Source organism: Chelonia mydas, chromosome 9 (genome assembly GCF_015237465.2).
Source record: "Chelonia mydas isolate rCheMyd1 chromosome 9, rCheMyd1.pri.v2, whole genome shotgun sequence".
Classification (NCBI taxonomy): Eukaryota; Metazoa; Chordata; order Testudines; family Cheloniidae; genus Chelonia; species Chelonia mydas.
Window position 1 is genome coordinate 64,278,171 of NC_057855.1, and position 144,179 is coordinate 64,422,349.

The following is a 144,179-nucleotide window of genomic DNA, read 5'->3' on the forward strand; positions in this document are numbered from 1 at the left end:
AGAGACAATGCAAGAAAAGGCCTTCTCCTGACAGTGTAACATTCATTATGGCTAGTTGATCTCAATTCCATGCACATTCCCATGTTTTTGGATTAAAGCAGATTTTTTTCTTGTTGTGCAAGACAACATTTGATGTGTTGATGTGATGAGAGATGCGTCAAAGCCAATGGCAACACAAGAGATCTTGTGTCATATGTTAAGTTATATTTGTATTCACCACTTTTAGCCTTTTTTGGGTGACTTTTTTTTAAATGAAAAGGTAATGTGTTCCAGTAATATCAACAAGAAACAAATGATGTTGCAAACATGATTTTCCCCCTTCAAAAGTTAAAATGCATGATTGCAGCCAATATCCTAGATGAGCAAAGCCAGAGCTCAAACACTGCGGGTGGCTCCACTATTTAAAGAGGAAAAAGCCTTGCTGTGTTTTGCCTCTAGCTTGTTGCCAAACGCCTCATAATATTAAAGGTGCATTTCAAAGTCGGGGGCTGCAGGGGGAAGAGAAGGAAGCGTCCCATCATTTAAATCCATTGGCAACCGGACAAAACACATATTGACAGATAAAGCCCTGGTCGGTTTCATGAAAGGGATTGAAAGCAACAAGGAAACAGCCCGATCCTCTCTGCATCCCTGGCCCCGAAGGAAGTTGCGAAGAGCTCCAACTGCCCTGCTCGCTCTTTGGTACCACTCTGTAAGTTTCTCCAGCGGGCTCCCTCCCCTTGCTCCGCTTTGGCCCCGCCCCTGGGCCAGGAACGCGGTTCCACGGCCGCTGATTGGCTGCAGCCCGGCGTAGCTCAGGTCCGGAGCCGCGCTCTCTCTCCAGACGGTGTGGTGGCCAGGAGTTTGCAGCAGCAGCAGCCGCAGCGGCGGCGGCGAGCGAGGTGGAGACGGGGCAGTGGGGAAGCCAAGCCGCCCAGCGCTCGGGCACACGCGTGGCACCGCTGGGGTGGGCTTGCACCAGCACCCCCGCCGCCAGCCCTGCAGCAGCTGCGGCTCCTGAGGATTTGGGAGGCTCGGATTTGCTGAAGAACTTAAATATAAAAAAGCTCCTCACTCGTCCACGGCGTCATTTCTGCCGGTTGGGCACACGCGCGCAGCCAGCCAAGCCCGGCGCCCGCCTCGCGCTGTTTCCCCGGCGCGTGTCCAGCCACGATTCAGGGACTATGAGCCTGGAAGTGAAACTTTCCTGGAGCGAGCTTTATTCCCCCTGCCCATTCGCAAACCCGATGAATGCGAGATAATAATGGAGAGGAAAAAGGCGAAGGCTGTCTCCGAGCTCAGCACGCCAGCGCTCTGATTCACCGCGGAGCAGCCCGCACCTGCTGTGAGCGCCTCGGACTTTGCCTAGCCAGCCTATTGCTCCTACTTTCCCCGGGCGAGCCGAAGGAAGAGGAGGAGAGGTGGGGCTGCTGTGCAAACTGCTGTAAGAACTTGCGTGGCGGATACGGTGTAACTGACTAGCTCGGGTTTCCAAAGGCGAGCGTGACTTTCCACTGCTAACTCTATGACTCTCAGAGATGACACAGCCTTCCCCATCTCCAGCCCAGGGAAGTGGCTCCGCGGTAGGGCCCTGAGGAACCCCTCAAAACCCGACCCCCAGAAGCATCTTATTTTGCAGACGTTCCCCTCCCCCCTCTTTCCAGTCTGTGACTTATGATCGGATAAGGCTTCCCCCACCCCTGCTCGTTTGCAGCCGCACTTTCACACCAGCCGCTGCCTCGGTGTCTGGTTGCCTTTTTTTTTTTTTTATTAGAAATAGGGTTTTATTTTTAATGCAGTAACCACAAGGATGCGTTTAAAGTGTGCCTGGTCTCCGCAGTGAGGTCTGTGCTATTTTTTTTTTCGGGAGGGGGGAGATATTGCGCATGCCAGGTGCAAATAAATCCAGATTCCCCCATATATTGACTGCTCTGTGATTTTTTTTTTAATCTCTCTATAAAATACAATTTTTCCTATAACTTCTAACCTGCATGCACCTCGATGGGCGGAAAGCGCAGCTGATTTTACTGGGATGGTCGATGCTAACTTTGATAAAGAGGTGAAACTGACTGCCGGGGGAAGCAGACGAGCTGATCGTCTCTAGACTCGAGACGATTTCTGCCTCTGATTTTACCCTATTTTAAAACACAACACACCCCACCCCGGTTCCCCCAGACAGCCAAGCACCAAAATACCCCCGCCCCCGCCGGGCGATCAACAGGCAGCCAGGAGGGAAGAGGGGCGCCAGGTGTGCGGAACCGGGAGATGGATATTCTCCCCGTCCTGCTCGCCTTGCTGTGGTCCGGGGCAGGAGCCCTGATCAACCTGAAGTACTCGGTGGACGAGGAGCAGCGCGCCGGCACGGTGATCGCGAACATCGGCAAGGACGCCCGGGAGGCCGGCTTCGTGCTGGACCCCCGCCAGCCCGCCGCCTTCCGGGTGGTCTCCAACTCGGCCCCGCACCTGGTGGACATCAGCCCGGGCTCGGGCTTGCTGGTGACCAAGCAGAAGATCGACCGGGACCTGCTGTGCCGCCAGAGCCCCAAGTGCGTGATCTCGCTGGAGGTGATGTCCAGCTCCATGGAGATCTGCGTGATCAAGCTGGAGATCAAGGACCTGAACGACAACGCGCCCAGCTTCCCCACCGACCAGATCGAGCTGGAGATCTCGGAGACGGCCAGCCCGGGCACGCGGGTGCCGCTGGAGAGCGCCTACGACCCGGACTCGGGCAGCTTCGGGGTGCAGAGCTACGAGCTCACCCCCAACGACCTCTTCGGGCTGGAGACCAAGACGCGCGGCGACGGCTCCCGCTTCGCCGAGCTGGTGGTGGAGCGCAGCCTGGACCGCGAGACGCAGTCCCACTACAGCTACCTGCTCACGGCGCTGGACGGCGGCGACCCGCCCAACTTCGGCACGGTGGAGCTCAGCATCCGGGTCATCGACTCCAACGACAACAACCCGCTCTTCGAGGAGCCGGCCTACGCCGTCAGCGTGCCCGAGAACGCGCCGCCCGGCACGCCCCTGCTCCGCCTCAACGCCTCCGACCCCGACGAGGGCACCAACGGGCAGGTGCTCTACTCCTTCCACAGCTACGTGTCCGAGCGGGCCCGCCAGCTCTTCCACCTGGACCCGCAGAGCGGCCTGCTCAGCGTCAGCGGCGCCGTGGACTACGAGGAGGGCCACAGCTACGAGCTGGACGTGCAGGCCAAGGACCTGGGGCCCAACTCCATCCCGGCCCACTGCAAGGTGACGGTCAGCGTGCAGGACGCCAACGACAACCCGCCCCTCATCAACCTGCTCTCGGTCAACAGCGAGCTGGTGGAGGTGAGCGAGAGCGCGCCGCCCGGCTACGTCATCGCCCTGGTGCGGGTCTCCGACCACGACTCCGGGGCCAACGGGCGGGTGCAATGCAAGCTGCTGGGCAGCGTGCCCTTCCGCCTGCAGGAGTACGAGAGCTTCTCCACCATCCTGGTGGATGGGCGGCTGGACCGGGAGCAGAGGGACCAGTACAACCTCACCATCCAGGCCCGGGACAACGGGGTGCCCTCCCTGCAGGCCACCAAGTCCTTCACCGTCAAGATCACCGACGAGAACGACAACCATCCCCACTTCTCCAAGCCCTACTACCAGGTCATCGTGCAGGAGAACAACACCCCTGGGGCCTACCTCCTCTCCGTCTCCGCCAGGGACCCTGACCTGGGCCTAAATGGCAGCGTCTCCTATCAGATCGTGCCCTCCCAAGTCCGGGACATGCCCGTCTTCACCTACGTTTCCATCAACCCCAACTCTGGGGACATCTATGCCTTGAGGTCCTTCAATCACGAGCAGACCAAGGCTTTCGAGTTCAAGGTCTTGGCCAAAGATGGGGGCAACCCGTCCCTGCAGAGCAATGCCACCGTCAGAGTGATCGTTCTGGATGTCAACGACAACACCCCTGTGATAACTGCCCCACCTCTGGTCAATGGGACTGCAGAAGTGTACATTCCTAGGAACGCTGGGGTTGGTTACTTAGTGACAGTGATCAAGGCAGATGACTATGATGAGGGGGAGAATGGAAGACTATCCTATGAAATGGCAGATGGGGATAGAGGGTTTTTTGAAATAGATCAGTTCAATGGAGAGATAAGGACCACCAGAGCATTTGGGGAGAATGCAAAGACTACTTATGAGCTGATTGTGGTGGCGCATGATCATGGAAAAACATCGCTCTCAGCTTCTGCCTTGATTTTGATATACCTATCTCCAGCTCTCGATGCCCAGGAATCCATAGGATCTGTTAACTTGTCACTGATTTTCATTATTGCCCTGGGTTCTATTGCCGCCATTCTTTTTGTCACCATGATCTTTGTGGCAGTCAAGTGTAAAAGGGATAACAAGGAAATAAGGACCTACAACTGCAGGTAACGTGAACTTGTTTCTTTGTACCATGCAATATGTGCTTTGATTTGTCAATCTAAATTACTTTTCCATTTGTTTTAAACCCACAGGTGTATTGCACTCTTTTTAGGAGCAAAAATGAGGGTTCATGATATTATGTTGCTTTTAAGAAAATTTCCATAAACTTTTTTTTTTTTTAAATTACTCTGGGAGAAGTGGTTTTGAAAAGAATATTCCAGTCTGTGTTTTGACAATCTGTCCTAATATACATTTTCTTATGCATTCTGTAGCAGAACAAACCAATCTGTCTTAAATCAGCATAGCTATTTCCTGTGTGCTTAGGGGGAAAAAATGTACAGATCGAATTGTTACCAAAAGAGGAGAGAGCCCCTGATTTTAGATTTCAGGAGAGAACTATGTTTTATATAGTTGCACTCACTCCTGGGTGAGCAGTACCATCCTGGTTGTAAAGCAAGGTTGGATTTTTGAAGCACTGAACAGCTGAAATGGAACAAGCCTAACTTGGGGAGAGTTGTAGGTGCTCATAGCACTGAGTCCACACATAGGATAGCAAATCCACACCTACAGTAGTAGTTGGTATTGGTGGGCTTTGCTTTAAGGTTCATCTGCATGATGTTTGGATCCTGTCCCCACCAGAGGATGTCACTATGGGCATTTTTTATGTGTTGGTTTTTTCCAGGAGTGGTGGATATAAAAAAACGTGGAAGCTGGGAGAACACACTATGAAAGAAATCAGGGTTCAGCTAGAATTCACGAAGTGGAGCAATGCCCTTAAAGCCCTTTCTTTCCATATAAAAGAACTATTGTGCATGTGTGTTTCAGGATGCAGCTCTTACAAGCAAAAATAAATCCAAAAGAATAGGGGGGAAAAGAGTCATTTCCTTGAATAAACCCAATTCCTTGTGAAAATGTAACTGTTGATTTAGTTCTTATCAGTTGTTTTAATGATCATATTTACAACTCTGCATGATTTTGCAATGCATGATCACAAGTCCAAAATGGGGAATGGTAGGTCATCTCTGTATCTGAAACCTTAGCTGCTATGAAAGCCTAATATCTGAAATTGTGTTCCCTGAATATGTAACAGCCAAGCGATTATTGTTTCTTTTACTATTCTCTGTGTTACACAAGTTAGTAGACAAATGCTAACCACACATGAATATCAATCAGATGCCATAAAGGAGCAGCTGCAATGCCTCATAAATGGTTTAATCCTGTTACTAGTGCAATAGCCATGACTTCTTCATTCCTTCAGCACTGAATCTTTCAGATGGAAGGAATGGAAATTAATTTTGATCTACCTTTGTAACATAACGATTGCCTGTGGCAATTTTATAGTGCAGAAGAATGTGCAGTCTTTAAAGTTTTATTTACAGAGATATAATAACGGAGAGTTCAGTTTTTATATCCCATTTTCACAACATAAAGCATGTTTATAAGCCCTTTTGCTGGATGGGGAAAAATCATCTACAAATAAAGCACTGTATGTGCTATATTATGGGATGCCTAGCTTTAAATGAGAGCTAATATAGCAGATTTCTTGCCAGTTTGGTCCATTAAACAAGAATAGGATCTGAATGTCTAAAATCAAATCGTGGTGAGGCCTCTAACAACTTCATACAAAGGACCAGGAGGCTTAATGTGTTTTAGGGATTAATGAAGTGCAGTTTAATTAAATAATTGGTCAATAGAGAAAGGACATCAGAATGAATGCTGTGAGAATTGGACTCTCACATTGCCAAACTTAAACATTAAGGTAAACAAAACAATTAAAGCTCTGTCAAGTGTTGTTAGACTAGCCTGCATGCGTACAGATCTTTTGCACAACAAAAATCTCCTGAATTCCTTTATTTTATTGACAAGCACAATGGAATGATCATTCTATTAGCAGCGTAAATCTGATCAAGTGAAGTCAGCTGCAGAGGCGCAAAGAAGTACTGTATAGGCTTAGATGTGGTTTTGATCATCATGTGTCCCATATGTGCATTTTGTATATCTGTTTAGACTTGTCTTTTCTTTTCTTATTTTTTCAAGGTGCCTATCAACATCTGCAGGAGGTTTTTCATAAAATTAGTTCATTTATGAGGCGTATGAGAGAGCTAGCTGTTTTGATGGGTTTTTTTTTCCGGCTCAGGCAATTAGCTTTGTAGAGCAAGAATGCTTGTACAATATTTACCTTTCTAGATAAACCTGTGTTACTTATTCTTGCTGTTATCTCCTTACTTGCAATTATTGGATTCCAAAAAACCCACCTTTATCATAATTTGAAAAGTAACAAACTCCATACTTTTGAATGTATATTTCTGGCTATGGTAATAGTTTAACATAATTCCTTTGAGAAGTATTGTGATGTCTGGCATCTTGTATGCATATCTATATCTATCTGTGTGGCGTTGATAATGATACACGGTCCTCTGGGTCAAAAAAGAACCACAGTTACTTCAATCTAAATGTACAGGGATAATGCCGAGTGCAATTATGTTTTTAATTATTTTTTCCAGTAGCTTAATGATAACTTTCTTCCTTTGGTATTTTTTAAGAGAGAAAGACACACATCCTGCATCAGTTCGTTCTTTCAGCAGGTACGAAGCAAAGGGGAAAGACAGGCATAGAAAAACAAGCTGATGTAAGAAAAGGTTAGAAGAATAGTTTCTCTTTGAAAACATCATTTTTGCTCTTCAGTTTCTGGAAGAAAAACATTTCCCAGGAAGTGGGGAGGGGTACTGGGGGGAGGGGAGAAGAAAGGTTCCAGAGAAGATTTAAAGTTATCAAATGGTACCATGAAAGAGTTGAAATAAAAGCAACCTGGAAACATTTTGTTATGCAAACAGCCTTCGGAGTATGGTGGGATAAGTGTGCAAGATAAGAATATTGTGGAATTTGCTGTATTTACTGCTAGGGGAGAAGATCTGGAGAAAAACCTCTAGTCATGCCGGTTTTTGATTTACATGAATTAAACACTTTAAAAATCCTTATTACACATGGAAATTAATTCAGGTACCCTTTTCAGTTCATGGACCTTAACATCTCCATTTTTTCTTTTCTGCAGGCTGAACTTTATTCCTGGTAACTAAATATCAGCAATTATAAACACCAAACAAAACACGGAGGAAATGTTCCCTTCCCTTTCTTTTTGTGTGTTACTTGTAAACTTTATACATATGAAAATAAGCTAAAGATCATATATTGCCTCAGGATTCAAAACATGATATAAGGTGCATGAATAAGAAGTCTGTGTTGAGATGGGGCTAAGCCCTCTGGGTTTCTTAATAATTATTGAGCCGGGCACAGTTCAGGATTCTATTAGATACTCATTTTGCTTCTTCTGTCCCACAGAATTGCAGAGTACTCTTATGGGCATCAAAAGAAATCAAGCAAGAAGAAAAAAATCAGCAAGAATGATATCCGGCTGGTACCACGGGATGTAGAGGAGACAGATAAAATGAATGTGGTGAGCTGCTCCTCCCTTACTTCATCTCTCAACTATTTTGACTATCATCAGCAGACCTTGCCACTGGGCTGCCGCAGATCTGAAAGTACCTTCCTCAATGTGGAGAATCAGAATACTAGGAACACAGGCTCCAACCACGTTTATCATCACACCTTCACTGGGCAGAGTCCCCAGCAACCGGATCTGATCATCAATGGAATGCCATTGCCAGAGGTGAGTGTGACCAGAACTTTTACAGAGTTTGTGAGGCTGAATCTAAACAGTTTGAGAACCTCCCTAGCAGCAAATGAAAGTTTGGTGTATAGAACTTAGTGTGTGAAGGCAGTGTGTCTTGTTGCAAGTCATGCCTCCAGACTTTATAGTATCTGCTTCCAGAAGGAGGCAGATATTCATGTAAATATATGTACATATAATGCATTTTAATTTTTGCAGGGTATTATACTCCACGCATCTGTTGGTGTTGTCATTGTCGTCTCTGGGCTTTAAGCACTGCGAAAGCCACTTCTTGAACACAGAGATCAACAGTATTTAATGCATGCTCTACATGGATGCTCAGATACCATGGTGATGAGCATAGTATAAATACCTAGCGGTTAAGTTAAGAGTTGGATGTAAAAGTCTGAAGTCACTTAAATATTTCTAATGGAAGAATCGGCCACTGTAATAATCACTGACTTCAAATATGGGCACAATCCTGCAACTCTTACTTATGTGAGTAATTCTTACTCACCACATGTAGTTCCAGTTAAGTCAGCGGGGCTGCTAATGCAAGTAATGATGGCAGGGTCAGGCCCATGCTGTACTAATAGTGTTGGTGGAGTGTCCCCTCCCCCCACCCCTGCTAATTTCATACATTTTAGCTTTAATGGGATGACTCTTAAGGAAACATCAGTTTGGTCAATAGTTAAATTCTTAAGTTGGTCTTTGAAGGTTTTTTAAATTTTTATTTGTGGCCATTGGTATGATAGTAGGAATACACAGTGCTTCAGGGTTTTCACTTTAAATTAGGCAGCTGAAGTTCTAACATCTCCCATATTGTCACCTCGCTATTTGGTGTGAGTGAGTGGTGACCATTGAAATAGGTGATGGATGGTGTCTTTCTAAATATGAAGAAATGAGGTGGAGTGTCTGTGGCCCTGGTCGCACTCACTGACTTCCTCTAATTCCATCAGGTGTTTTCTGTACATCATGGGCATTGTTTACTGTTGCTTGTTTGTTTCTCTTTGAATTGTTATTTGGTATTAAACAAAACAATCAAAGGTTTGTCATGTTTCCTACTTTAAACAGAATAACAAAGCTGAAAAAGCAGCTAAAATATTTATGGCCTACTCTAATCTGCTCTCAGTACACCAGTGTAAATGCAAAATGAGTCCACTGAAGACAGTGGAGGTGCTCCAGATTTATACCTTTTTGTCTACCCAGTGATTAAACACCCAGGCCTGGCATGCGTCAGCTGACTTGGGATCACAGGACTCGAACTACAAGGCCGTAAAATTGCGGGGTGGCTGTTTAGGCTTGGGCTGGAGCCTGGGTGCTGGGATTCTCCACCCTCATGGGGTCCTAAAGTTCAGGCTCCAGCCCAAGCCCGAACATCTACACTGCAATTTTTACAGCCCGATGAGCCCAAGTCATCTGACCTGGGCCAGCCGCAGGCGTCTAATTGCTGTGTAGATATACACTAAGAGTACAGTTTTGCCCTTAGTGTCTGGTTGCAGGCCTGTTTTAAAGCAGTTGGTGTCTGTGGCCTGATCTTGCGGTCCTTATGTTGTCAAAATTCCCACTGAATTCACTGTTTGTAGTATCATTAGACACTGTGTTGGTCCCAGGATATTAGAAAAACAAGGTGGATGAGGTAATATCTTTTATTGGATCACCTTCCATCGGTGAGAGAGACAAGCTTTCGAGCCACACACAGTTCAAGGTTTGGGAAAGGTATTCAAAAGTGTATCGCCTAAATACAAGGTGGAACAGGTTGTTTAGCATAAGTAGTGAAAGCACATTTTAAGGGTCCATTCAAAGTGAAGTGGCCCATTAGCACTTCTGCAGTCACTAACCCCACCTTTTTTGTCCTGTGAGTTAGATGGTTGTATTTAAGCCATAAATCCAGTTTCTCTATTAAGACCATGATATTTAGTGTCTAGCAAGTTATGAACTTAAGCTCCCCAGCTTGTCTTTTGAAGGTGTTGTGCAGCTTTCTTTTGAGGACAAGGACTGAGAGGTCAGATGTGGAATGAATGTGTTTTGAAAAATGTTTACCCTCAGGTTATATGGTGTTCTTGTCTTTTATTATTTTTCTGTGTGAGTTCATTCGAGAGCACAGTGATTGTCTGGTTTCACTCCCCTGGTTGCTATGGAGGCATTTAGTGCATTGGATGAGGTACATCACACCTTGTGATAGGTATGTGTAGAACCTATGGCTCTTGAAAGGTATGTTGTGTGGGGTATTGATCATTGTGGCAGTGGAGCTATGTCTGTAGGTTTTGCATGGGTTGTTATGGGAGGGTCTGGTGCTGCTTTCAGTTGTTGGGTCCTGGTCTGCTGGGAGCTTGCTTCTGTTGATGAGCTAGGTGAGGTTGGGGGGTTGTTTGAAGACCAGAAGAATTCACTACTATTTTAATCTCCATAAGCACTGCATAATTAGGTCCTTTAAAGAGTAATTTTTGGTGGTCTCTGAATAGGGATATAAGCCTTTGTTCTTGAATTGTTATGGAGTTCCTAGGTAAAATCCAGGGGTAGAGTTTTAAAGGAGGGATTTAGTTTGTAATTAAAAGGTGACTCTCTTAGTTTTCTAGGTCTTTGAGATATCATCTGCTTTTACCCCCCCCTTGCATTTCACATCTGTCCTGCCATAGCAGCTCCAGACTTTTACATGTCATCTTACAGTTTTGCCGTTTTCAAGGTTACCCACTTAGACGCACTGAGACAACTTCTGCATCAGTGCACAAGCACACGGAGCCAGTACTGAATATAACAGCCTGTAGCTGCCAGGAGTGAGAGAGTGCCTAAATGCAATTAGGAGGGTATGGCTGAAGTAATAGAGCACTGTTACAGAGAATGAAAGTTCAGCTTAACCTCTGGTATAAAAGCTATAATCAGGCGTCTTGGCTGTACCTGAATATTGACCTGTATATAATAACTTGTATAATTTACTGTATAGGCCAGGTCTACACTAGGAAATTAGGTTTGTATAGCTGTGTTGCTCAGGGGTGTGGCTTTTTCACACCCATGAGTGATGCAGTTAAACAGACCTAACCCGCAGTGTAGAAAGTGCTAAGTTGACCGGAGAATCTCCCGTTGGCCTAGCTGCCACCTCTCGCGGAGGCGAAGTACCTACGCTGCTGGCAGAAGCTCTCCCATGGACCTAGGTAGCATCTTCATGGACCTAGGTAGCATCTTCATCTTCTACAGTGGCACAGTTGTAGCGATGTAGCTGTGCTGCTGCGTCAATTTAAGTGTAGATCTCCCTAGATACAGACCTGAGGCAGAACCCCTTATCCAAATGCCCTCATACTTGAGGAGAGTTTGGATCAGTATCTAGATCTGAACTCTTTGGCTCAGGCCTTTCTTTAATTAATTACATATGCTAGGGAAATTGATCATACAGCCATCTTTGAACCCTAAACTCAGGTGGGCTTGAGAAAAGGTGAAGAATTCCAGAATTTGTTAATATTAGGGTCCCATCAAGATTCAGGCTCATCTGAGCACTGCATAGAATAATATTTGAGGGGTGGAGTGTCCCGAGAGTTCAGATCACACTTTTTTTCAAGGTTGTGGGCAAGCAAAGTGTTTTGTGTTCTGGGGGCAGTGTCCTATGAATAATTCCTGCCTTTATGGGTGGGAGAATGGTATCATTTGGAGGAGGGTCTCAGAAGTGTTATTGGCGGCTGCTGCTGCCTATCAAAATGCATTGGTATTCCAGAGCACTGTAGGAGCCTCCTATGCAGTTTCTACATATAGGGCAGTTGAGCAACATTGTGAGTACTCTGAGGTCATGATTCAGTATTACAGACTAAATTCAATCATAAAATTCATCACACATTGGTATTAACTAGAATTGTTTGTGGGCAGCTGGAGGTCTGCCGTATTGGGGAAGAGGAAAAGATCAGGGGAGACATCATAGCACAGCTGATAAAGTTGGTAGACATACTCAGCCAGAATACATTTATGTTCAAATTTCTCCCTGATGCAGCTGCATTACAGTTAAGCTTTGGATCCAGCTGGGTGTGAATCTCCCTGAAGAAGCCTCAACTCTATTAACTCTGTTTTTTTCTATTAGGGAGGCAGGACACTGGCACAAGGGAAAGGCATTTCCCTACATTTCTCGTCTTTAACTTGAGTCCCTCTGTCACTTCTTATAAGCTTAATATATTAGAAGGCACTGAAACATGGAGTGTTGAAATGAATTTATTGTATTAACAAATTAAATGTTTCTCTACCCTGCTTCAGTGTCAGCTTAAAATGTAGTATGCCAGCAGTTAAACTAGAACTGCACAAGGGGCAGTTACAAGATTTTCACAGTTTTATTAAGAGTACAAGCAGCTCTCTCACTGGGTGAGCTCAGAAAGTCTCATCCAAAGCCTGTTGAAATAAATGGGAGACTTTCCATTGACTTCACTGGTTTTTGTGTCAGGCCTTGCACAAATCCAGCTCTGAGAATGTCTCTCCACCAAGGCGTTGTCTGTTTTGTTTGTGTCCTAATTTATATCCCTTGAGGAGAGGAATTGGACGAATACTCCTTGCACCTCAGTTGCAATGCTGGAGGTGTTGAATGTTCTCTCCACTGCATGCCATGCCTTCGTATGAAATGAAGGATTAGGAGTGTTCAGCCCCTGAGAGATCTGGCTGGGATCTCTAAGGGCTTTTAAAATCCCTTCAGAATGCTAGATCCAAATGATCCCCCTGCCACGTGATGCTGAGGGGAGCAAGACCAGAGAAAACCCACAGAAATATTGTCATCCACTCAGAGGGGCAAGTGGATATGTGGTAGCATCCCTGTAGCATATATCCTCCCCCTTACGAGAATTGCGTGTAAGCTGGTCTCTGTGAGTGGGAGGCTGAAGCCAGCCAAGATGGGAGTAGAGTTGGAGAGCAGCTGTGCTACATGATATGCTCCCAAGAGAATGCGGACTAATATGTGGCAGACTGCTGGCTTAATGCTGATGCTGTTTGCATTAATTCCCTCCCTCTGCTCTGCTCCTTGGCAGTGGTGGAGGGCCAGGAGAACATAGTGGGTGGAAGCACCACCATGAAAAGTCAGGCTGCCAGTTATTTACAGATGGGAAGAGGGTAGCACAGTGTAAAGGGAAATTGAGTCAGTGCATCTAATTGAGGAATCATGAATTTGGGCCATGGATCCCTGGCCTTCTGGCCTTTGATGGGCACATTCCCTGTCTTGGTCACACTGCTGTTGATTCCAAAATCTGTGGAGGGAGGATCATAGACGCGAAAGATGGAAAAGGTCTTTTCCGTCATCTAACTCATCTCTCTGCCAGTGCAGGATGCCTCAGACTTGGCAGCTACGTCAGAACCCGGGGCCTTCCTGGGCAAGGAGAACCAGTTCAGGTGAAAAAAGAGCTTACCAAACCTCTGTACACTACTCATACTGACCCCTAAACGAAATCTACTTTGAAGCTTGAACAAAGTAGGAAACTGGGTTTAAAAACCATAACGTTCTTTTTCAAAATAGTACCAACCAGGCTGTTGTTATGGGGAGGCGGTTGTGCTATTTCTGACCCAGCTGGCACCAGGAATTACTTTAAATCTGGAAGACCCAAGAGTTTCAGCTGAAAATCCAAACTTTTGGGTGCTTGTGCAAATGGAGCCTCCAAACATTTGGAGCTCATCCATCACTAGCGCCCAGATAGCACAGTGATGAGCTCTTTACAAATGCCCAACATAGAGAGAAGTTGCACAAAAGGATATTCCAGAACTGTTCAGTGTCTGTGGAGGAGCAACCTGTTACCAGATCCCAGCTTTCTCTTACTACTTAATCTGAGTCCATGCTCTTCTTTCCCCTTCAAGATCTGTGCTTCTAAAAGATAAATAGGTCATTGACCCTGGCCCGAGCTTCTGTCCCCCTGTCCAGTCCAAAACATGATGGTTGACTTCCAGGGTGCTTCCAACCTGGGTCTGCTAGGAAGATGACTGCAGGTCTCACTGCAGCAGTCTCCATGTAACTGCAATGGAACACAGTTGCTGTTCCTCAGTGTCAGACTGTATTACATTAATAGGAGTTATTGTGCATTAGCAATTACGTGTTTACAAAGCATATCATTATAACACTTCCCGGTGCAGACCATTTAGTAATTACGATTCTTACCCAGCCACCTAGATTTCAGACAACTAAATTGTAACTGCTAGAGAAGGGCAAAACCTGCTATCCCATCCAGTCCATCTCCCAGTCAGTGCGGGATTGTTCCCTGCAGTATATTTACCAGGACTTTGTCCAGTTTAGTTTAAAAAATGTCTCAAGTGATGAGGTCTCTGCCATTTCCCTTGGGAGACTGTTACACAGTCTATTAGATTTTGGTGTCAGGGAGATTTTACTAATGTTCAGCCTACCTGTTACTTTCCATTTTTGTGCTGATGGGAAAGCACAACATCGGTTGACACAGGATACAATACAGAGGTAAACAAAGTAGCTTTATATGCCAGCTAGCATGAGATGTTTGCATCTGAAAAGTGACTGTCTCTAAAAACAACCATTTCCCTAGCAGAGGATGGGTTTGGATTGGCTTGATATATAGCTGGTCTTTAATGTGAGGCTCATTTACTTTAACAGTTAAGAACCTTGAAATAAAAGTCCCTGAGGATGAGTTGTTTGTGGAGACAAATGCTCTTCAGGAGACGCTTCATCTTTCTCTGCAGCATCGTTCAAATGGTGGCAGGTATCTGGGCTGCATATACAGTGTCTTGTTGCTTATAATTGAACTCACTTGTGCTCCCACCTTTTGTCCAATTGGTTTGGAGGGGATGAAGCATGTGTGTCTGCAGGGGTTAGAATAAAGAACAGGAGTACTTGTGGCACCTTAGAGACTAACCAATTTATTTGAGCATAAGCTTTTGTGAGCTACAGCTCACTTCATCAGATGCATAAATTGGTTAGTCTCTAAGGTGCCACAAGTATTCCTTTTCTTTTTGCGAATACAGGCTAACACGGCTGCTACTCTGAAACCAGGGATTAGAATGTGATTCTGAGAAAAAATATTAGAGACTGCTAGCCTAGAAAGGCTTTTTCTTTATTCTTTGGGCCAAATTGTTACTTCAGTCTGTGTCTGCCAGTAAAATTATTGTTAGGAGAGGATCTGTGGGGTGGAATTTTTCCACTGTGACTTTTGACCCTGGTCTATTCCTGCCAACCCATCACTTCGCAGGCCCTCTTTTGGGGGGTTGAGGCAAGAGGGGACCTCAACCCCAGCCAGCACTGCTGTCAAGCACATTGATGGGGTGGTTCCCCTGGGCTAGGGCCCGGCAACAGGTTCACATTTGTCCCCATAGGGTTAGACACCATTCCCCTATCTCATAAGGAAGTGCCTAATGTGTTATCTTTTTGGATCTGGTGTTTGAATCAGCAAGTTCCTGTGCTGGGCATCTGCTAAAAGTTGTGACAACTAAACATCCCTCATGTAGGTCCAAACTATGACACCTGGGAGGGGGTGAATTCCAGCCATCCGGTTGCTCAAAACCTAACCCTGAAGTTTTGCTGCAAGGAAGATGGAAAAATCCCAACCAGCCTCAGCCAATCTGGTGGTTTGGGGGAAAAATTCCTTTCCAATCCCAAAGGGCTGACTTGCGCATCCCACAGCGACCTAGATAAGGGAAGAAGGGTAGACCGACTTCTAGAAACTAGCAAACAGGAAGTGGCTTCAAGCACATGACTTGAAATCTCATGCCAAATCCTGCGAGATGTTATGGCACCAGATCCCGGGCCAGATCCCATGATACCTAAAGCCTATCCTGGAAGTCCTGTGGTGGCTGGAAATCTTGTGGGACCTGTCCTGTCCTTTTGCCCTCTCCCATCATGGGAGCCACCAAAACACTGCCCTCTCTAGGATCAGGGCCCTCTTCTGGTCACAAGCAGAGTTTGAATTAATTGTGAATTGGTGCTAATGTCAAGGGTGAGTGAAAAGAGTCAGAGTTTGGCCCTTTATATTGAATTATTTACATTTGTTTTGCAGCAGGGGCACATGGGGTACTCTTTGGAAAAGATGTTTTCCAGCCAAAGGAAAACTGCACCCATTTTGTGCCTCAGTTTCCTAAAGCTCACTGGGGATAAGTGGCCTTCTCCTTGGGGAACCTGGGGAGAAGTGAGCTGTCAAGGTTCCTTCCCCACTCTGAACTCTAGGGTGGGGACCTGCATGAAAACTTCCTAAGCTTACTTTTACCAGCTTAAGTTAAAACTTCCTTAAGGTACAAACTATTTTACCCTTTGCCCTTGGACTTCCACTGCCACCACCAAACGTTTATCTGGGTTTATTTATTAGGAAAGCATTGTTTGGAAATGTCTTTCCCCCCCCAAAAATCCTCCCAACCTTTGCACCCCACTTCCTGGGGAAGGTTTGATAAAAAGCCTCACCAATTTGCATAGGTGACCACAGACCCAAAACCCTTGGATCCTAAGAACACTTAAAAAAACCCAAAACATTCAGTTCTTACAAAAGAAGAATTTTAATAGGAGAAATAGTAAAAGAAAAAAACCTCTGTAAAAATCAGGATGGTAAATACCTTACAGGGTAATTAGATTCAAAAGTCAGAGAATCCCTCTAGGCAAAACCTTAAGTTACAAAAAGGCACACAGATAGGAATATCCATTCTATTCTGCACAACTTAATTTCTCAGCCATTTAAACAAAACAGAATCTAACACATTTCTAGCTAGATTACTTACTGAGTTCTAAGACTCCATTCCTGTTCTGTCCCCGGCAAAAGCATCACACAGACAGACACAGACCCTTTGTTTTTCTCCCTCCTCCCAGCTTTTGAAAGTATCTTGTCTCCACATTGGTCATTTTGGTCAGGTGCCAGCGAGGTTATCCTAGCTTCTTAACCCTTTACAGGTGAAAGGGTTTTTCCTCTGGCCAGGAGGGATTTTAAAGGTGTTTACCCTTCCCTTTATATTTGACATGAGCCTTAAAATTAAAAGGGCCATATCCAGCCATCATGTTTTGTATGATGCTTCTAAAGAACTTTTTCTGGGAGTTGTGCTTATGGATCAATGGCAAATTGGAATGCGTCTTCGTGTGTCTTGTGCTGGTGGCAGCTACTTGCTAGAGAGTGACAGCATGTTGGAAGTGGTATGGAAGCCAGCATGTGGGAGTATAAATGCATTTGGATGAAGGTGGTATATGCATGTGAAACATTATGTATTATTAAGAGCTTGTGAATCAACTTCTGTCTTGCTTTGATGCTGGCTTATTATCAGCCCATTCAAAAAGGCTGTGCGCAGAGTGCTCCTAGGACTTCAGAATCTGCCCTCAGATACTCCTCTTTGCTGTTAAGCTTTTGGGGCCAGGTTTTCAGACCAGAGCTGCACATGCATGGCCTATTTTGCAGGAGCAATGCATGCCCACACAGCTACCCAGGCGCTTGTGCAAATCTGATATGCGGATGCACGGGGGTAGTGTGCATGTTTGTGCTAACGGTGCACTAAAATCACAGTCTCATAATTTGTCTCCCAGTGTTAACTAAGTACTTCTGTTGTTAAACTAGGATTAAAGTACAAGGGATGCTAGTTTGCAGTCTAAACAGTCCGGAATGCCGTGCTGCTGGTATCACAAACGAGGCCACTTCTTACTGAGATGGTGGACTCCCGCAATAGGCTCAGAAATGACCATCAACCTTTATTCACTCACACGAATAATCCTTATTCATATTGACTTCATTAGGACCACTCACATGGTGAGCAAAGGTTGTAGGATCAGGCCTCATTGCTTTTACATATCTTTTTGCCAGGTAGTGCTTTTCTGACCGTAGGAAATGGTTTTCCTAGCAAAAGACGCAATTGTCTCTTTGGGTAACCCAGGCAGCTTTTGTTTAGAATCTCTCTCTGTATTAACTACCACAAATTTTTAGAGTTAGCAAAGAATTTTATTTTGTAAGACATGAAATCCGTATGGGTCTTTCTCTGTCATTTCTCTACTTGTCAATTCTTTTTTCCTCTCCAGCTTCTCCTTTTTTGTGCTAGCCTTAAAAAGCCCCCAAAGTGTCTGTTATAATCACATTTTGTGCGCTACAACCAGAATGAATGCCCTCACATTAGTATGCCTGGTTTTCCTTTGTGAAAAACCATGCCATTTATATGTGGGGTTCTACTAGGGAAACATCTGCATATATAATTGGAGAGGTTTTTAGTTCACATTGAGTAATGCTGTTTATAGAACTAAAATAAAAGTTTTCAGCACTCAGATGTGCCGTGCTATTGAAATGCAGCTTATTTAACGAGGCGATCATCATTAAAGTATTATTGGCAGTATTGTTCAGCTTGTCGGAAGATTGACTTCACATGCGAAGTTGCCAGCCTTGTTTTCTCCTTGGGAGGTCACTGTAACTCAGCACTTTTCTTTAAGTTTTGTACACAAAGGTCACTTCTTTAATTAATGCATCTTCATTTTTGAGAGTGTGCACCTTTGTGTCGTGTAGTAAGTAACGGAAATTTTTCTTCTTTAAAAGCTCGGCAAAGACACGTGATGTTTTTAGTATTAATGACCCCCCCCCCCCCCCCCCGTGGTTTATAAAAATAACCGATAGGTGTTTCGATTTTTAACTCTGAAGCGATAAAAAAGTGCTGGCTTTTAGGAAATCACATATAATACCTGGATACAAAACAAACATTTGGCTGATTTATGGGATTGCTAATGGGATATGTAGCCTTACACCTGTAGGTCATCTCTTAGTCTCTGGCACAGGTTGGTGGCAACTGAGAGTCATTATCTGATTTGCTGTTTTGAGGGTTTTGTGTAATGAATTGGAAATCTTAGTCTTGTTCCTAGCGGATAGGCAATCATTTCACAAGATCCGCTGGCACAGTTGATACCACTGTTGGCAGCCTATGTAGAGAGGCCAAGGGCAGAAAGAGCAAGGAGACTGAAACTTGCCCTTGGGGATAATCTCTCCAGGTCAAGATTGAAGCATGTTAGTAGGGTAGCATGAACGAAACTCCTGCTGCTGGTGCACGTTTATATTTATCTTGTGGATAATTAGAATTTTTAATTTCCACTACTGGAAATCCAGAACCTCTCAAGAACACTTAACAGTCACTTAAAATATATACATATGTAAATAGCCACATAATTGCAAGTCACCGAGAACCTCTCAGCTTAACTATTCCTGAACTGTTTTGTATATCATGATACATTCTCTGACCTTTTATAATGTTGGAGGCCAACATTATGGAAATAAGCAGCTTTTTATTCCATTTTAAGGTCAATCTAACCAAATTATGCATCTTCTAATGCGGTCGCTTCAAGCTCTCAGTTTTGAAAATTTCATTTTAATATCTTGCAACGGAGATAAATACTGTAGCTCATATTCATGTTGAACAATTTATTGCACTGACCATCATTCTCACTGCATGGTTTCTTGGGCCAGGGTCTTGTTTAACATTGCTTTGTTTGTTCTCTCTTTATACTGATGACGAAGGGCTCCGATCCCACCCCAAAACACTTGTGGGGTCCATGTTGCAGAGGTTTCAGAGCTCTGCACCTCCTCCTGTTGAAGCTAATGGGAGTTTTAGCACTGATTTCAATGGAAGTAGGATTGATTTCAGTATCCATTTATGGCCTTGCATGGAAGCGGGGTCTGACATGGATTTGTTTTGTGCTTTTGAAGTGTACTGGTTTGGGAGAATAAATTTGAATCAATAAAAATGGACATTGCAGGCTTGATTCTCCGCTGCCTTGTATATTGTGTAATCGTTTATAGCTGTGTAAAGTGAGTGTGAAATGCTCCTGTTCTGGCATTGCACCCACTTTGCATTCACTCTGCACTGGCATAAAGGACTGCACAAGGTGCAAGGGAGTGGAGGATCAAGTCTGGTGTGAGAAGATCGTGTGTTCAGCAGTTGGGTCCAGGTGATGGTTGTCCTTCGTTAAACTCCTCAGGGCTCTGCAAGGGCACAGGGATCCAGGTTCAGGGCCCAAATGTGTTGAGAGACTGCCAATATCACACTGTGACTAAATGGAATTTTTTTTGGTAATAGTTTTATGAAACCTGTGTGCGCCTCAGTTTTTATGCTGATTTGTTACCTAGTGGATGGAAAAGGGCTGTTTGCTCTTGGGATAGGGTAAGACACAAGTGTGAAAGGCTCCTAGTTGTCTGGGCCTTTGGCCCCATATCAGTGGAGCATCTGAGAAGACAATGCCTGGATGTTGACACCTAGCAACCTACGACCCAGAGGGATATGAATTCCCCCCCTCTCCTTCAGGAGGCCAAACAGCATTTTTCCAGCTTGAGAACTAAGGACTGGGAAGGTGTGAGGTGGGGATAAGAGTTGGCTGCTGGAAGGGGAGTTGGGTCTCTCATTGAGAGTCTGGTCTGATGAAGGAGGTCAGAGAGAGAGATGCCATGAATCAGGGGGTTCACTGCAGCTTGGCTGGCCTCTGGGCTAACCAGAATGAGCTATGCTTTAACCTTCATTTCTCTAGACTACCCTAAGAACTTCTTATGCTGTGTTCCAGTTAACAAATAAGCCCTACTCTTTTGTCAATTGTGTGAGTGTCACGGCAAATGCTTGCTGAGGTGCATTAATCACTGAAGAGTGTACAAGTCTCTATTGGACCTGCTGGGACTTGCTGAATGAAGCTCAGGGTGTGAAGCAGGAGTGCTGCAGGACCAGAGGTCCAGTCTAAGCAGGTGGTGAAGCACCCTGGCTTACCCTGGAGGAAGAGTGAGACCCCAAGAGGGTCTTGCACACTGAAGGGGATCTTCCTCGTGACCATTCCAAAGCTGGGGCCATAGAGTTTCAATCTTGTAAACATTGCATTAGCTTTTTCCCATTTATGCTGTTTCTCTATATTTTACATTTCAGTTTGGACTCTAAAAGTAGACTGGTTAGTTTCATTTTGTTCTTGGCCGGTTTCTGGTTCTCGTGCCTGTGGTTGTGTGTTGGGCTTGGGGTTAAAGAAGACACTGCAAGTAAGTACTTTAAAAAATAACTTTATTAAATATTCATAGTGGGTTTTTTCTTGTTGTCCTTAAACTATCAGACATTGTCCTTTTTAAAATAACTTCCGAACTAGTTGTCTGCAGTAGCTAGCTATTATGAATCCTGTGATTTGTGTATAAAGCTAGTATTTACATACTGCATAAAGGCTGCATTAGTTACAAGGCCAAATTCTGGTATCAGATGGTATAGCTACTTTTCAAAACTCTACAACCAGTGCTTTGGTTTTCAGAAGTACATTTTCTAGAGGCCATACCCTGAAATCCTTACTTAGGGTTTACTCAGCCTGTGCTCAGACAAAACTCTCAGTCAGATGCCCATCCAGACTAACCTACACTGACTTGAACAGTCACTTCTGATTATCTGATAATGTAACATGAAGTAAGATCATTCCAGAGGAAAGTTAACAGTAATGGGGTGTTTTTTCCTTTTCTTTCTCTCCCTTTTGCTGTAATCTGTGGCAAAGGATGTGGTTTAAAAGGCTGTGGTTTAAAGTAATCTCAAAACAGTATGGATTGTGAGCCTACAATTTAAACATGTATTTTGCTTGGCACAGTCTACTGGAGATGTTCAGTATGCAGTTATGGGCCAGCTGGCAAGCAGAACCTGAAATGTGTGTGTTAGGTACACAAAACAAGGACTAGGACGAAATCCTGGCTCTGTTGAAGTCAGTGGGAGTTTTGCCATTGACTTCATTGGAACCAGGGTTTCACCCTAGAGCTATACAGTTTCCAGTGGTCCCCCTGGCCTCTCAATCCAAATTTCTAACTCCAAGTGGTCATTGACATCAGTACTCAAAGTCCCTGAGATGTTTTGACAGGGTCAGCTTGTGGCATTGCCTACTTTACCCCAGCCCTTCTGTCATCCTTGGAACCAGTGGGCCTTCATTGTGTCTAGATTGTATCACTCCTCTCACCAGTTTGTCCTCTCACCAATCACATTGGTGATTCCGTCCTCTCACCAATCTCATCTCATTATGCTCCTGAGTCCCACTGGAATTCTGCTCCCAAAACACCTCATGCCATTCTGCTTTGGTAGCTTCACAAAGGGCTGCTGTTTGGCTCAGCCATAACTCATCTGGCTGAAATGCATGGTTAGCAGTTTTCTCCTAACAGTTTGTTGAATCTGGGAATCGCTTGCCTGAGATGCACTGGAAATGTTTCCATAAGCAAAACTAGGAGGCTTGAGAGCTCCATCTTTCTCCCAAAGTTTATTCAAATATCTTCTTTCATATTGAAATTGCTCTGCTTTGTAGTTAACAGCTCTCAGCCCCTTTCCTTTACATACTAGGCCAGATCCACAGCTGCTGTAAAACAGCATGGCTCCATTAAAATAAATGGAGTTACTCCAGTTTACATCAGTTGTGGAGCTGGCCAACTGTTGTCTCTGTCAGATCACACCCAGATCCCTCTGCTAGTTTTGTTTGCATGTTCAGCAACTAATTCTCAGTCAAATTCCTTTGCCAGTTGCTAGCAGTCTCCAGCAGAGTTCTGTTACTACATTTTATTTCAGTCCATTTAATCCGTCATCCATCAAAGGGGCAATGGCAAAAATGTTATTTCCCTTTAGGGGTGGGTTTTCACCCATGTTTCTGCAAATAGCTGTGCTTGCCGGTGAAAAAGGCCAAGACTTGCCTTGATGATGTACTGAAGAAAATTGCCATTTTTCCTAAAATCATTCAAGCTAGAAATAGCAAAGAACTTGCTAGACCATTCCATCCAATACATCCTCCTGCCTGTGCACAACTTTCCTGTGAACTGTGCCTTCAGGTGTTTCCTATAGTATAATTTAAATATCTCAACTGATAAGACATCTACTACTTCCCAGAGATTACTCCACAGCCTCACATCACTGTCTCCAGTGACTTTTTTTTCCCCCTTCCCTCCAATCTTGTATTCAGCCTAAATTTTCCATTTCTGGAATTCATTCTACCCTACTAGTTATACTCTCTCTCATACCAACCTAAATAAACCTCCCACTTGTATCATGTCCTCCCTGATTGTTGTTATAAATGTGAAGCAAGGAATAAAACCACATTATCTTTGAAAAGTCATGGAAGATGGGAGACATTCCAGAAGACTGGAAAAGGGCAAATATAGTGCCCATCTATAAAAAGGGAAATAAGGACAACCTGGGGAATTACAGACCAGTCAGTTTAACTTCTGTACCCAGAAAGATAATGGAGCAAATAATTAAGAAATCAATTTGCAAACACCTAGAAGATGAGGTGATAAGTAACAGTCAGCATGGATTAGTGAAGAACAAATCATGTCAGACCAACCTGATAGCTTTCTTTGACAGGGTAACAAGCTTTGTGGATAGGGGGGAAGCAGTAGATGTGGTATATCTTGACTTTAGTAAGGTTTTTGATACTGTCTCACATGACCTTCTCATAAACAAACTAGGGAAATACAACCTAGATGGAGCTCCTATAAGGTGGGTGCATAACTGGTTGGAAAATCATTCCCAGAGAGTAAGTATCAATGGTTCACAGATATGCTGTAAGGGCATAATGAGTGGGGTGCTGCAGGGATCGGTCCTGGGTATGGTTCTATTCAATATCTTCACCAATGATTTAGATAATGGCATAGAGAGTACACTTATAAAGTTTGCAGATGATACCAAGATGGGAGCGGTTGCAAGTGCTTTGGAGGACAGGATTAAAATTCAAAATGATCTGGACAAACTGGAGAAATGGTCTGAAGTAAATAGGATGAAATTCAATAAGGACAAATGCAGAGTACTCCACTTAGGAAGGAACAATCAGTTGCACACATACAAAATGGGAAACGACTGCATAGGAAGGAGACTGCGGAAAAGGATCTGGGGGTCATAGTAGATCACGAGCTAAATATGAGTCAACAGTGTATCGCTGTTCAAAAAAAGCATTCTGGGATGTATTAGCAGGAGTATTGTAAGCAAGACATGAGACATATTTCTTCTGCTCTACTCCAGGCTGATTAGCCTCAACTGGAGTATTTTGTCCAATTCTGGGCGCCACATTTCAGGAAAGATGTGGACAAATTGGAGAAAGTCCAGAGAAGAGCAACAAAAATAATTAAAGGTCTAGAAAACACAACCTATGAAGGAAAATTGAAAAGATTGGGTGTGTTTAGTCTGGAGAAGAGAAGACTGAGAAGGGACATGATAACCGTTTTCCAGTACATAAAAGGTTGTTACAAGGAGGAGGGGAAAAAATTTTTTCTTCTTAACCTCGGGGGATAGGACAAGAAACAGTGGGCTTAAATAGTAGCAAGAGAGGTTTAGGTTGGACATCAGGAAAAACTTCCTAACGGTCAGAGTGGTTAAGCACTGGAATAAATTGCCTAGAGAGGTTGTGGAATCTCCATCATTGGAGATTTTTAAGAGCAGGTTGGACAAACACTTGTCCGGCATGGTCTAGATAATACTTAGTCCTGCCTTGAGTGAAGGGGACTGGGCTAGATGACCTCTCGAGGTCCTTTCCAGTTCTGTGATTCTGTGCTTATTTTTCTACCTTTAGAAGTTCATTTTTCCCTCTACTGGGAGATGAGGTGATGCAGCACCATCGATCCCTGTACTGTAACGCTCCAATTTGCCAATTGTCTTTTTGGGAAGTAGGTGCCCAGAACAGAATGCAGTGTCCTGTGTGCAGTATACAGAAATACTGTTCCCTCCCTAATTTTGTAATGAGATACCTGTACATATTCAGTCAAAAGACTGCATTGGCCATTCCTTTATTCATGCAGCCAGACTGTATTTCAAACTCCTGTCTAACTTGCTGTCCACTATCACCCTAGCTCTCTTGTGGCATGTGAATGCTTGTCAAATAGAACTTGGTAGCTGTGCATGCTCTCTGCTCCCCAGCCAGGTTGCATGGATTTGCTTTAAAAAATGATGAGATATTGTTCCATGTAGAGGCCATAGTTAAGTGCCAATTACTTTTTACTAATTAAAATACATGATGGTCTTATTTGTAGCATAAATAGTTCTAACCTTTTAATTAAAATTTAAATTACAGTGTGCTCTGAATTTATAGAGTTGTGTGCTCTTGTGAAAATGCTTCTTTTTTAGGGCTCGATCCTTCTTTATCCCAAATTCCTAATGACATTAGTAGGAGTTTTGTGTGTGAAGTAATACAGAATCAGGTTGATAATTGGCAAAGTGGCATTATGGGCCTGATTCCACAGTTCCTACTTAGGCAAAGCTGCCTGTTGAAGTCAATGGGCAGATTTACCAGTGAAAAGACTGCAGTGTTGGTACTGCAGCATTTTAAATTAGGACAAAGTAATAGCTTATGTCAGCTGGACAAGTGATTATTACTTTGTGTGTTTAACACAGAATCTCAGTTAGTTCTTGTCTCTTTGTCAGGGTAGCTAAGGTTAGCGTAATGATTTTTAATGATGCCCTAAAAATGTGTATTACATTTATTGTGCTACATCTCCTCCTCAATGGCTTATCCAATATCTTCTGATGGAACTGCTCAGTACACTGCAAGTAAAAAATCTCATAGGGAACAAAACCCTCATTAAATCAAATAATTACTATATGAAAATTGGAGTTGATTTCTGTATCTTTGAGCTGCATAAGAAGGTCTCTGCTTTTCTGCATTCTATTGGCTCAAGAGATCTGGACATGAATCCTTTACCATCCTCTCGGGGGTCTTGAGCTTGTCGGATTATACCATCTTTTGTAATGGCAGGTGTATGCCACAGGGCAGGTTTTAAAATTCCTATGTTGGTGGATTGCATTAACCCATACTAAGTCAGGTATGTAAAATTCCATTAAGCTAAAACCCTCTGGCACTTTCTCACCAATGCTGGAGATCTGCAGGCTATGCTAATGTAGTAGGTTTGCTCATCTATTAGTAGGATGATAGTTTTAAAATAATAACATTTATCTTTGGCTGTGGACTGACATAGTGCCTGCTGAGTACAATTTTTTGAAAGGCTTTGCAGATGTTGCTTCAGTCAATCTGGGTCAAAAAAAGATTGCTTAGAATCATAAAGGTTAGAAGGAGATCAAATCATTCTGCCTTTTTATTGCTTGAATAATGTGCTTGGAAAATATAATTCACTATTATTAGACTAAATGAGTTGGGATAACATAGGACTCAGTATTAATTTTTCCATGTTGGCTGATTTTTGCCTGTTTTATAATGCAGCTAAATTCTGTGTTATTGATTTATATCATTGATTAGTGGCTTGCAAAACTAAATGTATGTATTAGTGTAAGCACATAGGAGTTTAATGTGTTGCATTAGAAACAACAATTAAAGAATTACTCTTCTGTTTTACAGAAGCGTTTGACAATAGGAAAGACGCAATTAAAGCAGCTGAATGTTGCATTTAAAAGTTGTTTCTCTGTTTCCTATGGTAGGGGTAGTATTAAGTGATCTGCCTAGACAGTATGGGGCATGTGAATGCAAATTTTGATATGTTAAGCAGTCTGATGGGAAATGATCAGTTTGCTATTTCAACAAATGTCTGCTATTCTTCTGAACAAGGATTGCTTAACAAATACAAAGATCTTCTTTTAAAACATAGTTTTTATGTTTCTTCTTTTCTGGGTATGGAAACTTTTATTTATATATAAAACTTTAGAACCTACAAGTCTACTCAGTCCTACTTCAGCCAATCGCTCAGACAAACAAGTTTGGTTACAGTTTGCAGGAGATAATGCTTCCCATGTCTTGTTTACAGTGTCACCTGAAAGTGAGAACAGGCGTTCACATGGCACTGTAGCCAGCATCATAAGATATTTACGTGCCAGACGTGCTAAAGATTCATATGTCCCTTCATGCTTCAACCACCGTTCCAGAATATATGCGTCCATGCTGATGACGGGTTCTGCTCAATAACAATCCAAAGTAGAGCTGACTGACACATGTTCATTTTCATAATCTGTGTCAGATTCCACCAGCAGAAGGTTGATTTTCTTTTTTGGTGGTTCGGGTTCTGTAGTTTCCTCATCGGAGTGTTGCTCTTTTAAGATATCTGAAGGCATGCTCCACACCTCATCCCTCTCAAATTTTGGAGGGCACTTCAGATTCTTAAATCTTGGGTTGAGCACTGTATCTATCCTTAGAAATCTCATATTGGTACCTTTGCATTTTGTCAAATCTCCTGTGACCGTGTTCTTAAAACGAATATGGTGGGTCATCATCCGAGACTACTAGAACATGAAATATTAGGTAGAATGTGGGTAAAACAGAACAGGAGACCTACAATTCTCCCCCAAGGAGTTCAGTCACGTATTTAATGAACACATTTTATTTTTAACGAGCATCATCAGCATGGTAGCATGTCCTCCGGAATGGTGGCCGAAGCATGAAGGGGGATATGAATGTTTAGCATATACGGCACATAAATACCTTGCAACGCTGGCTACAAAAGTGCCTGTTCTCACTTTCAGCTGACATTGTAAATAAGAAGCAGTCAGCAGTATCTCCCTTAAATATAAACAAACTTGTTTGTCTTAGCAATTGGCTGAACAAGAAGTAGGACTGAGTGGACTTGTAGGCTCTAAAGTTTTACATTGTTTTGTTTTTGAGTGCAGTTATGTAACAAAAAAAAATTCTACATTTGTAAGTTACACTTTCGTGATAAAGAGATTGCACTACAGTACTTATCTGAGGTGAACTGAAAACTATTTCTTTTGTTTACCATTTTTACAATGCAAATATTTGTAATAAAAATTATATAAAGTGAGCACTGTACACTTTGTATTCTGTGTTGTAATAGAAGTCAATATATTTGAAAATGTAGAAAAATATCCGAAAATAATTAATACATTTAAATTGGTATTCTATTGTTTAACAGTGCAATTAATTGTGATTATTTTTTTTTTGTGAGTTAATCGCTTGAAATAACTGGGATTAATCAATAGCCCTAATATAAATATAAAACTCTGTTAACTACTGCATCTATAGCTATGTATGGACTGTATTTTACTATTTTAATATAACTTTAGAGAAACTGTAAGAATAACTTTCAACAGCTTCTGCCACTCTTACTCACATCAAGTAGTACCTTCCTTCACATGTATTCTCATTTAAATGAGAATTGGACTGCTCAAAGTGTAAGATACTACTTACTGTAAGTGGCAAAGTCCGCCCTGCGTCACTAACATCGTCATTAACATTACTGATGTACTAAAAACATAAGAACTCAACTTCTACATATATTTAGAGATGAGCTTAGGGCAAATCAAATGCCCCTGAAATCTGGGGAAGTTCTGATCCAAACTTGGTTCCTGGTTCTTGTCTCTTTTATTGAACTTTGGCAAATTCAGTTTCATGCTGGCTTGGGTCCATCTTCCCTGAAATTTAATAATGTGTTCATGACAAATGCAATTTTTAACTGCACAGGGCAACTGACTTATTTTAACTTCCTAAAGCTTGAAGATATCCTGTCCACTCCCTTTCTGGCACACTACTTTTGAGCCACTGTTTGGAAAAATGGTGTGTGCTGGCCATAGTCCTGATTGTTTACTTCCTTAGGTATGAGCTGACCGTAATCGTGATGTTGGCGAAGGAGATTAAATTAGTTGCATATATGCCCTTCCCCTTCACGACTCCCCTCTGTAGAGGATTCTGTACAGAGTCTGTCAAAAGAGCTAGTTTGATTTGACTGTTGCTGCAGAACCAGCAGAGGGAGCACAGAAGCACAAAACATTGTTATATAAGTTTTCTGGTTACAGTAGCTACGGGCTCTTTGTGTGCACGCTCTGTGACCAGAGATGAATTACTTTTTAAAAATGAAAATATTTAGGAGTAGGCTCTTTCTTTGATATTCACTGTTAAGTATCATTAGGATTAGTGGGTGTTAACTCACACACACTTAGGGGAGAAGGACTATATCTTCTAGAATTTTGGGGACATTCCTCATTCGACTCTAACTAATTGTACCAAGCTACTTTTGAGAAAAGTAGAAAACTCTGGAAAAGATTATCCCTTTTCTACTCTGCACTGTATTTTCTTTAGTTTCTTCTCATTGATCTGATAAAATCATCCTTCTTTTTAAAGAGTGGTTCTTGACAGAACAGGGAACCAGTAAAAAAATAAAAAAATAAGTGACACACTGGGTTTCTGTATTTCCTTTGTCTCAATGACATCCATATCAAATTAGCTTCAGAAGATGATTTCTCTAACTGCCAGCATTGACAACAACAGCTGGAATCTGAAAATCAAGGGTTGTCTCTTCCATCATCCTAGTAATACAGATTCTCTAATCAAGATTTATAGAATCCATTTTGTTGATACACATGGAAGAATAGAATCCACTCTCCCCTCCCATAGCTGTACTGACTCTGCAGTGCTACCAGGAATAAATACTTGTTTATCCCTAACATAAGCAAATGGGACTCAAATCCCACAGAGAATAGATCTGTTGAGTTACATAGTTACTTTTCACACTAAGATGACACTGTAAGCCTTCATCTGCCCTTGCTGCTTCCAGTCTGAAGCCGTAACCTGCCATGTGTGAACATGACAATTGCTTGCTGTGATAATGCTGCTCTGTTGTTGTTTGCTATATTGTATGGCAGCCTGAGGCATGTGACTGTTGCTGTTTTAAAGTCAATCAGTAATAATTATTTTTACTTTAGGTGGGGGATAAGGAAATAGAGTGCAGTAGCAGACAAATTCTTAAATACAAAGACAATGTTTGCATACAAATGTCCTTGGTGATAAAGAATAGGGATGGAATGTATATGTATTTCATGAAAATTGCTTCTAAGGACAATTGTTTTCACAGATTTACATGAAGCTGATGGCTGTTCTTTGTATAGTAAAACTAAATATCATACCCCCAATATCCCCTGCCCCAAAATCATTTTGGGGATCTTCGGAAGCGGGGATGGTAGATTTGCCTACCTCTCTCCTCCCACCCTCTATTTACACAGGGCAAGAAAGTCATCCTGATGCAGTCTGAGATAATTATATATAGCTCAATTTTCACATACCAATTCCAACAAAGAAAAATTGGATGTGACAATCCTGGGTTTATTGTTATGAGGAAAATTTCTTATTCCTATGACAGCCACTGAAGCACTAATCTTGGGTGGGTAACACACATTCCAACCAGTACATCTTTGTGAAGTATCACTCAGTGGAAGATGTAAAACTCTTATATGACTGAAAAACTCCTCTTTTTCAATATCTCCTCTTTGCTCCTTTGTGGTTCTTTTTCACAGTCCTTTCTTACTTTGTTTGGATGTTTCAAATTAATGAGGTTTTGAAGTATGTGTTCAGTCAGTGTCAATTTGGAACTTGTAAAATCTCTGTGGGCCAAATCCAGCATCCTTGAATCTGCTCAGACTCAATACGGGTAAGCATAATAGAAACATCTAGATAAAGAGAGTGTGATTATTCAGGCAACGTTCTCCTCATAGGGAAAAAAATACTCTTCCAGCTCTTTTTTTGGAATCGGAATAACTTCCAGTGGCCAATCTGGTTAATAATCAAAGATGCTTATTCCCTGTACCCCTCATCAAGTACTGCATTGAGTTTCCTGCTATCTGAGCTCATTAGATTCCCAATCACATCAGACCCTATTAGGCTGTTTTCCATTCATAGCTGCTTAAGTTTCCTTATTACCTCACTGCTTGTCAGGATTTTCCTATTTACATTGTAAACTGTTAGGTTTGTGACACAGCGTATGCTCATTGTTTTGTTCTGTCCTGCAAAATAGTTTCTCTAATTTTGTGTTGTCTATTGGATACCCCCTCCCATTCACAATGGTGCAGACCATGTCCCCTCCTGGTCATAGTCACATAATATCCCTGTGGCTCCTACAGCAATTGCTTATACAGAAAAGTAATATTAGGAGAATATTTAATGTAACTGAGCAGCTGGAAATAAGGGAGAGGAGCCAGCACCATATGATAGCCAGCTTTCCATGGACCATGAGCTAGTGTATTCCATGGATTGAGACCCTGTTCTGTAGATTATATGCATCAGAATGCACTGAGTTTACAGATGCTTCCTTGCAGTTTTGTTTAATCATTCTTTGCCCCATACATACATTGCAATGCAATCTTTTGTATTTACAACAAAGGGCATCTTTGCCACAAACTTTAATTGGTGTTATGTGTGCATCTCAAAGAGAGACTACATCTCTTATAGTACCATATATGAGCCAAATTGAGCACCTGCATGTTCCCATTGCCTGAAATCATATAATACTTAGGAGCAGTTAATTTCCTATTTGCAGGTTGGGAAATGGTCGTTTAAAATGTCTGAGACCTGGCTATGCTAGCAGCTTTGCACTGGTGCAGCTGCTGTATTGTTGACTATGGCTATAATACAGATACTGCTTTCAGTGTAGACACACCTGGTTGTGAAGAAAATCTAATCTGAATGTAAACTGTTGCAGTTTTGGCTGTTTAAATCTGCAGACATGCAGACTAAACTAGTGGGCCTGAGTTTCAGAGATGTTGAGCACCTGCAGGTCCTATTGAGCTGGAGATCAGCATTGCTAAAAACCATACCCAGCAGCTTTGAGAGAGGTACTAATTGTCCCTTCAAGCTCAGCAAAGTGTTAACCCTGAAGCCCAATGGTGGTGACAATCCTAAAGCAAATTGTGATGCAAACCCATATTATTACTACTACAGTAATAATAAAAATTATCATCATCATCATCCATTTCCCTACTGTGAAACATGGATGAAGAGAGGTGAAGTGAGTTGTCCAAAATGTCATGTCAGAGCAGGGATTAAAACTCAGGAATTTCTGGGCTTCTACTGCTATGCTCAGTAGAAATAGAGTATAATTTTCTGGCCATAGAACCAAGTCTGTTTGTTAATGGTATATGTTTTTCATTTGGTGGTAACATTACTTTTAGCATTACGACAACAACAAAAACCAAGTAACTGTAAATGACAAAAGTATGATTTTGCTAGAGAAACATTTTAGAAAATGACTTTGCTAGTGAAGTAGTTCCTTGAGGTGCTGGGTGAATTTCAGATCATTGTTGTGTTTTTTTGTTTTTGTTTTTTAATAATTGCAAATATTTTTTTTTTGCCATTGAAGCAAATGGGCTTTGACATCACAACTCCAGACAGCTGAACCAAAGTTGTTCAGAACTGCAAGCAATTGACATGGCTGAGACTTGTGAAATTCACTTAGAGCTCTCTAACTGTTCTCATGATATATGCAGTGTAGCATTAAACTCAAGTAGTCAGTAGCGACTCCCAGCACAGTTTAATCCAATTGCATGGTAAAGGGGATTTGCTGGCACAGAAAAACGAAGGAAGAATTTTATAACCCATTTTTTAAGGATATTCAACTGCTCCGTGATACTGGATGTAACTTTAGTAAAAATATGGATAGAAATCACTCCTTTATTCAAGTGACAAAATTAGGGCATATTTGCCCCCAAATTTAAGTTTTATGAAAACAAGTTTTACAAAACTTCACATAGTGACTGCCATCATGGGTCAGCATTGAGTTTGAACCTGGAACTTCCAGTACTAAAAGCATGAGGCTCTACTGCTTGAACTAAAGGAGACCTCTGCTAGCAGAAGGGGATGCAGAAAAACGGGTCACACTAACACCAATAAGAAAGTGTCCCAGAGTTTAAAAAATTTCAGTAGCACTTTTTTTTAAAAACTATTTTGTATTTTTTTTTTTTTTTTTTTTTAAGTACAAGCATTTTGTCATGGTGTTTCCAGCTGTAGCATTGCAGCATTATACTTGTGCACAACAGCCAGAAAGTGAAGTTGGGCCCAAGTGCTCCAAGTGTAGAACTCCTATAGAACTGAACAGAGAGCTTACAGCATTAACCCTTGGACCAGAAAGGGACCCCATATGAAAGTGAAACTCACTAGTCTATTTTCATTCTCCCAAATGGAGAGGAAGCCAGCAAGTAAATGAGCAGCATAAATAATGGAAATAAAATGGATCTTTTAATTTTTTTCATGTATTAATAGTAACACAGATGAGGATTTTAAAAAGGTGTTTTGTTTTACCCAGTAATAGACACAAATCCTATTGACTTCAATGGGAGCAGGTTCTGTGGCTTTAACTATAGCCAGGTGTACTTTACAAACTTTCTGGGTTGTGATGAGGGGTATCTTGTGTCTGTGGAAAAGCCCCCCATGTATATGCAGTTCTTATGTTCTTATTTTATGCCAGCAAAACTATGCTTGTTGCACGTGAAGGGCAGGAATAACTATGTGGGCGAAAGCAGAGTTTTGCTGGTAAAAGCGGCATCCGCATTATGAGCCCTTTGCTGGTATAGTACAGCTACTCTGGCAAAGTGCTCCTAGTATAGACTTGGCCTATATTACAACCAACAATCAAAGCTTTCCCACATCTTTTTCTCGCACTTTCTTTTCAACCATCTCCCATCCATTTGACACTCCTAATAATCCCCTTTAATTCTGTGCAGGAATCCCTTGTAAGCCATGCTGTAGAATTAAGCCATGTTGAGCGGTGGTTGGCTGTCATGCACCCAAGTTTTTATTGGCTCACTTTTGTTTCTCATTTAATATTAATGATTTTTTTCCCTCTAACCTGCCGTTTCATCTCAGACAAAGGGAACTATAAGGAATTTCTTAACAAGGTAGGCTCTAATCATCTTCCATCATGTTACAGATGTAATTGTGTACATTCTGTACATTCTGTGGGACTCAGATAATCGCCATGCAGAATGCATCATTCATAAATTGTTCAGGGCGACCTTTTGTACAGTAGCACTAATTATTATTATCACAGAAGCCCAGTAAACGAGACTGGTAATTATTAGGGATTTATTTGAATGGACAGCGGAGCTATTCTTGGCAAGTTAGTCAAAGCAGTTGTCATGACAGCCACACAAATGTGACTTATGAATTGGGTTAATTAGGGTAATTAATAACTGTTGTTTTGCCCTTTAACAAGGGATTGCCTAGGTGTTATCAAAAGGGGAATCGTCCCTAGCGCATTTCTTATTTTTTTTCCTGGCACAACAACTTTCAAATCTTAAACCTGAAGTAGTAAGTACCTACAGGACTGCCGTTACATACGTAAATGTGGCATTCTTTTTTTTCTTGTGCAAAGCAGGGTATGTTTTAATCTTACTACTGAACCGCTACTACTTGCCAGTGTTACATAGCGAACGACTCGTCATCGTCATGAATAGTATTATTGTAGCACCTAGGAGTTCTAGTCACAGACCAGGCCCCATTGTGCTAGGTGCTGTACAGTCGTCACGATCCTATTCTTGCCAATGGGAGTTTTGTCACTGAGGGCATTGAGAGTAGGATCAGGCCCTGTACACACACAAACTTTTGAACTCATTTTAAAGCCTGGATTTTAGATCATCGTTTATTTGTATTACAGTAGTGCCTACAAGCCAGAGCCCTATTTTGCTAGGTGGTTGTACAAACGTATAACAGAGAGACTGTCTCTTTCTTAAAGAGCTTACATGACCGAGAGAATCAAAGTCCATCTATCAGAATTACTAAATTGAATTGTCTCTCTTTTATGGTATGGATGGCCAGGTGGAGCTGATCCTGACATCCTTGCTCAGGTAAAGCACACCTTTATTTCAGTACTTCTTGCATTTGCCTGAGACCTTGGGACTTAGTCACTATTGTAATAATTATCATTAATGTTTATACTGTGTGGGGTCTAGGAGACCTAGTCATGGATCAGTGCCCGGTTATGTTAAGCAGCATGCAGACAGAACAAGAGGACCCTGTCCTGGAGAGCTCACTGTCCATGTAATTTGATCTAAGGTTTGGAATTTGGAAGCCTCATAGTCCCACTTTGCTTTACATTAAGTTACTGCTGTTGTGATTTCTCCATTACTGCCAGCATGTGATCTGTGATTCACAAGACTTATAGTGGAGACAGTTCCTGCTTTGAAGAACAGTAAAAATCTGACAAAGGACTTCAGGATTTAGCCGCTGATTATTAAAAATGAACCAAGATAAAAGGTTTGACTCAGGCATATTAAAATAAGCTTTGTATAGAAATGAACTGAAAACATGACTGGAGACAGTGACTAGCTTTTCAGCTGCAAAAGCCATGTTTATTTTTTTTTATCACCTGGGTTTTTGAAGGCCCCTTTAAAAATAAAGTTTATGTGATAACACACATCTTTTAAAAAGAAAATAATGGGGGTAGAGAACCCTGCAGGGAGGCAACAATATTAATGAAGAAATACTTTACATCATTCTCTTACAACCTTAGGTCTAATAGCCTGGAACTGGTACTTTGGCTCCTTTAAAAAGCCCAACAAGGCAATCCAATTATGGACTCTGAAACATTTTTATTTTTAGTTTCTTGTAAAAGCAATTCATCCTCTGCCATGGTACATTAACTGGAGGGAACAAGAAGAAGTGAGGTTTTGGCACCTTTTGTTATAACTAACTGGCTGTATTTACCAGATTGTTGTTAATGCAGAGGGAGTATTTTTTTCTCCTTCTTATAAGGGGAGATGGAAGGAAGTTAATGAAGTAAAAGAAGGAGAATGCAGTACAATCCATACCTTAATAAAGACCTACTAAGTTGGAAAGCAGTTTTTCTCCCTTTCCTACAGTTTATCCTCTGAATAGACAACAATTTGGTTGTTTCTGCTGAATTTTTCCTCTCTGGCTATTGAGAGATACCTGTCTGGGAATCAGAGTAGCAGCCGTGTTAGTCTGTATCCGCAAAAAGAAAAGGAGTACTTGTGGCACCTTAGCGGCTAACAAATTTATTTGAGCATAAGCTTTCGTGAGCTACAGCTCACTTCATCGTTGCAACAAAGCCCGTTGCCAACTGTGCCCACGTATCTATTCAGGGGACACCATCATAGGGCCTAATCTCATCAGCCACACTATCAGAGGCTCATTCACCTGCAGATCTACCAATGTGATATATGCAATCATGTGCCAGCAATATCCTTCTGCCATGTACATTGGCCAAACCGGACAGTCCCTACGTAAAAGAATAAATGGACACAAATCAGACGTCAGGAATTATAACGTTCAAAAACCAGTCGGAGAACACTTCAATCTCTCTGGTCACTCGATTACAGACCTAAAAATTGCAATTCTTCAAGAAAAAAACTTCAAAAACAGACTCCAACGAGAGACTGCTGAATTGGAATTAATTTGCAAACTGGACACCATTAAATTAGGCTTGAATAAAGACTGGGAGTGGATGTGACCTTACACAAAGTAAAACTATTTCCCCATGTTTATTTCTCCCCCTGCTGTTCCTCAGACGTTCTTGTCAACTGCTGGAAATGGCCCACCTTGATTATCACTACAAGAGGTGTGTTTTTTTTTTTTCCCTTCCCTCTCCTGCTGGTAATAGCTCACCTTACCTGATCACTCTGGTTACAGTGTTTCTGGTAACACCCATTGTTTCATGTTTTCTGTGTATATAAAATCTCCCCACTATATTTTCCACTGCATGCATCCGATGAAGTGAGCAGTAGCTCACGAAAGCTTATGCTCAGATAAATTTGTTAGTATCTCTAAGGTGCCACAAGTACTCCTTTTCTGTCTGGGAATGGTCCCCTGACCAGTGTGTACTAATATTGCTCTGTATCAGTTTGCTGTCTTCCCCCAGTGGAGGTTGGGCCAGTAAATATAGTTTGTTTTCTGTGCTCTCTCCAATCAGGAGAGGACAAATATGAGCTATGGGTGTGAAGTCCCCTCTGAAGGAACTTCCTGGTGCACATAGCACTGAGCTATGGGTGGGGAGTACTGTGTGGAGAAACTTCCTGCTTTGTACAGCACTGCATCATCCACTAGCTTCATTATGGTTTTGTGTTTTAAAAAAAACCATCCTCTGATGCATGAAATATTGGCCAGAGGTAGAATATTAGACTTGATAGAACAGTGATTTAACCTGATACTGAAAATCCTCTATTCCTTTGACATTCGATAAAATAATTCTGGATGCATGTGTTAAGAGAGTAATATGCTGGGCTAAACTCATCCTGGTCTAATTCCCTTACTTTCAGGGGAGTTACATCAGTGACTAATTTGGCCCAGAGTAGCCCTCTACTAATAATTCTCAGTACAGGAAACGCCATTTGGAGCTTGCTGCTCAGAATCTTTTGCAGAAAGCTGGGTGTGGAATAAAGATAAAGCATGATGGAATTTTGGCAGCATACCTCAAAGTCTCCATCTCTCCTTAGCAAACAAAGCCCCACCCACACATGTACAATACTCCTCTATAGTATTTTTTGTTGTGTCCCTCAGTATGAGCTCCGTGTTTCATGTTTCATAAAATCCAGTGTTTCATGTTAGACAGAGTACTGTATGTGTGAGTCACAGCAAGAACACACAATCAGAGGGTGTCTAGAACAGCATTAAGGCTCACCAAGAGTCATCAGACTGAGCGGCAGTGGGTAATATCAGCATGTCAGGGGCAAAGGATGGCAGGACAACTACTTACATTTTCACTTTTTATGAAAAGAATTAAAACCAAACTGTTCCTTTCAAGGTTGGGCCTTGGGCCAGGCTAGCAGATGTCTTGGTGCTTTATGAAAGTGAGGCTCCGGACGTTTTAGACAGGGTGACTTGATTTAAATCACCAAGTGAAAAGCCTCCATTTAAATAATCAATTTTAATCAACTTTTCCATTTGTACTTTACTTATTTTCTGAAGAAGGGTGCATTCTTATTGGTTGATATAAACAATTAAAACATGTTGATTTACAACTAAATGGAGCCTTACATTAGATTTGGTACATTTTTTTTTTTCCTATGTAGGAGGGTATACTATAACTGCATACATTTATTAAAGCAATTCTATAACTTAATTTCAGAGTCTTTATTAATTGCACATTTTTAGTATGTTAGAAAATGGTAAATGATATTTCTTATTTACTAGATAATTAACTGTTCATGATTTGTGTCAAGCTGCATTAGGATGGTAACTGGGATTTAAACACACAAAACAGCATATTTTAATTAAATGTTTTAAGAGATTATAATAAGTTTAGGGCTTAGCATATTTTGTATTAAATTCAGATATCACTTTTAACAGGTTTATTTTTAAAAAGAAAAACGTACAATTTAAATACCATAAAAATACAATTAAAAATTTTAAAAATTATTTTTCTACCCTGGTCTTGGAGGAAAATCATCTGAAGGACTGTGTCTTTTGGAAGAATTTCAGTCTGCATCTTTGGCCTGGCACTGGGGTGTCACAAGAAGGTGATAGGCTCAAGCTCTGGGCTGAGGGAAGAGATTGACTTGTCTGTGTCCCCTTTCCCTTCTTTCCCTTTTCCAAGGTGGATTAAAAAAGTAGTTTCTGTAGCCATGGTCTTAAGTTTTGTGCATCACATTGTGCAGCTTGTGTAGATCACATGGAAGGGCTTCAATGTTTACAAGATGAAAGAGGAGTATGAAAATATAAACTCCAGAGGATGGATTTTACTCTTGGACCCGCCAGTTTCATTAGTTATCCTTTACAAATGTGTGTCTCATCTTTGGCATTATGTCAGTTTGAAATTTCTGGTGCCACTGCTGTTGTCGAAGGGAGGAAAGAGATTCTCTGCTACACATTGACTGATTCTACCCACCCATTTCCCATCCCATCTCATGCAGCCTGCAAAGCATAGCCAGAGCTGTGCTGCTTTGCGTTGACTGATGCACATGGATCCCCCTATAGCCTGGATTAAAATGCCTACTTCAGCCTGACTTTTCCATAGTTTGATGATAATTCCCCTCCCTTTCTCATTTCAGAGTTCCTTTGTCAACTTCCCTACACTGGTGCAGCCTGGAGAAAGGCATAGTACCTTTCAGCCTTGCAGTCAGTCTCTCTCATGACTGCAGGGTATTTCTGTGGTTTGGAGAGCTGTGAGAAAAATTTTACCCATGCAGCAAAAATCGGAAAAATTTCCTTTTGATAAATAATTTCATTGTGAGTTAAATACCCTTGAGACTTACAGTGGTAGCTGCCAGAAGATATTTTGATTGCAGTTCATCCCTAGAAATTATAGATAAACAGTTTAAATGATAACAAAATAAGTACTCAGGGCATTATTTCACAGGGTTTGATCATCCTCCATTGTGTGGGATTTTATCTCAAGACAGCTTGAGCCTGCTGGAGCCAAGGCCTGACTTTAAAAAATGCACGGGCACAATTATGTACCTAATGTGTGCACACACAACTACTTCGGTTGCATGTACAAATGGTTATTTGTGGGTCTAGCCAGCTATGTGTGTGTGTAAATACTCAATTTGCTCTTGCAAATTTTAAAAATCAGGCCTTCAGCTCTGGCTTTGCCCCTTTAGTATGGCCAGGTTAATTTCATTTTGAAAAAAATATAGTGAGGGGAAAAAAAGCTCAAAAGGGTGATGTAGATTGCAAATGCAGAGTTTGATAGAGATCTTTTCCCCTTAGGGAGAAATTTCCCTCTCATTCCTTGTGCATAGTTACAATAAATGGGCTTGTATTTGGGAACTGAACTGGAATTGGGGAGATTGGATCCATCCCCCAAACTGTATCGCCCCGGATGATGATATCCTATGCTTTGCTGGCACTCAGATGTGGCACAGACTCAAGCCCTGCCAGATGTGGTGGCCATCAAGTTCTTTGCTTGCTCACTCTGCAGCAGCCGTCTCTCCATGCGGTGGAATTGCAGTACCTCTGGTTTGTTCAGAGCCTTTGATGACCCCTATACTGCTGAGGAGCTTTGACCTTCAGAGAGAGAACACCTTCAACACTGTTACTTGAGGAGAGAATGTGCCAATATTTTGTCTTGCAACTGCATTGCTCCTCCTGAAGGATTTGTCTTGTCTGTGTTTTCTCTCACTGATGAAATATACATGAGTAATACTACTACTCAGTAATCATAGAGCCCCTTTCATTTGTGATACTCAAAGTGCTTCACAAAGGTGGGGAAGCATCATTATCCCCATTACACACATGAAGAAACAGGAACATTGGAGGTTAAGTGACTTGCTCATGATCTCAAAAGTGAGTCAGATGCAAAATCAGTTACAAAATCCAGGCATCCTGGCTCCCAGTCCCCTGTTTTCATCAATCTTTCCCTTGATGCCTTGGCCTGGAATTATGCAATGGAGGCAGGGGCACTGCTTCGGCATACAAGCTGACCTCCTAGAACTTCCTTTTGATTGAAATGAAAAGGCATTGGCATGACCTCATGACTTCATTATTCCCAACACAACTGCAAAGACTTTGGGCATTTTTTGTCATGAGAAATCTGAGATCCCTCCTCTGTCCCCAAAATGTATCACTTTTGACCTGGAGCTCCAGAGAGCGAATGACAATGAGTTTTATTTAACCCTGGAGATAGAAACTTTAAAAAAAAAAAAAAAAAAAAAAAAGAGAATCTATTACATTAGGTTTTATTCATAACAGAAGGAGACATGGAAAGGACAACTTTTAAAGGTTTTTAAAAGGTCTCCAAGTCATGCCCCATTAGTCAAAGATCTCTGATTAAATCCAGATTGTTTCAGGGCCAACAGCCTTGCAGTGCTTAGGGTGTTAAAGGAAATTGCACATCAGAAAATCCTAGACATGGTGCTAGGAAAGACCTATTATTACGTTGTCTTGGCCTTTATCCTCAGGGGCCAGTTCACAAATTTTCCTTAGAATGTATTCACACTTGCGTACGTTTTACTCCTCCCCCCCCCCCCCCACGCATGCTTGTGTTGTTCATGTGTGTGGAAAGTGACCATGCAAGAGGTCCTATGCACTCCCTGAACACAGGAGGTAGACTCTGTGTCAGCTTCAAATAGACTGGTATGGAAGGAAACATTGATGAGGGGTGGAGGAGGAGCCACATGGTCTAAACGTAGGTGGCTCCAGTGGCTGTGAACGGAGATGCAATGGGTGTGATTAAGGGGCAATGACTGCTGTTGCAGCCCATAGGCTGGGGCAGTGGCTGTGGAGGGGACTGTGCTGCAGCCCCAGGTTGGAGAGTGTGTATTTAATTTCCCTGATTTCCTGCACAGGACACCGATACAAAGCTCAGTTACTCAAGCTTTATGTGAGCTTCCTGAATTTCATCAACTTTCATTAGGCTTCTGTTAAAAAATTACTAATTAATGTACAGTTTCAGAGTAACAGCCGTGTTAATCTGTATTCGTAAAAAGAAAAGGAGTACTAGTGGCACCTTAGAGACTAACCAATTTATTTGAGCATAAGCTTTCGTGAGCTACAGCTCACTTCATCGGATGCATTCAGTGGAAAATAGGGTGGGGAGATTTATATACACACAGAACACAAAAAAAATGGGTGTTATCATATACACTGTAAGGAGAGTGATCACTTAAGATGAGCTATTACCAGCGGGGGGGGGGGGGGGGGGGGGGGGGGAGCTTTTGTAGTGATAATCAAGCAGTTAACAGGAATGTCCGAGGAGTGGGGGAATAAACATGGGGAAATAGTTTTACTTTGTGTAATGACACATCCATTCAGTCTCTATTCAAGCGTAAGTTAATTGTATCCAGTTTGCATATTAATTCCAATTCAGCAGTCTCTCGTTGGAGTCTGTTTTTGAAGTCTTTTTGTTTTAATATTGCGACCTTTAGGTCTGAGATTGAGCGACCAGTTGAAGTGTTCTCCGACTGGTTTATGAATGTTATAATTCTTGACATCTGATTTGTGTCCATTTATTCTTTTATATAGAGACTGTCCAGTTTGACCAATGTACATGGCAGAGGGGCATTGCTGGCACATGATGGCATATATCACATTGGTAGATGTGCAGGTGAAGGAGCCTCTGACAGTGTGGCTGATGTGATTAGGCCCTATGATGGTGTCCCCTGAATAGATATGTGGACACAGTTGACAACGGGCTTTGTTGCAAGAATCGGTTCCTGGGTTAGTTGTTCTGTTGTGTGGTATGTGGTTGCTGGTGAGTATTTGCTTCAGGTTGGGGGGCTGTCTTTAGGCAAGGACTGGCCTGTCTCCCAAGATTTGTGAGAGTGATGGGTCATCCTTCAGGATAGGTTGTAGATGTTTGATGATGCGTTGGAGAGGTTTTAGTTGGGGGCTGAAGATGATGGCTAGTGGCATTCTGTTGTTATCTTTGTTGGGCCTGTCCTGTAGTAGGTGACTTCTGGGTACTCTTCTGGCTCTGTCAATTTGTTTCTTCACTTCCGCAGGTGGGTATTGTAGTTGTAAGAATGGTTGATAGAGATCTTGTAGGTGTTTGTCTCTGTCTGAGGGGTTGGAGCAAATGTGGTTGTGTCGTAGAGCTTGGCTGTAGATGATGGATCGTGTGGTGTGGTCTGGGTGAAAGTTGGAGGCATGTAGGTAGGAATAGCGGTCAGTAGGTTCCCGGTATAGGGTGGTGTTTATGTGACCATTGCTTATTAGAAACTACAGCATTTGCTTAAGAAACTCCCTGAAAAAGCACAAGAACAAATCCGCACAGACACACCTCTGGAACCCCGACCTGCGGCATTCTATCTGCTACCCAAGATCCATAAACCTGGAAATCCTGGACGCCCCATCATCTCAGGCATTGGCACCCTGACAGCAGGATTGTCTGGCTATGTAGACTCCCTCCTCAGGCCCTACGCTACCAGCACTCCCAGCTATCTTCGAGACACCACTGACTTCCTGAGGAAACTACAATCCATCGGTGATCTTCCTGAAAACACCATCCTGGCCACTATGGATGTAGAAGCCCTCTACACCAACATTCCACACACAGATGGACTACAAGCCATCAGGAACAGTATCCCCGATAATGTCACGGCAAACCTGGTGGCTGAACTTTGTGACTTTGTCCTCACCCATAACTATTTCACATTTGGGGACAATGTACACCTTCAAATCAGCGGCACTGCTATGGGTACCCGCATGGCCCCACAGTATGCCAACATTTTTATGGCTGACTTAGAACAACGCTTCCATCAGCCAGGATGGATGTGTCATTACACAAAGTAAAACTATTTCCCCATGTTTATTCCCCCCCTTCCCCCCCCCCCCCCCCAACTGCTCCTTGGACATTCCTGTTAACTGCTGGAAATGGCCCACCTTGATTATCACTACAAAAGGTTTTCTTCCCCCATAACACCTATTTTTTCATGTTCTCTGTGTATATAAAATCTCCCCACTGTATTTTCCACTGAATGCATCCGATGAAGTGAGCTGTAGCTCATGAAAGCTTATGCTCAAATTGGTTAGTCTCTAAGGTGCCACTAGTACTCCTTTTCTTTTTACTAATTTAATGTAGGATATTAACACCCCTTTGGAGACAGGGAACAGAAGATTCAGAGTTCTATGGCTCTGCCCTTGGTTATCAACCTGAACTTACCTTCAGGATGTTTTAAGTTGATAGTCCACATCATCAACCCCGGAGCTGCTGAAAGGAGCTGGAAGAAAGAAGGGAAGTCAAAGGATTTTATAGGCAGCAGCAGTGGCCTCAGTAGCAAATTCAGAGAGAGGTTCCCGAGGCTTTAATGTAGAAGGTAGTGTTTAAATGGGGTCTAGACTGGAGGAAGGGGAGGAGAGGCAGATAGGTTGGTAGGAGTGGGGGAGCGAGAGAGAGATGATCGGACAGAAAAAAGCATGGAGCTGACATCTTTCAAATGCAATCTGAGAGTTTCTTGGCAGTCATGCTTAGAAGCTTCTCTGCCATAGCTGCTGGGAGGCGAGTGTCTCCGTTCTTTCTTCCTAAACCTGCTCCCTGAAGGAAATTGTTTGGGTTGTGTTTGCCAGCTGCACACTTTTGCTTTTTATAGAGGCATGCCTCTGATTCCCCACACACTGCTCCCACCCAGCCAGCCCTAATTCCCTCCTTCTATCGATGTAGGATGCTATACCCCATTAGTTATATACTGAAATACGCTCTTCTTCTTGGTGAGATGTGAACGTGAGGCCCTGATCAGTTGTTAAAGCTCGCCTAGCCCTCTGGATGGGTATTGGCCTTAACATCAGAACATCTCAACTCCCTGGAACCAGCAGGGCCTACTTTGCGCTCTATCTGATCAAGGTACATAGCTTTGTGCCATTTACTGTGTGTGGGATCTTTCACCTGGGGCCTTAAATACTGAGGTCCTGTTTGCTCTGCATGGGCATTAAAGGTCCCAGATTACCTTTTGTGAAAGAAGGAGGTTGCCTTTGTGTCTTTGGGCACAATTTCTCCTCCCCCTGCTGCTTTGGGCCTGGTGGGTGCTGCCCTCCACCCCAGGGGTGACTGCTTCTCAGTGACGTATGCAAATAAAGCCAAGTCCAGTATCCCAGCCCAAGGCAAAAATGGACCCTGCAGAAACGGTATGACTCCACTGTGAATGGACAGGCAGGGCTGGATTTGGTAACCATTATGTCCCGTATGCAAGGTGTTAATGGACAGAGCTGGTGGGTCTGTGACCAAGCAGATAATTATGGTTATTCTCCCCTAGGGAGGTGGAGCACACTGGTGGTAGTATGGCTAAGTCAGGGGTCGGCAACCTTTCAAAGAAGAAGAGCCATTTTTTTTGTTTTTTGTCTTTGACCAAAATATTTTGAGAGCCACATCATGCTCAAAGCTACTTGTAGAGTTAGAATTTATCAACTAATAATAATTGAACATATTAAAGTTATTACTACTCACCAATACTTTTAATGCGACTTCTGCCATTTGAATTTGAATATAAACAGGAGGGGGCTCCAGGCTGGGGCAGGGGATTGGGGTGCAGGAGGAGGTGTGGGGTCTAGGAGGGGGTTGGGGTGCGAGGTGCAGGCTCTGGCCGGGAGGCGCTTACCACAGGCAGCTCTTGGCTGGTGGCGCAGCAGGGCTCTGGCCCCACGCTACTCCTGGAAGCGGCTGGCTGCTGGCACGTCTCTGCGTGCCCCTGGCAGGAGGAAGGCAGCTCCGTGTGCTGCCCCCGCCCCCAGCACTGTCTTCACACTGCAGGGGCGGTGCTTGCAGGAGTGGGCGGTGTACAGAGACCCGCTGACCCCTTCCCCCCCAAAGGGTGCTCAGAGATGCGCTTCTGGGAGCGGCATGGGGCCAGAGCCATGCTGCGCCGCTGGCTGGGAGTTGCCTGTGGTAAGAGCCTTCCGATCAGAGCTTGCACCTCACACCCCCTCAAAAAAAGACTGTTAGCAAGGGGGCAGCCAAAGAGCTTCATATGGCTCTGGAGCCAGAGGTTGCTGACCCCTGGGCTAGATGGTTCTGCTGCTGGTGCTAGGTGGCTTGGGATGGAAGGTCTCTTCTTCCATTCCTCACAGACCTCTCCAGCCACAGCCTGGTCATTCTGGATGCATGCTGGGATCAAGGATTTGACCTGCTGTTTGTAAAAACCTTTGGGACGAAAGGCAACGCAGGAATAAGCTACTTGCATAGCCCCCATTTTTGTTTGATACAGGGTGAGCATTAGTCCTGTTTTCCTGGTCAAATTCCAACTTGTGCATCCTTGTGCTGTCGTCCTAAAGAAAATGCCCCCTCTAGGTTCAGTGTTCTTTGCTTCCCCTTCTCTTTTTATAGTGCTGGTGCAAAATGACTGCCCCATTTTATAGCCCTGAGTGTCTGCACGGAAAATGGTTGGGGGCAGCAATCTTTGTGTATAACAGCCTGTAAAGAGCTTTTGGATTATAGGTGCCATTATGAATGTAAGGTGGCTTTCTTATTATTACATTTGTGTGCTTCATAATGACACTGCAAATTTCTGATAAAGCTATCAAATTCAAACTGGTGATATTATTAGCCACTTCCAAGCTAATTATGGCTTCATTGTTGCTGGTTTCAGGGCTGAATCTAGGTTTCTAATGCAATCCCCCTTTTAAAAATCAAGTCACAACAACAACTTTCCTCCTGCCTTTCCATCCATTTTCAGTTTTAAAATGAGAAAAAGTCTATTTATTTGGAGAGGGGACAGGAATTCAGAATGGATTAGTAAGTATGTCTGTGCCTTAATGTAATCTGTTTTGATACTTTTTCTCATTATGGTGCACAGAGTGATGCTAAAGGATAAACTCTTTGCTTCTCCCAGTGATTTTGCTGCAATGCTTTTCATTTTATCAGGAGAAAATGGAGGCCAGAGTCAGTCAGTTCCTTAAATGACTAATAATTTCCAACAGAACTAAATGCCCTTTATTTAAGCTGCAGTAATAATTAGAGGGTTGCTAGTGTTAAGCAACCATGTAGTCTGGCTCTGAGGAATGTTCATTGTGCCTCATTAAATTTGGAATTAGTACTTAAAAGGTCAGAAATAAATATTCTGTTTATATTTCTGAGACAGTAAATCTAAATGGATGCGATGTTTGCACATCCTCATCTCTGCTCATTGCTGCTGAACTGAGGCTCCACTCCATTTGGTTAGCAGCAACCAGAATGTCTGGGGTCGGGGGGAGGAGGGAGAACATGGTTTCATTGATCAAGAGCAGGAAAATGACCTCCAGTATTACATCTAATTATAAAACATCAATAGCAGAAGCTAAATGCACTTACTGTTTCAGAGACACTAAATTGCTAGTTTTCAGTTTGCAATCTCATGTATTATAGGCTTGAGCAATAAATGGGATGTAGGGAAAACTGCTTTAAAGGGAGATACCAGAGGTCAGATCCTTTTAACCTTTATTGAACTCCTTCAGGTGACTGGGGCCTAAATGCTATTTAATAATAGATAGTTGAATTGCCTCACATTTTTCTATAGTCTTGTTTCAGGATGTTGACTTAATGAGTGCACAGCACTGCCCTTCCTCTGTCTGAAAAGATTTGGGAAGTTTGTGGTTATGTAGATCCATTCACCTCAAGGTTCATATCCAGCTCAGTTTGGCACTGATGGAATGTTCTCCCCATCTGATTGTTGTTGCAGTGTCCTATGTGAAATCGCTTGGTACTCTCCATCCGGTTCCTGGCATGTAGGACTGTGCATCTCAAAATCCACCATGACTGGCACTAATTAGCTCTGTTGCTGGCAGTCTCAGCAGAAAGGCCAAGGACCGAATGGGCTACTCAATCTGAACTCCCCCCTCATCCTTCTGGTCAGGGTTGAGTCACATTGGAGAAGTTTGCATTGCTGCTGCCTGTTGTGTGGATAATTAGAGGTCGTCATTATCTAGGGCTGTCAATCCTGCACCTTTTCCCAGCATTAAATTCACACAAAAAATGAACAAAAGGTTAGGGAAGTTTGATGATAACCTGAGTCAGTGTCCAGCAGCTCAAAAGGCTTATTCTGTAGAAGCACTCATGACTCTGCGGCACTTCTGAGCCAAAGCACAAATCGTTTGTCTATCCAAGAGAGTTATTGGGCTGTTGAATAGTGATGTGGGCTTTGTTCCTTGCAGTCTCTCCAACAGCACATATCGATGATTCCCCTGCTCTTACACCTTCTCCAAAACCTACACTGGGGTCACCATCAATGCCTTTGATGGCACTTCAGGCTGCAAAACAACCCCCTTCACCACCCCATTGTACACTTGGCCAATTACATAATGTTGTCCATTCCTTCCTGGCCTCTTTGGTGATCCATGTACAGCCTGGAGTGTGAGATTGGATTCTCATTATTTTAGAATGTAAAGCAACCAGTCATGTTGCTGGTCATAAAATTATGCATGCCTGTCTTCACCTGACACTGATGCATACCTATCGGAGATACTAATCAAACTTGATGTGAGGCTGGTATGTTTGTGTCTGAGTGAGAGATAATAGAGTTTTCTTCTACTTAGATTAGAATGGTCCATCTCATCCAGTTTTCGCTTGAGTCTGAAGTCACTCTGGCATTGCACATAAAAATAATAGCGATCTCATCTGTTTATAAGGAAATTAATTTGTAACTGTGTCCCATCAAGTAACTGGATCAGAAATGTGGTTTGGAGTAAAGACCTCTTCTCTTAAAATGCATTAAGATCTTTTCCCTAAATACCCTAGGATCAGACTCTGAACCAGTTACTCACATTGATGAGCAGTAACTCACACTAATAATTCCACTGCAGTTAATGAGTCAGTGAGATTACTCATGTACCTGGTCATTGGTGTTAATGATCCTGCCCTTAATTTTTAAATTAACAAGGTGTTTTCTTTATGAACTTCAGGATTTCTGTGCCATTCAACGAGAATTGTTGTCTGTGCATTGTACAGTAACTTCTGGTTCCTAAACACTATGTACAAGGTGTGTGAGAATATCCTCTACAAAGCTGGAGCTTGGATTGCTGCAGGAAATTGTGTGACATTCAGGCACACACCCTTATTCCTTCAAAGCAGAAGGTTCATAGTATAGCTCTTATTCATAATGCAGAACTTTCACCAAACCAAAGATTAATTCAAAGACAAACGCTCTTTGCGAGTTCAGGACATGCCCAGCGACCGAACTCTCTTGGGAGTCTAACCATGTAACGTCCCTGGAGAAATTTCAGGGCTGCCAGTGAACCAGCTCACAAAGGGGCACGTTTTCAAAGAGATGTGCTACATTTTAGCTGTGTGACTCCATTGATCCGTAGAGAACTGAAAATGAGTTGAGTCATCTTTAGTGCCCTTGAGTGAAGGACCGAAGATGAATCAATTTGTTTCCAGCCCCCTCCTTCATCTCCCCATTCTCTAGGAGCCCTGTTTTTCTCACCTTCCTCTCCTCTCCTGCCATGCAATGAAACAAGGGTCTTCCTGACTCCCTAGCCCTTCCCCCTCTTTCCGCAGGTGTATTAGCATAGGATTTCCCAGCACAGGCTGGGCCATGAAGTACTAACTGGCATGGGGGGAAGGTGCAGAATATGTATGATTAAGATGGGTAGGCCATTAACAACACATGGTAAGGTCAAAGGAGATGAGATTGGTTTCATTTTCTTGAAAGAGGGCTTAGATTCCAAGGGTATGTCTACCCAGCACCTAGACCCCCACAGCTGGGCCATACCAGCTGACTTGGGCTTGGGCTGCAGGGCTGTTTCACTGCTGTGTAGACTTCTGGGCTTGGGCTGGAGCCTGCACTCTGGGGCCCTCCCACTTTGCAGGGTCCTAGAGCCTGGGCTCCAGCATGAGCCCGGAAGACTACACAACAATGAAACAATCCCGCATCCGAGCCTGAATCGGCTGGCATGGCCAGCCACGGGTATCTAGTTGCTGTGTAAACATACCAGCAGAATACACTAGAATGCTCCCTCTCTCATGGTGAGCTAAAGCCTAACATTACCCACACCTCCATGGTGCTGCCAGCCAGCTCCTTTCTCTCCTCCACTGCTAAGTCCATGCTAGTATTTCATCATGCCCAGTTTGACCTGTGGATATTATTCACATCTCTATGCCCATTCCTGGTCACACTGGGTGCTCAGGCCCAGACAGGAAGAGGTTTTCCAGCAAGGGGAAGTAGATAGGGACACATTTTTCTTCCCAAGAGTCCCAATCCATCTCCCTCTTCTTAGACACGGCACACCTTGAGGTGTATATTTGAACTCCTAGAAAATAGCAAATCAAGTAAGTGCCTGCCCTGGGTAAAGTCATGGGGGTAACACTGCTAAAACCTGACATGAGCCTTTGAAAATTTGCTCCACATTTGTGAACCAGGTGGCAATGCAGGAGAACATATCCCTTCCTTGGGTTTCATAGATTGTTGCCTTTTACCTAAGGTGTGTTTAGAATTGAGTAAAGGACACATCTCTAAGTTACCCTGGGCTGGACTGTTTGTTGTTTAAAAAAAGCGTCCGTCTCTCTCTCTCTGTCCTTTTTTATTTTTGTTTGAAGAAAAGAAACACACACACACACACACACACAGAAAAAACAGGCTCAGATATTAATTTTTTCCCTAACATTTTTTAAAGTGAATTTAGTGCTGTTGAAAGATGCCGAACTAGCGGCCCTGGAGAGTTGGTGTCTCTGGTTAGCCATAGAGGAGTACAGCATGGATAGGGACAATGCATGGCTCCTCAGCCCAGAGGTGCAGGGACAACTGAAAATGGGGAGTTCAGTCCTCATGGCCCTTTTCTTTCTTGGCTTCTCTGCTGATGCTGCCAAGCTAGATGCCAGTTGTCATTCTGTATTTGTACTGTGGTGGTTGCCCACTGAAAATTGATCTCAGGCCACCAACTTATTTCCCATGGGACAACAAACAGTCCATTGGATGGTAATGTTTATAGCCATTGCTGGCCTAGGCATGATTTGACCTACACCATGTTCTGAAATTAACCATGTTTTACTGATATGACAACAGATGTTTTATTTAACTTGCATGTATGTCCTATTACACGTAATGTAGCTCAGATCATAACAGTTAAGTATTGGCATGTTTATCTAATAGTGAGTGGTTGATGTATTTCAGAATCTGCAGGTTTTTGATGGATTGTCCCATGGAGAACAAGGCTGAGAAGTAAGTGGGAGTGAGAGAAATGATATTGCAAGCCTTGCTTTTTCCACCAGAGAGGCCATGTGCATTTTTATGAATGAGTTGACATTTTTGTGATCTCTGAATACACCTGCAGCACTGACGTAAGGTCAGAACACCTGCTCTTTTGATGACTACATTAATCTTAATCCTTGTTGTGCTGGTTGGGATTGAGGAATTATCGTATTGGGAGGACGGATTTTATTAAAACCAAACCAAGAGATTCACATACCAGCTCTGAATAAAGGTCTAAGTAATTTTTTAATTATAAAGAGTGACATGCAAGTTTCATTATTGAGGCATGGAAAAAAGGCTGAGAGAGAACTCTCAAAAAGTGGTACTAAAATGTCATTGCCCAGTAGCTCATTTAGTGAAGGGTTTCTGCATGTGTTAGCAGGAGGTTGCAGCAGGTTTACAATTATTTGAAGAAAGACAGAAATGTTTTCCTCTTCCTGTGAAAGGACCATAAGAAAAAGAACAAAAAGGGATGGTAAGTTTTATATTCATATTCCAAGTTTGAGGTTTTTATAGGGATGGGTACATGTCAATAGGATCGGGGTAGATAGGAATCCAGCTCTGAACACCCCTGGACTTTGCAGGGGGGTTGAAGTCCAGCGTTGTGCAAAGAGTCCCTATCTCTACAATGAGCCAAACCAGAGATCTTTGGACCCACAAACTTTAGGGGTGTTCAGAATCCAGATCCAAGTGTAGTGGTTTAACTCCATCTCTAGTTTAGGGGTTCGGTTTTGATAAATGCCCAGAATATCTAAATTTGATCCAAGTTCTCCAAACTTCTTGGGTCTGCAAAACTGGAGTTGAATTCTTTGGCCTTCTCAGGAGATCGCTGTTTCCAGTCAAGTTGCTTTTGCAGCATTACTGCCCCATCTCATGGTATTTTAGCACTCCAGTTCCAAGGAATGGCAGAAACAGTGGAAAGAATAAAAAGTAATGAGGGGAGTGTCAATTGAACTTTTCTGAACCTCAGGCCAGTATGGTACGATTTTAGGTGAATGCTGAGGGAGGAGGAGGTTATATTGTTTCATACTCTCCATTTTCCTCATCCCAAACCATTGTAGGGTCAAATCCTTGACACTTGCACAAAGCCAGGGGATACTGGCCTGTCACATGAATGCAGATGCATGTACTTTGAATAAAAGGTAACCAAATATAGAAGTACCTGTTTGCCCCTTGTCTATTTTGTGGGGCATATAATTGATGTGTTACTTTTTTCCAGAGTAACAGCCGTGTTAGTCTGTATTCGCAAAAAGAAAAGGAGTACTTGTGGCACCTTTTCTTTTTACTTTTTTCCGTATTTTATTGAGCCATTCCCTCTACAGCTGGTTAAACCTACTTTTTAAAATTAAACATTGGTAAGCTGCATGCAGTGCTGGAGCTTTCTCATTGATGGAATTGACGTTAAAATACCCATATGTGAAAATCAAATCCCAAGTATATAGGACAGTATAATTTTTGGCATCCCCTGTAAGAGAAGCGCAGTCTGAAATCTTCCAGTGCTTTAGTTTGGAAACCAGAAGATTTATTCTGGAAGAAGAGATTCAGTGCTTTCTGATAACCTGAATATATAGTGTATTTTCAGGATACTGGTTATGGGCCTGATCGTGAGAAGTGCTGAGCATCCTTCACGCTTGTTGAAATCAATGAGGGTTCTCAGCACCACTTTGGGGAGTGAACCCTGCAAAGTGTAATCATTTACAAACAGAGGGCTGAACTGGAATTAGGTCAAATGAACTTTGATTAAATAATGCAAACCATAACCCAGTGGTTCTCTAGGAAAAAAACCTCATTTCTTTTTTAGTTTTCTATTTTGATCCCATAGCCTGCCCTGAGATAACCCTGACAGATAATCTGGCAGCCCAGGAGCAGTTTCATAAACTGCCAGGCTGCCTCATAAACTACGTTGTGTGTACCACTTTAGATCTTGCCGCCAGCCCTTGCTGAAGGCTGCAAGCCACCAATGGATGGAATCAAGTTTTGTTTCTCCAGGGCAACCTCATTGCTCCTTGCCGTATCTGAAGTCTGGAAGTAATTTGCATTAATAGCACTGATTTCTATAGCATGCTAGAGTTCAAACCTGGAAACAGATAGTGTATGAAGCTCAGATCCCAATAGAAACCAAATCTATCCGATGTAGGATTGTGATGTCGTCTTAGTTAGTAAAACGAAGTACAGCAGAAAGTGCAGAGAGTGTGAGCTGTGTGTTTCTGAACGTATGTGTGGGAGGAACTAGCCAGCCAAATCTGAATCACAGGGATCTTTCTCTGCAGAAAAGTGTTTTGTTTTTGACAAAAAGGGCTAAATTCTGGTCCCACGGAAGTCAGTGGCAAAACACCCAATGACATTGATAAGACCAGGATTTAACCCTAAATGATCTCCTGATTAAAAACAGAGAGAACTGGATGGGGCAATGATGATGTAGGATGGCCTCACCTGATCCTAATGGATGATCCTTGCTCTGTGCTTTGGGGAAGGAGAACTCATCACCCAAGGTCTGTGGACAATATCGTGATAAGGAGACATTCCATTTAATATGTGGTACATCTTCTATGGGAGGACACTGTTTGGCTCCAGCATGGACTTAATTATCTAATAGGTCTTTTTCCATCTCTTATTATTAGGGGCCTACTTAATTCACGATTTTGCAGATTTCACAGAAATCATGAATTATGGGATTGTTCATGAAATTAACCTTCAAAATAAAAATATGTATTATTGATAAAACATGCTGCAAAACTTTTGTGATTACCACAATGCAAAAACAGTTGACTATAATCCTGTAATATCATTCCAGTCGTCAAAGTGGATAGTAAGAGTGTCTGTCAAGTTGCATGATGTAGACTAAAGTGAGCGTGGCAGTCATTATAGTAGATTGTTGATTGAGAGTGTGTCAACATTTATGATAAGTGAGCAGGACAGTCATCAGGTTGAGTGAAAGGATTGTTGTTGCATGTAAAGATGGCTGACAATAAATAAAGTCAAAAAATGTCAGCTTTGGATCATGTGAAGAATACCCGGTAAGAACCTTACATGCAGATGGTAGTAAATTGTTTTGTTCATCTTGCAACATGACTCTGGATTTGTTCAGAAAAAAAAACACGATCAATCGCCATTTTGAGTCCGAATCGCATATTAAATGACAAGCATGTGCAGAACAAAAAACAGGCGACAGGGTCCATGATGTTCAAAAGAACAACTGAAAGTGCTTTAGCAAAAAGAGAAGCTACAGTGGAGCTAGTGGAGGCCTTTATTGCTGTCAACATACGTGTAGAAAAAAAAATGAATAATCCAATACTAAGAGAGTACTTTAGAAAGCATGTACCAAATCCTGGCAGTTTCCCGTGTGCAAACAAACGTCACATTATCTAACAGAAGTAACTGTGAAGCACATTCAGTCTACAAAATCTGCACTGGCGAAATACGATTCCATTTCAGTTGTAGCTGACGAAGCAACAGATGCACAGGATAAGTACATACTCCACATTTTTATTTGTACCTGGCAGCTGGAAAGGCCATCGTATGCCCCTTTTCCTAACAGAGCCTGTTCAGCTCAAGGCGGTAAATTTTTTTCAACTGTATCACAAGCTGTAGCAAAGGCTATTGTAAACTACAGCTTAGATTTCAGCAAGGTCTTGGCATTTCCCCCTAATAACGTGATGTACGTGTGCAAAGCTTTCTCTGCTGTACTGCAAGGAATGATGCCCAGTGCAATTCACATTACCTGTAAGGCACACATTCTTTCAATGGCCAGTGATATCTGGCGCACATGTTTCCCTGATGTGGATGTGCTGGTTTCTTCTTTTAAAAAAATATCCAAGCATTGTCCAAGTTGTAAAATATGATTCAAGGAGTCCGTGGCCAGTCAAAGTGGTAGCCAAGCAGTGTCGCTTCCACTTGAACCAGTGATTACAAGGTGGAATTTGTGGTTACATGAAAAGATTATTAAATACTACCAGCAATTTGTGTGTGAGGAGCTTGAAATCACATCAAGCATCCGATGAAGTGAGCTGTAGCTCATGAAAGCTTATGCTCAAATAAATTGGTTAGTCTCTAAGGTGCCACAAGTACTCCTTTTCTTTTTACCAAGCATACAGTCTTTGCTTAAAGTCTCTGATATGTTAAAACAGAGCAACATTGAAGACCGGGTGAAGTTGGTGGCTGAGAATACAATCCAGTTCATGCAGCTTCTAACCTGGTTTGAAAGTCGGCAGGTTTTGATTCACAAAGCATACAACAAGTTGATAGATCTGATCAGCTGGACCGAAGATATGGCATCTCAAGAACCTTCAGACTGCCAAACTGAAAATAGCCACAGACAAGAAGTGTTCCAGTCAACAGCAGAAAAGTTAAACCAGTACTACAGGTACGACCAGCCATTGCAACCTCTGTTTAAACAACCAGTTGTCTGCTTTTTCGGTGTTTGCATTTTTGACCCAAATCAGGTGCCTTTTCTGTATTTTGACCCTGAGCTAATTCAAGCAATTCCTGGATGGGAGAAAGATCATGACAACAAACGTGCTGCTTACCTGACCTTTGTCAAAGAATGCCAGATGCCAGTAAAAGTAACTGAGTTTTGGGGCCCTATTTCTAATTTGGTTTCCAAAGCTCTACAAGTTGGCAAAACACTGCCTTACAATTCCTACCAATTCTGTGGATGCAGAACGTGCAGTTTCAATGTATGGACAGAACATGTGCTGCGTGCTATCTTTAACAAATAACATTGTTTTATTTAGGTAAGCATAAATGTGTATTTCTAAGCTTTGAGTATTATACTTTATTATTTATTATTATTTTATTATTAATTAATTAAGCAGGCTCCCTTATCGAGGGTGACTTATGAAGGTAACAGTAGTACAGTACAATACTTGTTACATATATACTGTATGAACACATCTGCAAAATTTGCTATTTATGCTTGACCAACCCATGAAAAATGTGTGATTTCTGTGATTTAAGTAGACCCCTAGTCATTACCATAATCCTGACTGTGACGGGTGGCGGTCGGTCCTCCGAGCCCCTAGGGGCGATGGAGAGCAATGGTCTCCGTGGCAGGCCTCGGCCCCACCTCCCTGGCGTTGGGGAATTAGCAGGGAGGTGCGCCGGCCGGAGTCAGCAGCGCGCCCCTCAGGCAGGGGAGCGCCGGCCGGAGTCAGCAGCGCGCCCCTCAGGCAGGGGAGCGCCGGCCGGAGTCAGCAGCGCGCCCCTCAGGCAGGGGAGCGCCGGCCGGAGTCAGCAGCGCGCCCCTCAGGCAGGGGAGCGCCGGCCGGAGTCAGCAGCGCGCCCCTCAGGCAGGGGAGCGCCGGCCGGAGTCAGCAGCGCGCCCCTCAGGCAGGGGAGCGCCGGGATAGGGGAACGCAGGCCCACCCAACTCCACTGTGTTCCAGCCCAGGGCCCTGACAGTGGCGGGAGGCGAAGGTCCCGCTGCTGGGTCAGCGGGGCAATCCGCACCCGCTGACCAAACACACCCACCCCACGGTGTAGTTGGGCCCCTGGGCTACTTCCTACCCGGTCTCTCTCAGGCGGGTCGCTCCGGTCCCTCCATCTCCTCCGGGCAATCCGCTGCGGGCAGCCCCGGTTCCTCCGGGCAATCCGCTGCGGGCAGCCCCGGTTCCTCCGGGCAATCCGCTGCGGGCAGCCCCGGTTCCTCCGGGCAATCCGCTGCGGGCAGCCCCGGTTGCCACAGGCCTTCCCCCCGGTCAGGTTCCTCCTTGCCCAGGGCTTCGCCTGGGTCGGCAGCAGGATCGCAAGGGAGCAGCCTGTGTCTGTCTCCCTCCCTGGTGCTCTCCTCACTGGGCAGAGGGCTCCGCCCTTTGTACTTCCTGTCCCACCCTTCCCCTTCCGGGGATTGGCGGAAGCTTGGCCTGGCCCCGCCCACTCAGGCCCAGAGGGTGGCTCTTTACCCTCTGGTTCGGAGGGGAGCCACCCTGGCTCCCTACACTGACTAATTGCATTTATATTCAGCGATAAGATCTGCGTCCAGGTGTAACTGTTCTGTCGCATATTGATATGTAACATGGATTCTGCCACCTATTTGGATGGAAGTCAAAGTGCAGAGTGTGGCATTCTCATATGGGGCACACAGCAGCAGCTCTTCACCAGGGATGCTGTATAGGTTGGGTGAACTTCAGAATCTGCTGAACCAGCAGTTTTTGGAAGTCATAACTGAGCTGCTCGAGCATTTTGCTAACTCAGCCTTTTCCCACTTTGGTGCATGCTGCCCTTTTGAATGTTCCTGAGAGCACCAAAAGGGGTTGCTGCTCTCAGGCCTTGTCTGCACTGAATTTCTTAAATTATCTCCCTTTCACCAGAGCAGCTCCACTGCTTCCAGCAGTGGTTGTCACACTAGTACTGACCAGCTGCCAGCAATTTTACTAGTGTTGTCTAGAACTTGGGAGCCAGTAAGTACTGTTTTCTAGCAGTGGTCTCCTCAGTGTGATGTCCAAATGTGGTGGCACCAGAGGGGATGTTGTACTGGCAAGTAACACAAGGGATTTGTGAGATATTGATGGGTAGTTGGACAGGATGGGCATTTGGGAGCCAAAGTGGTCTGCGTGTGTCTAGCAGCATCAGTAAAAATACACGTTGGCATTCAGTACAACATAGCCCTGTCTCCTTTCGTAGAATAATACAGTGCTATGCAAACAATGCTGCTGACCTTGCAGCCACAGGGGCCACTGGCTCATGCAGGCTCATCCCCACTAGTGATAGGTTGACATGTTAGTGTGGTATTTACTGCTCATGCCATAATCCTGCCTGGGTGGGATATGAGTTGGCAGAGCTCTGTGGGGATCATGACATCTCCCTATTTATCGTGGCCTTAGCTGGGGTACGTCACAGTTTCTTCCCTCCTGTTTAGCAGGAAACCTCCATCTGTTATTCCCTTAGCTTCTTGCATAAACACATACAGACGCTTCCCGCCTTATGCAATTGTTCTGTTTCGGAAAGCCTTGTGTAACTTGAATTTTGCATAGATCGGAAACGTATACCCGAATGTTATGCAAAAAACCCAAAAAACCCTCTTATTTCTAGCTTATGGAACATTTTCCATAAGTGCGAATTTGTGTATGTCGGGTCTTGTGTAATCTGGGGGAGCATCTGTAGTAGCTTTGGATATGTTCCGTATTCCACCCACCCTTTCCCTTCCTTCCTTTCATAATGGGACTGAACCACACACACAGCTGGCACATTAAAGGAATTTAGGCAGGTGGGTGTAGAAGGTCATAGGCTGGCGATTGGGCATTGCAGCTGGGTTGAGGAGGTGGGGAGAAGGCCAGCTGAGTAGCTCCAGATTTGCTTGAGCCAGCCCTGCATCTGACCACATAAGATGACTTAATGCACTCCCATCAGAACAGTGATTGCTTTAAAGCTGCCTCTGATTCCTCCTGTCCTCCATTGCTCAGCTCCTGTCATAGCTTGTTTACAAACTACACCATTCTTTATAACAAATACATTCCTGATTTCCCCCTCCCCCCACAAGCCCTCAACAAGTTTGTGGAAGGTAATACCACAGAGATCTCTGTGGATGGGTCAGATCGCTCCTCCAGAGGTGGAAGCATCAGGATTGATGGATAAACACTGTGTCAGAAATCTTATGCAATGTAAATCTTCTCTGTGTGTTTTAAAAATACATGCGTGTCTTTCCTACAGAGACACTAAGCACTTTAACAATCACAATCATATTGCAAGAACAAGGATGCAAGAACTGCAGGGACTAGTAGTTTGTGCAGTAAATCTCCTGCGTGACTCTACAGTAGTAATTACTATGTGAAAGTAATAACTGAGCTGTGCTGAGTGCTAGGCCAACTCCCCCAGCTCTCCGCCGATAGCATGTTTCTCACGGGGAGGCTCCTGTTCGTTAAATTAGATATAGTGTTGTATTTCAGAAAAGGTCACATTTAACCAATGCTGCTTCTGCTTTATTATCTTGGTACAACAGTGTAACCGCCACTGGCACACAATTCGGTTTCCTATCCAACCCTGCTTCAGCTGCCTGATTCTGTGCATCCTGCCAGTATGAGTATGTTGGCAGCAGGCTCTGTGTTCCTTTATTTATTGCAACATTAAAGATGCATACATTTATTTTTTACTGTGTTCATAATTGCCATAAGAGCAGGAAATCGTATTTCAAAGAAGCACTTACAAAGAGGATAGAGGGGAAGGGTTCATGCTACAGCCGAACATCCCAAATTTTAAGGAAATTTGGACCTGGGTGGGTTCTTTGATGCAAGTTGTTTTTCCCTTTTATTCCAGGCTATTTTTATTATTAATATGTGTATTATGGTAGTGCCTAGAGGCTCTAACCAGGATCAGGGAGAATAGGAAAGGGTGGGGTGAAAAAGGGAGGAATTGGGCTGCCTTCTGTTTGTTAACTAAATAATCTAGCTCCAATATCTGCCCTGGGATGGGCCCATGGATCTCCTGTAGGGAGATGCGAATTGAAAGCCAAATGTGGCTTTTTCAGGGCTGCTGTCTGCCTGTTAGTGTCCACTCATGTCTCCCTAAGCCAACTGTAGCACAGAGCTCTCTTAATAATGTCTAATGCTGCCTATATCGTTGTGCTGCCATGTGGGTAGTGCATATGGCAGGGAGGGAGCACTGAGCAATGCCAGAGCCTGATGGTATGGAACCACAGGAATATTGGGGTGGGGAGGGGAGATAAAGAGAAAGTTTGTGCTACTGGGTCCCAGGTGTGCTACTAAAAGATGGTGGTGTTTTGTTCTGTTTGGTGGAGTTAGGAAGGACAAAGGAGGGGAAAGAGAGACATGGCTGGAGCAAAGAGACTCAAGTCTGTTCAATGTAGCTATAGCCCAGGACTGAATGATGACTGCAGGATGTGCTAATACCTGATTATGAACAGAATCATAGAGTTACAAAGCAGCAATAACTATCAGGCCATGCTGCCCATCCCCTATCCTGGCCAGTTCACACTTATCCGTATAGTATATTCTGTAGTGCTTTGCCCACCTGTGTTTTGAACAACTCAAGCGATGCAGCTTCCATCACTTCCCTTGGGAGACTATTCCACAGCCTAATCGACTGTGACACTGAACCTTTCTTTCTTTTTCTTTCTTTTTCTTTCTTGTTATTCAATACCTGTTCCTATGAAAATGGGGGACAGTGGGATTTTTAATACAAGTTTAAACTATGTTGTTTTATGTACAGACTTTGTTGGGGGGAGGGGTTTGCTTGCAAACAATATAATTGCAAGCACTGATTTTTGTCCCTCTCTCTTGTCCCATCCCAGTTTTAAGCATACCCGTCATTGTTTGCTTTTGTAATAGTAATAAAACTCAGATATGTCCTCATACCGGTGTTTAACAAAAAGATTTAAAATAGGGCTATCAAGCGATTTAAAAAGTTAATCGCGATTAATTGTGTGATTAAAAAAAATCACAATTAATCGCACTGTTAATAATATACCATTTATTTAAATATTTTTGGATGTTTGCTACATTTTCAAATATATTGATTTCAATTACAACACAGAATACAAAGTGTAAAGTGCTCACTTTATATTTATTTTTGATTACAAGTATTTGCAGTGTAAAAAACCAAAAGAAATAGTATTTTTGAATTCATCTAATACAAGTACTTTAGTGCAATCTCTTTATCTTGAAAATTTAACTTACAAATGTAGAAGTATGTACAAAAAAACCTGCATTCAAAAATAAAACAATGTAAAATTTTAGAGCCTACAAATCCACTCAGTCCTACTTCTTGTTCAGCCAATCGCTCAGACAAACAAGTTTGTTTACATTTGCAGGAGATAATGCTGCCTGCTTCTTGTTTACAGTGTCACCTGAAAGTGAGAACAGGCATTCTCATGGCACTGTTGTAGCCGGCATTGCAAGGTACTTATGTGCCAGATGCGCTAAAGATTCACATGTCCCTTCATGCTTCAACCACCATTCCAGAAGACATGCATTCATGCTGATGATGGGTTCTGCTCGATAACAATCCAAAGCGGTGTGGATTGACACACGTCCATTTTCATTTTCTGAGTCAGATGCTACCAGCAGAAGGTTGATATTTTTTGGTGGTGGTGGTGGTTTGGGGTCTGTAGTTTCCACATTGGAGTGTTGCTCTCATAAGACTTCTGAAAGCATGCTCCACACCTCGTGCCTCTCAGATTTTGGAAGGCACTTCAGATTTTTAAACCTTGGGTCGAGTGCTGTAGCTATCTTTTGAAATCTCACATTGATACCTTCTTTGTGTTTTGTCAAATCTGCAGTGAAAGTGTTCTTAAAATGAACAACATGTGCTATGTCATCATTCGAGATTGCTATAACATGAAATATATGGCAGAATGTGGGTAAAACAGAGCAGGGGGACATAATTCTTCCCCAAAGAGTTCAGTCACAAATTTAATTAACGCTTATTTTTTTAAATGAGCGTCGTCAGCTTCGAAGCATGTCCTCTGGAATGGTGGCTGAAGCATGGAGGGGCATATGAATGTTTAGTATATTTGGCACGTAAATATCTTGCAATGCTGGCTACAAAAGTGCCATGCAAATGTCTGTTCTCACTTTCTGGTGACATTGTAAATAAGAAGAGGGCAGCATTATCTCCCTTAAATATAAACAAACTTGTTCGTCTTAGCGATTGGCTGAACAAGAAGTAGGACTAAGTGGACTTATAGGCTCTGAAATTTTACATTGTTTTGTTTTTGAGTGCAATCATGTAACAAGAAAACCCCTATATTTGTAAATTGCACTTTTACGACAAAGAGATTGCACTATGGTACTTGTATGAAGTGAATTGAAAAATACTGTTTCTTTTGTTTATCATTTTTACAATGCAAATGTTTGTAAGCAAAAATAATATACTCTTTGATTTCAGTTACAACACAGAATACAATATATATGAAAATGTAGAAAAACATCCACAATATTTAATAAATTTCAATTGGTATTCTATTATTTAACAGCGCAATTAAAACTGCGATTAATCATGATTAACTTTTTAAATCCCGATTAATTTTTTTGAGTTAATTGCGTGAGTTAACTGCGATTAATTGACAGCTCTAATATAAAATAAAGCGCCCACTTTAAATTCTCCAGCAGGAGATTACCTTGCTGGTATTTACATATCTATGCAATAAATATTTTAACATGTTAATTATACACTAATAAGAAAAATACCTTTTGAACTTTCTGCCAAATTGCCACATGCAGAACTGGATCCATCAGGGAATTAAAAGCAATTAGTTTTGTAACAGAGTGTGGTCACATCGTTTCTTCTCTGCAAATTGTTCTGTGGTCACCAGTCAGCCTTTTTCTGTCAAGTGTTTATATAAAGACTGGCAGGGATTGGAGACTTCAGCTGCCTAAAAAAAAAAATAATGTAGGATATTTAAGGTATTCATTTTTCATCAGATGTATTTCTTGCTCTCTAAGGGACAAATTCAACCTTCACACACGAATATAGCTCTCATTGATGTCAACAGGAATTTGGCCAGGGTAAGGCCAGAGGGCTCTATCTTGCAGCTGTACAACATGTGGAACTCCCACTCTGTTTACCTCATATGATGCTGTATAAACTCTTAATAGCTCCCTCGCTGAGGTAGGGCACTATCATTATCCCCATTTTACAGATGAGGCATAGAAATGGGAAGGTCAACATTTACAAAAATGTCCATTAATTTTGTGTGCATGTATTTTGGGGGGCTCAGATTGGGTCTCTGAACGCAGCAGCTACTCCACATTTCTGAAAATCAGATGTCCTGCGCTGGGTCACTCAGAAATTGAGGTATCCCAAATTAGAGGCTGCTTTCATAAAGTTGGGCCTTACCAGCTTTTTCAAGCAAGTGTTGGAGCCAGAACTAGAACTCAGCTCTCCCAATTCCATAGCCAGTTCCTAGCTCACTAGACCACACTGTCGCTCCTGTGATGGGTATATTCAAAACTATAGAATCTGGGTGCCATTAAATAAATTGGGAATGCCTCATGCAGGCTCATATTTTGAGTAAGGACTGGGTCCAAAGGGGGTTGCCCATGTAGATCTGAAGGCAGACATTATCCCAATTAAAGCGTCCCATTCTACACTCCCCATATGGTTAAACTCCCAGTGGGCATTGTACCTGAGTAAGGATAAGCAGGCCTGGGCCCAGATCGGTGCAGGATTTACCAGTTAATTGCCTTTGTCCTTAATACAATGAACCTTGCAAACCTGAGGTTCTGGGTAGGTAAATCACATTTATAACTATCTCCCTTTTCTTTTCCTCCTTTCAGACTGAAAACTACTCTTTTGATTCCAACTATGTGAACAGCAGAGCCCATTTAATAAAGAGGTATGTGGGTTTGCTTGAAAATGCTTCGGTTTGCATAGCCAAATCCAGATTGTTTAGCACTCTTTTCTGCCCTGTTATATGCCTCTTAATGTTATGTATGCAAAATGTTTCTGGAATAATCATATGATTTTTTAAAACAGTATTTACTTCCTATTAAACCCCATTGCTTGTGGTTTTTAATAAAGGGAAATCTTTTTTGTTATGTTTGCCTCCTCACTGGGAACTAGCAATGACTTAGGCAAAATGCTGTTACCCTGTCAACTTTAAAATTCATAGACTTTATTCCATTTAAAAGCAAAGGAATAAAATGATAGATCTGGATGGTGAGAGCTCCCTGCCATGTAAGGAGGGAAAAGAAACTTATTTGGGGCCAGGTAATTGGGTTTTGATATTTGTTCACTGTTTTAGTTGGAATACTAAAGCAGAATATAATTTTATTGGGATTTTTTCACATTAGTACTAAATCATCAGCCCATTTTCACCCCAGCAGTTACCCCTTGGGTGAATTTGGCCTACTGGGTAAAATTCTGCTTTCAATGGTATCCTAAGTCTTCATCAATAGGAGAAGAAATGAGCTCAGTAGTTAGCTAACATTTCTGTTACACCACCTTAACCCCATTGACTTCAACTGGGTTGTATCTTAACTAACCAAGAGATGAATTTAGTTTGTGGGGGAAGTCTAAAAACTTTCAGTTCCCCCATTCCACTTCCCAGACGGTTGAAGACCCTGACGCAGCAAAATGGCTTCTAATCAGGAGGCCACAATTCAGTGCAGGAGATCTGTATCCCCTGTAAGTCATAGAGCTCTGCTCTGGGAGGGTTTACTGCACTCCAGTTTGCAGGGTGGGACTAGACAGGCCAGGAGAGGTGGAGGAACAGAACTACTCATCCAACAGCTCTCTCCCCCACTCAGGATTCCCTCCCATCCCTGACTCTGGGTCTGGGAGGCAACTCCTGGACCAAATTCTGCACAGTTTTATCTGCGCAGTTTTATTCATTAAGACAGTGGAGCAGCAAAGGTGTAATAGAGCAGAGCTGGGCCCTGAACTGTTTAAATCTTCTTCCAATAGTAGAAAAAATCCAATTACTTTACTGGCTAAAATCCCATGTATTTACATCTTAAAAATATAACAAGGGGAATTACAAGTGCATTGTCTGAACAGCTTCAGTTCAGCCAATGAAGGGCAGGTATATTTGTTCGCATTGTTCATGATGTTAACAATGATTATGTGATTTCTGGAGAGAAATGGGCTGCCTGCAACGTATCACTCCTCATAATATAGTCAGATTCATTCTTCTGAAAAACAAATCTATTAATCTTTTCTTTTTTACACCTAACATAAAAGCAAGCAGCATTCCTGACTCCCACAGCAAGGTTTACTCTGAGCCTGTATTGTTCTGGGATTCCTGCAGCTGCTGATACTCAGAAACCTGCCTTTCCTTTAGAAAAGTGGCAGTGGTGGAAACATGTTGTGTGTGTGACTGTTGCATTATGGCCTGTCTCACTGCAGGAAAGACAAATGCATTGTCATGCAGATTGCTTGCATATTCTGAATGGCAACTCTATGTTCAATATCTCCCCCACCCACCTTTACTTGTCTTGCACTTGAAGTCTAATGAATGTCATAAATGTGAGGCAGACATTTGAGAATTGAAATGTCATCTATTAAACACTGGAATAATTTTAATTCAGCAAAATCTTTGTTTATATGGAAATGTTGTAGTTGCTTTACCTTTGGTGTGTGAATCTCCCAAAATCTGTGAGTTTAATTAATCCGTTTTATATCCTTTTTTTTATTTGTTTCTCTCTCTCACATACACACACACAAAAATTAATTCTGGATTTGAAAGACTTTCTTAATTTAAAATTCTCTGATGTTGCCTGGATTCAGTCAGTGGCTTCAACATGGACATCTTTATTTAAAAGGTAGTGTTTGAAGGTTTATCAATTTAAATGTATTTTCACAGCTCCCCCCCTTTGCGGTTCTGCAGAGCAGGAAATGGTAGGTGGTCCACTTGGTTTCCGTGGAGACACAAAGGGGCTTTGCAAAGTAATGAAAATGTCTATTTCTTCAGTGCTTTTGAAGCACAGATCGCTCCCAAGACTAAATGATTTTAGTCAAAGCCAGCTAGCTGGAAAGTTTGGGCCAGATCCTTAGTTGGTGTAAAGTGGTCCAGTGAAATCAATGCTTATTTACACCTGCTGAGGATATGACCCGTTTGTCCTTTTTTGGTAAAAGTAATGTTGAAAGACATTGTGAAAGAGAGCTCCTGGGTAGTTAGCCCTGATGCTGACATTTGAATTGCCTGCCTAGATAGATTGTAAGCTATTTGGGGCAGGGACTTTCACTTACTCTGTTTGTACAGTGCCTAAGCGCAGTGGGGCCCTGATCTTGGTTCATTTCTAGGCATTCCTGTACTACAAAAAGAAGCAATTAAATTAAATGAAGAGGGACAATCTCTGCCTCATCTTGGTCAAAGTGCTGTCAGCACTGGAGTAGGAGGAGCAGTGCTTAATTTGTGCCCGGGCTTGCTAGGGCTGAGCCCTGACACCTCTAGACTTGGCAGTTCATAGCTCCAGCACCTCTGGGCTTGCCATATCAGTTATGAAAGTAAAAAAATTGCTTGAGCCCTGGCACCTCTTTTATTACAAATTAAGCACTGGGGAGGAAAGGGCTTAAATGAGCCCTCTGTTCCTTGTTATCCACCTGCTCGTTTAGATTTTGCTTCTTCTGTTCCTTCTCAGGCATTCTCCTTTACAGACCTTCTTTTCTAGAGTGCCTCTGTCTCTTTGTGGATGGGCAGCCTGTATATTTCACCAACTTCTCCCCAGCAGTAACCAATTTATTTTACAATGCTGCGGTATCAGCTTGTCCTCTTTGCTGCCCTGGGGGTTCTCTGTGAGCCAGCTACATTTCAAAATGGACTATGTCTGATTTTAGCCTGATGTCTTAAAGCTTTACCTTGTACACCAGTTTGCATGGCTGCCAAGAGTTTCTAGGGTTGGTTGCTTCCCATTTTGCATCCATCCTCAAACTAGAGAACTCCCGGTTTCCCGGTACTCAGCTCTTTGGGCTCTGAGCATCTACCGCAAGAACTTCACCCTTAGCTGTTGTTGGGAGCTCTCTATGTTACTGGCTTGCTCTTGCAACACTTTTTGTAATCAGTGCTGTGCTGCTGTCTCTCTCCATAGCACATGGAAGGCACTGAAGCACCATTTATAAGGGGTGCTAGAGGAGTAGACCTGAAAGTGAAATAAAATGGAGCTTTTAAGCAGATGCTGTTTCCACCTTGCAATATAACAAGTCTATGGGCACTGTCAGGTGGGAGCAGCTTTAATTTAGGTAGTTGAGAGCTCACCAGTTCTAGCAGTATCCATCATCGTAAGTACATGGCCATGACTAGTGATTCTGGATGCCCAACTTGAGATACCTTAAAGAGGCCTGATTTTCAAAAAGTGCTGAGCACGTGCTTTTGGAAAATCAGGTCCCTTTGAATTGTCAAAAACAGAGGCACCCAAAATCAGTCACTCTTGAAAATCTAAGCCACAGGGGAACCTTTTCAAACCAGTAATATCTTTACCTGTAAAACTAAACTTTGTTACATCAGTCACTGTATAAGGTCAAACCAAATGCAGACGATGTTCCCCCCCCCCCAAGCCTTGCTCTGTGTAGGATTTCCTGCAGGAGCTCCCTGTCTCTGCCTTTGCCTTTGATTCCCTCAGAGTCGCACCCACCTCTTTGTATACCTTGGTAGCATTAATAACCTGCTCCTGCCACAACAACCAGAATTTACTCTGCAGCTTTATGCTAGGTTCTAACTCTTGCTAATCTGAGATGTCAAGAGCAAAGTCCAGCGTTCATATATGAGGCTGTAGATTCTGCCATGCTTAGGCCCTGATCCTGTGAGGATTGGCCCCCAACCAAAAGTACCCAGTACTGGAGAAAGGTGTTGAGCAGGGCGGCCAGAAGCTTTCACTGTAGTGCCTCTTAAGATAAGCTCTGTGGGGCAGGGACTGTCCTTTTGTTCAGTGTTTGTGCAGTGGCTTGCACAATGGGGTCCTTCCTGTGACTGGGGCTCCTAGGTGCTTCTACAATACAAATAAATAATAACAGTGCTGATAATAATTGAAACAAAACAAGCCAGTTTCCTCAAAAGAAGTCTGAGGCCTTTTAAAGTCACATGGACCCTGGAATTATACTCGTCTGCTTCTTCTGGCTCTTGGTTACCTGGTCTCTGCCCAATAAAAGGCTCTCCCTGGCCTGTGTTCTGTAGCCACTCTCTTCCAGGTGTCAGTGAAGTTGGCTCCAGCCTCATAAGGCGCAGGTGGCAGAATGTGCTGAACATCTTCATTTCCTAATGGTGATGGTAGTCAGGGTGTGCTGCTCTGCAGGTACGTTCTCTACATACAGGCCAATGCACCTTACCCAACACCTCGTGCAGTTCTTGCCATGACCTGTTAAAGGTAATCTCAGAAGTTTGTACTGTGCATTGCTTTGTCTTTTGCTACTGGGCTTGTTACCACCGTAAGAACTGACATATCCGATCAAACCAAGCGTCTATCCTGTTCCAGTACCTTGTCTCTAATGGTGGGCAGAGACAGCTGCTTCAGAAGAAGGTGCAAGAAACTTCATAATGGACAATATATGGAATAGCCTTCTTCACAGGGAATTTTTTTTTTCCGAATGCCAGACTGCAATAGAGGTTGGTTTATGCCCTAAAGCGTATAAGGGGTTATCCTAGCTAATGTAATTTTGAATGTTCTTATTTATATAAATGTCTAATCCTTTTTAGAATCCTGTGAAGCTCTTGACCTCAATAATATATTGTTGCATTGAGTTCCACAGTGTATAAAAAGAATAACTCTGCAGACCAATGTAAGCTGGATTTTCTGTTTTGCAGGATGAATGGATGTGGTGAGACAGTGCTACTCCTGTAGGGCTCCTTTTTCAGCAATACATTAGTCCTTGTCCTGACTGCCATTTTCTTTGTACCTTCTGTACTCAGCAGCACAGCCAGGAAGTTCTACCAGGCTGTACCTGGCACATTCAGCAATAGTTTGTCCATATTCACAGGAGACCTTCATTTCTTTTCTGTTAGAATGGTTCAGAGCTGTATGTGACGTGCCAAGTTGAATAGGTTGAACTGCTGTTGTACTTTGTCTCTTCCTATTCTTCTCAGGTATAAGGTGATCCTCTGTTCCTGATCTTGCCTCCAGTCTGCTTCAGCTGTGCGCCACTTCAACTTTTCATCTCTTTGGCTTATTCCACAATGAGCAGCAGCACTTTGCTTGTGTGATAAATGAGCAAGATCTTTCTGTAATTCTCACAAACCTGTAGGCGGTTCCTGTTTCAGGCTTGCAGCTAGTTCTAGTTGCCTACTGGAACGTGCATAAAGATCAGTGAATAGAATTGTTAGTGTGTCATACTGGGAACACTCTTGTGGTTCTGTATTGTGACTACCTATGAAAGAGATTTTTTTCCCCCCTAGATAAAACAGCCAGTATAAGTCTTGCTTCAGGGTTATGACATCATCCTGGCTAAGAGAGACTTTATCTGATCAGACTTGACATGACAGTAAATCATTGTTCTTTCTTAAACCCAGCAGTTCAACTTTCAAGGACTTAGAGGGGAATAGTCTCAAGGATAGTGGGCATGAGGAGAGTGACCAGACTGACAGTGAACATGATGTCCAACGGGGCCTGTACTGTGACACTGCCGTCAACGATGTGCTGAACACCAGTGTTACTTCCATGGGGTCTCAGATGCCTGAACAAGGTAGGTTGTGTCAGTGCAAAATATTGTATGTTAAGAGAGAGATCTATGGAGCTTTCTGACTGTAGTAACGTTAGATAGCTGGACGCTAATGGCTAGAATATATTTTTGCATGGGTGTGTGATAAGGATGCTTAGCACTTACTGCATATAGTGCTTTTCATCTTCCAAGTGCTGTATTGATATAAATTAATCTTCACTACCCCCCCATCAAGTAAGTAAACAATGGGGATTATCCTGCATTTCACAGATGGGGAAACTGAGACCGTCCCTGAGTTTTTATGTGAAAGCTATTCAAGTGGCAGAGTTAGAATTAGAGCAGGAGTTACTTGTTTCTGGTCAGATGCTTGCTGCACTAGACCTCACTTTCTTAATCAAAGATCACATGCCCTATTTTTGACACGGTGTAGCAGGATTTCAGGAGATTGTGAGCAGACATCATCCATGCAACATTTTGAAAAGGTCAGCTGAGCATATATACACATTATTCACACATTCCACAGGAGATTAGCTCAGTCAGGTGGGCGAGGTATTTGTGTCTTTCCCGCCCCATTAAACTGCAGTTTCACCTATTACACATACCCATATGCAGAGTTGGAAAATCAAGCTATGATCTAAACCCAAATGAGTGTTAGCTGGAGGAAAATAGTCAGAAGAGTTCAGCTGAGCCCATTCCTTCATATGTACTTGGGCATGAATGTCGCTTTTAATGTCTTACTGATGCAGACATCCTCTGCAAACATCCTGTCATTTTCAATTAAGATGTATGAATGCAGTTTGGTGCTCAAGCTCAGGGATGCCTTAGGGATGTTTGGATATCTCTTGAGAGAGGCTGTAGCTAAGGCTCAACTGGGAGCCCCACTGCTAAAAGACTTAAGGTTGTGAAAACAAAGTGCTGTGATTTGAACTGGGCTTCAGCTGTTGAATTCCATTCATGGTAAACATCATTAAAAGCCTTTGTTTTGATTTAATAAAATTAGAGTTCTCACCATCCGTGTCATTAAAATATTTCCTCTAAAAGATGATCACTACATTAATTCCTGAGGGATGCTGTTAAATGGCCACAGTTAACCCTGGAAAACTGTGCAAGTTGGAGTACATAGAGGTCACCTACCAATTCTATACTGTCAGCCACATTAACTGGAGAGCGGTGACATCTACAATGATAATGTATTTTCCAGACAACCATACTGTGGCTAAAGATGGAAAAAATTAAACATTTATATAACTATACAGTGGCAATTTAATTCTCCAAGGACTAGCACTGTGTCAGAGAATGCCGGCTGATAGGTATCATTTATTATTCTTCTATTACAAAGAAATGTTTTTTCATTTCAATCAGGAAAAGGTTTCCTAAGATGCTCCTTGCAGTAAGAGATGGCTCTGGGAGCGAAAATGCTCATAATTGATTCCTGTCCTGTTGGAATGGTCTGAACAACATCTGTTAATTTTTTTTGTCACATTTTTTAGCAAAAAACAATCTTGGTGGAGTGCCAGATAGGATTTGACAGAGATTACATTTCTGACAAGGTTGTGCACTGCCTGCAGTGTGCATGAGATAACAATGAGAATGAATTGAGAAGAATGGGCTGGAGTCAGACCTGGTCAGTAAAGTGACACTGGTGATAAATTTGGTTCAATATATTGGAACCAAATCTCCATCCAGCATGAACTGTTGGTGAAGAAAATTAGGTGGGAGAGATACAAAAGCACATATTGGAGTCAGGTGCCCAACTCCCATTGACCTTTAATGGGAATTGGGTGCTTATCACAGACTGTGCCTTTGCAGATCTCCTTCTTGGCTATTTCTTTGAGGGAAACTCAGTTTATTGTAACTTCCGGCTCTTGTTCATTAATATTTGTCACATATGGGAGTATCCTCATATTTATGCCATGCCAGGATTGTTCGCCGTGCCCTGATTTGCAGAGCACTTAAACACATCTTAACTTTAAGCACATTAATAGTCCCATTGATTTCAGTGCGGCTGCTCACATAGTTGGAGCTAAGCAGGGCCTAAGGGCTTGTCTACACTTAAAATGCACAGCTGCACTGCTTCAGTCTAGACACTACCTATGCTAATGGAGGGATTCTGCCTTTGGTGTAGATAATCCACCTCCCCAAGAGGTGGTAGAATTCTTCCATTGAGCTTGTGCTGTTTACACAGGGACCTAGGCCAGCTTAACTGTGCTATTCAGAGGTGTGGATTTTTCACATCCCTGAAAGATACAGTTATTCCAACCTAATTTTCTTATGTGGACCAGGCCTAAGTGCTTTACTGGGTTGAGGTCTGCCCCCCAAAACTTGTGGCTTGGTATTGCCATCTAGCTGGGTTTGACTAAACACTCTCATGTGAGCAGGGGTTTTTAAATGGGAGGGAGGAGGCCCTCCTCTGTGGACCCTGTGATGGGGAGCAGAAAACCTAGCTACGTGCTCTGAGCCATATGCATTTACAAGGTTATAACCTGCGTCAAAATTTTGATCTGGATACTACATGATTGAAGTATCCCTACACAGCCTGCTCCTTCTAAAACTGCTTATTCTGGTGTCTGGGATGCTGCTTCTCTACATCCTTTTCTGCTGATGGCATTTCACATATACTTAGAGAACTAACACGCTGAGGGAGGGCCGTATTTAGATCTGGTGTAAGATAGGTACAGTTCCATTGGAGTCCCCACTTACATCAGGTCTGACTTTGGTCCTGAATCCTTACTAACACTGGTGTAGTGGCTATTTTTAGAAGTGGGAGTACTCTAGACCAAGCACAGGACATTATTAGTAGTATTTATGTTGATATTATGCTAGCATTCTTGGGCTTGTTGTGGGGCCACGGGCTGCTTCCACCGTCAGCTGCGTGTTTCAGAACATGGTTGGGCAAGTATTGTGGCTGTTCTAACTTTCTCCTGACGCCTGTCTCCTCTGGCATTCACAGCTTCCAAAAACTAGGCACCTGTGTGCGTGTGTTGCTGCTTCCAATTATAAAAAGGTGGGTACATGCTGTATAGTAACACATACCTGAGGCCCCATCTACTCTGCAGCTAAATGGACCTAAGTTCTGTTGCAAGGCCCCTGGATTCTGTGACATTCTGATGCAGCATGCTGGAAGTGTGTTTGCGGTGGCTCTGTTTGGGGCTCTGAATCAACTATGAAAACGAATAACAGAACCAGTCAGTGCTCCTTGTGTTGTTGATTTTGAAATTCTCTTCCATTTATTCTGTGTTCTCTCCTTGGTATCAGTTTTCAGTGTGCCACAGAGTGGCAACACGACTGCTTCGGGGAGATCATAAGGGGAAAATTGGAGGCTTTGGCAGTTGGGCAGGGAACAACTGGGCTTTTGGCTCCTGCTGAGACACGTGGTCCATCTGGGAAGGTACCACTCAACATGAGTGTGGGTGGCAGAATCTGGCTCTCTGTTATGTGCCTAAAGACACAATTTTGGTGCAGTTTTCAGAGTTCTCTATGTTTCCAATAATAATACAGAAAGATCAAAAATCTGAATCGGATACACTGGTTTTAGAATACTGTGACTCCCTTCACTACAGTGGAGTAACTTGTGATTTCCTTGTGGTTAAATGAAATCAGAACCAGGCCCCAAGTATCTGGAATATAAACCTAGTCATCAGTTTAGTGGGAACTCTCCTGAACCAGTAAACAATTTAGGATTGGTGATCTAGGCAAGAAGCTAAATTTTACATAAGTGTTCTAGAGCTGTAAGCAGTCTGCCTTACTATTTCCATTTCTGGCAGCTGCACAAACAATACCTCTTCATCAGGCAAGGAAGTGGCCTAGCTAAACATGGATGGAGAAACCAAATACTAGGTAATCAAGGAATCCCTTCTCCTGGTCAAAAGGGCTTTGGAACATATCCTGCCCTAGGGCAGGCTGGGGTGGACATAAAGGCAGACTGACCGATCAGAAGTCTGTTTTACCCAGAGGAATGAATGGAATCTTGCCTGGAAAGTCATCAGCGTGGTTGTAGAATAGCAGCAACAAGAGTTCAGGCACAAAATTATTAATTTTTGTAGCAGATACTAAAAAAGAAGGTAAGGGTGAGGAAAGTTGTCAGAAGCTCACTCATTCATCAGGGGCTGTGCCTTGTCCTGATACTTAGGCTGCAGAAAATGATCAAGAAAATCAAGGTAATTAGACTACAGTAATAATAGTCGTTCTCACAGAGTTCATGAGACATCCAAAGGGTTCAGGAGTCTTCCTTATCCACTCTGGGTAACTCTCTTGATCTGCTGATATGAGATCCTGGTTGGCATGAGCCCCTATGGCCTATGAAACATCTTGATATCAAGGGTGATTCTGAAAATTAGGAGCTTCTAACAAGATACCGGTTGCTATCCTGTAGGCCTAATGAACTTTAACCTTTAAAATACTCTACTGGGTATAGGATTGTTTCTTTATCTGGGGTTTTGATGAGAGATGGGGATTAGTGGGGTCTTGTTTAAGCACACCTTGATCCTTGAGATTTTAGATTTCCTGCAGGAAGGTGTAGCAAAATTTGATCCAAGCTTCTACCTATAGTGTTATCGGAGAGGCAAACTCCTGAACTCTCTCACTCAGCATTCTTAAGCCTGGGCAAAAGCTTACAGCCTGATCATTAAAGTCACTAGCAAAACTCTCATTGAATTCAGTGGGGACAGAATTAAGACCTTTGTTAATAAATTCTGTCCTTTCCAAACAGTTCTGTGCTGGCACAACGTGTCCATAACCTGAAAAGCTGTCTTGGCAGCTGTAGATGAAACCCTCTACCATGCAACACCTGTTGGCACTCTTAGCAGTTGGAAGGCATGGGCTGGTTGGCCTTTCTGGGTGGGGAAGGACTTTGCATCCCCGTGCTGGTAGGTAGCTGACCTCCATGCTGGCTGTGAATATGTTAGCATGATTAGGTGTATTGGGTAAGGACACAGGATCCACACTAAAGGGTCCATTGGCTGGGAACCTGCTGCTGAGGGACAAAGACCTTCTACTCCAGCTCACAAGTAGGAGTAGTGACTGCGGTGGGCTAAGGATCCAGTTGCCTGCCTATAACTTGGGGGAAAATTTCATCACTCTCTTCCAGTCCCTGTGCAAAATAGCTTCATAAAGCCCAGTTGCTCTAGCTTTAGATAGAATTCAGGAGTACCATCACATAAGCCAAATACAATTCTGGGAGGCATGGGGTGTGCAAAGTGCAGCCCTCTGTGTCTATGGGGGAAGCTGCACTCAGGAGGGATTAATCCCTGGATGACATGCATGCAGTGCAATGACACCACTGTGTCCCCCTCCCTCCTTGGGAGTTTTGTGTGTGTGGAGAAAGGGGGGTGGGAGGTCACCTTTTAGTTCTGGTGGGGCTCTGTAGGAAGGTTGCTGCTGAGAGGTGCTGAATCAGAACATTTGCTAGTTATCCTGGCCCTGCCCTGCTTTGTACTCTTAATCCTCATCTGATGCAAGGGAATCAGGTCCATGATATTATTAAACCCCTCCTGGTTTTTTTTTTTGTTTGTTTGTTTGTTAAAATGAAATGTGTTACCTGAACTACCTGACAGTGTCCCTTTAATTGTGTGGCTTTGGGCCCTGAAGTTGAGAGGTGCTGAGCATGCACTACTCTGCTAGAAGGCAGTGCCTTTCCCCATTTCCTTTCTTTGGAAATCATGTAGGTGCCCCACAGAGAAGCATCACCTCTAAAATGGCAGATCCTAGTGTCAAGGGTAGCAGCATGTGGTCAGAAATATTATCCTGAGCTCTGCTGCTTGGCATATTTTAGAAGTCGGAAGCATGCCCAGTCCCTCTTTACCTCATGATCTTAATTATTGATTATAAATTCATCAGTTGAAAAGACTGCTTTAATTGCTGTAATATGCACCCAATTTGGAGTTCATTACCACACTGAATTGTTTTCCTTTTCCTCCTAATTGATACCAAATGGAACATACAGGAACACACACTAACGTTTCTTTGCCTTTCACGACTGAATTTACCTACTGCAGTTTAATCATTTGTTTATTTCTGGAGATGCAGGGCTTTACAATGAGTTTACTCACCATATTTATGTATCAGTTCTTTCATCAATTGAACTTGCACATAGCAGATTTGTTTGGGAAAGCAAGGTTTTAAAGAAACTGATTCCTTTTACACCTAACTGCTGTTGCACCTTTGGTATAACAATGTGCTGTAGAATGCAAGCCATACATATATTGGACCTAATTCACCATTGCATCACTCCAGTTTTATTCCAGGGTACTGGTGTAAACCTCTAATGAAGGTGCACATCAGCTACATTGATGTGTCAACTCAGTATATGAAGCACTGGTGGAAATCACAATTTCCACTGGTGGTGTAAACTTCTAATAGAGTTTGTGTGGAAATTGTGATTTCCACCAATGCTTCATATACTGAGTTTGAAATATCAGGGTAGCTACTGGTGCAAAAAGCCCAGTCGAGAAAAGGTCTCAATCAAACAATGGCAGGTTAGAATGCTAGTGGCAGAATTTTTTTTTTTTTTTTTTTTTTAATTTTGAAACTACTTAACTTGCATTCCTCCCAGCCTCTCAGCAAAGCGGGAAATTCTTGGTGTGGAATATCTTCTGACATTGCAAGGCAGTGTGGTGCTCTGTTCCATAAATGGTAGCATGGACCAGATGTTCATAGAGTAATTGAAAATTCCATTTTATCAGAATAGCATTTGCTGTCAAAAAGTTTTATCTTTACTTCAACAAAGAGGTTGATTAGATCCCGAAGGACCTGAATTAGCATCTTTGAGGCTAGATATACTGTTTTGCAATTCATGTAGTTATTTCTCCCCTGGTTTTGCTCATTCAGAGTCTTTTTTTTAATGCCTTCGTCCTCTTGCAAACATATTGGTTGCAAAAGTTTAGTGTGTGTGTGTGTATATATAGAGAAATATTTAGATCTCTTCAGTTACTTTTTCCTCACCTTTTTGTGAGCCAGAAGCATACATGTATTTTAAAAACGTAAGCCATAGAAACACTTGCTTATCTAGAAAAAAAAGTATAACTGACTACTTCAAATATTTATTTATGTTCGCCAACAACAGAGACTTCAAACTTATCTGAATTCCCATTCGTGGTCAATATTTTTAACATCTGTTGTACGAAACAATGCCTTCCCCAAAGAAGCAATGATTCATTGTTTATCATAAAAATAGAATCTGAGGAGAAAATTAGAATAATCACACTCACATCATAAAAAGCTCGTGGTAGAAATAATGATAGCAATAATAGAAAAGCTTTAAAAATCAAGGTGAAGGGGTTTTGATAAACTGCTTTGTGTCACTCGTGTATCTTCAGAGAACTGATTCTAAAAGCACCACTTTTATTTTACTAGTACCAAATCAGCAGCAAAGATTGGCAGAAAATATCATCTTTAAGGGCCTGATCCTGCAGACATGTATGTGTGGGTAGTTAATTGGGTCTGATCTTCATTTACGCTGGGAGCATCAAGGGATCTTTGAGTGGGAATGAATTAAATTTTTATTCTCAATTTAAGGCCCCCTTTCCACTGCCAAAGCATTGTAAAGGGGCATTAGTGTAGATAAGTTACTCACATGCGTAAGTATTTGCAGGATTAGATCCTATTCTGTTCTATATACGTTCTTATACTGTGCTCATTTCCATAGTAACTCAGAGCACCTTCCAATAGTGCATTAAGCAACTTGACTAATATTTGTAATTGTAAATAAATATATAGTTGACATAACTTGTTGATTCTGGTCCTTGTTTCAAACAGACATTTTATACCAGGGAGTCCTTTTTGTTACTGCAAAACGCCAGTTAATGTCATCTATTTTTGTACCCGTATGAAGATTTGAGTGATATAGTCTAGGACTTTGGATGTAGAGGCACTGCTGCATTAAAAAAACAAGAACAAAAAAACCCCCACCTGTTTAAAAAATCTACTATCTATATTCATATATGCTGTATAAGAAATGAAAAATCTAAGACTCCTGATTCAATGGCAGTATATCCCTTATGATGGATAACAGCTGGAAGATCTCTTTACTGTGTAGTATCAATTATTATAGTGGTTCTGATTTATGTATTATTACGTTGATCATTTAGTAAAAGAGCTTAAATACAAGCTCAGTGGTATAGAGACAATGCATTCTGGCTAGCTTGGAAGGAGCAGTCCATCTTGTGAATGAATTATTAAACCCAGGAAGAAGTGATTGTGGAACGTGGTCACACTGAGTTTTAGAATAAGAAGGGGAGTTGGTTGTTGTTTTTGCACCTTTTAAATTATTGCCTATTGAGCATCCAAAAGTACAGTGTTAGTGAAAGCCTTCAGCATGCCTCACTGGAGTAATGCTGAAGGGAGCTAGCATGTATTGTGAATGGCTGATGTGACGATGCTGGTTTTGTAGTTAGTGGAAAACTGTGTGTACGTTTCTCCCAACTGCCTACTATCCTTTTGTGAAAAAGGCTAATGTTGCGTCCACATCCTGCAGGCTTCGGATACAGGGAACCAAATTGGAAACTCAGATTGTTAAAGGATTGCAACTCCTCACCTGATAATCTGAAAAGATAGAGCTGGGCAGCAGGATCAGGTCATCCCCAGTTGTTGGGCTGTAAAGTATTTAACTTCTGCTGCAACAGGCCAGGGTGGCAGTCATTTGGGGTGGCATTCATTTAATGTGCCAGTGATCTGTGCATGAGGCGCATGGGCAGTATCTGAGGTTTACCAGCAGTTGATCTCAAAGGTAGTGGAAGAATTAGTAGACACTAGAGAATCCTGGGGGAGGTAGAGTTGTTTGCAGGCATTAGTGGATCCTCTGTGTTACTACTTTCTTAGTTTTGCAGATTTAGTAGCTTTTAAATTTCCACATGTACAGTTTGATTAAACCCTGCACTGGAACATGGTGTCAAATGAAGAAAAGGAGATACTGAAATATCTATAGAAAGATATAAAATAAATCAGATTTTAAAGCAACATAGTAAACAATAAACAGGTTTGTATCCCGCTTTCTTTGCATAACAAGCCATATCGTATGTTCTGGGCTTTCTGGAAGGCTTTCCTCAGTTTTCAACCTTATGAATATCTCTTTCACTAAAATTAATCAATCCAAGGTCATAGAAGTTAGATCTTGTAGATAATTGAGCCCATTCTCCTGTATTTGCAGGAAATAGTCCTCCAGATGTCCTCCAGAACATACTGGTGATTTTTCCGTCTGTTAAAGGTCACTTGCAAAGGAAAATTGAAACTTGGGTTTGTGCCTTTTTTTTGTTCCTTAGTGATGTATGTGAAAGTTTGTGTGGTTTCTTAGTTAACATTTTTTTCCCTGTTGTTTTTTTAAATAAAAATGTAGATGTTGTCCAACTTATTTTTTAGAATGATTCTCTGGAGAGCTCTGAATTGGAGAGAGAGAAAGGGAGCAAAACTTAAATGAGAGTGGTAGTGATTTTTATTCAAATGGTTTAAACCCATTTGTTTTGTGTTTGTTTTAGTTAATATCTATTTAACTCAAGTTCCTATGTAGAGTTTGAAGAAAAGATCTCTCTGTTACAGTCCAGTTAACCTTTTCTCTGGGTCCTCCAAGTCATCCTTTTGCAAAAATCATGAAGATAAGACTTGGTATTTCTGAGATAAGCAAACAACTTGTGGCTTCGTTCTCAATCATAAACAAGCCAGAAAGTGCACATACCCATTTTTTTCCCCTTTCCCAGTCACCTAGAAGGAAAATATTAACTCATTCAATCTGTCACAACAATGAGGTGTGGTAATGGTTAAAGTAATCTGTTTCATATTTAGCAGTAGGGTAGGTGTATGAATAAAAACTAACCTTCTGCTAGCACAGCAAGTGAGCACTTCCTGATCTTAGACTGTAATCAATCTACATAGCTAATGAGTTTGAAAACAGACTGAACTGCTGGGGCTGGCACCAGGAAACTTACATTACAAACCAACCATCTCTTATTAACCTTTTGTGTTTCCTTCATGACACTAATTAGAACCAAATAAAACTACCACGTGTGGATCGCTATGTTAAAATACAATTTTCAAAAGGAAATATGATCAACTCCAGAGCTCCCAATTGCAAGGCCTTTCCCTTTAATTATGATTGGGGATGGCTATGCTGCTGTTTAACGGAGGCTCATATGATGAATGCTGTAATGTTGCTGTAATTAAAATGGGAGAGAAAAAATGTCATTAGAACCTGTATAATTTACAGATGTCTCTACATTCCAGTGGTGCAGCAGCACAGAGTGTTGCATTTGAGGGATTAAAATTTATTCTAATTATAATCGCCAGATTGACTAGGCAACAGGTGACTTACGGAACCTGGGCAGCATGCTCTTTGGGTGAGAAATCACTCTGAAATCAGTGAACTTTACAAAGCTGTTTGTTATGCTACTAAACAAGAGAAAGTGTACTTACCATGGCAACCTGCATCACTTTTGCTGCCGCAGTAAAATACAGAACCCTTTATTAAAGGAATAATCACTATAGATGGTGGGACTGAGCTGCAGCTGCTCCTGATGTTCAGTACATAATATCACAGTGCTGGTAGTTAAAGACCAGAGTTCTGTCCACCAACCAGTCACTATCAAGTTAAACCACTGGCTTATGTAATACTGCGCTGTGGTAGGGTGAAACTCCATCATGGGCTGGAAAAGGATTAAGAGTCTATTAATTATGGCACAGGTACAATAGATGTACCTAATTAATTCCTTCTCAGGCAGAGAGGTGGGAGTGGGAGGCATCAGGTGATAACTTAATGGACACCTGGGCCCCATAAAAGGGGAGAGAGTTCATTCTGAAGGGAGGAACCACAGGGAGCAGAGAGACACTGTGAAGTGGCCTGAGCCAGCAGCTGCAAGAGAGCAGAGACCTCAGAGAGGCTCATTCTGAGGGGCCAGTGCTCAGGGCTGGAGCTGCGGGAGAAGACTCTGGAGTAGCTGAAGGAGGAGCTCAGAGAAGGGTGGTTTCAGAGTAACAGCCGTGTTAGTCTGTATTCGCAAAAAGAAAAGGAGTACTTGTGGCACCTTAGAGACTAACCAATTTATTTGAGCATGAGCTTTCGTGAGCTACAGCTCACTTCATCGGATGCATACTGTGGAAATTGCAGAAGACATTATGTACACAGACACCATGAAACAATACCTCCTCCCACCCCACTCTCCTGCTGGTAATAGCTTATCTAAAGTGATCATCAAGTTGGGCCATTTCCAGCACAAATCCAGGTTTGTGAAGGGTGGATTTGTTGAGAGATTCTGATTACTGCTTTGAGCTATTAGATGCTTCTCAGCAGGAGGACTGAATTATGTGCAGAGATAGATGACCTGCAGGTGGTGCTAGAGATGCAGAATCCTGCGACATCATGCCTTGAAGTGTGATGGTGAGTGTGCTCCATAACATGCACCCACAAAGTCTGCTCATAATGTTGATGCAACTCTGTACAGACATCTCAATATGAGAATAACATCACGTTCCGCAGTGTTCCATCTGTGAATTACATCACACTCCAGTGAGGGGCACTAAATGTTCTCTTGGTCATACACATAGAAAACTCTGTCACCTTCACTATGGGTCTGTGTAGAGATCAGGCCATAGATATTCAATACAAATAAGTATCCTTATGTCCTCAGTTGTGGGAGAATGCCCCCACATCACCTTTACCCTGGATCAGGTCTCCAAAGACTTATGGCTTTGACCAATATGATTAAAAACACTTTCAGCTGTCAGCCACCATAGTCTCATAATCACAAGAGCTAACATACTGTCCACACTGACAATAGAAAGTTGGATGCCCAAGAGCTAAATGCTGTCTGATCAGAACAGCCATCAGCAGCTGAAGTGACGCCATGGCCAGTAACAGCTTTTCATTCCACAAGGCTTTATTTTTGTCATGGTCACTTGGGTGTAAATCTGATGTTTGGTTTTATTCCCCATGGCAAAACTGGTACAGTAAGCAAGTGTAGCAGAGAAAAATCATGGACTCTGCCTGGTTCAGGGTTCTATAAAGTAAAATATTTCCATTATAAACAAATTTGTAGAGAAGAATAAATGCACCTTCATTGGATAAATAAACAATCTGCAATATTCTGAAATAATATATGTCAAAAATGTTGCGATTTACAATGGGGTTACTGCTGAAGGGAACTGTACCCCTGAGTTTGTATATAAACTTAGAGCCCTGCACATCCAAAATTTGTAGCCACATCCAATCCGCAAAAATGGTCCATGGATATAAAGTGGATATCTGTGGATTTGCAGGGCTCTACTTAAGCTGTTTTACTAAATGATCTATGTAACAATATAAAAATCAGAACTGCTGTAATTGACACTACACAGTAAAGAGAGCGTCCAGCTTTTATCCATCTTAAAGGATATGCTACCACTCAAGTGGGAGTCTTAAATTTATTTCTTATACAGCATATATGAATATAAGATAGATGATTTAAAACAGGTCACAGAATTATGAAAAACATGTGAAGCCTTTAGTCACTGTGTATTCAGCAGGGTGGATTTGATTTAAATCCAATTGATTTAAATCACTAGTCAGGAAAGCTCGATTTAATCATGGATTTCTACATAAAAGTGCATTCTTGTTGGTTGTTATAACCTTAATACCGGTACATATTCTTCACAGATAGAGGAACTTCATTAAAATATTTCCAAACTGGGTCTCTCTTACGGCCTGCTGCCATTATAGTTTTTCCCTTCTACTGAGAGAATGGTATGGTGGATCTCAAATCAATGAAGGCTACACTCAGAGCTCAAGACTTCTGGAATATGCTGCTCAAACAGTTTCACTTTTGTTCCTACTGCCTGTCTCTCCCTTCTCACATTTATATCCAGACTACTTCTTGTCCAGATCTGTTCCGCCCCCAACAATCTTCTATTCATTGAACTTTTTGAAACTTTGCACTTTTAGAGAGAGGTAAAGGATTGACTCTGTGTACACAAATCTGCAAAGGGACAATAAGGTTGAGGTCTGTTATTTCTCATCTCTATCTATTATTTATTTATTTTATTTTATTTTATTTTAAAACATTTTTGCTGTTAACAAGCATGTTATCTCTGGAGACACAAATCCACAGTTTGAGAACTGCAAAACTAAGCATCTCTGATGGTATCTTCTAGACTGACCACTAAGTCCCATTGGGTAGATAGAAAGATTAACTAAATAATCTATACAGAAGCCCCTGGAACCCTGTAAGTTTGGGTCCCTAATCCATGAACTATTGGAACTCATTTACAAAACTTTTCTTAAACATTACATGAATATATTGTCTCCTACTATAGAATTAGAATTTATATTCCCTATTCCATGATGAAATATCTTTGAGCTATAATGTATCTTAATTAAAACTATCTTTAAATAGGTTTTTTCCTCAAAAAGCATTTTATCAAAAAAATCCGATTTAAATAAAAAAAAAATCCAATTTTATTTATTTATTTATTTTATTTTATTTATAAATAATTGATTTTTATCCACCCTGGTATTCAGGCAAATCTCTCATTGAATTCAGTGACAGAAGTTTACCTGAGTAAGGGCTCCAGGATCTGGAGTTCTTAAATCAATGGAGTAACACTGTCTGGGAATCAGAAGACCTGGATTCTATTTGTGTTCTGTCACTGATTTGCTATATCACATTGGCCAAGACATTTCACTGCTCAGTGCCTCTGTTTCCATTCCCACCATTTGTCTATTTAGATTATGAATTCTTTTGAATAGGGACTCTCTCTCATTAGGTATTGGTAGAGTGGGTAGCATAAGGGGCCCCTGATTTTGGTTAGGGCTTGGAAGGCCTTAGTACAAATAACAGTGCTCTAGGACTTTGGTAGTTCCTGTACATTTCCCCCCTTTTAAGCCCAAACATCTTCCTGTGTTTATTTTTAGGGTGAATATCCTCTGTGCATTTTTCCTTACCTGTTTTTTACCTTCTGCCTTTATACAGTAGCAGTTGCTGCTTGCAGAATGACTGAACTGCTTAACTAGCTTCTTAAGACAATGCCATGTTTTGGTGTTTCAACCTCAGCTATAGAAGGCTGTAAGTGGCAGGCAGTAACACCAGGTGACTTGAATTCACCACTCTGCAACTTCACCTTTAGTCTGGTCTGAATACATAAAACTGAAATTACACAGTGATGTATCAAGCTCTAGATCTATGCCAAATAACTAACAAAATATGGAAATTGTGAAGTGTGTGGTTTTGCATTTTGTGCAAGTGGAGCAACATTATGAAAAATCTCTCCTTGCTTGTGTGAATTCCCATTGGAAAAGGAGAGAAGTGAATGGAAAAAAATGACAAAAATAATCTCTTCAATTTAAACAGTAGGAGACGAAAATTGCTTGGATACGCTGTAACATAGAAAAAAATTGTTCTACCTGCCTTGTTTGGCGCTCTTTGTCTTATAAGAGCATAACTCACGTTTGGCTGTGGATCATTTAGCTAGGCCATCAAGTGCACAATCTGTCTGGCACTCTGCTGTTTCCGATTCTAAAACCTTGGTCTCAAATCATCTTGTGATAATTTGTCTTTTGAGGTTTCAAAATGCAGATAAGACTAAGGAAAGAGGCTACAGATTTCCCTGTAATGCAGTTGGGGGTGCAGTTACCAAGGTGTGCTGGGGATGAGTGTTCTGGGGCTACAGTCTGAGTGTTAAGGTGCAAGGTATAGAGAATGAGATCCATTTTCTGATTCTGCTAGGTGCTGAGCATCCTCAGGTCCCAGGTAATGGGAGTTGAGGGTTCAAAGCACTTCGCAAGATGAAGCTCTCTCTTTAAGGAAGATTGTATTGTTGGGATACGTTGGCTAAACAGAAGAGTGCCTTAGTGTGGCTTAGATTTTTCAGTTGTATATTAAAAGGAAACGTTGTTTTAGTTGAAATTAAGTGACTTATCACAGAGCAATAAAGGATCTAGGTTGTTGTTTTCTCGAGGAGTTTAAGGGAATTAGATGCCCTAATCCCATTGAAATATGAGAGGTGGGTACTTACTCTGGTTCCTTTGAATATTCCAGTCTCATTGAAGAGCCTATAGATGTCTGTCAAAATGCACCATGCTGCATGCTTCCCCTGTTGACTGCAGCACATAATGTTACGGTATTGCATACATTATATGATGGGTAGCAACTCATGCCTTAAAATTCTTCTCTCTCCTTTGTTCCTGTTTTAATGATCTGCTTGGATTTCACTGCTTTTGACGTGTATGGATACAAGAGAGTGAACACCCCCTGTGTGAGTGGAGTGGAAGGTACTGCCCTCGCTTGCTCACCTCTCTGTTCCCTCCAATTAGCTGCTTTAGTACTTAAACCAATTCTGATCCAGTGGAGGAGCCCTGTGATTTGTTATAGAAAAAAAAAAATCTTTCTCAATTCAAATCAGCTGCTTCTGGGTCAGAGGATACAGCTCTGTGAGAAGCTATAAAAGAGGTATCTCATGTTTGGAAGAGGAGAATTTGGCTAGAAGACTGAAGCTGAAACCTAATACAACAGTAAATCAGAAAAGGCCAGGGAGCCACAAGCACTACTGTAAGTGCTAGGTAAATTACTAAACTGTATAAATAGCTTTGTATAAATAGCTATAGTATTGGACACTATATATGTATTGGACTTTCATTTATTTGCTATTTTTCACTATTTGAGTTTGCCTGCTGAGTTATTTGTGTCACTGACAGTTGTGCTCACCAGAACACTTCAATTGAATCACAGCGTGGGTTTTGATACTTCATTCTGCCTAGCTTTTTTGGTTTCCTTAAACTAAGCTCAGAAACCATCTTAAGGGGACTAAAGGCTGTACAGACTCTACCTTGCAACTCCCTCAAGTTTGGTTTTCATGTTCTGCATTTGTTCTGCCGTGTGCTGCTTCTGAAATGATTCTCTGTTTAATTTTGGTTCTGCAGACTTATTGATTTATAGCCTTATTTACTTTGCAATAGAGCTCGTCTCTGTGGAATTCTATGAGCCACATGTTAACCCAGCAGTCTGAACTATTCAACACAGATTGAATTTGTCTGTCTTGTTTCAAAGTTTTGTTGCCCTCCAGTGTTGCTGTTAACACATGTAACCATGCCCATATCAAACTCATTTATGTGCAAGGGAAACACAAATGGTCCTGGTACCTTTTGTTGTAGCTCATTTGTGACATCATTCCGCCTTGAGCTATTTCATTTCATGGACACTGTTTCATGTCTCATAAGAAATGTTTAACTCATGTCATCAACTCCCCATTCAACACACTACTGTGCTTTGGTAAACCATTCTGTCTTGTGGTGGAAAGCAGTATCAAATGCTCTGTTGAAATCTAGTGGAAATCCTGTCCTTATTTCACCCTCCCTCTCTGTCTCTTTAATTGGGAATATATTTATGCAGGTATTTATACGCAACAGTCATCACTGTAGCATCTGGGAACTTCACATTAATTAAAAATATGCAATTAAAATGAAAAATTCCACTCATACAGGGTGGTCAAATGACCTCTGCCACTTTAGTCCAAACTCTCCGCTCACTGCTTGGTAGATCTCTCTACGTTATGATTAGAAAATTTGTTCAGAAGCCTTGCCGAATAGATATGCCTTGCACTGGTTCCTAAAGGCTGTCATTCAGTAACTCAGGCAAACAATCAGAAAATGAAAGTTTCATAAGTGAAGGTCCCCTACTGAAAACACCTTGCAACCATTCCTAGACCATTCTACCCGAGGAACTGATAGCAGCAGAAGCTTCTGGGTGTGATTACAGTTGGTGGCTTTGCTCTAGAAAACACTATATGGTTTGTCTTGTAGCTGCTTTACTTAGGATCTGGTTGAAAGCCCACTGAAATCAAAGGCAGTGTTTCCATTGACATAATTGGATTTGTATTAGGCCCTTAGAAGCCACTAATACATTTCTTCTCCCTATGTACCATCTTAACATTGCTATCAGTCAGAGGGCCCCAGCTGACAATCTTCTATTTGAATTAGGAGGCTTGGAAGCAGGACATTCTCAGTGGAGATACTTTGATTCTGGAGTTCATTTCCCCCATTAGTGCAACACAGATCAAGTCTCCCAGTGCCTGTCCAGGGAGAAGATAGTTGATATTAGACAGCTCTTTAATCTAGCAGACAAAGACAATAACACATTATAGTGGCTGCAAGTTTAACTTGGAAAAAATGTAAATGTAAATAAGACCCAAGTTTTTAACAGTGGGGATAATTAACTACTGGAGCAGATTTCTGAGGAGTGTGATAAATTCTCCATCACCTAGAGACTTTAAGTCAAGTTTGGATGTAATTCTAAAAAATATGCCTAGTTCCACCATAAATTATTGGGCCCTCTGAGTGTGGTTCAATGGCCTGTGTTACGTTGAGGGTCAGGCTAGGTGATCTTATTTATCCCTTCTGGGATTACATACCATCAGTCTATAAAATGGTTGATTATTCGGGATATTGTGTAAGGTAGAGTAGCTTGTAAAGGAAGAATGTAGCTCAGGCAATGTTAATCGCCATGGTGGGACTCGCACAGGATGAGCAATTTTTCCAGTAACTCTCTCCGAGACCACCTAGAAATGCACTCCCCCATTCAAATCTGCTCTTCCTTTCTGAACTCACAAAGGCTGTCTCCCACTGAATTGTACATGCCTGAATGTTTAGCAATCTTTTCCATTATTAGAGTTTCCAGTCCCCCTCACCTACAACTGAGGTGGGCGTTTTTAAAGGCCTCTAATTTCCTGAAGCTTCCCTTTTTTAGCTTTATTTCAAAATGGCAAGTAAACCCTCTAGTCAGTTGTTCCTACCCCTGTGCTCAGGGAGCTACCAGACATTGTTGCCAAAGGCTTTCCTATTTCCTATGCTCCAGCCTTCAGAATTCTGGGGTGTGATTCGTCTGGGCCTGGTGCTTTGTCAACTTTCAACAGTTCTAATTGCTTGATTATCTGTGCTGATGTAGTTGTTAAGCCTGTTATAACTTTGCCCCTCCAAACATGGGAAATGTATCTCTGTCTTCAATGTTGCTATTTTTGTGACTACCGAGGATAAGGATGAGAAGGTGCTGTATGCTTTTAGTCCTGCAATATTATTAACCTCATTTGTTGTAACTTTTCAGCTCCCGTCTCCAGGTCCTTGTTGCCTTTGTGCCTTTATGTATCTGTATTTAAAGAACTTACCGCTTCCAGTCCTTTGTTCTTTCATTTTATTTGCCCCTCCAGCCTTCATTATCATTTTTGATTCATTTAATTGCCTGCATTTCTTTTTATCATCCTCTTCCTTTTCATTTTAGGTGCCCAACTGGCTGCTACCATTCTCCACAATCACTCAAAGCCTCATTCATCCACCCAGGTCTCTTGCATTCCTTGTGCATTTCTTACTAAATGACACACAAAACATTAGTGCATTAGCATCCAGATTCCAAGAACAGTCTCCATCCTCTCTTCTCTCGTTTCCCCCCTTGTGGCTCATCCAATTTAATTAATTATACTTCCTGTCAAAATTTTTCCTTTCCAAGGTTTAATGGTTTTTTGATTCTAATGTATGCTGCATGTGTAAGTGTTTTTGAAATTAAGAGAGTGCACAGTGGCAGAGACAGCCTTACATCTGTGCGCCACAGACAGGGAGGAGGCATGAGGTAGGTTCCCTGAAGAGATTCTCAAGCAGAATTTCCACAGGACCATGTTTGCTGCTTTGGAAGTGGCAGCCCTATCACTAAACACAAAGGGAAAATCAGGCTGGCATCACACACAGGAACATGTGCAAACTTAAAATATTCACCAGCAGTAAAGATAAACTCCTTCCCAGTGAGGGTTGTATTCCTGCCTCTCCTGGAGTGTGGTAGATAGCATTAAAATGCCTGCTGATTCACTTGGTGCCTTGCCTGCATGGGGAATGCAGGATAAGGGGCTGTGGTGAGCTTGAATATAATGAAGCTTACACTTGGTTAAAGGAGGAGAGTAATTGAAAGTCTCAAATTACACCAGTTTACTTCAGTGCTGTTTCATTCCTTTACAGCAGTGCTGCAATCTGGATATGATGGAAGCCAGCCTAAGTAACTAGCAGTGTTTAGGACTTGCATTAGGACTCTGGCTTGCTGGTCTTCGGTCTCCGGTGGTGCTTAAAGGGTTTGATCAGAAAGGTGACTCAGTCTGAATAACTTTGTGGGGTTCCATATTTATTAACTCTGTGATTCCAGATCAAATCTGTTCAGTGCAAGAGATGTTTTTCTAGCTTTCAGTGTTGCATATTGCTTGGAATCTGAAAGTTGAGCTGGATTCTGTCTGCCTCTTACACCTTCACCAGAAATAATGATGCTGTCCTTGGAACTTATCTGATGTTTCTGTGAAGTATGTGCAAGGCCAAATAGAGTCTATCTTGCCCTCCCATAGCTGGATTGGTGCTCCATGGTTAAACTTATCAGAAATAACTTGAATTCACACTGGGAGGTGAGATATTGAGTGAGAAGATCACCTTGCTGACCATAACCCATTTTAATCCTGCATGTTGGAGGTCATTAGCATCTACCCTCTTTTCTCCCCATTGCTATTGAAATTGAAGGAAGGCACTTGTGTGGCAGATCCCAAGCAGTGCTTTGCTGACTGAGCAGGCAAGAGCTTGTGTGCTGGTCCTAAAATTTGAAGCACAGTAAGAAGAAGTCAGGAACCCATATTTTGGTGTTAGAGAAAATTCTGCTGGTAGTAGAATTAAAGGTTCCTCTGTGTGTGTGTGTGTGTGTGTGTGTGTGTGTGTGTGAGAGAGGAGGATTGGAATTAGGCATGGGGGGTGTGATGGGTTGGATCACAGATTTGGGACTGCCACCTGATGTGCCAAGAGTACTTCTGCTCCTGCTTTTCTGCCCTGTCAGCTTAGGACTTCAGTGCCCTGCCTGGTTTGAGCCAGACCTGCTAGCCGCCTGCAAACCCGGACCTAGGTCTGAACCACATCCCCGAACAGCTGTAGGCTTAACTGAAAGCAGCTTATAGAAGTGTGCCTGTCTTTAACACTCAAATGCCCAATTCCCAATGGGGTCCAAACCTCAAATAAATCCGTTTTATCCTGTATAAACTCATAAATTGTTTGCCCTTTATAACACTGATAGAGAGAGATGCACAGCTGTTTGCCGCCCCAGGTATTAATACATACTCTGGGTTAATTAATAAGTAGAGTGATTTTTATTAAATACAGAAAGTAGGATTTAAGTGGTTCTAAGTAGTAACAGACCGAACAAGGTGAATTACCAAGCAAAATAAAACAAAACACACAAGTCTATGTCTAATCAAACTGAATACAGATAAAAACCTCACCAGTTTCAGTAAGCTCTCTTTTACAGACTAGCCTCCTTCTAGTCTGGGTCCAGCAAGCACTCACATCCCCTGTAGTTACTGTCCTTTGTTCCAGTTTTTTTCAGGTATCCTTGGGGGTTGAAGGGCTATCTCCTTAGCCAGCTGAAGAGAAAATGGAGGGGTCTCCCACGGGCTTAAATAGACTTTCTCTTGTGGGTGGAGACCCCCTTCTCTCTCCTATGCAAAGTCCAGCTCCAAGAAGGAGTTCTGGAGTCACCTGGGCAAGTCACATGTCCATGCATGGCTCATAGTTTTTACAGGCAGAAGCCATTGCCCACATGGTATCTTGAATGTCTCCAGGAAGACTTCTTATGTGTATTGGAGCAGTCCAAGATGCATTGTTCCTTAAGTGCTTCTTGATGGGCACTTAACTTTGCGAATTCCTTTCTCCAGGAACTCACCAAATGCTCGACTAAGGTTATTTAGAAATCAAGCCAGTACACGGCCAGTATTCATAACGTTGAATACAAAAATGATACATGCATACAAATAGGATTAATAGATTCAGTAGATCATAACCTTTACAGAGATATGGTACATGGCATATGTAGCATAGAACATATTCTAGTTATGTCATATATATCCATAAGCATATTTCCATAAAGCCTTATGAGGGGCATCATCGCAGGGGGAACCAGCGGAGATCTAGATTCTAGACAGTCTTCTCTCCTTACTTAGGCTGGTCTTCCTCTACTCAGCAGTTGGCATCCATTACAAATGTTTTTGGACCTCAGTAGTTGAAGGGAGATGGACTTGGGGATTGGTTAGTTTTTGTTCTGACAAAGGAGAACTGAGAGTCCAAGAAAGGAGGAAAAACGAAAAATTGAACTTTGAGGGCCAGACTCTCAAATGGTGTCAATTGGTGTAGTTCTATTGACTTCAGTAGGGCTATGTCAGTTGACACCAGCTGAGGATCTAGTCAGAGAAATACGCAAGACCTAGTACAGTGTGGTGACCAGGAAGACTCGAATCTGCAATACCCTCTTACTGCTGTTGGAATCAAAGGTCAGCACATATATTGTTTTCTTCTTCATGGATTTAAAAAAGTAGCACCACCTTAGGTTTGATCTCAGTCCAGTAGTGCTGTGCATTTCGGACATCAGAACGATAGTACGGTATATAGTTTCCGAATGACAGGTTCCTTGTGGGAAACTTTCACCATCTGGGTGTTAGGGAGCTACAAAAGCCACTGTGGAGCCAACTGTTTTCCTCAGAATATTTACACAAATTATGAAAATGTGATTGTTTTTCATTTCTTTTGTTCAGTCATTTCCCCATACCTCTCTGGTTTACAGCATGAAACCGATTAGTTAATTTAGCTCTTCTGAATGTATGATCAGCAGAGAGGGATTGCACCAAGGCTACTGGGAGATGAGCTTGTGACATCGGTAAAGTAATTTCCCCTGGATTTGTATTAAGGTCTCAGGTTTGACCTATGACGACATACTGCTTTATATGTATATTTATATGATATGATGGCATACTATTAATTTACGAGGATAAGCTCAATTGCTAGAACTAATCGTCTGCTGAATTTAATGGGCCAGCTTCCCAGTCCTTTCAGTGTCCTTTGCACTGCTCTGGAGACAGAATACATCTGCACTGAAAAAAAACCCCAAACCTGTGGCGGCAAGTCTGGGATTCCTCTTCCTGGACTTCAGAGCCCGAGCTCCAGCCCAAGCCAGAATGTCTACAGGGCTATTTTCAGTGCTGTAGTGTGAGCCTGAGTCTGAAGACCTGGGCTCTGAGACTTGCTGCCATGTGTGTGTGGTAGTGGTGTTGATTTTTTATTTTTTTGCAATGTAGATATACCCAAAGAGGCCATAAAGTCAGCCAAACCAGCCAGCTGAGGATTTTCACTTGCATAGGGGTATCCCTAGGGGCAGACAGAGCTTGCATCCCTCTTTTTAGCCCCCCAGAGTAAAAGATGTGGCTGGGGAAAGCGGGCATGCCAGAATGCCCTTGTGCTCTAGTGATTCCCAATGCCAGTACGGACCCTGGGGCCTGCTGGAAGTGGGCACAGTTTAGAGCAGCTTATGTCAAACTGGCCCCAGAATCAGAAAGCTGCAAATTTTTTTGTGCCACCTCCCTTCAGCTGCATCTAGGGCTTACGGGATGCAGCTGAGAATCTGGGAAAGTGTATTTACGCTCAGTATTCCCCTTCAATATTCCACTAGTGTGAAAAATAGAGACTGTATTAGTCACAAAACAAAGGGGTTAAAGCAAAAGAATAGGAAAGGAATAGTACAAAACCAACACAGTCACCTTGTCTGGAGTAGTGTGGGGCTAGGGTAATGGCAGGGAAAAGCAGGGCCTAACAGTTTCAGTAACAGAGGATTCCCCCAGTACTGCTCAAGAGTGGGAAATTCCCCATTGTGCTGGGAACCCTGCCAGCTTTCTTTGGAGTTCAGAGCTGTATGTTTCTAACAAGTACAAAGAGCTTCTCATAATGTTTTGCCTCGTGGGTACGTATATGATTAATTCCATGCAAGCATTACTGGTGCACTAATAGTTCTGGAGGTCCTAAAACTGAAAAAGGAAACACATTTGGCTCAGACTTCATACACAATCACTTACACTTAAGCTATTGATAGCTGATTGGGATCTGTAGACTGTTGGGTTGGTGCCACTGGGTTTCTAAGCATATTCAGTGGCTGGAACAGACAGCTAGGCTGTAGGTTTTGGCAAGCTGTGGGTCTCGTTAGTCAGGCTGACAGTATCTGACACTAGAGATTCCCATCCACTAGGATGAAGCTCACTTCCCTAGGCTTTGGCTGATGTCCCAACAATATTTACATGAAGGACAACAGAGGACCAGTGTTAGATAAAAACTAAGTTTCCAGTAGGCAGGCCATTGAACGTTCTATTGAATACTATTTTTTGATTATTTGGGTAATAATGAAGTTTAATAATGTCCTTGAAAAATGTGAGGAACGGTTGTTATTTTATACTAGGTTTGCAAAGCTGTGTTTCATCTTTGGTGTGGGAGTAATTTATTTGTATTGTGGCATCACCAAAAGGCCCCAGTCGGGATCAGGGCCACCTTGGGCTAGGTGCTGGCCATACATAGTCTCTGCTGTAAGGAGCTTGTCATCTAAAAAGTTCTGGCTAAGCAAATAGCTTGTTAGTTCTAGGATTTTGATCTGATTATATGAACTCTTCCCAGCTGCCTTCCCACTAGCACTTTCAAGTTCAGTCCTTCCTTCTTCAGGGCTGGCTTCATTTTCAGCAGGTCACAAGGATTGGACTGGGATGAAAAATATGCCAGTACTACCCTAAATTTCACTCACAATTTAAGCTCCACCTACTCATGGTATCAGAGTAAAGTGCTATTTACATTTGATTGCTTGCATGCTTTCATCGAGAGTTCACAATATAGATATTCTAGTTATCGCCATTAGTCTTCTGGGGTAACTCTCCATTAAGATGAATAGGGGCTGTTCACACCACTCAGAGCTATTGATCCAGGGAGTCTGCAGACTCAGACATTCTGGCATCAGCGTATACCCAATTCACATGCTGCAGGTGTAACTTTTGCACCAATAAGGGCTAGAGACATAATTGGTATTTTTTAAAATGGAGTCCCAACGGTCCCCACCACAAAAAGGTACTGTCTTGCTGAGTTGGGATGGGCCAATCCAATTCAGTCCCCTAGAGAGGGTGCAGCTGGCTTTGTTAAAAGACGTACTATATTCTCCTCCAATTCCTCCACCATCCAAACCATCTAACTTCACTCCACATGGCAAACCCAGATTCACTCCCAGTGTTCTTATATCACCCCAAAATAGCTGACCCCTTTCACATAAATGAATCTTTCTCTGCTGAAGTCAAAGGCTGGCTGGAAGGCCCTGGGGCTGCAAAGTTACCGTGCTGCAGCTCCAACAGGAGCTAGAGCCTGTCTTGCCTCCTGAGACTCAAGCTCCACTTCCAAAATGGAGAACACTAGGTGGACCAGGTGCTCGGCGGGGGGATGATTTCTCCAAGGATCTGGCTGGGGGTTCGCACAGTAGCAAACATGCTTGAGACTCCCTCCCTGCCTTTAAAGCTGTCTATTCCTGCTTTTCCTATCACTCTTGGTAGCATAAAGTGTTTTAAATGATGTTTACAATGAGATCGTAGAAACTTGAACCTTACATTTCTATAGCAGCTTCTATCCTAAAGGAACTTGAAGCATCTTACACACTTAACACGACAAGAACAGTTACACCACCACTTAAATGCAGCCACATCTGGGGTAGGTCACAACACCTGTTTAATAGTGAACAACAGCATATGTACCTGAAATTCCATGGCTCAGTTAGGGCAGCAGAATGTAATGACCCAAAGTGGAATGTGTCCTGGATGCCAGTACACTGTACAAAGAGCCCTGGATCTTTACGGACCACATCTGGGCATGAGGTCCTAGGTTTTGCCTCTCATCTGAAATTAACAAGCGCTTTCATTACAATAACAGTAACAGCATCTTCTGAGCCAGCTTCACAAGAAGGGGGTATGAGGATAAATGGTTTTGTTTCACTTTCATTAGGATAAGGATAAGATAAAGCTAAAATGAAATATCCTGAAGACCTTGCCCTTTGTTAGTCAGATCAAATCAACTTGGAATTCCTTCGTATCTTTCCCAGCTATAATTTCTGTTTTGTTGGATTTTTACCAGAATAGTCCAAGTAACAATTTTCTGATTGACACAATTTTGCATGGGATATGGTGGTAATTTGATTCATTGTTGTAGTTTCAGTTTGGACGTGGGGTTTGCATTGAGTTACATGACACGGAATACTTGAATTTGTCTGCTTAAGATTTGACAATGGGATAGAAAAGTCACCTTTGGATTAATTTGCTTTGTCTGCTAAAGTCCCATTAAACTGAAGACAGCTGGTGTCAAAGGCATAAAGGGAGGCAAAGTTTTGCTCTCAATTGTGGGAAATGTGTTTAAACAGGCTAGAAATATTTCCTGCTCTGCAGGGTATAATACACTTAAATGGTTACATTAACATGAAAATATATAACAAAGAGTGTATTTAGGGCAATCCCTTTGTATCCTGTGCTAATGAATTTGAATTTCAGTAATGAAGTCAAAGGGTTGTATTCTTCTCTTGATGCATGCAGTATAGTAACTCCCATTAGCATTAATGGGAGCTGCACAGATGAATCAGAGGATCATAATAGTTAGAGATGGAAAAGACCTATCAGAATATTGAGTTTATTCCTCTCTTAGGGACAAATCCTTCTCATTGCGCTCTTGTAAGCAGCCCTATTGGCTCAGTTCTTATGGAGATGAGCGCCATATAAAATATCCCAATAGATTTACAGGGAGCAGAATTTCAAGGGTGAAATTCTCCCCATGCAGGAGGCCAGCACAAGCTCTATGGATCACTCATGTTCTCCAAAAAAAAAAAAAAAAAAGAGTGGGGTGGGGGCGCTTAATTAGTGTTTAAATGGTGTACTATGCTGGTGCACAGGAGTGAATTTCACCTCGTGACTAAGGCATGATTTGATCCACAGTCCCCAGATAAGGGGGAACAGCTAACATTAATCCTGTGCTACACTAAATCTTAGCCAATACTTTAAGGGGTTGGCTCTGTTGTACTGCAAAGTGTGTCCAAAATTCAACATCCCTTTGGGAGATCTACTTCCTTCCCACAACATGCCAGTTTCTAGAAAGCTGCTTAGATTGTCAAAAAAACCTGGTTTTATGGCAGAAGTTTTTCCTTCCCCCTGCACTAAATCTATTCGTATCCACCTAATTTACAGTTTAAAGGATACCTTAGATGTAAAAGGGTGTGTCAGTTTTCATATTCTGTACAAGTAAGTTAACTAGAAGAAAAGGAAATTATTAATTGTAACATAGGTCAGGGAAAAACAAGGATATTGGGCCAGATCCCCAGGTGGTATAAATTGGCATAGCTCCATTGCACTTCTTTGGAGCTATGCTGGTTTACATCAGCCAGGCTCATTATGCCTAGTCTGTTGAACACTGCAAAAATTCTTTACAGAAGCTGCATGCGGACCTTGGTCTCTATCAAAAGTTGAATACTAAATTAACGTAGTTCAGATCCCTTGTTTCATTAAAATCATTCCTTGTGAGCAATTGCTTTGTCCAAACACTGTTGACCTCCTGAATTGGAATGGGCAACATGGGTTAAAAGCATAAACATTTTCAACTCACAAACCCCAACCAGGGGAAGTTTAAAAAAAAAATCCTCAATGCAGTAAAAAGCATTTGTCACTGTCCTCTTCTATTAGTATCCTCTAAACATTTTAAAAGAGAAGCCGTGGCAGGATTACATTTCTGCCTGGGCTGGAGGTTTCTTATTAGTAAAGGCAGAGGGCTCTGTAAAAGCCCATAGGTCAAAAATATAATCTGGTATTCCCCCGCTCTTGTTTCCTGACGTTAAGCCATTAGGGTAGATAAGGGAGAGGTGCAGAGTCTTAATTTATAAGCAAATGATGATCTCTGGTTGGGGACTGTTTGCAATTGCTAGAGCTTATTATTTTATCTTGAACTTAATACAGTGGATCACTGTTCACTAACCAATACCAGCAAATCCCCAACCCTTCTGCAAAAATAGACCAAGGGCCGGAGCCTCAGCTGGTGTAGGTTAGTGTAGCTCCTTGAAGTCAGTAGAATTGTATTGATTTACACTAGCCGTCTAGCCTGGAATCTGGGTTAAGGGAGGATGGGGTTGCATAATATAATATCCTTATGGGGCTGGGATATTGCTCTATTAAAAGTATTATGGGAGTCCTGGGCAGTAGGGGCCATCGTGGCTGTATCATCTCTGCAGGGTTGATGTTGTACAGGACCTTTTCCCATATCCGTCCTGGGAATCCTTCTCCAGGATGGGCATTGCTGTTAGTGGGCAAAAAACTGCTGTTATCAGAGATAAGCAAATGCTACATTTTTTGAAGTGAAGGCTGATGTGTGGTTTGTTCTGTTTTGTAATAAGAGCAACTCCTCAGTTAACTTTAAATTAGTTTCCTGCACCATAGCAATTATTTCTTTATTTTACAGCAGAACATTTGGGGGTATATTTTGTGCTGTGAAAGTGAGGGACAGACAGCTCTCAGTGAAGTTGGTACTGGTACATGGGTATGTTTTTTAGCAGCTGGCCTCCCTTTTGCACACACAGCACTAGATCACCACTTTGAACTCTCCCCTGATTAGGGGCAGCCCTCAGGTGCACTGTCCCAGGAGTTGTGCAGGAACCAAATTGGGAATCAGAGGCTCCACCCACTCACCTGTGCAGGATGGGAAGTAGCAGCTGGATGGCAACTACTCCCTTGTCATCCCCCCCAGCCAGGGCAACGTGGGTAGCTTGTAGGTTGGAGTGGGTAGGCTGGCTCACAACTGAGCCCATAGTTTGCATATTGCAAAAGTTGGGCATGTATTTTTGCACCTTTTTCATGTGTGATCTTAAAGTGGGAGGGAAAAGAGGCAGGAAGAGTGTTTTAAAAGGACAAGTCCAGGATAGCTCTTCACCCACACTCCCCTCGAATTTCTGCAATTGTCTGTTGCAAAGGATTGTATTTGGGGAAAGGGGCTGGCCTTCTGCAGAAAAAACAGCCAGGGTCTGCATGACATAGAGGACTCTGTAAATTTCCTGCTTTTGGTCAGAACCCTGTCTGTACACTGAGAGCATGGGTAATGCCTTGTATTGAGTATGTTTGAATGAAAATAAAGATGTCAGATGGAAAAAAATCTTAAAGAAAAGTGTAAAATACTACAGTTGTCCGTGAAAGATGGCTAACCACAAGTAAACATCAATGGAGTGTTTGATCCCTTCATGTTTACTATTTATTCGTATTTATTATTCATAAATTCCAGCACAAATGTTAGGCCTGCACCCCAGTGACACATTTGCATTTTACTTTAAGTTTGATTTCTCTCTTTCCCCCTGCCCCCTCCAGTTTTTCAAACAGGGATTTAATGATTTACCATCCCATATAGTTTCTCTTGTGTGTGCTCTCTAGCTCTTCTCAGCTCTTCCCCTTCTTGTTTCAGGAAAAGATTTTTAACATGGAAAAGTGATATTTGAATACATTCCCCTAAGGCAATCAATTTACTTTTAATTTGTCTGGAACTAAGCTTTTCTTTGTTGCAGTGAGAAAGGATTGAAACTGCTGTAAAATGTATTAGCTTCCAGGAAGATTTTGAAATGAATTTTTTAATGATCGTGCTGTTTGCTGTACCCAGCAGCAGTGTCATCATGATTACAGTATAACCATACGGTTGCTGCGAAAACACTGAAACATCAAGATAATGCCATACTTTCATATGAGGGTACTTATGGTAATAGGTAGCGAAAATTAGATATACTAATAAATATTAACACTTATATGGCCCCTTGCACAGACTTCCCTATAAACCATCTTCATGTGGCTCAAAAACATGATCAATGGTGTGGAAAAAACAGCCACCACTCTGTTTACTTCGTATTTCAGACAAATATTCAGGGCTCAGCTCAAAAAGAAGCTCTATGCTTCCTGTGCTGCAAAATGTTTGGAGAATTTCTGGAGTTCCCTTCCTCCAGATGTCTGTCACATACATGCATGCGTGTTTCCGCACAATATCCCTTTCCCCCTTTCGGTATGCAGCCACAATCATTCAAAACATCACAGTTAGGATATTAGTACCTTCGCTTCCCCAGCCTACTACTTGCTTGCCTTAGCTCTAATCAGTCCATAGCAAGCTGCTTTAATTCTTAACTGGATCCTGAGCCATCAGGAATCATGTGCAGCCTGTACTTCACCCAGGCATTCCCTCTGTAGACGCCCGCACAATCCACTGAAACACCTGATGCAAATTGAAGTCCAGCACTTTGTCACGTACTTTTCCTCCATCGCACTGGCCGAAATACACATGCTGAAGCCCAGTCAGTCTTGGAGTGTCCTTTTCACCTTTTCTTTCTTATTTTCCATTTTCATGTGGCTCCCTGTTTCTTTCCCTTGCTCCCCATGCGTAGCACAAATGAGTCCTACTTATTTGCCTCTCCAAATCTCCTCTGACTTGGATTTCTGAACTGATTTTCTGTTCAAAAATGGAAACTCCAGGGACTATTGTGATTGCCCAAATTGCACTGTAGATGGTATAACAGCACATGTCATCCCACCATTTATCAGAAATATTAAATCCCCTAGCACTTGCGCCTTGGTATGTTTTAACTTTGCCTCTGGCCAGCACTAGAGATCCAACTGAAGATAATACAGTTGCTCAGGGAGCTGAATGGGCTATCTCTTCAATCCGTTTTCATGTTGTACAGGACTAGAGTGAACTCAGGTGAATAGGAGAATGACTGTGAATAGGAGAATAAAAATACGGGTAGTGCAGAAGCTTCAGTTAACACTTAACTGCCACAGGCACTACAAATACAGATGATTTGGGGCACAGCCCTTCACATACCTCCCCAAACAAAACTGTACACGTGTACCTGCTTGATGGTGGGATTAAAAAGCCATTTTGGGGTTTGTTTCTTCACAGGGCTCGTGCTGTGACTCACATCTGTGAAGCAACACCTTATGCCAGGCAGCAGGTGGCATGTAAAGCCGCTGGGGAAAGGGGGAGTCTTCCATGGCATAGAACCTTGTAAAGTAGCCACAAGGTTGCGAGACTTATGAGGCCAGAACCTCAGTCACACTACAGCTGCTTTGTGTTGTTTTGTTGGCACAAAGCAGTCTGAGAGCTGGCTTACCTGGCCAGTGGAGAATTCCTCCAATGTGAGTGACTCTTGGGTTGGTCTAGAGCAGTGGTCCCCAAACTTTTATGTCACTCCCCGCCCCTCACCCATAATGTAATCTTCCCATGCCTGCTCAAGGAGCCGGGGCTGGAAGCGGAGTCGCTGCTGGAGCCAGGAGCCACAGCTGGGAATGGGGCCAGAAGCAGGAGCTGCGGCCAACGCTGGGGCCGGGTCGTGGTTGGGGCCAAGAGCCGGGGCTGGGGCTGGAGCTGGAGCGGAGCTGTCGGCAGAGCAGAGCTGGGTGGCACTCGCTCCCCTGCATCCCCCAGGCCTGGCCCGGCCCCACTTTGCCCCCTGAATGTTCCTGCAAGTCCCCCTAGGTGGGCGCGCCCCCACAGTTTTGGGACCACTGATCTAGAGCCATGTGATATCACCTACACCACTCCCCTGCAGCTCCAGTGGTGTGGCAGGGAGAAGGGGCATGACTCTGGTTTCTTTATGCCCGACTAACCCTAGCTTCAGGAATGGTGTTTGCGGGTGGTCTAACTTACACCCAGGAACTGCCCTGGGATCCAAGGATATAAAGGTTGTGTCAAACACCCCCTCCTCCCCCCCCCCCACACCTTTGGGCTGTACTGAGGACTCCTCAGCCACATCCCAGGACTGGGGCCACAGCAATCTCTCTTTCTCACCTCCCCCAACCTTCTCCCCAAATACAGTGAAAGTAAAAAAGAGGAAAAGAGAAAAGACCAGAAGGGGTGAATGGAGAGAGCAGGGTGGAGCAGGGGGCATGCGTCCCATGTCTGGTATTTGATTGCAGACTGTTTGAATCCTGTCATACTGTGGAGGCTGCAGTATATCACTGGTGTCATGAATTCATGAGTCTGTATAAATGCCCAAGCACCATAACAAGCCCTGATATTTTCCTGACTACTTTGTGGCTGCAACAGCTTCCCTTTCCCCCAGCCCCTTGTGTTCTAGAGTTCAGTGAAAGCTGCTCCTTGCACCAATGGAGAAGGAGTCTTCTGTTGGTCCATAATATTACACATCAGGCTATCTCCAGGTCATTGCTTCTTTGCAGCCATGTCAGCCCGTCTGTCCCCACTGCTGTAGCCCTTGTCCATGCTTGCTCATCTCTCATCTTGACTGTTACTGTCTCCTCTCCAGCCTCTTCACTTCCTCCCATTGACCCCTCCAGCCAATCCAAAAGGTAGCGATTCTCCCCTTTCCTCCTCATCGTCCTCTGCCTTGTTCACTCCCCCACCCCACTCATTGATATGCTGTTTTCTATGGCATGGCAGTCAAGATCCTCACCTTCAAAGCCCTACACACTCTAGTCCCCCTCTGCTGAGCACATCTTTACTCTTGGTTCTTCCCACTGCCTCTTGCTCTTGTCACCGCTCCAGATCCTCCTCACTGTTCCCTTCATCTCCTTTCCCCATGCCTGGCTTTGTTCCATCATTCATGTGGTCCTCTACATTTAGAACATTTTGTCTCCCTGTCTCCTTGTTCAGATCACTCACTGCTTCCAGGAATTCTCCCTACCTTGTTCTCTCAGAGAATCTTTTCACACCTCACCTCACTGTCCTCATGTCTTGTCTTGTTCACCTTGTCTAAGAGCCTGAAAGGAAGTCCACAGAAGTCCATAAGTAGGGCTCTACAAATTCACGGTCCATTTTGGCCAATTTCACAGTCATAGGATTTTAAAAATAATAAGTTTCATGATTTCAGCTATTTTAATCTGAAATTTCATAATGTTGTAATTGTAGGGGTTGTAGCCCAAAAAGAAGTTTGCAGGGGGCAGGGTTGCAAGGTTATTGTAGGAAGGCTACTGGTACCGCTACACTTACTTCTGTGCTGCTGCTGGCGACAGGGTTGTCTTCAGAGCTGGGCAGCTGGAGAGCAGCAGCTGCTGGCCGGGATCCCAGCTCTGAAGGCAGAGCCGCTGCCAGCAGCAGCACTGAAGTAAGGATGGTATGGTATTACCATCCTTAATTCTGCGTTCCTGCCTGCAGAGCTGGACAGTCAGCAGCCGCCACTCTCCGGCCACCCAGCTCTGAAGGCAGCAGAGCAGAAGTAAAGGTGGCATGGTATAGTATTGCCACCCTTACTTCTGCACTGCTGCTGGCGGGACACTGCCTTCAGAGCTGGGCACAAGCCAACAGCCACCACTCTCCAGCTGCCTAGCTCTGAAGGCAGCACAGAAGTAAGGGTGGCAATACCATGACCCCCCCTAAAATAACCTTGCAACTCCCATGCAACTCCCTTTTGGGTCAGGACCCCCAATTTGAGAAACGCTGATCTCCCCTGTGAAATCTGTATAGTATAGGGTAAAAGCACACAAAAGACCAGATTTGATGGGGGGGAGACCAGATTTCACGGTTCATGACACATTTTTCATGGCTGTGAATTTGATAGGGCCTATCAATAAGGAATCATGGGGATCAGCCCCTCAGGTGTCAGCTGCTCAGGTCAAGGAACACTGTATTAGTGTAATCATGGTGACTTTTACCTTTCCGGGGACCAATATCCTGGTCTGATTTTTGATTAACAGATGTTTTTTACCCTTTCTCTTATGACTTGTACGTGAAGCTGGTGAAGTATTTCTACAATAGATTTTTGTAAAAAAATTGCTGAGATGCTAAGCAAGCTGCAGTTGTGAGGTAGTCCTGCTTTGTACATGCTGTGGGTCTAACTGGCACTGTTCTGACACAATTTCATTCCTGCAGTGCTAGTTCGTTGCTTGAGATCAATGCTGTTCCAGTCTCTTCCCTGGCTCCCATTTCCCCCTCCCTTCTCCCCCTCCCACCCACACCCCCGTTAGCAATATGGGCTATACCTTTTTTATGCAGATGAAACAGGTTTGTTTCTCTCCTCCACCAGACCTTTCTGAAGCAGTTTCATTCCTCGCCAGCCTGTCTGTCTGTAGACTGCATGGCTCAGGCCTTTAAAATCAATACAGACACAACATGTGTGTGGTTGGGGCTCGTTGTAAATTGCCTTTGTGCTAGTCCCCTGAGGTGGGAACAGAGGTGGTTTGAAATCTGGAGCTCAACATGGGCTTTACTTTACTCTTTGAGAAGTCTATTTATTCCAGAGGTGGTTGGGTTGGTTGGTTATTTATCTTTCTATGTTTGGGATTATGCTCAGCTCTGACTGTTTTTTCCCCTGTTGTCTGACTTAAAAGCAGTAGCCCACTGTCTTTCTGATTAGACTTCAGAAGTGCTGTAGTATCTTAGATCACTGAGGCCATTACACTAACATTGTAGGAATCAATATTAAGGTGAAATGCTAACAGCTTCATTGAAAACATCCATCTGGAGGTGTGCATAGAACTGACCAAATGCTCCCCAGTATCATGTCCCAGCAGGCACTTGGTCTTGTGTAAAACCTGGGATGGAGTGACTCTATTTGGGTTGTTCCAAAACCTTGAGTAGGAACATGCAAGGAGATCTTTCCAGGAGATCATGTGCTGGGCTTGCACACCTTCCTGATAAGGAAGGGTAGTGGCTCCAGCAGGATACAACGGCAACACGTTTTGCCCACGCGGAAGTAATTCCTCCTGTTTGTGTGAGAGGGTCCCTGTGTGGAGATGCAGAGCTTTCTGCTGTATCTGCCAGGCCAAGTGCATTTCATTAGTTCCAACTCAGCAAGATAAAAGGCAGAGGCAGTTGAGAGAAGGGAAGTGTTCTGAGGGTGGCTGTTTTAGGAAAGTGTTAGGGATTAAGCATTATGTTTAATTGTTTTAAGTATAATCCATGATGTTTTGTTCTGGGTTAATTTCTGAATATAATCCAGGATCAGGGAGATTTAGGGAAAAACCTACTTTGTGCACCTGCTGCCTTTTATTAGGGGGTTCAGAACCTGCCCCTTCACGCTTCTCGCATGGAAGACTGCAGAATCATAGCCTTTTTTACAGCATTTGCCTTGCTGAGCTGATGCTGCTCGTTCAGTGATCCCTACCTACAGCACTGTCTAACCACGTGTGGTCCTCTACAGCTGATTTTCAGCAGAACTAGGACCTTAATGTCAAACACACTCAGCTTCCAACATACTGAGCTCTCTGGAAAATCTGACCCCTATTTTGAGACTTTTTTAAAGCCTGAGGTTGTGGTCCGAATTCCATGCTGCCAGATCAGTTTTAGGTTGCTTATTCCTCCCAGTTTTTCCTAGGCCAGTGCACTTGGGTTCAGGAAATACCATCATTCAGTCACACACACGTGGTCCTATTTGGGTTCAGGTGCCTGCTCCATGGCTCGGGGTCTCCCATGTAGTGGAGCAGAGAGGAAATGGAGGCAGCGGAGCTGTCAATTGTCTGCCTTGCTGCAGGAAGGAAAGCTATTGCCTCTTTACTATTCCCAGCCACTCCTTTGTTCTCTCCTCCCTTTACTTCCTGTTGGTGCCTCCGTGGCATACCAGTGACACCACCCGCCCCGCCCCGCCCCATCCACTCTGTCAGCTTGCTTGCTCCCACCTTGCTCATTCAAGGATCCAGGCAATCTTCCTGCCCAGTTCCAGGAAGTCCCCTACTGCCAGCTGCCTCCCTGTTGTTTCTGCATTGTGTGCACTGCACTGTGTGGTTATTACCTGTGCTTTGCTCCTCACATTAGGAATGTTTTTAGTACAGACCGTAACAATTGTATTGGCTCAGGCAGGTCTAGAGCTGTAAAGAATTTCCTGTCTTATTATTTCGGATAGTTTAAAAATATTGCTTTAAAGGAACAGTACATGAATGTGAATGACTATTGTGGGTGCTGTGATGGCTGGGTGAACTGGAGCTACGCTAAGGAGACCAACACTGCGCAGAGGTGTTGTGCCTGCATGGTACAGGAGCATACAGAATGCATCAGGGGAGCGAGAGGGTGCCTGCACATGAGTGGCAGTTATTACACCTGTTCTACAGGTATTCCTCCCTTGGGTTCAGGTTGTTTCACAGTGGCCGCAGGCTAGTGCATAGATGGGTTGGAGCTGTGGTCACGTACATTAACATCATCTTTCTGGGATCAGTGCTTAGCCCTGCTGGAGCACTAGAAACTCAGTTATGTTTGCCTCTTGCATAGGTGCACTGGTAGAGGAAAGGAAATTCCTGTGCTTACCTCTAGCACACCTGCCCTTGGCATCTATAATGGAGTAAAATTTTACTTCAGATTAAGTCCTGGTCATCCATGCCATGCTGATCAGCATGGTATCTGAGAGCCCAAGCCATCTGAAGGGAGCCAAAGTTGTTGTTGTCTGCCATTTTGTGGCTTTTGCAAAAGGAATGGACTCCCTCAGGGAACTGATGGGCAAGATCCCCTGGGAGAATAACATGAGGGGGAAAGGAGTCCAGGAGAGCTGGCTGTATTTTAAAGAATCCTTATTGAGGTTACAGGGACAAACCATCCCGATGTGTAGAAAGAATAGTAAATATGGCAGGCGACCAGCTTGGCTTAACAGTGAAATCCTTGCTGCTCTTAAATACAAAAAAGAAGCTTACAAGAAGTGGAAGATTGGACAAATGACCAGGGATGAGTATAAAAATATTGCTTGGGCTTGCAGGAGTGAAATCAGGAAGGCCAAATCACACCTGGAGTTGCAGCTAGCAAGAGATGTTAAAAGTAACAAGAAGGGTTTCTTCAGGTATGTTAGCAACAAGAAGAAAGTCAAGGAAAGTGTGCGCCCCTTACTGACTGAGGGAGGCAACCTAGTGACAGAGGATGTGGAAAAAGCTAATGTACTCAATGCTTTTTTTGCCTCTGTCTTCACGAACAAGGTCAGCTCCCAGACTACTGCACTGGGCAGCAGAGCATGGGGAGAAGGTGACCAGCCCTCTGTGGAGAAAGAAGTGGTTCGGGACTATTTAGAAAAGCTGGACGAGCACAAGTCCAAGGGGCCGGATGTGTTGCATCCGAGAGTGCTAAAGGAATTGGCGGATGTGATTGCAGAGCCATTGGCCATTATCTTTGAAAACTCATGGCGATCGGGGGAGGTCCCAGATGACTGGAAAAAGGCTAATGTAGTGCCCATCTTTAAAAAAGGGAAGAAGGAGGATCCTGGGAACTACAGGCCAGTCAGCCTCACCTCAGTCCCTGGAAAAATCATGGAGCAGGTCCTCAAGGAATCAATTCTGAAGTACTTAGGGGAGAGGAAAGTGATCAGGAACAGTCAGCATGGATTCACCAAGGGCAAGTCATGCCTGACTAATCTAATTGCCTTCTTTGACGAGATAACTGGCTCTGTGGATGAAGGGAAAGCAGTGGACGTGTTGTTCCTTGACTTTAGCAAAGCTTTTGACACGATCTCCCACAGTATTCTTGCCAGCAAGTTAAAGAAGTATGGGCTGGATTAATGGACTATAAAGTGGATAGAAAGCTGGCTAGATTGTCGGGCTCAACGGGTAGTGATCAATGGCTCCATGTGTAGTTGGCAGCCGGTATCAAGTGGAGTGCCCCAGGGGTCGGTCCTCGGGCCGGTTTTGTTCAATATCTTCATAAATGATCTGGAGGATGGTGTGGATTGCACCCTCAACAAGTTTGCAAATGACACTAAACTGGGTGGAGTGGTAGATACGCTGGAGGGTAGGGATAGGATACAGAGGGACCTAGACAAATTGGAGGATTGGGCCAAAAGAAATCTGATGAGGTTCAACAAGGACAAGTGCAGAGTCCTGCACTTAGGACGGAAGAATCCAATGCACTGCTACAGACTAGGGACCGAATGGCTTGGCAGCAGTTCTGCAGAAAAGGACCTAGGGGTTACAGTGGACGAGAAGTTGGATATGAGTCAACAGTGTGCCCTTGTTGCCAAGAAGGCCAATGACATTTAGGGATGTATAAGTAGGGGCATTGCCAGCAGATCGAGGGACGTGATCATTCCCCTCTATTGGTGAGGCCTCATCTGGAATACTATGTCCAGTTTTGGGCCCTACACTACAAGAAGGATGGGGAAAAATTGGAAAGAGTCCAGCGGAGGGCAACAAAAATGATTAGGGGACTGGAACACATGACTTATGAGGAGAGGCTGAGGGAACTGGGGATGTTTAGTCTTCAGAAGAGAAGAATGAGGGGGGATTTGATAGCTGCTTTCAACTACCTGAAAGGGGGTTCCAAAGAGGATGGGTCTAGACTGTTCTCAGTGGTAGCAGATGACAAAACAAGGAGTAATGGTCTCAAGTTGCAGTGGGGGAGATTTAGGTTGGATATTAGGAAAAACTTTTTCACTATGAGGGTGGTGAAACACTGGAATGCGTTACCTAGGGAGGTGGTGGAATCTCCTTCTCTAGAAGTTTTTAAGGTCAGGCTTGACAAAGCCCTGGCTGGGATGATTTAGTCGGGGATCGGTCCTGCTTTGAGCAGGGGGTTGGACTAGTTGACCTCCTGAGGTCCCTTCCAACCCTGATATTCTATGATTCTATGAATTAGCTTGTGTCAGTGCAGTTCCTTGTGGGCATCTGAAACCTGCTACCAGAGCTAACAATCTCTGTAGTGAGTCCAGCAAGTTACGTGGGACAGAGATGAAGCCGCCATCTTACTTTTTGAGATGGTCTCCAGAACAAAGTTGAGGCATATTGTGGGGGATAGGAACAACCTGGCAAAGCTAGCTGTTATGCTACCTGCACTGTACCAGTTCTGGGAATAAACAGGGAGTCAGTCCTGCATCTTTCACAATCACTAATTTTCTTCTTAAAAGAAATCAAACAATGTCCATAAACGTAACATTCCCCAGCTCTCCCCAACCCCTGCTATTCATGGATTCCAATCAGTTCTGCTATGCAGGCTATAGATGACTTTCTGAAAACAAATACCTAACCATTTGTCAATAACAAGTCAAAGGAGGGAACCATTCACCTCCCAGACAGAGCAGTAACTGAAAGTAACAAAATCAAAGTATAACAGCATTTAGGCAGCTCCTAATGCAGGTTGTTCTACATGTAAAGCTGAGCGCATCATTCTCTGAAAACACTGTAGAGAAGGCTACTGAAATCCAGACCTCCTGCACAGCCAGTCAACATTGCCTTTTGTACAATGGGGTAGCTGCTGTGATGTAGAGAAATTGCTAACATTTTAGACATAGATTTTCAATGAATTGGTTTTTCTCTCTTTTTTCTAGGTTTGCTTTTTACTAGCTGATTCTCTGTAAGTGTTAAGCTGCTCATATTTTGGTGCATTGTGCTATGTGCTGAGAATTTTTATCAGCCGCCCTTGTGCTAGAATGTGGTGAAAATACAAATGTATCTGAAAAGCTGAGGTGATGTGCACAGAAGTACAAAGCATCAAAACGAACTGTTTTCAGGTGGACAGGAAGCAAACCAAAGCTGAGTCTGCACCTCTGTGGGTTTCAGTATTTCAAACTGGCAAGGACTGAATGCATTATTGTATTATTATTAACATTAACTCTTGACCACACTGGGTAGTTAGTTTATTTGTGTACAAATTACAATAAGAATATGCTACATAACAGTGGTTCTCAAACTTTTTTTTTCATGGACGACTTGAAAATTGCTGAGGGTCTCGGCAGCCCACTAAATGATCTTTCCAAATGTTGTTTGAACCGTTAGCTAACTATTGTAAAGCGTTTTGGATAAAAGTGCTATATAAAAAACCCTTAATAATAATTAATGTTTTTTTGTTCTACAAATAAAAGCACACAACTCATATTTTAATATCAGTAGTCTTACCTTTCTAATGTGATGGATGTGCCCTCTCTTCCCCGCTGCGGCAGCCCCCGAGCTGGGGCTGGGAAGGAGTGGGCGTCTCTTCCCTGCAGTGGCAGCCCCCGAGCTGGGGCTGGAAAGCAGTGGGGGTCTCTCCCCGGCAGTCGCAGCTCTGGAGCTAGGGAAAGTCACCTCTTTCTCTGGCCGCCGCAGCCCTGCACGTCCCATATTCTCCCCACCTCCTCTTCCCACCCCATTGCCCCCTCCCACCTGCATCTCACCTTACATATGCATCTTCTCTGGGGTCCGGGCACCTAATTAGTGGAGTCATGCCTGCGCAGCTCCACTAATTAGGTGGGTGGCCCTTCATTCTTTTGTGTGTGGCCGCCCAGGCGTGCACCTTAGAAGGAACTATCCACGGACCTCCTGAATGGAGCTCGTGGACCACTGGTGGTCTGCAGACCACAGTTTGAGAACCTCTGCTACATAATTTTGAATGAAATGTGTGTGCTTTGCAAAGGTTTACTGAGTTGTCTTCAGCTACAAGTTCTGATCAAATGAAGAAAACACTAGAGTCAAAAGCAAATACTGGAAAAACCTGGGATGTTATCTGTATTAAATGGTCTAGTTCTTAGGACAAGGCAGTGAGAGTCAAGACTTCTGGATTCTATTCCCAACTCTGCCACAGATTCACATTAGCGCTTCAGACAAGTCACTGAACCTCTGTGTGTGTCATTTGACCATTTGTAGAAGGGGGATAATATTTTCCGAGTTCACAAAAGAACTGTGTGATGTACAAGGGGAAAATGTGTTCCCTTGCTTGAATGTGGGAGTCCTGAAAAAGGTGCAGAACCACAGAATTTCTTCTTCACAGGGAGGACTGGCCACAAAGTGGCTGTGTAGGGGAACTCCACACCCTGTGTGGGCCATGGGTGTGGCCAATGGGTTCACAAACTATGCAGATCCACTGACCAAAACCCCAGCATAGTGAGCTCTGGCCACTATTGGAGGAATAGATTCCCCCTGTGACAATCCGACCTGATATGATTTTGAGCAGAGATTGAAAATGTGATCCTTAGTTTTTGTAAAGAGCTTTGAGATAAAAGGTGCTGTAGAAGTGCAAAATATTATCCCGCATATCAACAATGGAAATGCTTCTAGTTGCAGCCTTAGGTTCTGGAGCAGACGGCAGGGAGAGAATCTTTATTATTCCCATACGAATGGAGATCAAGTGCTGGGAGTGACAAATTTAATCTTCAGTGGAAGGAGATGGTGCTGGTTATTTACAAAGCCTCTGCAATTGTGTGGGAGGCCAACAGGGAATTAAGCAAAATGTAAAAATCAACAAAAATACAAACAAATGGCAATCCCAGATGTAGAATTTATGCTCAGATTTTTCATGTTGAACAAAGTTAAAGCAGAGTGCCTTTTAGCATTGGTTACTGAAAACAGAAATGCTGACTCTAAGCAGCTTGACACATGAGACAAACCCGTTTTAATTTATTTCCTATCGTAAGTTGTTTCCCTTTAGGTTTTAGTTCTGGTAGCAGCAAAAAGCAAATGACACACAACCTGTTGGAAATTGAACTTCAGCCCGTTAAAATAATAATAATAATAAAAAATGCAATAAAATGCCCCTTTAAAATGTCACTTTAAAAATGTCTGCTGTTTGTTTGAAAGTAACTAACATTTACGTAGGCATAATAGAAAGGGTCTGATCCTGCAAACTTCCTGAGAATCCCCTGGAAGCCAGTATCCATGTCCTAGCACATCCTACTCTGGTAATGAATACTTAGATTGTCTGCGTGTGTGTGAGTATATAAGTATTTACACCATGATATCTGATGGGACTTTGGTGTTAGTTTCTATGTACCACATGTGTGAGTAAGGATTGCAGGGTCAGCTTCCAGAAAGAAAGAATCCTCAATTTCATAAGCCATTGTATTTTCTTCACACAGATCAAACTGATGGATTTCATTGTAGGGAAGAGTGTCGGATCCTTGGTCACTCAGATAGATGCTGGATGCCCCGGAACTCTGTCCCCAGTCGTGCAAAATCCCCCGAGCATGGAAGGAATGTCATGGCACTCTCTATAGAAGCTACCACTGTGGATACAGAGTCTTATGAAGACTGTAGTACAAAAAGAACTTTTGCAACGTTTGGCAAAGATGGGAGTGAACCCCTGGCCGACGAGCGTATCGTCAACCTGAAAGGCAAAAGAACAGTGGATCTGCCCATCTGCAGCCCAAAGGTAAATGGCGCAGTCCGTGAAGCGGGGAATGGCTGTGAAGCTGTGAGCCCCATCACGTCACCCCTTCATCTGAAGAGCCCCCTGTCTAGCAAACCTTCAGTCTCATACAACATAATGCACTGCCCGGTAAATCGCGACCTGGAGCAATTTGTAAACAATGGCCCTTCTCGGCCCACCGAAGCAGAGCCTAGAGGGGCAGACAGTGAAAATATAATGCATGAAATTAACCCACTTCTGCAAGAATGTAGAGAAAAAGACTCACCAGGAGTGAAGAGACTAAAAGACATAGTGCTCTAAATGGCACCATATAAAAAAGGAGAACCAACACTACTACAAGCGCATATTGTTTTTAATTGCTTACCAGTGGTTCACAAATTGCTGTATTTAAGAGCTTTCCCTAAATGTATTGTTTATAAATGAAGCTATCGTTAATGTGACAATCCCACTTGTTTCAGCAACCAGCAGGGGTGTTCAGTTGAAGCAAATTAGCTTGTTTTTCTTTTGTCACGGGGTGGGGGTGAAGGTGAGACCAGTTCAGTTATAAAGAAGTATTATGTATGGAGTATTTTCAATTTATATATTTTTATATATCAAAACTCTCTATAATAAATTGCCATTCTTTGTAATGAATTGAATTGAAAAGTCCTTATCCGGCCATCTTTAATAATCACCCTGATGTTTTTGTAGTCAATACAATTTAATGGCCATTTCTTGTGTACCACTGTTAAAAGAACAATTCAATGAGTTTTAAGGCTGTTTGTACTTTAAAATGTTGCTATTTTGCTGTGGACACCCCTGCATTAAGAATCCTTTTGCTATCACATGCCTATCTGTACTGTTATCGTATTTGATATTGCAAATTACTGTTTGTCTAGTGATGGCAAAAGGCTTTCAAGTTTAAAAAAACACAGATATATTTAAAACTTGGGGAAACTGCTAATTTCAAAGCCAATGTTAGGAGTGTTTTCCCCCCATCTTGCCCTCCAGCACCCCATACATCCTATACTTGTTTTCACAGTACTATGATAGATCATTGTGGAAAGTCATTTGGGGGATATTCTGCTGCCTAATTTGCAGTTGTCAGATGCAGCGGGCTGAACGTTTTGAGATCTTTTTTTTTTTTTTTTTTTTTGTGTGTGTGTAATGTCAAGGCACTGCATGGAAAAGCTTCTCCGTAAGTTATTAGTTCCCAGGTTTAGATCTTCCCTGTCTCTAATCATCTCAAAGCGAGGGAATTGTATAACAGATCTAAATTAGCATCTTGGTTAGACACACACTTCCTGATTCAACACTCCCCAGTCATGATTACACTAAGTACCTGCGTGAGTGTGTGTATCTCATCATGGGAGGGATTTTAGAGTGGTATTATTTCTGTTTATCCTGCATCATAAATAGGTATAGAGTAAGCAATAGAAGGATATACGTGTAGGGACAGATAGGTGAAATGTAACACCACTACTAATCAAATTAATGTGCCTTCCATATGGAGAAGAAAAAAGAGACATTATTTTCTCTCATAATTTTATGTGGTTACAAATTTGCACATATAAAATTGATTTTTAAAAGAAAAAAGACCATTTTAGCTACTTGAACAGCCATTTTGTAGAAAGGAGGGGAGCTGTAAAGATTTTCACAGCATTGTATATTCTCTGCTCTCCTGCACTACATAATAGTTCAGATTAGGTTTGAGTGGGGTGGGGTGGAGGATGATGGTTTGTGAATTAGTAACCCTTTATTTGACAGACTTTTCTACCAAAAAGAATATTCATTAGAGCGTAACAGTTCATTATGAGGGAGGGAAAAATACAGATATTGCTAACATTTGCTCTGCCAATGAACTGAAAACAATGGTTTCTAGAGAAACAGACTTCCTAGTACTAATGTATCTTGATAACATTCTCATTACTTTGATTTATTTAAATTAAAAATGTCATCAGGAAAAGAGCTTCCAATTGTTATTGTCCTAGAAATCAAATAAGCTCCAGTCATTTCTTTTCTTTAGAGAAGGTGGATAAAATGGATATGGTTGAGTTTTTAACTACTCCAATTGGTACATTACCAGTATGTCTTATGGATCCAGGAGTTTGAAAATAATTTATCAAAAGGAACTTCTGATGAAATCACTAAAGTTTTCTTTATTGGTGTTGATTGCTACCTCATGCAGATGGAATCCCCTTAGTAGATGTGACTGCATCTGTCCCTCTAAAACTGAGCCATATTTCTTTTTTTCCTTTAATTTTGAAGTTTGATTCATTTTTAAATGGTATGTTCTTTTTATTCTAGTTTTTCGTATCTGGGGTGCTGTTCTGCTGTCATTAAAATATATATTTTTTGCAAGTGGATGTATTATATGAGCAATAGAAGAAACAGGTTGGTTTTGGGGGAGTTTAAGTTACTGGACTGCCTGTAATATTAAGATGAGTGTTTGTTCATTATGATGTTACCGTATTTGTTAACTTCTGAGAGCTTTATTCAGTGAAAATTCATGTCCCTACTTACTGAGCCACAGAAGCTTGTTGGATATCTTTTTGTTAACTGCAGAAATTAATCCTCATTGATTGGCAGAAAATTGTTTATAGAGGGATTTTGTGTGTGTGTGTGTGTGTGTGTGAGCGGTAACTCAGAATTAGTCTATAGTACTGTTCCCCCACCCTCCAACACACATATTCTTCAGGCTCATATGGATAACCGATGGCAATCATGAAACTTTTGATATCAGGGGCCTCTACTTAGGATGCTCAAAGACTCTGGTTGCCTTAGGCTAGCTGACAAAATGAGTTGAAGTTTATATGAACCTTTTGCTGTCTCTTGGAGATCCCACAAAAAAGGCTTGGGTTTCTTCAAACTCCTGAGTTTTACTGCTTGGATTTTGTTACAAAATCCAGGAAGTTCATTAGTTTTGCACCAAGTTCAGTGAAACTCTCCATCCAAGAGTTACCTTGAGATTTTGAATTTTCACACCCCCAAATGTAAACAAACCCAGGTGGGGATGTGTGTGTTGCAAATGGTGTGAACTGAACTTATCCGATTGCATGATGCAAGCTCTCCTGACTTGAAACGGGTGGGTGTCGTGCTGCATTAATGGCAGGTCATTTCCCTGAAATGAGCCATTCAAGTAACTTCACAAAAGGGAGCTGATGAGGAATAGCCAAAAGGCTTCCCTGAAGAGAGCCGAAGACATGACCCCTCACTGTGATAGGAGAGAGCCCCATTCCCCACCCCACAACTCCATGTCTGCAACAAGTAGGAAACTATTTAGCCAAGAACGTCATGTTCAGATCAAGGTCATAGATCCACCTTCTCTCCCCAAACATACACACATAAGTATGACCATACTTTAATGTAATCTGACTCTATGGCTGAGCTCTGGCTAAATTCCAGCACTGACTAACATCATGATTCCTGCCTTGGGTTATCTTGATCCAGCTCCACTGAAGTCTCCCATTGGTTTTCCTGAGAGGTTGGATTGGGACTTAACTCCCCAAGCCAAATAATTTGCCCAGAAGTGCTTGCACGTTATCTTCTATGGAACTGAGAGCAACAATCCATCAGGCAACACGGGAGAGGAGAGGATAGCCAATCAGTGTGGATTCTCCACCATCCACTACACTGTGCTGTGAAAATTGGACCGTCCTATTCCTTTCCCACAGCCCTCCTTCTCCCCATCCAAGGAGTGACTAGGCGAGGGTCCCCTGTCACCTGACCTGGTGAATATAAAATGGACAGAAGAGTCCAGCTGTTGATTTCTACTGAACATGGGCCTCTGACTATTGAGCTGCCAGCACCAGCCTGGCACTGGGAGGAAAATAGATGCTAACTGAAAAGAAAAATAAAATATTTCTCTGATTTACCCATTAGAAACATTCCTTGCCACTAGAAATAAAAGCGCAGCCCAGAAAATATGTGAAATATTTCTTTATTAAAAGGGAGTTTTAAGAGGTCAGTAAGCCCTACTGCCTCCAAGTAAACCATTTAAACAACAGTCTTTCCCATCCTGGCCTGTGCTGAAGCTTGGGATCTTGAGTGCCTAAGGCACCTCCATGACATATTGCTATCTTATGAGAAGAAGAACCAGGAGAGGGACTGGAAAAGGTTCATCGCCCACAGAGTTCTCTTCCAAATATTTCCTATTCCCACTTGCTTTCCCTCTCTCATTTGAAATCAGTTCAGAGCTTCTGGCTGAGCTGTAATATAATTTTTAAAGTAGCTAAATTAACCATATCAAAATGTGAATGACCCAGGATGGTTTTTTTGGACAAGATGTAATGAAGCTCTCTTTAGAATTTATATTGTTACCAAATTCGGCACAGGAAAATCGTTTGAATGTGATGTCCCCCCCCCCCCCCCAATATTTCCTTCAGGCAAACTTGCTCTGCCTACCTATTTACACAGGGAAGTAAGAATGGCGTAGTAGTTTATACCACATTTAACAAGAGCCTGATTTCCAGAGGTGCCAATCATCCACAACCCAAAATGAAACCAATACTGCATTGTGCATGCAGCACCTCTGGATTTCAGACCCCAAAGATACAGTCTATGAGTAAATTCATGACATGCTCTACTCAAAGTGTAATATTTACCTACTTGATAGAATCTCTTTAGAAAATCCTTTCACAAGTGGAATTTTCTTTTCCTTACATTGAAATCTTGCAGCACTGGTTTTATTTTTATGCTGATATATACAAAGGGGAGTATGGGAGGGGAGGGTTACGGGAGGGTGGATTGATGGTTTAAAAAATAATCCATAAGCACTTAATGCATTGTCCTGATGAAGTTGTTGCGGTTATCCCTGTTTTATTGTGAAGCTGGAGATGGCCTGTGGATCACATATTGTGCAGAAGTGAATTACTTTTTTTCAAATAGGAAACAAGTTGCTTTTGTGAAGAACACACTGTCTGATTAATATGTTGAAATTACTCTGGGGGGAAAAAAACTAATGACGAATAGAAACACATTTGTCTGTCATTGGGGGAAATGGATGATCTTGTTGCTACAGCTGCTTTTGCCTCTACAGATGATACTTTATCCAACTTACGAGGTGCATTTAACCTTAGCAGAAGAACCCAGCTAACTCTGTTGCAAGCCCTGGTGAAATGGATTCTTTACTGGCATCAGCTGATGTTCAGCTGATATGAGCTGGGATATAATCTTTAGTGACAAGAGCTGACCGAGTGCAAGCTAGTTTTCAGCAACAAATACCTCCTTGCACTATTCAAATGCTAAGGTATTGGTTGCAGAAGATCTTAAGTCTTAGAGCTACAAGCTTCTGTAGCCTGCTGACCAGCCTGATGACACCATAATTGCCCGCGAAAGCAAGGCGGATTTCAGTGGGACTTAAGTACAGTACGATTCATCAAGGTGTCTCTGTTGCTGATTATATGAAGAATAAATTGTTGTATATGCTGATATGTATGTTATGTACATTTTCACAGTGATGGAATCATTGTAAACAAAAAAATGGAAAAAAAATCACCATTCTGTCTATTTTATGAAGATGATAAAGCAGCTTTATTAAATTATTACAGTTCTGTTTCAAAATGGTGTACCTGCCACATTGTTTCTCTCATCTGATGAGACCTTTGTTTTCCACTTCAATGTGATTTCCCCCCTCCCCCGCTTCAGGCATCTAATGCATTTTAATATTAAAGGCAATTATTGAATAAAATGGAAAATAAGTGTTTGGTTAAATATGACTAAGAGGGTTTGCTTGTGATTGCCTCGGATTGTTGGCCTGGTAGAAACGAATGCAAACAGAGCTATTCACATGGTCTTTTCTTAACCCTGTAGAATTTCAGCTGGTGCTAAAATGGATACTGTAATATCCAGAGGCAACTGCCCAGTTTTAACATAGCAGCCTTATTTTGAAATGTTTTAAATCTCAGATCTATAATAGGTTCACGGGAGGGTGAAATTCCTTGTAAGTGCATTGGGACCACTTAAGCCCCTCTCTTCCATTTAAATTCCACTTACAGCCCATGTGGAGGGCTTAAATGTGAATTGCAAAGGAAGGGAAAAAAGTGGGTGTTTGCCCCCTTTCCTTCTTCATTGTTTGTAAAGAAGGCCTATAAAATGTTTCTTCCACGTGCTTTCTACCACAGGAATATGAGGGAAAGCACGTCTTGCCTTTCCAGGTGTTGCAGGAGGTCTCTTTGGAGGACCTAGAGAATTGGTTAGGGAACTTTCTCTGCCCTTAATTGATTATCCTTCTGCAGGTCTTGTACTGGGGTGAATTTCACCCATAAGGGGGTGTTATATTAGTTTTCTTCCATTAACTGGATCTTTACTCATTTTAGCTAAAACACATGATCTCGAAGTTTTGGTGAAAGACTAAACAAACCTAAATATCCTGCAGAAAAATAATTATCCAGTGGGGTCTGTTTGGGGAGTTCCTTTCAGAAACAGGTGAGGAAGTGGAGTGGCTGATGGTGATGATGGGAATAATAGTTTAAAAACAGATTTATATTTGCTGTCTTTATCTTTAAAGCAATGGTGAAGATTACAGCAGTATGATACAATAGTGAAGGTTCCTCTAGGATTATCCATTAAAAACTGCCAGATTCTGAGATTTAACACTGGAGCGATGTAACAGCCTATACTGGCCCTTTAACAATAGAGGGGGCCAGATGACCTCGTTCCAGGAAGATGGAATGAACAAAGGCTCAGAGGATGGCCTTGTAGCAGAAGATAGGAAGTAGTGCCAGAGAATTAGTAGTTGGATGGGGAAAAAATCCAGGACGGTGTCCGTTTAAGGCCCAGATCAGGAGCCCTGGAATGTAAGGTGGGGTCAGACCAGTCGAGAGGTGCACTCTGGAGGAAGGTAGTTTACAGATAATCACTTCCCTTGGAACAGGAGAAGTGCCGGTAGCAGAAAGAAGCTAGAGCCAGAAGGCTGAGCTAGAAATGGCTAGGAGTGGGGACCCTGCGAAGAACAGATGCTGGCAGGAGAACAACTCCATGTGAGTGGACGAAGAACCAGAGATAAATGTGAGCTCTGGCGTTGCAATGCGGAACTTTATTTTTGAGACCTTAAGGACTATGTGGGACTGATTGTGGTCATGAAACCAGCCTTGAGCGGAGTGTGGCTCTACTCATAAGAGAGACTATGTAGAGCTCATTAGGGGACCTGAAGAGGGAGAAGAGAGGCAGGGTGCTGCAGGGGGATCTCTGGGCATGAAGGGGCACTCAGTAAGTGGCAGCCCTGTTACAAGCCAGAGGAGAAAATCCCTCTACATTGCAATGTATGGAAGAAAAAAAATCTGTGCTTCGCTGCAGATCCTGTATTCCTTGAACACTCAGTACTCCCATGTCCTTTCAGAGAGCTGTGAGTGAGCAAAGGATGCAGGGTTGAGCCCTTGGTGGGTTTTTAGTTCTGAAGATCCATTGTGGCTGAATTCACTGCATTGTGAAGGACCTGCACAAAATTGTTTGCACCACTTTAACCCCACATTAAGTACTTCCCTGGTGGGTCAGGCTTGGCATGGCTCTTTGTATGGGGGTAAGGGTCTGCATTTGTGTAATAACCTTTTACCGTGAGGTTAGATTGTAGCAGATTAATTTTTAGCATTGTGTTCTGCAGGCTATTCATTTCCATTAGAAATCTGCTAAGGAGAGTAATGCCAAAAGAAAAGCATCTTTGGTTCAGCCTGTAGCACAGGGCTCTGGGGGCCAGATTTTCAAAGAGCTCAGCGTGTTGGATGCACATTGGTGCCGAAACCTTGAAAATCTGACCATAAGAATCACAATAGGAGCAGCTGGGGCCGAGCACTTTTATCTATTTCTTATTATTATTTGTACTAGGGGAGTGCTTAGGAACCCCAATCGGGGATCAAGTCCCCATTGTGCCAAGCACTGTACAGACAAGTAACAAAGAAGACAGCCTCTGCTCCAGTCTAGCCGTCAGGCAGGGCCCAGTGAGTGGATATAAGAGAGACAAACAGGAGGGCGGGAGGAAGAGGAAATGTGAACATGAGCAGAGCAATGGAAGTGACAGGTATTGAAAATCTGACCCATTTTTAGGGGCCTACAGGGAAGCCAGGCTCCTCTGAAAATCTCACCTCATCTGTAGGTGCTGAGCATATGGAAACCTGGCCCCACAGAGTTGTGTTGATCTGTGCTAAATCTAAGCAGAGTTGGACTGATAGAGTGAAATTTGCCCTAGTACAGAGGGCCCATAGGAGGCACCCCATAAAGCCCTGGGCCCTTAGAATTAAATTCATGCCAGCATAGGGAACCATGCACCATACAGACAAATATTATCTTTAATGTGTGACTTAAGTGGTGTGGAGGTGGTTGTGTGAATCCCTTGCAGTGTGCTTTAACTCCCCATACTGGCTGGTGGTAGCCATAGTGGGAGCATGGGTGTAGGCAAGGCACAGGATTTGTCCTGCAGCGTGGTCTGTCTCTGCTCAGAACGGGTCTAAACACAGCGGTAAGAATGCAAGTGGTGTGCATGCCCTGATTATACTAATGCTCCCAGTGTTGCTATCACTAGTGGGGCTGCACCGGTGATGGTGTGACTGTGGGAAATTTCCCAGGAAAGGCGGGTGTAGACGAGGCCACAGAGGCTTTCAAGTCATGGGCGTGATTCTTTTGCTCACAGATTTTCATGTAAATGGGTGATAAAAACATGCGTATTAAAGTGAGTACATTGCTCTCCGGACACTGAGTGCTCTGTTCTGCTTCATAAGCAACTCCAGCGTGATTCACCAAACCAGCAATGCCTCATCCTTCGTTGGGCCACCCGAGGTGGGAATGATGCAGAGGTGGCTCTCGCCATGGGGGATGGGAGAGGGGAGGGGAGCATCTTAGGATGATTTTAGGAGCAGCATTGATCAGGCCTATAGGAAGATCTCACCAGCTCTCCACAGGTAGTGGGTCTGGATGGCAGCCTGCAAACAGGCAGCTTCTTGGGGCTTTGGGAGAAATTAGGAGAGCCAGGAACAATGACTCTTAACTAGCAGTAGTTTAAATGGGAGGGGACTGGCAGCAACCTTGCTGCAGCCTTGGGGAGCCTGCTATAGGGGCTGTGGAGCAGCTGGGTCCTCACTGATTAGTGTCACGTGCCAGGGCACTCTGCTGCATCGTGCTGCAGGCTACCTAGTGCGGGAATTGGCTACTGCTTGGTGGCTCATCTTCCCAAGACACATGCCAGCGCACGTCCCTTCAGAGGGCAGAGCAGAGCTAAGAATGGCTTAAACCTTCCTTTGGTTTTTGGAGCGCTGTTCCTGAGGGTGGGTGATTTCATGGGATTGCTTTAGCAAATTCTTTCCAGTGTTTGCCTTCTCTGCAAAACCAGTGGGAAAAACGCCTTCTGCAATCTCATGGTGGGAAACACACATCCTGTGGGAGTGTGTTTGAGCTTAACCCGTTCAGTGCTACTGACCTTTCCAGATATGTCCGGCTAGAACAAACCTGCTGAGCTGTGAATGTCCCAGGTATGTTTCTATATAACCCAAGTGCACTGGTAATTGGTGGTGGTTATCATTCACTTAGCTTGCTGATGGCCAGGTTTCAACAGAGCTCCCAGTTGGGTCCCTGAAACCTGGCTCTAGTTGTGGGTCTTGAACTCATTGGCAAATTGCATGAGAGTGAAATTCACATCGCGCAGAGCACCAACACAAGAGTGAAGGTCTTGTGTTGATCCTCTACTTAGGGATGAATTTCACTCTATGGTCCCAGTCCAACTGCCATTGGATTCCTTGCAAGGACTTACATTGACTTCAGTGGGAATTGGATCAGGGCATGATTTAATAAAACTGTCCTAACCCGTCAGTGCATTTCATATGCTGCAAGGCTCCTGGTTACAGCCAGCTGAGAGCCATTTGAAATGTCAGTGCTATGATATCTTCCCCTCCTGCTCTGCTAGACAGCTGTCAGTATACTGTGTCTCCTCCGGCATACCCCAAAGAACTGAGCATCTTAAGGCCACTGCGTGTTTAGACAATAAATGTTTGTATTGAAGTTTGCATAAATAACAGACCCAGAAAAGGGCTTTGGCTGATGGAGGCGAGAGAGGATGATTTATAGCAGCTCACCGATAAGGAAGGGATTTCTTTTCAGAAATTATGCTGTCCCTGAATAATGCACTAAATTCTATTCTTCTCAAGGCCTCCTTCCATATTAACAGTGAGGGCCAGATCCTCAGCTGGTGTGAAACCACTGAAGTCGGAGAAGCTATGCCAATCTTCACTAGGTGGGGATCTAGCGCACAGCTTTTAATGGGGCCATGATCTACGCTATGTGTATGGAACCCAGCTGTGACTTACTGGTCCGCAGGAAGACACATTCGATATTTACTGTAAGTTCTTTATATTTCTTTCATATTTTCAATTACGGTTCCAAATATATCAAAATTATACAGAGCATCTTGTCACTGGTAAAACTACAAAGGGGACTGCTAACGGGATGGCACCTTTCACCTTGGCTTGCCCAGGCTGCTGCTGACTTGAAGCTGCTGCCATCTGAGGGCTGTATAGTGGCTTATGTGAAACAAGATGGTGCGCTTCAGCTTGTTTCCCAGGAAGCAGCTGTGCGCGTCAGCAAACCACCCTCACATCTGGCCCCTTCATTCACAGACTAAGTGGAGGCCAAGGATAGAATGGGCTGTGGAGACTGCCTCCCTCTAGGCCATATTGGAGGCATGCTGATGGGACAGTGCATGAGTCTTGCGGCGTCACTGGCTGCCCTGGAGGCAGTGCGCTCATGTGCTGTGCCCACTTTGCTCAGTCTGTGCAGGTGCCAAGAGACACCATGGGCTCCCTCAGGGAAATCCCCTGCCCTAGGCGGTCCCCTAGGCTTGCACAACAGGGGCCAGAGGAAGGAGGAGGCTTAGCCAGGGTGTTCCCCTGCACAACACCCCCTATGGAAGGGGCCACAAGTTAGGGCACTCTTCAGACTGCTCTAACCTCCTTCCAGGGCTGGCCCAGTCCCTGCAAACCCCAACATTAGGGGAAGGTGAAAGCTTCTCTTTGTCCCTGCCACAGTTCAGAGCTGGTTCACAGAGAACACTCATTTCTGTTTCTTCTGAATATTATTTTTTATGTTATGTGTCTTCCATTTGAAGTTAAACTGGAATATCTAAATGCAGCCAAATTGGATTAGCAGGCAATGAATTATCATATACATTGACTATTAAATTCACAAAGAGAAGAACAAACAACCTGGAGGGATCAAAGGCCTGAAAGTATAATGTAAAAAAACCCTGTCTGGTTGAAACACTGTCTTTCCACACACGGAGAGAGAATCACAGGAAGAGAAGAGGGGTGGGAGATGGGAATGACAAGGGACCCAATCCTGCATTCCTGGCAGCCCATGGACATCTTTGGTTTCCCTGCTGGGATTTGGGTGTTTTGAGAGGACTGGGAATCCAGCATTGGGCTCCAAGCATGACTTCTTATCTGCCATTTGTCTGTAATGGTGAGGTAGATGTGCTTAGCGCTCACACAATAAATAGACAGTCTTTGCACTCAGAGGATATTCCCTCTCTGAAATTGTCCTCCCCACAATCCCTTCAAGTTGTCACCATCCCCACTCCCTAGGAGACCTGCTCACAGGAAGCCATGGCCCTCTAGGTGGAGGGTCTGTAACTCTGTATATGTGTCTTGGTTCCCTGGTAGTCTGATTCTCTGGGTTCAGTTGGTGTCCCAATATGTGCGGGGATGAGGGTCACAAACAAGGGAAGGAAACTCCCCATTTTCAGAAGGGGTTCACAAGCTTTGGGGGGTCAGTGTGGTCATCTTGTGGATGAATGGGAAGTGAGAAACTCAATTACAAGGGAGCAGCATGTCTTAACAACAAAAACTATAGGGCCAATCTTCTTTTCAGTCATACACACCTGCATAACTAGCCACCTCAGATACTTCTGGGACATTGCAAACTAACAAAGCAGTCTCAGGCTGATTGGGGAGCATCCAGCCAGCAAAGAAATTGAATTATTATCACAGGAGATACATTCTAAAATGGTCAGAGTGCACCGCGTTCATTATGCACTGCGGGAGAACAGGGAGATAGCTAGAGACTAGGGTCATGAGTTATTAATACACATTAGGGAGACTGTTGTTGGTATATTGCACATATGTATGTGTCTGTGGTCAGAACTTTTGTTCATCCACACCATTAACTCCACAGACTTGAGCCCCTAGTAATTTGTACAGTCAGTTCAGCCTTTGTGTCTAGGACTCCCCTCTGAAAGGCCACTCTCCACAGACGAGGTATGAGGTGAGTAGCAGCAGGACAACCTTGTCTGTGTGCTTGTATGCTGACACTACTTCATCAGCGTGCCCACAGATCTACCCTTACAGATGAGCAAGAGCTTCTGTCTTCACAGTTGTAACATTACTTTGTGCCTTATAATTCAGAACCATAACACAGAAGAACCCCAAAACAGAAAGAGAGTGAGAGCGGGCTGCTCCCTAAAAGGCATAATTAGAGGCATAACTCACCCCACCTCCCTAAAAGGCATAACTCACTCACCCCACCTTACTCTAGGCTGGCTGGCTGCAAACTGACTGACAGCATCTGTTTGCCAGCCAAGCCCAGATCACATGCTTCAATGTAGAGGCCCCCTAAGCTGCAAGCAGGAGCAGGAACTCCCCTGAAAATTAAAGTGACATTTTTAGTGTAATTTTTACACCATTTTCAATACACCATCCTCTGTACCTTATGCAGTTATCTACACCTGTGCAAAGTGGGTGTTAAGCTAGCATCAGGTCCACTGCCAGGTGGTGGAGTTAACCTGGATCTGCACTGCTTTGCAGCCTATTCTGTACACAAAGTTGCAGCAGTTTAACTACTGATTTTCAGCTGATTTAGTTAAACCTGAAAAGAAAAGGAGTACTTGTGGCACCTTCGAGACTAACCAATTTATTTGAGCATAAGCTTTCGTGAGCTACAGCTCACTTCATCGGATGCTCACGAAAGCTTATGCTCAAATAAATTGGTTAGTCTTGAAGGTGCCACAAGTCCTCCTTTTCTTTTTGCAAATACAGACTAACCCGGCTGCTACTCTGAAACTAGTTAAACCTGGTGCACCTTTGAGTGTGGAAATGCTACACTGATATAACCGTGGCATATGTTCGCGTAGCTTGCCACCCGAGCAGCAAACTAAGCCAATATAACCAGATTTAAACACAGGGGTCTCTGCTGGTTTAATTACATTGGTTTTGAAAGTGATGTAGTTAAATTGGTGCAACTTCTGTATGTTGGCAAGCCCTGACAGAGAGCAGAATTTGAATCTAATTTACTAGGAACTGGACTCAGACCCCCAATTCATTTTACGTGGGTTCCCAAATAGTCATCAGAGAGAGAAACACAGCCAACCACATAATTATAAAACTCCCCCCAGCTACTTCACTTCACGTTGCATGTGTTTCCCTATTTCATTTTAACCCTACAGTGGTAAGCGACAAAAAATGGGTTGGAGGAGAGGTGTGACTGGAGTGGGACATGTATGTACAGGTTGTATATACAGACTCTATGTACATGAGGTGACTGACTGGAGGCTGGGGCTCGTTCTCCTAGAATACATTAAATGGTTAATGTTCCGAGGCTGCAGCATAATCAGTCATTGCAACCTGTATTTTTACAGCACAATTGTGAAAAATCCTCTCACAGTGCTTTACATTAATACAGATGAAAAATAGAGACATATGGCAAACAATATTAACCCCATCACCTATCAAGCTTAAAAGCTTTTCCTGAGAAAAATGTCTCAAGATTGCTGTTAAGTAATTGCAGAATGGGCTTAGATCTCTTAGGAAAGATCATTGCCCAGCGTTGACTGCAAAAAGCATGAGCTCCAGCATATTTTTTTGAATGCCCAGCACTACTTCTAAACCCTCCCTCTGGCTCTCGAGGGGTGAGCTAAGACATATGGCATGAGAAGGTCAAAGTCGTGCACGAGACCAATTCCTCACAAAGGCTTAGAAGTCAACAGAAGAATTTTAAACTCAACCTGGCACTTTATGGGAAGCCAGCGCAGCCTCTGAAAGCTCAAGAGTGACACGATCCAAACAGCAGCATTGGCAGGAGCCACTCTACGTTGGCTGAAGGTGATGGATTGTCTTCCAAGGCCCAGATAAAAAAGAATTGCTATAATAAAGCCACAGAGAAACAAACACAGGCACCAGGGTTTCCAAATTCCAGGGCGGTAGGGATGGGGGTTGCCTGGCAACCTGTCAGATACCGCAGAGCTCTGCCTTCCTTGGCAGCTGCTTGTCAGTCACAAAACTGAGGCCCATTCAGAAATGAAAAGTGAAGCCATCTGAAGCAGGGGTGTCCTTTGGCTTTCGGTGTCCTTTGGCTTTCTGTGCCCAGCCCCTCTGGACCATGTGACCACTTCATTGGCCTTTCCTCCTTGTACGCTTCAGACCACTGCCCCTTCTGCAACTTAATGGCCACTGCTGTGCATTCACTATGGACTCACCCTGCCTCATACCATCCAATGGCTCCATCTCTGCCCCTTGCCCACTAACCATGCACAGCTCCCCCTACTGTCCACTCTGCCTGACTCCTTGGCCCTTTCCTCTCACTAGGACTATACACACATTCATCCAGCTCTGTGCCTTCCTGCTGGCTGGATAGATGCCCCTTCTCCCTCACTCTGGCTGCAAACTTGCCCTTTCCTCTTACTATGGCCAAGCCTTCAGCCACATCCCTTCACTCTTGCTGCCCGCTGTCCTCTCCCACCTGGCAGTTGTCACTCCAGCCTTTCCCCCTTCACCATGTGTTGATCTGTTATTTTCCCCCGCTACCCAGAATGCACCGGTTCACAGACAGACTCCTGAGCTGAAGTAGTATGTCACCTATTCGCTGCTTAGTGAGTCATCAGTCCACCGCAACAGGGTTAAATGCAAGCGCCCACCCACATTCTGGTGCTCACTTTGAATACAGTGTTACAAAGTTATTCATTAGATATTGTATCACCCCTTTTCTGCCTAAGGCTACGATTAGTTTGCTAACTCAGTTATTTACCTGATTGGGCTGCTGACTCAGTTGATCACCTGATCAGGTTGCTGGCTCAGCTTTTTACCTGGCTGTTCTCTTTCCTTGCCAGACAAGCAGTATCTTTTCACATGTCCGAACACCTACAATATACATCCTACATATTCCATCCTACACTATGACCTACACCACCTATCCCTGCCCTCCTGCCCTTTCCATGGCTCATCCAATCTGCCTCCGTCCCTTTCCCTCTTCACTGTGTTCACCCCCTGCTTGTTCCTCTTTTGTTATGGCTGCCCTGTTCCTCCCACTGTAGCTTCCCTATTGCTCCATGCAGCTGGCCCTGGCTCTGTTTTGCTTGTGGGCCCACTTAGATCATCGCTGTATTGTTTGGTGTATTTTGTAATCTATTTTTTACTGGTGACAGGCTTTTCAAGCATATGTCCCCATCAAATTAGGCCCATTCAGCAGTTGCAACATTAGACACAGGTGCTGATGGTAGTGGCTGCAAACAAGCCAACAGGGCAGCTAGTCATACAGCAAGCATGCAGCATGGCGACCAGGCAAAGAGTTTGGGTGCATGAAGAGCTGTGTATACATGAGCACTTATACTGACCTTGTGGCAAAGAGCTCCTCCTCGGTGAAGTAAAACAGACAAGAGCAGCAGCACCCAATCTGCTTTCACTCAGGCTGGGGACTGGTTCTGCCACCTAGTACTAAGGAGTAAACATCCCTTCCCAGCTCCTTTCCACACTCTGCTCTCTGGGTTACATTCTGGGCAGGAGCCGTTATTAACCTATCTTCATTCTCCTCCTTCTGTGTATACTATGAAGAGACCAGACAGACAGAGAGGGGAGCTGTTTTACCTGGCAAGACATTTCTGCATAGAAGAAAAAATAACAAATGACTTTATCCTGGTTCTTTTTCTACCAGTAGAGAGATTCTTACACACAAACACACACGAAATACAAGGGCTGTTGTTCACCAGCTTGATTCCCTGTAAAATTAATATTACCCAGTCCCTTCTGAGAAGTTTAGTTGAACTCATAGGGTGAACAGTGGAAAACCTCCCACTGCTTTCAGTGAGGCCAGGGTTTCACCACAGAGCTCTTCATCCCACAGTTCCTGGAGGGGACCAATATGTATTTTATGGAGAACTTATTAAAGTGAGGTCTTCTGAGTAGCGGGTCATTCTCTAGTTCAGGGGTAGCCAACCTGTGGCTCCGGAGCCGCACGCGGCTCTTCAGAAGTTAATATGTGGCTCCTTGCATAGGTGCTGACTCCGGGACTGGAGCTACAGGTGCCAACTTTCCACTGCTCAACCCAGGCCCTGCCCCCACTCCACCCCTTACCCCAAGGCCCCCGCCCCTTCCCACCTCCTCCCCTGAGCCTTCTGCACCCTTCCTCCTCCCCCCTCCACCCCAGAGCCTCCTGTGCACTGTAAAGCAGCTGATCGCAGCGGGCAGGAGGCACAGGGAGGGAGGGGGAGGCACTGATCGGTGGTGGGCAGGCGGTGCTGGGGGTGGGAGTGGGGGAGCTGTTGGGGGCTGCTGACGTATTACTTTTGTGGCTCTTTGGCAATGTACATTGGTGAATTCTGGCTCCTTCTCAGGCTCAGGTTGGCCATCCCTGCTCTAGTTCTCTGCTGCAGCACATGGTGTCAGCTGTCTCTCTGCATACACACACCTTTGCTTACCTGCAATTGTCCATTAATACAAGGTCTGGCATCTCCTAGTTTAAATTTAGGAGTCTCCCTGTCCAAGCTTCCAGTACTACCCAGATCTACCTCTAAATTTCCGCAACAAACATGTATGTTCATTCATCAGCCATAGCCACTATGATCCCCAAACTGTACCGTCCACAGATCAGCAGTGTATCACTTAATTGCTCAATGGCTAATCAACTGTGGTAATACAGTAATTCTATGTTTGCTTGGCTTGAAATGCTCCTGCTGAGATTTTCCTCCTCTCTTGCAGCTCTGACTGAATCTTCTTGCCTCCTGTAATTTCCACTCTCTATCTGCATGAAGTTCAAGCAGTTGTCTTTCCTTTCAAAGCAGGGCACAGCTCCACTTCTACCTGCATCTCATCTAAAACTCTTCATGACTATGCTGGCTCCATCTGATGTCCAAGGTAGGGCCTCCTATTTTACAGCTGGATTTGACAGTATGCCTCTATCTCATATGCAAGTGGGATGAAGATAGAATGGGATGAAGGTCCCTTGGAATCCTTAATTGACTGTATAGAGTTCTGCTTACCAGTTGCACTGGAGTTAATATGAACCAGCGTTGTGGGGGTCTTCAGTATCAATATAGACAGTGATTCTTCTGAATTAGCTCAGTATTTCATAACCACAATGATAAGCCACAATTACCTTTGTCATGGAGTGACCACCACCTCCTGTTTTACAATGCACTTGTCCCACTGAGACAGAAGATGTATTCAACTGTCCTGCCATTAAAGACTAATAGAACCAGATGATTCTGTGCTTCCCACAGGGCACTGTACGGTAGTCTGATAGGATAGAATATCAGTCTTTCGACAATGACTATCAGGAGGGTCGGGGTGCTAACTGCCCTTTGCATATTCTCCATCCTTATGAGTCTCCTTGGTATGAAAATGGCCTGCAACAGAGAAAATGGGAAGAAGACTAGAGCCTTCCCCTCATGTGGTAGTTGAAATCACTGTAGGTGCTTTAGCTAACAGCCCCCTGACTTAAATCTGCGGGGGCTGAAATAGAGCATTTTCAGGGAGGGGTCCTCAGCTCTGGAACTTGCTTCTCCCATTGGTCCGCATTTTCCCTGTTGCAGAATGCTGTGTCCATCTACATGCATAACAGTGGGTGATGGCTCCTGGTGAGCATCCTCAAGCTGGAATGCAACCCACTCATTATCACTAACTTACAAACACACTTTTTGGCTCTTCATAGGATTTTGTTTTTCCAGTGGGCCCCATGACCCCTGAGCTCCCCAGGTTATGGGCCAGCTGCTTTGTAATGAATGGCACCTGACCAAGATGCCACCCTGTCTTACAGGCCAACAGCTGAGTGGAATCCGATTATAAGAAGCCGTTTGCCCTCTGCACTGTGACCTCACCTTGAGAAAAAAAAAAAGCCTGTTTGGGGCCAAAGCGTTTTGCTGATGCACTGTTTGCTGAAGGAAATAAACTCTCCGAAATGTACGTGCTCAGCAGGAGTTTCTCTAATTCACATTTTCTGCTGTTTACTACACCAACGTTTTTTTCCGTGGGCTCAGATTCTAAGGCTGGAAGGGAATTTGCTACTTCCCTTCAGCCCCAGTAATAATTATAACAGTTAATGTAATACAGCCACTGACGCCCCTGTGGGGCTGACTCATTTGTGCCTGAGCGCCGCCCGACTCTCTCTGCATAGTCATGTGAAATTTATGATAATCCAGTCTCGCTTGCAACAGTGACTCCAGAACACCCCTTCCAGATCTTCTGTTTGAAGCATTGATTTTTGCCTCCAATTACCTTAGCAAAAAGAGCCCACCTCTTCAGAAAACAGCCAGTGGCGGTCAAAATAGAGTCGTCATTTGAGTGACTCAGAGTCCAGGGACCTTCCTGCTAGGGGTGGAGGAGAAGCAGCCGTGAAATTTGCGAGAGTTAGATGGGGAGCTCTAAGGGGCTAGAGAGCTCAGCCAGATCTCTCAGCTCATACTCTGTAAACTCCAGTCCCTGCTGCTGTTACTGGGGACCAAAGACTCTGTGAGGACTTTGAGGAAAAAGCCAGGCCAGAGACCAAGAGAGGAGAGACCCTTATGAGGTCAGAGAGACTGCTGGTCGTGCCCAACTCCGAAGGAGCTGGGTCCCTCCCCTCAGCAAAGAGGACAAGCTGTGAGTAGATGTGGGTAACTCCTGCCATGGATTAGAGTAGGCTCATCCTTACAGAGACCCAGTGTTTCCAGAGAGATCTCCATCCTACTCCTGCTTGGTGCACCCTCTCCCCTTTGCCATCATTGGGTTCCATCGCCCTTGGCAACAGGATCCGCCCTCTATAAGTTTGCCCGGATGTGCGCACTTCAGCCTGATGGTTTAGCAGTCCAGTAATCATAGCTAACACAGAGCCAATGGTGGGGAGTTAGCCCTAGGAAAGGGGTGGAACCATTTCATGGCAGTGTTGGATGAGGAGAGGCTGGCTTTGTAACAGGAGCCACTGGAGTCAGTCAATACTGACCTTTTGTAGCCCTCACTCATGGCATGTCACTGGGACCACTGGCTTGCCTGGCACTCCTGTGTGTCACACACTTACCACAGATTGTGGGCTTTTATTCTACTGGCTTATTTGCCAGCCTTTTTACAGCTCTCTAGTTTCAGTTTAAAGAAGGCCATTCAGGGCAGGCCCTTCTTTGCTGTACTGTCTGCTTGTGTGTTAGCTCTTTAGATGATCGGTGTTGCTCCCGTTAGTGTGAGTGGGTCCTGCTGGCTTCCCCAGGGGGACTGCAGTACCAGTGTGAAGACTGTTTCTCTGGTGGGGACACTGCACAGTGCTGAGGCATCCTCCTGCAGAATCCCCTTCTGTCCCCCAAGGTCCGAATAAATCTGTCTCTCCTGAAGACTGCTGCCCAGAAATATGGAGGCGGAGTTCCCCAGGGGGAGGGGGGAAATCGTAAGCTGTAGCTTGATTGAAGGATACAAGTAGCACTCAGCTTTTGAAATCTCCAAAGAGAGTTGAGATATATCTTGATCTGCTCTTAAATAAGTCATTGCGACTGCTGTTAACTTACATTAACCACTGAAAGGCAGCTTGATGTGCTGGGAATGAGGCACATACATCTCTGTGCATCAGGACAAGAAATATATCTACCCCAAAGGTGTCTGTGGAGATGTTATGGCCGGCAGGAATTCTGCTTCTGTGCCTGGGTGTAGCCTCAGGAAGAGACTTGGGGGTATTAAATATTTGATTCACAAAGTTTTATTTTAGCCTGATCCAGACTGGCATTGCTCTATTTCCAGAATTTAATTGGTTAGAAGAACAAACTCAAGTCCTTTACTGAAGCAGCGCCATTGTTGTGTTAGCGGAGTGACATAATAACAATAGACCAAGATGACAGAAGGAGCCAGCAAAGGTGTTTTAAGATTCAGGCCCATCTGCATTTACCAGTTTTCCATAAAGTCAGCACAAGCTCAAATATCTTTTAAAGTACAATGGGCATGCTGCTATGCAGCTCCGTGAAATCAACAGTTTGGGTTTTATAACAAAGATGTGTCACATATCCATTTTAGAGATAATGCCAGTGCCTTAATGTAAATCCAGGTAATGGATATCTTCTTCATATTCACAATGCAAAATACCTATGCAACATGGGTCCTAATAGCATCCCCCTCCCCCTTCTCTGCGATCTACAGCCCTGCCTGGCAAATGAAAAGGAAATGATGGGGCCAACTCTGTGGTTAGTGCTGTACTTTGTAGAATAGGGCCCCAGATTCGATTCACTAGGCTAGCTGCTTTTTCTTCCAGAGCTGGCAGGACTCTCTCTCCTTTCTTTGTAACCGCCACATCCTCAGAATAAAACTCACTCTCTCTCACTAGTCCGTTCCAAATGCCTCACTGCTCATTATTTTTGTTCCCCCAAAAGGGCTAGAATCACACTTAGTACTGGGCAACTTGTCTGCAGTGTGGCACACACAGAGAAGTGCTAGCCTAGCCCAGTGGCCCAAAAGACACTGCTTCTAGGCACAGAGACTGGAAGAAGGGAGTGGTGGGCTGTGGTATTATTAGGCCAGCCCGCATGGCCTATGCAGGCCTGCTGCACTTTGCTCTCAAATTATTCCTTTGACTCTTTTTCATGTATTACATAGATAGGCAGAATAGAGTGCGACTTCATCTAGAGGAGGGCAGCATGCTGTTTGGCCTGGTCTGCCACACAGGTCAGGGCTACAAAAGGCTGTCACCCCCGTGACATGCAAAGGGTCAGTAGCCAATGAGACCAGCACCTACTCTTACATTTGTCTCCTGGTGTCCCTTCCTCCCCCTGCTCGGCTGCCATCTCCACTCCCATCTCTGGATTCTGGCACTTCTCAGACAGACCCCAGTATGTTCTCAGGCATCATGTCCAGCTCCTTGTCCTGGTGATCTGCTTGGTCCGTGGAGCTGGTGTTCTCCTCTGCCCTCTCCTCACTGCCACTGTACAGGTAGCCTCTGTTCTGTCCGGTTGCACATCAGGCTTCATAAGGGTGAGTGCTGGGCATTTAGCCTGCCCCCTCCATAAACTGGCAGGTTTTCCACCTTGCTCTAGACCTGCTATTATTGTCCTGGACTTTGTCCTAGCCATTGATCTTTCCCCAGAACCGTTTGCTGGACCAAGGGATGCCCTGACCTGGCAAGGTGCTCACACTCAAATCAGAGACCAGAGTGTTATGAATCATGCCAGGTTCAGCTATGACTGCATTTCCTGTCATCCCGAATGGTCCTCAGTGACCAGACATTTGCTTCTGGCCAACTCACAGTATAGCCTCAGTGAGGCTTCTTTCTGAGACCTTTTGGCTAGGAATGGAGTTGATCACAAGAGCATGTCATGGTGACGCTGGTCAAATAGCAAGCAAATGAGCCCCATGGGCACTGCTATTTGCACAGGTGAGTGGCTACTGGCAAACCTCTGTTCAGAAAGTAATCTAGCCAGCCACCTGAGTACTGTGGGGCTGTACAGGGAGGACATTGGGGGTCATTAGATCACGCTCATGCTGCACCAGTGAAAACTGGAGGGCCACATGGTGGTTAGCCTTGCTCCAGGCACATGTAAACCACATGATCTAAGTTCCTTTGAACCCTTGGGAGCATCTTCATCTGTGGATGTGAGGTGTTACATGTGCACAGGGGGGACAAACTGTGGTTAGCCATGCCAAATTTCCTTAGTAGAGACAAGGACTTTGGGCAGCAGTAAACATTGCTGCTGATTGTTTCTGTACTTGATTCCCAACTGGAGGTGCAAGTTCTAGCTGTATGAGTGATTCCTCTTGGAATTGGCATTGATGAGAAGGATGTCGGTAAATTTGAAGTGCTCTGTTTGAACCAAAGCCTTTGTCATCACCTTTCCCAGTAAAGCCCCTTTGGGTTCATCATTCAGCCAACATGAAATGACAGCGGCAAAATGCTTGGATTGGGTATTTTTGTTTGTTGCCCTTTTCAAAGCTATTGAAAAAGGCATATCCTGTTGCTTTGGCTTAAAAGTGTGAATGGTTATGGCTGGATGTCCCTAGTACCTATTTCCTTTCCTATGATTTGAAGGAGAAGTGAGTTCGTGCTTTGTTCAGGATTGGAGCTGCAAGTTGCATCCTTAAGGTATTACATGTTAACAAACATGCAGATGGGGCAGACTGTGCTATTTTTTGCTTTTGTTTTTTCCCTTGTAATCTAGTACGGGCAGCAGCACCTTTCATGTTTATTTCATCAATGGTCTCTAAGCAAATCTTATGTCAAAATGTATTGCATCTTTGGGAATAGTAATTTTCAACTCAGCTTTCACATTACTCCATATTTGTTACTACTCGTCCACCAGGGGAGAAGCTGGTTGTTATTAGTTCCTTGCGTGATACAAAACATTTAATTTTAACAGAAACCACCAGGAGAGAAAGACATATTGCTTTTCATATCCAAAGTGTCAACATCTTGACCAGACTGTAGCTAAAATAATGTTTACCATATGGTGGATTTTTTACCTTAACTTTGCATCTGCATTCCTGCTGCTTCTCTCTTCATTCAACGGACATGGTGTGGGCAATAAAAAGCACCGCATGCATGTTCTCCTTCAATGGGATCACAAAAGGGCTCCTCAACAAATAAGGAAATAAGCCATCCATACAATGGCTGTGACTTCCTGCTGGGTTTCTACTCAATGCATTTTTTTTTTGTAGCAGGACAGAAAACGTAGGGCAGGAGCATATATTGGAGAAGTAAACCCATGTGAGGGCACAATTGCAGAGCATGTTGGGAATGGTAACTAGAGCCACAAAAAACTTTCATCAGGTGACCCCAAACAAAGTGAAGCTGGCCTGGTTTTGAATTTCATTACAATCCCAGAAATTCAGGTCAGATTTGCTGAGGTTCTGCGTTTCTAGTGAACCTGGGGCTGATTTATTGGTTTTGGTAGAAACTGTGTTAAACTCTGGGAAAGTTCTGTGTGTATGGTGAGTTTCACTTCTAGTTGGGAGGTCTGTTTGAACCTAAAGCAAGTAAAGAGGCTGGATCCTACCTTTCAACTCCATCCAACAACGAAACATTTGCACAAGGCACCTATGGACTGATACTGCTAAGGGTCACACAGTTCTGATGGCAATGCATTATGTGGGATAATCCTGTTAAAGGCCAGAAAATTCAAAAGGCAAATTTAGCCCTTCAAATGGCCAACATTTCTTTGGGTTGGTCAGCTCTGGGTCAGAAGATAGTCTAGTCTGACGCACAACCCACCCACTCCTGTAACAAACCCCTAACCTATGCCTGAGCTATTGAAGTCCTCAAATCGTTTAAAGATTTCAAGGTGCAGAGAATCCTCCAGCAAGTGACCCGTGCCCCACGCTGCAGAGGAAGGCAAAAAACCTCCAGGGCCTCTGCCAATCTGCCCTGGAGGAAAATTCCCTCCCGACCCCAAATATGGCGATCAGCTGAACCCTGAGCGTACGGGCAAGACTCACCAGCCAGATACCCAGGAAAGAATTCTCTGTGGTAACTCAGATCCCACGCCGTCTAACATCCCATCACAGGCCACTGGGCATATCTACTGCTAATAGTTGAAGATCAATTAATTGCCAAAATTAGTCTATCCCTTCCATATCATCCCTTCCATAAACTGATCAAGCTTAGTCTTGAAGCCAGATATGTCTTTTGCCCCCACTGCTTCCCTTGGAAGGCTGTTCCAGAACTTCACTCCTCTGATGGTTAGAAACCTTCGTCTAAATTTCCTGATGGCCAGTTTATATCCATTTGTTCTTGTGTCCACATTGGTACTGAGCTTAAATAATTCCTCTCCCTCTCTGGTATTTATCCCTCTGATATATTTATAGAGAGCAATCATATCTCCCCTCAGCCTTCTTTTGGTTAGGCTAAACAAGCCAAGCTCCTTGAGTCTCCTTTCATAAGACAGGCTTTCCATTCCTCGAATCATCCTAGTAGCCCTTCTCTGTACCTGTTCCCATTTGAATTCATCCTTCTTAAACATGAGAGACCAGAACTGCACACAGTATTCCAGATGAGGTCTCATCACTGCCTTGTATAATGGTACTAACACTTCCTTATCTCTACTGGAAATACCTTGCATGATATATCCCAAGACCACATTAGCTTTTTTCACGGCCATATCACATTGGCGGCTCATAGTCATCCTGCAGTCAACCAATACTCCAAGGTCCTTCTCCTCCTCCGTTACTTCTAATGGATGTGTCCCCAGTTTATAACTAAAATTCTTGTTATTAATCCCTAAATGCATGACTTTACACTTCTCACTATTAAATTTCATCCTATTACTATTACTCCAGTTTACAAGGTCATCCAGATCCTCCTGTATAATATCTCGGTCCTTCTCTAAATTGGCAATACCTCCCAGATTTGTACCATCCGCAAACTTTATTAGCACACTCCCACTTTTTGTGCCGAGGTCAGTAATAAAAAGATTAAATAAGATTGGTCCCAAAACCGATCCCTGAGGAACTCCACTGGTAACCTCCCTCCAGCCTGACAGTTCACCTTTCAGTATGACCCGCTATTGTCTCCTCTTTAACCAATTCCTTATTCACCTTTCAATTTTCATATTGATCCCCATCTTTTCCAATTTAACTAATAATTCCCCATGTGGCACCGTATCAAACGCCTTACTGAAATCTAGGTAAATTAGATCCACTGCGTTTCCTTTGTCTAAAAAATGTGTTACTTTCTCAAAGAAGGAGATCAGGTTGGTTTGGCACAATCTACCTTTTGTAAAAACATGTTGTATTTTGTCCCATTGACCATTGACCTCAATGTCCTTAACTACTTTCTCCTTCAGAATTTTTTCCAAGACCTTGCATAGTACAGATGTCAAACTAACAGGCCTGTAGTTACCCGGATCACTTTTTTTTCCTTTCTTAAAAATAGGAACTATGTTAGCAATTCTCCAGTCATATGGTACAACCCCTGAGTTTACAGATTGATTAAAAATTCTTGCTGATGAGCATGCAATTTCATGCGCCAATTCCTTTAATATTCTTGGGTGAAGATTATCTGGGCCCCCTGATTTAGTCCCATTAAGCTGTTCAAGTTTCGCTTCTACCTCAGATGGGGTAATATGTACCTCCATATCCTCATTCCCATTTGTCATGCTACCATTATCCCTAAGATCCTCATTAGCCTCATTAAAGACTGAGGCAAAGTATTTGTTTAGATATTGGGCCATGCCTAGATTATCCTTAACCACCACTCCATCCTCAGTGTTTAGCGGTCCCACTTCTTCTTTCTTTGTTTTCTTCTTATTTATATGGCTATAGAACTTTTTACTATTGGTTTTAATTCCCTTTGCAAGGTCCAACTCTACTTGACTTTTAGCCTTTCTCACTTTATCCTTACATGTTCTGACCTCAATAAGATAGCTTTCCTTGCTGATCTCTCCCATCTTCCACTCCCTTTCTGCTTTTTCTTAATCACCTCTCTGAGATGCTTGCTCATCCAGCTTGGTCTACAACTCCTGCCTACGAATTTTTTCCCCTTTCTTGGGATGCAGGCTTCTGATGGTTTCTGCAACTTTGACTTGAAGTAATTCCAGGCCTCCTCCAGGAGTGATCCTTGTGGGGTGTCCTTTGCATGTTCCAGGTCCCTTCATCGTTTCTTTACATCCCCACTTGACTTTCTGTGGTTCCTAAAGCAGTAACCTTACTGTGCAGAAAATGCTGACATTTTGTCCTTCTGCTCTGAGTTGAGTTTCTGGGACAGGTGCCCAAAAATCATGTATAAATGACCATTTTTATTTATATTCCATAAAGATTGTGGTTGGAATCACTATACGCAAGTTCAAGTATTAGCAACTACCCCGAATGCGAGCCTAGCTTCTACTGAGGAGCTCTGATCCTTGCAAAATCTGACCTGGTCCCTGCTTTTGAACCCCTGCCTCTCCCTCTCTTTCAGCCAGTCTATCCTAGTCTTCCATTCCGTGATGTTGGTGCTTTTTTTTTTTTTTTTTTTAAAATCTGTGGCTTTTAATCCATCCCTTTTTGCTTTCTTCGGCCAGCAGGAAATAAGGAGGTGAGCCCCCTGCTCTGAGAAGCAGCACGTCCATCCCTCCTGGCTACCACGTAATCTCCATAGAGTAATCTTTCAATTTGGTGCTCGCATCCCCTATGCTGCCGAAGAAAGTGAAGGTAAGTGGCACATTTTGGGGGAGCACTTAGTGATTGGAGGGCATGGGAAAAGACAGGTAATGGATGGCAGAGGTAAGGAAAAGGGGGGTCAAAACTGAAAGGCATATTATGAATTGCATTAAGGCAGTGGTTTTCAACCTGTGGTCCACAGATCCCTGGGGGGACGCAGACTATGTCTAAGAGGTCAGCAAAAGATTGTCGTTACCATAGAACAGTGGTTTTCTATCTGGACGGGGGGGGGGGAGGGGGGTGGTGGTGTCTGCAGACTATGTCTAAGATTTCCAAAGGGGTCCACACCTCCATTTTAAAGTTGTAGGGGTCCACAAATGAAAAAAGGTAATACGGATGGGCCTTAGCTGAGATCAGGGCCCCCTGGTAGTAGGCATTGTTCATACAGATACCAAGAGACAGTCTATCTCCAAAGAGATTACATTCTAAATAGACAAGAGAGAGAAATGGTGAGAGAGAGAGGCAGAATTATTATCCCCATTTTACAGACAGGGAACCTGAAGCACAGAGAGATTAGGTCATAAAGAGAGTCTCTGGAAAAGCCAGAAATTCACTCCAGATCTCCTGACCCTCAGTCTAGTGCATTAATAATATGACCATCCTTTCTCTCAAAATTGGTGAATATCTTGGGCACAGGTTCAGTCCAATGCCAAGAGAGTGAAAGGGATGACATTCCAAACGTAGTAGCTTCTCTTAGGACCTGGAGCCAAATTTCATTTTCCCTCCCTTGCAACTCCAATAAATTCACTGAGTTTGCAAAGGAGACTTTGGCCTAGTGGCTTGCCGTCACGATAGCCTCCGACCCCAACATTCTCAGTGCTGTGACAACGGGAGTAAGGCATGGGTATATTATGTCCCTACTGTTGTTTGCACTGGTCATAGAGAAAGGCAATGAAGGAATTTTATGGAAAAAGCAGAATTGGATGATCTCATTTTTGCTGATGACATTGTCTTGTTTGGTTTAACACATCACCTAATGGAAGAAAAGACCCAGTGTCTGGCAGACACAGCAAAACAGGCTGGGTTCTTTACCAATAAGGGGAAGGCAAAGTATATGGCTATAAATGTCCCACAAGCAGCCAAAAGGGTACCTAGAGAAACACTAGAAGAAGTAAGTCATTTTACCTATCTAGGGAGTGAGAAGTGCAGTGGTGGGGATACCATGCGAGATGCCAAGCAATGAATAGAAAAAACAGCAACTTTTGTAAACATGAAAAGATTTGGAAAAGTAGCGTGACTGGCATTGATTCAAACACCGGCATCATGTCTGTCCTCCTTTCTGGAGCAGAGTCATGAAAATCTATAACAGAAATTGTAAGAAGAGCAACTCATTCCAAAGTAAATGGCAGCAGAACGTAGCACTTTCCTGAGTCCATTGAAAAAAGTTTCTTGCAATGTCCGAAATTTCTAAGTAGAGCAAACCAACCTAAAGCATCAAACACGGTAAGAAGACAATGATGGACATATTTAGAACATACTTTAAGGATGCCACCATCCTGGCTTCCATGTCAAGTAAGTGATAATATGAATACCATCTGGCAAGAGAAAAAGAGGGTAACCTAGAAAAGCATTACACAGAACAATAGTGAAAGAAGCCAAATCCATCAGCCTGAACAGAGCAGCATCAGACCAAAATAAATGGTGGAAACAGGTGGATGCCCTATGCACCCAAGGGTGCGGGAGATTTCAAAAGAAATAAGATGGGGTTTTATTGTATTTCCTGCTGACTTTAATGGAGAGCCATGCAGCCAGCAGCCCCACACCTGGCTTTGAAAAGGTAGTGGCTAGAAGACTCCTCAGATAATTCAGCACCTGCCTCTCTCAGTAAAATAGGATGTTAATACAATACAATGGAGAATTGCTCAAACAAATTTTATTTTTACACGAGTGCTTTCATGTCATACTGGAATAAGATTCGACTTTTAGATCTCTTTTAGCCATTGAGCACTGTAAGGACTTCATTATCTTGACAGAATGATTGAAGAAGAATAGATGCAGCACATATTAGAATTGGGAGGATAATGGTCTCTAGTAAGGGGAATTTTTGCAATGCTTTTCATTTAAAACTAGACTGGACAAAGTAGTAGAGACTATACTGTTGGGAATAATCCTGTATTAGCAGAGGGATGAACTAGGTGATCTTGTAAATCTGGTCACAGAATCATATAAGTCAGAAATGGAAAAGACTTCTTAAGTCACATTAAGTGCTTGTTCCAAGTCAATGCAAGATTTTCTTAATGATAGATTTCCTAGTGGTTTGTCCCATGCAAATATGATGTCTCAAATGATGGAATTCCCCCTTGCAGGGAGACTAGTTCACACCCTACTGCTCTGACCTCTCAAAGATTTAAGCTTGTGCTTAAATTTATTCACTGTAACTAGTCCCACTGAAGATAATTCTTTGCTGGATTTAACAACTTCAGTGGAATTACTCAATGTGTAAAGATAAGCACATGCATAAGTCTTTGCAGGTTCAAGGCTTAACATTCAGCTTAAGTCATTAATTTGCTTCATTTCTTCCTATTACTGCTAGTTATATTCCTTCCCCTACCTGGATCCCTTTAAACAATCCCTTTCCCTTCTTGAGGCCTATCCCCTTCAATTACTTGTAGACAGTTATCACCTTTTCTTCTGTCTAACTTCAAGGATGAAGACAAAGCAAACCTCTCCACAGCAGATAAACTGTCATTTCTCAGGCACACAAAGGATTGAAAACAGCGTTAGTATTCCAGCAGCACATCTTCCAGTGCCAAATCTAAATTTGATGCTAATGTTCAATAGAACAATTTTTTGGTGTTTTCTTGCTTTGGAGTGAAAGGACCACTTTGCGGACCGCACCGCAAAGATTCAAAATGGAGTAATACTATATTATCCAACAAGCAGTCTGGTAGGTGATTAACTTTGGTCTCCACTGCTTGGTGAATAGAGAAGAAGACACTTTCCTGAGTCCATCTGCTAACAGCCTTCTCAATTATGCACCCGCTCTCCACACTTAGAGCAGATGTTCACGCTGGAAACAGGCTTCTCCTCTAAAGCGGGAACCATCACATTACATTAGAAGCTGGCAGCCAGTCATATGCTTTGTTATACTTTTCTTGCTGACAGAGCGTGAGACACAAAACATTTTAAATGAAGATCTGTGCAATTGCAAACACATAGTGATAAATATTAATGTTAACTTGTTAAATGAGGAAGCAGCCATGTATATGATGGGCGGTGATGCTTTGCCGTAAGTGACACATCATTATTTGGTATCCATTTCACATTTTTCATCCCGAGATCTCAAAGCACTTTACAAAGGTGGGGAAATTTTAATATTCTTATTTTACAGATGGGGGAGCTGAGACACAGAGAGGTTGAGTGACTTGGCCAAGGTCATACAGTGAGCTAGTGGCATGTGAGTCTTCATCTGTAAATTGTGTGCAACCATTTTGTTATGAGTATTTGAAATCTGAGCTATGGACTGAGCTGATTGGACTGAAATCTGAGCATCTAGTCCCAGCTTCTGGCAGCCAGAGGTTTAGGGTCACCCAGAGCATAATGGGGCATCCATGACCATCTTGGCTAATAGCCATTGATGGACCTGTCCTCCTTGAACTTATCTAGTTCTTTTTTGAACCCTGTTATAGTCTTGGCCTTCACAACATCCTCTGGCAAAGAGTTCCACAGGTTGATTCTACATTGTGTGACGAAATACTTCCTTTTGTTTGTTTTAAGCCTGCTGTCTATTAATTTCATTTGGTGACCCCTAGTTCTTGTGTTATGAGAAAAAGTAAATAACGCTTCCTTATTTACTTTCTCCACACCCGTCATGATTTTATAGACCTCTATCATATGCCACCTTAGTTGTCTCTTTTCCAAGCTGAAAAGTCCCAGTCTTATTAATCTCTCCTCACATGGAAGCCGTTCCATACCCCTAATCATTTTTATTGTCCTTTTCTGAACCTTTTCCAATTCCAATATTTTTTTTTTTTTTTGAGATGGGATGACCACATCTGCACGCAGCATTCAAGATGTGGGCATACCATGGATTTATATAGAGGCAATATGATAATACGGTATGTTTCTATACCCTGATTGAATAAGTGTATATCCTAGAATCAGATTTCTAGTGTGAACACTCATGGTAGAGTGCAGGGATTGCAATTTTGCCAGACTCCTGTGTAGGGCACCTTCTGCCAGCTGCTTTTCTTGTCTTGCTTGCCTGGCTGGATCTGTCTAGCTTATCTATCTACTGGTTTTATCCTACCACCCATAACTCTATTGTTTGATCACCTTCCCTGTAAAATCAATAGGAATAGTGACATCCCTAGTCGTTTTCATGTAGTCTCTGGCACTATTTACTCCTTAACTTCTGTCCGTCTTAGTTCGCTCATCTGGAAGAGAGATGTGACCAGGATTTACCCCACCTCTCTGGGGGATGCTAGGAATGAACGATGGTAGAACTGCCTTGAGATCATTTGATGAAAGGCACCTGAGAAGCGTAAAGTGTTGTTATTAATTACCATATTACATTAATTGGAGGGAGAGGACAGAGAGACTGATCAAAGCAAGAGCTCAGTTGTTTCGGTCTCCTCTGAGATTTTGGGGCCTAGTGAATAGAACTTGGCTGCACTCTACCCAGGTCCCAGTGAGCCTATTTCCTCCCAAACAATGCAGCATTGTCTGAGCAGGAGATGGATTCTCAGCAGAGACGAAAGAGAGACATGTTTCTTATTTAGCTTTTAAGCTTGAGTTCATCCAGGGGAGGCAATTTGGTTCTCTTTGTTGTTTCCAGCATCATTCATCCCTTCTGTTTGTGCACTACAGAGGCTGAGGCTGGAATATGCTTTGAAAGAAGTTTCCCTTTCAGGATCTTTGATGTTAGGTTTGTTATCTATACATTTGAAAAGAATTTTACAGATGACAAAGCCTAGTGCTGGCTCTGTGCTGAGCTGGTGTGTGTGTGTGAGAGAGAGAGAGAGAGAACCTCACCACTGTGTGATGGTGATTAAAATCCAACAATGCCGTGCACTTTTTCAACTGAACAATTTGCAACATGGATGAGGCGGCAGCAGGTAATAATGGATCCTGGTTTGTGTTTGATTTTTCTAACCCTCCCCAGATTCTGGAGGAGATTGGATTTGGGCTACCAGTTCAGCAGCCCTGATAGTGGAATTCAAAATGTGACAGGTGACTAGGTTTTGACTCCTACAGTCACATTGTGAGGGTGCTTGGATTTGGGGTTCTGATCCAGATCCGTTATCAAGAGAGACTAATCACAACACCAAGATCCAGGGGTAAGTCTGCATTTCAGTGCCTTTCTGCCCCTCAATGGAAGTCCAGCTAGGGAGAGCTGGACACAGTTGCCTCTGGAGTTCATCCCTTAGGCCAGCCTGAGAAAGTGACTAGGCAAGAGTGCATCCTTGGTACCAGAGATGGACAGCTTCTTGCCTGAGAATCAGTTGAGAATTTGAATTCTCGCTGGTCACCAGAGCTGGGCAGGAAAGATTTTCCAATCCTGTGACCATTGCTGAGATTTAAATTTTTTTTCCTGTCCTGAGTTGAGACAAAAAGTCGAAAGCTTAAACATTTTCATGAACAAAATTCACATTGGGTCAATCAAAACGTTTCACTTGGATAATTTAGAAATATTTTGTTTCAATTTTGACCCATTTAAATTTTTTTAACCTCCCTGCCTTTCTTTTTTAGTATAATTAACTAGCATTTCAAACCGAAAAGTGGTTTCAAACTGGGAAAGGAAACTTATCATTTGGAAACATTGAAACTTTTTTTTTACAAAATGTTTTCAAATTGTGAGAGTCCTTGAATCTGACCCTTTCACCTGGACAGGTTTGGTCATGATGAACTGGCATTTTCAAACAAAAAATCATTTCCTTGCAATATTCCCAATGAGCTCCACTGGTGACTACACTGATGTGAATTTTCATTGTTCACCTTAACCATGACACTGCTACGCTCCCCAGTGCTGCTCAAACATTGACTCCTCGGTCGGGATATATAAGGCACATAGAGCAGCAGTTGAGAAGCTGATATTTTTAAGGTCAGGCTTGACAAAGCCCTGGCTGGGATGATTTAGTTGGGGATTGGTCCTGCTTTGAGCAGGGGGTTGGACTAGATGACCTCCTGAGGTCCCTTCCAACCCTGATATTCTATGAAATGCTCTGTCCCAGGGTTAGCCAGCCCATATTTGTGCTAGATGGCGCTGAAGTGGTTAAGTAAGAAAGACGCTATATAAATAAAATCCAAATCTGTTATGTTTGCCGCTAATTGGCTTGCAAGTGCCGTTTGTTTGAATTTTGGAACTTTCACAGAAATGGGTGACCTTTTGACAGTGCTAATGTTGCCTGTGAAATCCCACAAGCTCCATACGGTCCCTCAGTTTTGCTGTGAAAACCTTGCAAGCGTAATTGCTCCACTCTTCTCCCATGCCTTTCAACTCCATAGGCTGAAATCGTTTCCCATGGCATGTCTCAGGGAAGTTTCCTTGTCACTATGGATTAATTAGTGTGCAGCAAAAGTTCTGTGCTCCAAAATGTAAGCGATAATTGAAATGAGGACAATACAAAGGGAGCAAATGGGCTAAAGCTTTTCGATGGTGCATTTCTGCTCTCTGTCGATTTTGGGCTCTGAGATTGTTTAGAAATAGGCTTGTATCCACTGCTGCCACTTCTTCTGTTGCTCCTTCTCTGTCTGTTCTTATTAGGGGGTACCTGGTGTGTTGTGTAAATCCCACACAGTCCCAGAAATGGCTAAAGGGAGCCTGAGAACTCTGTTACCTCAGCTGCTACACCTGGGGAGGGTGTAGCCAGGTGGAAGGAGGAAAGCATGCAGGAAGGTCAGAGGGAGTGGCTCAGGAGAGAAGAGGTAAGGAAGTCTTCTCCTGGGAGGTAAGGCTGGTTAAGGACCCAGTCAAGGAGGGAAAGAAAATAGGCATCGCTAGAAGAGACAGGACTACCTCCCGCAAAGTGCCCTGCAAAGGGAGCAGCCTTGCAGGGTCAACATCTTGAGAAAAGGACCAAGAGGCAGTGAGAAGAGGAGGAGAGACTGAAACCTCAGAATCAGTAGGGATGAAAGAGCTCCAGCCATATTTTTAGTTGGGACTCTATTTTCTGGAGAGACTGGGATTGAAGGGAAGGAGCAGAAGACCTTTTGGGACTTGGTGTCTTTGCATTAATTCTGGGGGATAATATTATTTGGAACTTGAAGGACATTATTGCCTCAGAAGGAGCAGGTCTTCAGAGCAATGTGGCTGGAGTAGCAGGTGATGAATATAGGAGACTATCAGAAAAAGTCACAAGGGGATGCCCCTGGATGGTAAGGCTCCTACAGGGTTCTGCTCCTCTAAGGATGAGAGCAGCAGCTGTTCACTGTCATTGAGATCTTCTATTGTTACCCTCCCTACATAGCAAGGGGTACTTTACACATGTCCCATGGTGGTTGCAATGCCACTACCTCCATCACCTGGTTTGCGTAAAGCTTTTCCTGGCAGGGTGAAGCTTCCTGGTAACTCTCTGTTTTAATGTAGTGTGATTCCAGGCTGGACCTGGTTAGGACACTTACCTCCTTCGCCCACAAGAAATGCTCTGACAGTGTTACTTGTGAATTCATGGATGGGCAAGAGCAACAGTCCTTATAAAATAGCTATGTTAAAAGAGAAGCAGGGTTGCAAAGTTAAATGCTCAGAGGTCAGGAAGGCCCAGATTCTCAAAGATATATAGGCACCTCGCTCCTATTGAAATCAGTGGGAGTTACGCGCCTAAATATCTTTAAGCCAAACTGACAAAGTTAAAGTTGCATTTGGAACCTTAACATTTCCCCCTTGTGCATAATCATTATGGGATCGTCTTCAGTGACATGATGACATTTTTTCCCCACTAGATCCCTCATTCAAGGCCTGATCCAAATCCCATTGAAGTCACCCTTGCTGTAAGAAATGTATGCCTTCATTCAAATGAGAACTTAGGCACACATTTTTAAGAGTGCGGGTGATTCACCAATTAAACAAATTCCCAAGGGAAGTGGTGAATTCTCCATCTCTTGATGTCTTCTGATCAAGACAGGGTAACTGGGTGAAATTCTACAGCCTGTTTTATGCAGTAGGTCGGACTCGATGATCTAATAGCCCCTACTGGCCTTAAAATCGATACAGTTATGAAAACTCAATTGAAATGCACCCATTAACTTCAGTGGGCTTTGGGTCAAGCCCTCGGTGCATTAAATAGCTGGCACTCAGTGAACAAGGAAAGTGCTCTTCGTTGCCATTATTCTTCCTCTCGTTTGCTGCACAACATCCCAACCCTGCTCTGAGTCAGGAGTTCTTTCTTTCGAGCTGTGCTGGTGGCGCCCACCTGAGCAGCCCGCAAATCTTAATGCATTGTGTATTATTTTTCTGGTATAATGATGAATAATTTGTTCCCCATTAGTCACCGAGGTCTAATTACAATTATAATGAGAGATGATGATTATCATTACTATTATTTATATTGATTAATTAATGTCTGTTTGAACATGAGCAACTCTGTCTGTGAAATGTCTGAGGCTGGTTCTTTCATTTATTGTCCCCAGCCTTCCCCCAGAATCTCTAGCAAATACAGAACTCCAACACCTGTAATGCCTGGATACGCACAGCTGTATGCCACCAATTACCAATCCCATCTGCAGGGCAGCCCGTTTGACTTGGGATGGGTTTGGGGCAGAGGCAATGTGTAAGAGAGTGTGGGTTCACAGCCCTCGTGAAGAGCTTTTTGCAGCTCTGTCTGTGTCTGTGATGTGTTTTCCTCTCTCGCTGCCTGGTGGGGAATGCTAATGAAACTCTTCTTTGTGTCCTGCT

At 43.2% G+C, this 144,179-nt stretch overlaps 1 protein-coding gene across 3 annotated transcripts; it reads left to right on the forward strand.

The window, feature by feature from the left end:
- The first annotated feature begins 732 nt into the window (after positions 1–732).
- Positions 733–114,730, forward strand: PCDH19 (protocadherin 19). 3 transcript variants are annotated; one of them, XM_007063910.4, is made up of 5 exons: positions 741–4,379; positions 7,714–8,041; positions 62,416–62,474; positions 68,082–68,251; positions 108,766–114,730. In XM_007063910.4, the coding sequence occupies exons 1-5, from the start codon at positions 2,245–2,247 to the stop codon at positions 109,353–109,355; spliced, it is 3,282 nt and encodes a 1,093-aa protein (XP_007063972.2). In that variant the 5' UTR covers positions 741–2,244; the 3' UTR covers positions 109,356–114,730. The 3 variants fall into 3 exon arrangements, with proteins under 3 accessions (XP_043378182.1, XP_007063972.2, XP_027682162.2); XM_027826361.3 differs by having other exon boundaries at positions 742–4,379; positions 68,079–68,251; XM_043522247.1 differs by lacking the exon at positions 68,082–68,251 and having other exon boundaries at positions 733–4,379; positions 108,766–108,909.
- The last annotated feature ends 29,449 nt before the right edge of the window (positions 114,731–144,179 follow it).

What these genes read in the sequence shown, in the direction of transcription:
- PCDH19 (XM_027826361.3), top strand. Translation starts at nt 2,245, where the DNA reads ATGGATATTCTCCCCGTCCTGCTCGCCTTGCTGTGGTCCGGGGCAGGA. An exon ending in ATAAGGACCTACAACTGCAG is followed by an intron (nt 4,380 to 7,713) that starts GTAACGTGAACT and finishes TCTGTCCCACAG; the next exon opens with AATTGCAGAGTACTCTTATG. An exon ending in GTCTCAGATGCCTGAACAAG is followed by an intron (nt 68,252 to 108,765) that starts GTAGGTTGTGTC and finishes TTCTTCACACAG; the next exon opens with ATCAAACTGATGGATTTCAT.